This window comes from Jaculus jaculus, chromosome 2, assembly GCF_020740685.1.
Source record: "Jaculus jaculus isolate mJacJac1 chromosome 2, mJacJac1.mat.Y.cur, whole genome shotgun sequence".
In the NCBI taxonomy this organism is placed as follows: Eukaryota; Metazoa; Chordata; class Mammalia; order Rodentia; family Dipodidae; genus Jaculus; species Jaculus jaculus.
In genome coordinates, this window is record NC_059103.1 from 68,653,171 (window position 1) to 68,797,349 (window position 144,179).

A 144,179-nucleotide genomic window follows, 5' to 3' on the forward strand; every position below is an offset into this window, starting at 1 on the left:
CTTGATGTGAGTGGATGTTTTCAAGCTCAAAAGGATAATGAAGTTCATTGTGGTGCAGCCTTGAGGATTGGCATAATAAAATCACTCAGAGCTGAGCCCTTTATGTCAGACAGACCTGGATTCCCATTCATTACTATCACTTTATAGTTTATGGTTCTGAGAATATTTCTAAATCTCTCTCTGAAATTCAGGTTCAAAGCCTATATAGCGAGAATGATAGCAATTCAGATGATCCTCAACTTACAAATTTTTACCTTAATGACTATACACCTTCAGTAGAAATTCTACTTTGAGTTTGCCCTTTACCTGGGCTAGTAGTATATGGTGCAATACTCTCTTGGCAGCAGCAGTGATCCACAATTCTCAGTCAGCACATGATCATGGTGGATGGAGGGCAAACAGTGATACTTTATAGAAAGTTATGTTGCTAAGCTGTGGTATGAGATAGATTATGGGTACTAAATTTTTGTTTGTTTGTTTTTTTGAGGTAAGGTCTCAGCTCAGGCTGACCTGGAATTCACTCTGTAGTCTCAAGGGGGCCTTGAACTCATGGAGATCCTCCTACATCTGCGTCTTGAGTGCTGGGATTAAAGCTGTGTGTCACCATGCACAGCTCTAAATGATTTTTTTTAAACTTAGGATCCTTTTAACTTATGGTGGGCTTGTTGGCATACAGCCCCATGATAAGATGAGAAGCATCTATACCTAGCATGAGCCAGATCTTTATTTGCTGTTAAATACATATTTGATGATTTGATGATTAAGGGAATAAAATAAATAGCATGGAAAAGGGCCATTGAAAAAGCAAAACTGAATGACAAGAATGACTGACACATATCAAGACTAGAGTTTTCTAGCCCATCTAATCTCCATGGTAAGTGTAAGAAGAAGATATGCTTTCCCCATTTTACAGATGATTATATACAGGCCAGACATTTGTTCCCAGTATTTATCTAGAAAGCAGCAAACAAAAGATTATACTCAAGACACAGGGTTTGACAAGTCAAGTTTTCAATAATATACTGTCCGGTACACTGGCTACAGACTGAAAGAGAAATCTTGAACTTGGAGCAACAGGTCCCTACTTTTCTGATAACTTGATGAGGTCTAGTGGCTAAAGGCTCTAGCTTGCCCATTCCCCCCCCCCCCCGCTCTCTCTCTCCTTGAAAATAAATAAATAAAATATTTTTAAAAGTCAGACAAACAAAAAAGATCATGAGGTTTGGGATGAGAGCCAAGGTTAACTTCCAATCCCAGATAAACCACTCTTAAACTATATGACATTAGACAAGCAGCTTAATCTTTCTAAGACCCAGCAAGATAGAGTCTCAGATAAATAATAAATTATGGAAAGATCAAATGAAACCATAGGCATCTACCGCACTGCTCAGGCCCTGGTACAATAGCAACCCATGGTAACAATCTTGATAATAACAATAGCCAAGATGGCGTCTGTAATGATGATCCTGTGGACACAGGGCTAAAGGGGATGGAGGAGAAGAGGAGAAGAAAGAAAAAGAAGGTAGCAGCTTTCCAAGGGGGTAAATTCTAAAATGGGTTCTGAGGACATGGAGAAATGTTGCTAATGCCTAGGGTATTCCCCAAATTGTTCAGGAAAATGCAGAACTAGCATGCCAAAAGGCACAAAAAGCCTTGAAGCCCACTTCCTGCCCATCGCGTGCTGGACACTGAAGCAGGGAGCAATGAGAGGAGTGTTTGACAACATAGCACCCACCCACTGGGGCTCCTTTAACCATTTTTCAGCAACTCTGAAGTGACTTCACATCAGATGGCATGTACCACCCTTATATCACCACAAGATTGAATTTTCAGCTGTATCCCCAGAAAACATTCATCTTCACAGAAATGTTATTTGCAGGAACCAATCAGAACTTTCATTTTAAATGTAATTCCCTTCACCAGAATAACCGAGGAACCTCCTGTCTGAGCCCTAAGTGCCTCCACACACCCAGACAGACACTACTCGTCTTTAAAAGGTTAAGCTTTCCAGGAGCAGTTGAGCAGAAACTCAGATTCAGAGAACAATTTGCTATTCATAAGGAGCTATCACTCAGAATTTCACTGACTGGCCTTGAAGAGTTGAGCCATTGCCCACAGCACCTGTGTGGCTCTGGAGTTGTATGACCTTGAGGTACAAAACCCTGCAGAATTTAGAGCATAGAGACAACTTCTGCTACTTAACACAGACCCATCCAGTGGGACTAGGGTATAGCTCAGTGGCAGAATGTCTGCCTGGTATGCTCAAGCACTGTTTGATCCCCAGTACTGTAGTAATAGTAATAATAATAATGATAATAGAAAAAATTAAAAGCTATTCAGGGCTGAAGAGATGGTTTAGTGGTTAAGGCACTTGCCTGCAAAGCCAAAGGACCCAGGTTTGATTGCCCAGGACCCATGTAAGCCAGATACACAAAACAGTCCATGCATCTCAAGTTTGTTTGCATCTGCTGGAGGCCCTGGTGCACCCATTCCCTCCCTCTCTCTCTCTCTCTCTCTCTCTCCCCGTCTCTCTCTCTCTCTCTCTCCCTTAAATAAATAATTTTTTTTATTTTTATTTATTTATGTGAGAGCGACAGAGAGAGAGAGAAAGAGGCAAATAGAGAGAGAGGATGGGCGTGCCAGGGCCTCCAGCCACTGCAAAAGAACTCCAGACACGTGCGCCCCCTTGTGCATCTGGCTAACGTTGGTCCTGGGGAATTGAGCCTTGAACCGGGGTCCTTAGGCTTCATAGGCAAGCGCTTAACCACTAAGCCATCTCTCCAGCACAAGATAAATATTTTTATACTATTGAGTTAGATCCCTTCTCTGTGTCTTTAAAGCAAAAGGCAACCACATTCGAGTGCCATAAAGAATTGTCTAAGGTGTCTTTGCTGATTTCAGGAACAATGCTGCGCTGGCAAAGAAAATATCAGCACTGAAAACACCTAAGTAAATAAAAATCCAAACTAATTAACTTGTCACCTCCGCCTTCTGATAACATGAATGCAATATCTTCTTGCAAAGCAAAGTGCTGTTTTGTGGTGGTACAAGCCACCATTTGCCTGCTTCAATCCATAAGTTGCCAGTAGCTCATGAATTAGCACAGTATTTGCAGTGGTTGGACATGACAGCTGAGAACATTGTGCAATATGAAATGATTTCCATGACTCCGAAGTGCATTCCTATGCAGGCCTAGACTCCATTCATGGCGAGTATGACACATGGCTTCAAGTCCAATGCCTCAACCACTTGGCATCACTGCTATTGACATATGGCTTCTAGTCTTTATACTGACAACTGGATGAGCTGTAAATGCTAAAATTATTGAATGAGTTTCAATGAAAGCTCTATGGAAATTGAGCTCTATGTACATTATGCAGTTTTGGAATGAAAGTCATTACTTTTTTGTTTGTTGTTTTTTTTTTGTTGTTGTTGTTGTTTTTTTCAAGGTAGGAACTCACTCTAGCTCAGGCTGACCTGGAATTCACTATGTAGTCTCAGGGTGGCCTCCAACTCATGGTGATACTCCTACCTCTACTTCCCAAGTACTGGTATTAAAGGAATGCACCATCATGCCTGGCTGAAAGTCATTACTTTTAACGTCATTTTGCTTGTTAAATGTAATAAATAACTAAACACATTTAGCCATAAGGTATGTGAGTCTTTGTTTCCTCAGGCCCTACAAATGTCCTTGGGAATGTTCAGTTCTTCTCATCTCATTGGAATTCCTGATTTCCTGTGTGCAAAAACTCCTTTCCGACCCCAGGGCCTTGTACATGCTCAATTCCCTATACTATACCTTCAGCACTCTTCACCAGGACTCTTCTTCATATCTCATAGCTTAGCTTAAAATTCTCATCCTGCAGCAAGCCTTCCTTAAGTGTCCTGATGAGAGATGTTCCCTTATCATACACCTGTTGCACCTGTTCTCCCCTTTTTGCACTTATTGGTTTAACAGACTCCTTCCCCAATAGACTATAGTCTTGAAGGTAAGACTGCATCTGTCTTATTCACACCTTTTTATCTGGCAGCTGGAAAGGAACCAACTTTTTACTAGGTATCTAATGTATTAGTTATTTTTCTTGTCATGCTCAAACACCTGGTATAAAGCAACTTAAGAGAAAAGCTTATTTTTAGCTTAAAACTTAAGAGAATGAACTGTGACTAGCCACCCGGAGCTCCTCCCACCTCAACTAACTAATCTGAAAACTCCAATACAGATATGCCTTGAGGTCTGGATTTTAGATCCTGTCATAGTGACAATCCACACTAACCATCATAGCCAGTTAATATCAGGGAATTAAATTAATGAAAGTAGTGTCCTGGCTCTGATTATGCTACATTGTAACCTTTGTTTGTATCTCTACCACTGGTCCATAACCCAGAAGTCCAATGCCAGCTCTCCACTCTGAGCCACATTTGACCTGCAGGTTGCTTATTTGGTTTGAAAAAATATTACCTGTATTGTAATTTTTAGTTAACTTCCAGTATTAAGGAAATGTAAACTGATACTTAAAAACCAGATGTCCAGTTTCTCCTGAAGAATCCAAACAGCTAGCAACACTTCCCACAGGCAACTGTTCCACACACGCGCTATTCAAAGAGCTCCTGACCACCAGGATCCTCAGCTACCCCACACTGTGTTTTGAATGTCCAATGGAGTTCACATTTTGGAAACTGAGTTCTTGGTGCAACAGCAGTTGGAGGAGGACCTTTCAGAGATAGTTAGATCATGAAGGCTTGGCCATTGTGAGTGGATCAAGGCTGTTATTGAGAGAGGGGGGTAGTTGCCACAGAACTGGGTTCTTGATCAAAGGATGAATTTAGTCTCTTTACCTTTTGTCCCTTACATGTGAATTCTCTCCACCTCTCACATTCACTTTCTCTTGCCATTTTACCTTCTACCATGGAATGATGCAGCAAGAAAGCCATCCCCAGGGACCATCACCTTGATATTGAACATCTCAACCTCAGAGATGTGAGATATAAATCTATTTTCTTCATAAATTACTTAGTTTGTGCTTGCTATCATTTGGATGTTGAATGGCTCCCTCCCCAAAGACCCCCATATGTCAAAGATCTTATCTCTATGGTACACTACTGGAAAGTGATGGAACTTTTAGGAGGTAGGACCTATTGGGAGGCCTTTATGTCACTGGGATGTCCTTGTAGACATTAGACCTTGTAGACTGTAGTCATGTAGTGGGACTTTAGCAAGACCCTCACACTTTTTGCTTCCTGCTCATGAGATGAGTGGTTCTGCTCCATCACATATTCCTACCATGATGTTGTGCCTTGTTGTAAGATAGTAGTAATGGACTGGATGGACCTACCAAACCATAGTCAACATAAGACACTAGCAATGGAGTGGACGGACAGTTCAGAGGACTGTAACCTCTCAAACTGTGAGTCAACATAAACTTCTTCCCTTACAAGCCAGTTATCTCTAGTGGTGGAAGGCTGACTAACAGTGAGTTCTGCACAAAATGGAATAAGATACTTCATTTCATTTGTTTCCAGTGGGTTCCTGAGGCAGAGGTTAATATTCCATTACCAATCTTTTTCTTCTTCTTCACAGATCAATTACATTTCCCAGCCTGCCTTGCAGTTTTTCATGCTCACATGACTAAGTTTTAGCCATACACCTCTGAGAGGTGATAAGGACTACTTCTAATCCTCAGCCATGAACAACTTCTATCCTCAGTCTTCTTTCTGTTCTGTCATCTGAATATTGATATCACAGGTAATTGAGCAGCACAAGAAAGCCCTTGTCAGCCTGGGTTCCTGAATGACTGTATAAAGTACAGACCTCCACACCTACCTTCTATGAACAAGAAACACCACCACAGTGGACTGATTACTGATGAGTAAAGCTTGCCTCGTGTGTGAAAGCCACAGAAATGCTGGGCTTGGTTTATTGCAGTGGCCAATGTTATCCCAGCATGACTATTTGAACCTCAAGCTCCTACAGAAGCTCTTGAAAGACAAAAATAATGCCACATTCATGCCTTTATCTACAGTGTCTAGCATAGTGTCAGGGCCCTAGTGAATGCTTGGAAAGGTTTGTTGAATGAATAAATGAATGACAGAAACACAAAGATGACACGTAAACTGCAAGCAGAGCCAAAACAGGCTAAGTCTGAATTCTACCCTAATCCTTCTAAAACCATCCTGCCCATCACCAGATCTCTCACTGCATAGCAGAGCTCTTTCCTCTGAAAACCCTCCCCAGCTGGTTTTGTAATATATATGATACAGGGTTACATAAGGCTGTTTCCATGCACATATATACTGTACTTTTAACATATTCTCACAACATCTCGTTATCCTCTCCTCTCCCTCCCATTAGTCCCCTTTGTATTTCTCTTACCTTCTGTACTCTTAAGCTCTGTGTCTGTCAAGAAATGGCTGTGGTATGGCATAAAACAGGCATGAAGCTTCAGCCAGCATCACAGAAAACAAATGTCATGCAATTACTGCTAATCCAGTTAATCTCACCTGATACCTTCTCTTCCAATCTGCTCCTTCATCCTTCTCTCTTGACTGTAAAATAACCTGGAGGAAAAGTAAGGCAGACACTCCCTTTTCATAAAGATGCATCACTAGATGTTTATGCCATCATCAATTTATGCCCAACAGTAGGTGCTGAGCAAGTTCTATGTCATCCTTCCTGTCTTTGCATCTTAAAACCCTTTCACTTTCAGGCTGGAGAGATGGTATAGTGATTAAAGTCACTTGCTTGCAAAGCCTAACAACCTGGGTTTAATTCCACATAAACCCAGATGAATAAAGTAGTTTATGCATCTGGAGTTCATCTCCAGCAGAAGCTGGAGGCTCTGGTGTGGCCATTCTCTCTCCTCTCTCTCTCTCTCTCTCTCTTTCTCCTTGCAAGTTAACAAATAATAATAGTTATAAAAAACATTTCATTTTAAACATTCCTTAATAGAAGAAGACAGAATGGACATCAATACCCACATTATACAGATGCAAATATTTCTCAGTTATGTATATGTGTGTCAGGCACTAAAGGCTTGACATGCAGTAGTAGGCATATTTTATTATCATCAACTCAATTGGCTAATGAGGATGGGACTCTTGGGCCAAAAAGAGAATGCGATTTGCTTAGATTCATAAGCTAATAAGAGATGGAGCCAGGAGTTGAACTCTTACCTGGATGACTCTAAGGTCCATCCAAATTTTTGTTACACTCCTTAGCTCTTCTTGACCCAGGAAGGTGTATTTTCTACTTCTGTCTCCTCTGCTTTGCTGTGCACTCCTCCATTGAAAGACCAGAGAATGTCTATAGCATGCCCATCTAACACAGTGTCTGAAAAATAGAATACATGTAATGGATGAAATCAAAGGTATAAGGGGTAAATTAAGAGGTTTAATGACTGATTCACAGACATGACTATCCAGGAAATACCTATCGAGACTCAAGCACAGATCCGAATCCAAAGTCTTTTCAATAATGAAAATATTAATAAGAATATCAACTACCAAAAGTCAATAAGAATGTAAACAAGCAGTGGGTCTTGAAAGTTGCAGAATCAATGAGTCAGGCAAAATGTGTTCACAGGTGCCATAGTGGCACATAAGTTTCAGGAGTAACCAACTGCTCTCTGAGTAGATATGAGGCCTACTCAGTGGGAGCAAATTCATGCCTGGTACTGAGAACCAAGTCAGAAGCCTATGGTTTGGAAGATTATAGATCCTAGAGGGAAGCTTCCACTGTGCTTTGACTAAATAGAGCAGTTACACCCACCAAAAGTCTTCTAAATAACCTCAATCTCCTGTTTCTGTTTCTCTCTCTCCCTTTCTCTCTCTCTCTCTCTCTCTCTCTCTCTCTCTCTCTCTCTCTCTCCCTTTTCTCTCTATCTCTTTATATTACTTACCTTTTTCTTCCTTCTTTTCTTGGGTGCTGAAACAGAAACAGGCTAACCCCATATTCTCCAACGAGGAGAGTCCCTGTGGAGGGGGAAGGACAGGGAGGATGATAACAATGGTACTAACTTAACTGTATACACTGAATACAAAACTAATAAAATTAATTAATTAATTAATTAAAACAGAAAAAAAGTCTTCTAAATGTATATATCTGTGCCCTTTGATCAATGCTGCTCTCACTCTTGTTTAGAAAACCTGCTTTTGACTGATGGCAGTAAATTTTAGAGAGACACAAGACCCATCAAAATGACAAGAAGAGAAAGCAGAGTGTTTAGCACTGAACAAGTATTCTCTGTCATATCCACTGGGATCCAGGAGACATAACAGAGGAAGTGGCAGATTAAAAATAAGTACTGCTCACTGCTGGTCAGCACATGTTCTCCAGGGAGATGACAGTAGACACTGAGGAGACTCCAAACCCATCAAGGTGGAAATGAAAGGCTGACTAGAGTTTAACACTAAAAAAGACTTCTAAAATGCCCACCCAGATTCAGATAACACTGTGGAAGCAGAAATGAAAAGTACGTCAGAGCCACAAGTTAGGAAGGCATGCTATGAGGCATTGTCCTCCTACAGGAATGGGGCTGGTGCACTCATGGCTCCACAGTGATTACTGATACCCTCGCTGAGGAGGGCCCTCAGTGGAGTGGTAGAGAAGAAGAGGAATAAAGGGAATACCTAAGCCAGATGCAGTGGCGCACACCTTTAATCCTAATATTTGGGAGGCAGAAGTAGATCAATTGCTGTGAATTTGAGGCCAGCTTGGGACTGCAAAGTGAGTTCCAGGTCAGGCTGGGCTAGAATGGGCCCTATCTCAAAGAAGAAGAAGGAGGAGAAGGAGGAGGAGGAGGAGGAGGAGACGACCAATGTGTAATATGTCCATATATTAAAGTTCCCCAAGAAAAGCATTTTAAAAAAGAATAGAAGCTACCATTTTTTTAAGAATTAAGTAAGGCCCTGACATATATACATTGTTTCATTTGATTCTTGAAATAACATTGAAAAATAGGTACAAGAATACCTTCATTTTGAAACAGAGGCTCATTGAGGTGAAATAACTTACTAAGGTCACTCGCTGATAAATGTCAGACACATTTTGTTACAACTTGCTTACTTAATATTCAGCTCTCTCCCCTGTGAACTGGACCTGGTCTCTGTCTTTTCCAAATTCATAGTTCTTAGCCTTCTAATTCCAAGTCCTCGTTGCTCAAAGATTTCTACATTGGTGTCTCACCTCTAAACAAAGTCCTAAGCTATGGACACTCATCAGAATTAAACCAAAAGGCCTAAGAGCATGGGGTTCCTGAGCCAGCAGACCAGGGTAATAGGCTCTGTTACTATCTGAATGAGTAGTGTGAGGTAAGGAAGGAGGGACCTTCTAAAGCCTAGTGGTTCTCTATATACTGTTATCTGTGATTCCCAACACCTTATTACCCATGTCCCATCATGTGCCTATCTATCTGCCTGTGCTTTCTTTTCAGGTATCTTTTAATATATCTACTTTTTAACCTTTATTGTGTTCACCTATTTAAAAAAAAAAACTTGCTTACTTTGATCTTTCCTTATATCTATCCTTTAACAAATATTTATTGACCAAGCACTATGTTTCCAACACTGTATTGAGCCTTAGTGTTATAGAAAAATTAGACACAGGACAGAACGTAATATGGTGGTCAAGAATACCCTCAGACAAACCTCTGCAACCCTCTGAGTCTCATTTTTTCCCCTATGCAATATAGGAGTAACATACATAAGTTATAGGGTTCTCTGTGAGGAAAACACAAGTTCAAAGCTGTAGAGAATGCTATCACACTGTTAATCCACACTCAGATTATAAAGCCATGCCTTGCCTTGAAGGAACTCAAAATGCATTCGGAAGCACATTTTTAATAAGGAAAGACATCTGATAGGAGACAAAATACTAGGATGTAGTTAAAGTCAGCCTGGGGCACCAAGACAGAAAGAAGTAAATTCCAGATCCTTTTCTTATTTTTTAAAAAAGCCATTTTATCCAAGAACAGAGTCACTGTGAATTGCTGGATGACCTTGAAGCATCTGAAACGACCTCATGGATAATAGCACTTGCCCTCCCTTTGACGTTGGTCTTTGCTGAAGTGGTTTGTCAACACCTCAGTTATGTGCTGCTATTCTGTCTTTCTCTCTTTCTGAGTTAGATTTTCATTCTCCTGTTTTACATCTAGAATGTCCTTGTAACTTAATATATCTTAATTCATCATAAAATTATGGTAGTGAAAAGTGCCTTAGGTGCCATATTATCTTGTGTTTCATTTGCCAGAATCAAGTCATGCAAGTAACCTGGTGACTCTCTGGGACTAGATCCAAAGTCTTTGTCACCACCACAATGTGATTTCTGGCCAGCCCACCTACTCCTCTGCCCGCACACACATGCTACCTGATGCCCAGCCTCCACCGCACAGTCCTCCTGCTCTATATTTCTTTATCTGTGCCACCTCCATCATGAAGGAAATTTAAAACCAAATAATCTTGAAATTTTTACTTGAACACTCCAAGTATGTTTCCCCATCTTTAAAATTATGTTGAGGAGCCGGGTGTGGTGGCGCACGCCTTTAATCCCAGCACTTGGGAGGCAGAGGTAGGTGGGTTGCCATGAGTTCAAGGCCACCCTGAGATGACAGAGTTAATTCCAGGTCAGCCTGGACCAGAGTGAGACCCTACCTCGAAAAACCAAAAAAAAAAAAAAAAATTATGTTGATAAAACAAACCAACCTCATAAATCTGAGGAGAATGTTAGATGAGACAAGGTAGGTGACTATGTTTTAAGAAATACCACACATTATCTGTGATTCTCAGAACAGCCTACACAGCTTTAATGTTGGCTCAGCATGGAAGAATGCTTGCTATACAAGTGAGTTTGATCTCTTGCACCCATATAAAAACCAGCACAACCACACTTACCTATAACTCTGATCCTGAGGAGGGTAACAACTAGTAACAACTAACCACGGGGGCTCTCTGGTCAGCCAGTCCTGCTTAACACTGGAAGTTCTGGACATTATGTGTAAAGTAAATAGACAGGTAACTTCCACCTCTACTTGAGAGTGAGAAGCATCACTACCTCCATTCCCCCAATAGGACAAGTGCCTCTTATGTAATAATAGAAGGAAATCCTAAGTCCAGTCTTCTACAAGTGTCAGTGAAAAATAAACAATCACTCCAAAGACCAAGGAACATCTCAAACTAAATAAAAAAAAGATAACCAGCATAGAAATGCTTCAAAGGAGAAATGCAAATACATGTGAAACAAATGACAAGAAGAAGACCTCAGCAAATAAGCAGCAGCATCAAATAAACAGAAGATGTGAAGAGCCAAATGAAACTTGTAAAGCCTAAAACAGAGAAAATGGGCCTAGTGGAAAAGAAGTAGTAAACAGTAAACTTGAGGGAATAACAATAGAAATTGTCTAATCTGAACAATAGAGGGAAAATGGACTCATAAAAAATAACCATAGCCTCAAAGATCTATGGAACTAGAGCAGTCTCACAGTCATGTCATTGGAGGCCCAAAACAAGAAGAGAAAGAATATGTATCCCAAATGGCAGTGCTGGTGCCAAGAAATAGCTAGACTCTCTATCTCCAATGTTCTGATTGTCTCATGTCCACAGCACTTTTTCACACAATTTCATGATCTTATAGCTGTGCTTCTTCTGATTCATGCAGCCCTTGTTTCCATTCGCCTCCATTGCTTTACATTTGAAAAGCAATTTCTGGAAGGATTCTGACTGATCACATGTGGGTATTTTCTTCCCTTTTGATAAATCTCTGAAATCAGAAGAGTGAGTGGGATGTCATCCCCCCCCCCCCCATTACATGACCACAGGAAAGGATCAGGTAGCAAGAGAGAGTCTTAGATGCTAAACACACAAAAAATGAGAGCCCATGAATCTGATTTTAACTTATGAAATCAATACCAACCCTAACAATTCTCCTTCCACTGGTTTATTTTTTGCAGCACCAGATCCTCAAGGAATCTGATCAGAGTTTCTCAACTGTAGCACTACTGAGGTTCTGGACCAGACCATTGTCTGTGGGGTGGTGTCCTGTGCACCATAGCATGTTGAACAGCATCCCTGGTCCCTTTACCCACTAGAGAAGCTCCATCTTTGTCTTTAAATCACTAAAACACCTGTAGACATCACCCACTGTCCCCTGTGGAGTGATCTCAGCCTGACTTGGTGGCACATGCCTCTAATCCCAGTACTTGGGAGGCAGAGGTAGGAGGATTGCTGTGAATTCAAGGCTATCCTGAGACTACATAGTGAATTCCAGGTAAGCCTGGGCTAGAGAAAGGCTCTAATTGGAAAAAGAAAAAGAAAAAAGCAAGTGAGTGATCTTGAGAATTTTGGGTTTTCTTGAGGGATTCTTAAACTCAGTATTATTCAACTCTCCTCCAAACCCCATGAAGTAATGAGAAACTCTTCTTGAGTTCAGTTACCTACAAATGAAGAAATCAAGAGCCATAACAGGAGGTAGAGGTTTCATCACATGGGCACTAAACATGTAGGTATTCTGATGCATCAGGCTTCAATTCTGAGCTCTACTACTTACTAGCTACTTGTCACATTACTTAACCCTCTGTATATAAAATGGAGTCAATACTTGGGTTAGTACAGGTGAACATGAGAATTAAATTGGCCAATGATTGGTACAAATGTATGCTGACACTTAAGTATACAATAAAAGGTAATAATTATTGTCATCATAGCCATCATCACTAAAAGTCTAAAAATATGAAGTAATTATTCACAGAGATCCACAACCAATTAATGATGAGACCAGTTCAATTTTTGAATATCTGGTACCTTTGGCTATCCTGTGATAACTGAAACCAGTACCAGGGTAAAGATTGATTCCCTAGTGAAGTAATTTATATTGTCTTACCTAATTTCACTGTAACAGTGAGAATTATTCAATAATATTTCCTCTTCACAAAGATTTCAAATTGTCCTTCACTAACCATCACTCAACTTAGGAGTAGTGGTAAGTTATTGGTTTTGAGTTGTGAAAACCTTTCACTCATTCTCTTGCATTTCTAGTGAATGACTAATAAAGTTGGGGGCTAGTGACACATCTGGCCCTGAAGACCTAAGAAACCTCAGGAGGGAGGAGAGATTTTTGTTTCAGTTCTTGCTATGTAGCCCAGACTGGCCTCAAATTCATGAATCTGGATTCTCCTGCTGGAGTCTCCTGAATGTTGGTATTATAAGCATACAGCATATGTATGCATATATGTTGTGTGTATATGACTGTATGTATGTTCGTATGTGAGGGGAACATGGAGACCAAAGGTTGACATCAGGTGTCTCCTCAACTATGCTCTACCTTATTCTTTGAGGAAGGGTTTATTGCTCAACCTAGAGCTCACTGATTCTGGTAATCTAGCTAGTGAGCCCCAGGGATACCCTGTCTCTGCCTCCCCTACACTGGGGTTACAAGTGTGTACCACCATGTCTGGCACTTGCACTGGTTCTAGGAATTGAACTCAGATCCTCATGCTTGCACAGCCAACATTTTACCAACTGAGCCATCTCCCCAGCCATACTAGGAGAGTTTTTGAGAAAGTGTTTCCTTAGTGAAAAAATGGGCAGAGAAGAAATGGACCCTCTTTGTATAAGGTGCACAGAATAGTTGCTGCCATCTTGAAACTCTGAGAAGAGCAAGCTGGAAAGGAAAATGGAGACATCAAAGGTAAACAAACAGAAGACAGAAAGACAACTAGACCTTTGATGATCTGAACTCACTCAACCATCACTTTGGCTGCCCTGGGGCAGCTCTGTCCCAGGGCCTATTTTCCTATGAGAAAATAAATCTCTCTTGGGTTCATCCTGAATCAAGTTTTCAGTTACTTGCAGCCAAATGCATCCTGACATAGTTGAGCATAATAATACCAATGCTTCCACTATCATCATGTACTTATTACTTTCCAAATACTGTGCTAAGCTTCTTAGGAAAAGCAAAGTATTGGGCTATTTGGGCCAGGAACTGGGACAGAGATATGGAATAATGGATTAAGCTCACATTGTGAAGAGCTCTTTGTGCTTTGCCAAGGTGTGTGAGGAACACATTGCCTGAGCTGATAGCTCACCCCCACGACAAGCCCAAAGGTAGATGCCATTCACAGCTCCATTCTGCAGATATGCAATAGAAGTGAAGAAATAAAAGAAGCTGTCAGCTGATGATACAGCATGGTCTCAGAGCTGGCAAAAGAGAACAAGAAAAAGTAACACTGCTGGGTGGGTGACTCAGGCAACAGGCTCTAGGATCAGACGCTCTGATTTTAGATAGGGAGTTGTGATGAAGATGGCATCATTATTGGGCTTGCCCTGTGCACTCATAAGAAAGAGTTATCTGTAGGAACTGGGGAGAAGACTCAGTGAAGTGCCTATACAGAAGCATGAAGACTTGAGTTCAGATCTCTAGCACCCATGTCAAAAGTTAGGTGTGACAGTATACACTTGCCTCCCCAGCACTAGGGAGGCAGTCGAAGGATAACCCTGGGGCTTGTTGGCTAGCTTGTCTTGCTGAATCATGAGCTCTACATTCAACAAGAGACCATATCTCAAAAAAGAAGTGGTAGGCTAGAGATATGGTTCAGCAGTTAAAGGCATTTACTTCCAAAGCTTGACATCCCAGGTTCAATTCTGCAGTACTTCTGTAAAACCAGATGCACAAAGTGGCATCATTTGTAGTGGCAAGAGGCCCTGGCATATCCATACTCACTCTCTTTCTGTCTGACTCTCTCTCTCTCCCTTTCAAATAAATTTAAAAATATATTTTAAAAAATAAGGTGGAGGGCTGGAGAGATGGCTTAGCAGTTAAGGTGCTTGCCTGCAAATTTAAAGGACTCATGTTCAGTTCTCCAGGACCCACATGAGCCAGATGTTCAAGGTGGCTCATCTGTCTGGAGTTCATTTGTAGGGCTAGAGGCCCTGGCATGCCCATTCTCTCTCTTTATCTCTCTCTGATTCTTTCTTTCTCAAATAAATAAATAAAATGTTTTATCTATCTACTTATTTATTTATTTATTTGATACAGAGGGAGGGAGAGAGAGAGAGAAAGAGAGAATGGGCATGCCAGGGCCTCCAGCCACTGCAAATAAACTCCAGATGCATGTGCCATGATGTGCACCTGGCTAATGTGGGACCAGGACAATTGAACCTGGGTCCTTATGCTTTGAAGGCAAGCACCTTAACCACTAAGCCATTTCTCCAGCCCCAAATAAAATACTTTTTAAAATATGGTGGAGAATGACTGAGGAAGACATCTAAGGTTGGCCTCTTGCCTCCCCATACACACATACCTAAACCTGCACAGACAGACAGCAATCCACAAAACTTGACTGGAGATTGCTGTTCAATTGTCTTTCCATTGACCAGCATGGAACAAGCTTTTAAGACATCAAGACTCTAAAGTCCTAATTCTCTTACTCCCAAAGTAGCATGACCTAAAGTTTTCAACAGGAAATTCTGAGTCAGAAGGAACTGGTTTGGAATGCATAGAATCTCAACAACCTTGGATACACAACTTGACTCTTAGGAATTTAGTAAAATGGCCTTAGAGCCAGACTACCTCCATCGACATCTAGATTCTACCACTTATTGGTGGTTAAACATAATTACTTGTAAGCATTCTGACTCTGCTTCCTCATTTGTAAAATGCAGGAACTAGTGGGACCTACCAGGTTAATGATGGAGATGAAAAGATAGAAGCCTATCAATGGCCAATTGCTGAGAACATTGTTATCACCTGGGCATATTCAGGTGCTGACAATACAGACAAGGCCCTATTGTCACAAGGCTCACATTAATGTTGGGAGGAATAAGTGACAAATGATAATTTAAAAATAAGATAATTACAAGTAACCAAAGTAGGGCCGCTTTGGATGCAGAAGGGGAGGTTGGAACAGAGACTGGAGTGATGATTAAGCAAGAGGAATCGCCAGCACAAAGGCCATGAGGTAAGACAGAGTTGTGTGTGTTTATGGTGGAAAATAAAGTCCAGTAGAGGGCTGGAGAGATGGCTTAGTGGTTAAGCGCTTGCCTTTGAAGCCTAAGGATCCCGGTTCGAGGCTTGATTCTCCAGGACCCACATTAGCCAGATGCACAAAGGGGTGCATGCATCTGGAGTTCGTTTGCAGTGGCTGGAGGCCCTGGCGAGCCCATTCTCTCTGTCTGTCTATCTGCCTCTCTCTCTCTCTCTCTGTGTCTGTCACTTTCAAATAAATAAATAAAAATAATAAAATAAAATAAAGTCCAGTAGAGCCAAGCAAACGGGACAAAGGAAGGTCCAAGCAAGAGGTAGCCAAGGACTAATCCTGGGAGGCTTGCTACCCTTACTGGCATTTCGCATTTATTTCTGCTTAAGAAGAAATAGCACTGGCAGAAGTTTTGAAACAGCATAGTTCTTACCAGGAGCCTATTAGGAAATAAGCTTCCATGCTTGGCACCCATGAATATTCTCTCTAGGAGGAGGGCAGTGTGCTCTATTTTGAAGAGCTATGAAAAATAAATTATACAGCATATACGAAATCCACAAACTGAGGTAGGTCTGCAAAGATTGCTACTCTACCTCACATGCCACATTTACAGCAGAAAAGACCCTACAAAAAGAGAGTAGTGACCCTATAGAATCAGTGCTACTCTTCCCCTCACCCCCACCAACATTGCCGTTGCCACAGCCTTACAGCCTGTCTGCAGGTTTACACCCTGGAATCCTCTGTGTCGCTCCCTTTGAATGTAAAATAAAAGCTACTTGAACAGAAACCTGGTTATACCAGATAGTCATACTGGTGACCATGATGGCTACTAATGGGTGGGCAGCATACATTGCATGAACACCGAACAAAGGGATGGCTCATAGCCCAGGCAGGATGAAACTAGATGCCACAGGACTTCAACATGTTCCTTGGAACAGCCGAAAGTTTGTATCTTGTGAGTTGTTTCCCTCTGGTATTTTCCATTTGAAACTTTTAGACAGTAGTTTTCACAGGTAGTTGACACTTCAAAGTTAAAGAAAAGGAGTGACTATTGTATTCATCATTTGGGAAGTTGCTACTAAGTTTGAGCCTCTAACATTCCCTCACAAAACAACAGCAAAAGGAGAGGAGAAGGAAAACAAATCCATGATGATCCTGTGCTTCGGGCCAGGCAACACATCATCCCAAATGTTATCAGAAGATACCATGGGAAAAATATCTCGAGGCATTTTCAGTGTCAATATGAATATTGAATCACATAGTAAGAGAGCTCACCACCTTCCCATCCTCCTAAGTACTGCAAGAGGACTGCAAGAGGAGGGTGCTGACATACCTCTAAGGCCCGTCTAACATTTATTGGCTAACTCCTGTTTTCAACAAAGAACTAACAGTGACAATGAGAACCTTGGCAGGCACAGGCACTTGCTAGAATTTTAATGGCAGTGGGTTTTGGCTCCTAATTTTTTTTTAATGATTCCCTTTTTTATAGAGCAAGAGAGAGTCATTTACATATATACAGTAAAATTTAATTTTTTAAATAAATTTTTAAACAAGTATTTAAGTAGAGGCAGTTTTGCACGAGTCAACTTAAGCAGAAACGTCATGGTAACAATAGCACAAGAGACAAAAATCGCATGTGTGGTATAACAATGGCTGAGTGCCTGGAAGTCCTGTTATCTCTTTTATCCTAATATCAGCCATATGAGATAGCAGCCATTTCTTGTTTCTAGTCTGCAAGTAAAAAGGCACAAGAAATGGCCTGGCCATGTCTCGCAGGCTTCTTAAAACCCTGGTCTACCAGGTTTGGCTAAACCACACAGACAGATCACAGTTTTTGCTTCCAGAATCAGAAGTTCTGCTTTGCATCTGTTAAGGCTCCAGGGACCTGCTGGCTTTAGAAATTAGCTGTCAGGTGGATGGCGAGTCTCCCCTGAAAAAGCCTAGACAAAGCCCAAAAGGCTCTGCAGGGTCATCCTGCTGCCTCTCCCTCCCTGCCCCTCACCTCGGCAGCTACAGAGAGACGCAGTGACAACACCGGCAATGTAAAATGGCCCCTCATACCCCGCCTGTGGTGCAGCATCCTGGAGAAGACTTCCGGTGTGCAAGGATTCAGGACATGCTGGAACTTTCCTAACAGGAAAGCTCATTGCTCTGTCCCTACCTAGCTACCAGATTGCCTCCCTGCTGGCCTCTCTGAGTGAGCTGCTTTTGTCATTCTGGCTGTTTGGGGAACTGGCCTTATCTGTGCATTGATGAGTCATGCTTTCTGTACATTTCAATGTCTTAGCCCTGCAGGGTGCCTTCTGGTAAGCACCTTCACTCTGCCGGCTCTTAGTACTTCATGCCTCACTCAGGACTATTTCTGAGGCTCTTAAAGAAAATTGAACTTTTTGGCAGTTGGAGTGCAGTGGTTGGGAAAAAATTTTTAAAAGCTCAGGGATTGGAGGAATATTCTCATGACTAACTGATTGGAACAAATATCCAAACCTTTCTTCTCATTTGACAACTTGAGTACCTAGAATGTTAGAGGTGGAGTGTCCTTAGCTTCTGATGTACAAATTAAGAGGAAATGATATTTGTCACTGTGTGTGTGTGTTAGTGTGTTTGTGTACACACGTGTGTGCATACAGGCCGAAGATCCACATCAGGTGTCCTTCTTATTTGCTCATTACCTTATCTTTTGTTCTGAATGGAGAGCTCACCTATTCAACTGCGCTAACTGGGATTTTTGTCTCAGCCTTTCCAGCGCTGGGACTGCAAGCACGTGAAGCTTTTACATGGGTGCTGGGCCCTGAACTCAGCTTCTCATGCTTGGTGTGGCAAGCACTTTCCCCTTGAGCCACTTCTTCAGCCCTTGCTGACTAATTGTCAGTTCCTCTGATTACTCCTTTAGGAGCCAATTCTTAACCCAGCAGTGAATGGCACTATTATATTTCGAGTTGGAAACATTACATTTGCAGCTCTGACACTGAGATCACCTTAGGCACCCTCATGCATCCTCTTTGAGCTCAATACTCTCCTCTATATAATAGGAGGGTGGAGTGGAATCCTGTCTTTGGGCATCATATTTCTCAAACAATAGGGAATTGTGGGTTCAGTGCTTGCTTTGCCTGTGCTATGGATTTTCTCATGTACAGAATGAGCTGATGATACAAGCCCTGGCCACCTCACGTGAGTAACAATAGGATTAAAGTAAAATGGTGTGCATGGCTGTGCTTCCTTCCCAGTGAAGTTCTGTCAGCTATGAAGTGAGGCTGAACAAAAGCAAGAGTCCTCACTGATCAGTGCCATGACCTTAGGTTGCTAGCAATAGATACCTACTTGGAGCAACTTTATACAAAAGGGTCCTGTGATTTATTTACTTTGGAAAAGTGCCCTTTCCATCACTTCTCAGTCTCCTGTGGATATCCTTTGTGTTTGTTTGTTTGTTTGTTTTTGTACAGTGTTTTGTGGATTGTAATAAGAACATCACATGATACCTACCATCCTAACAATGTTTAAGTGTACAATACAGTAATGCTGATAGTGTGTACAGTGTCATATAGCACATCTCTACAGCTTAACTGAAACTTTATCCCATTTTCCCATCCCCCAGGACCTGGTAACTACCTTGTAACCATCTGTTTTTAACTGTTTTAGATACTCCATAAAAGAGGAACCTGATAGGAAACAGGATTTCATCATCTGGGCCTGGCATAATTCATTCAGCAGATCTTCAAGCTCATCATGTTGCTGCACATGACAGGGCTCCTTTTTCTTTCAGTAAAATAATATTCTATTGTATGTGTATGTCACGTCTTCTTTGTGCGTTTATCCATTGATAGGAGATAAGATGTTTTCACATTTTGGCTGTCATGAGTGCTGCCAGAATGGAAATGAGGGTGAGTACATATTAGGGGTTCACAAAGGAGATGCTAGGAGCTCATAGAGAAGAAGTTAGGGGCTCCCAGAGGAGACATTAGGGGCTCTCGGAAGGATAGGAAGAAAGAGCCACAGCAGCAGCCCAGGACAGTGCAGTCGTGGCAGGGGGCCCCACACAGATGAACAAGAAATACAAATTTTGATAACCTTGTTTCCCTCATTCTAAGCCATAGAAGATAGTCTCTAATTGACTAAGTGTAGGGCTCCTGCCTACCCACCTCTGGCTGCATTTACGTCTCTGCTACTTTCAAGGTGGCAGGGGCCTGATTTCACTGTCCCTTTGAGACCACAATGCAGGTGGAGACTTCTCTCTAAAAGTCTGGATTTTTTAAAGAAGGGGAGTAGGATACTGAGCAGCCCCTAACTGCAAATTAACTACTGCCCAGAGATGATTTAAATGCTTACGTATCCTCCATGTCCCACACACAGACATGAGCTGTCATTTGTTGCACCATTTGCCATTTCACACACACCATCCCTGAAAACAGGCAATTTGTGATACATACATGTGGTGGTCTGAATCAGATGCCCCCAGGAACTCATGTGTTTTGAATGCTTGGTCCCTAGATGGTGACAATTTGGGAGGTGGGGCCTTGCTGGAGGAGGTATGCTCTTGGGGCAGGCTTAGGTATATTATAGCCAGCTTCCTCTTGCTAGAATTTAGCTCACACATGCTGCTGTTTTCCACCTGCTGTGGCAGAAGTGATATCCAACCTCTGCTCATGCCATGCTTTCCCCTGCCATCATCCATCATGAAACCTCCCCTGGAGACTGAAAGCCAAAATAAATCCTGTCCTCCCATCAGCTGCTTCTGGTTGGGTGTTTTGTCCCAGCAACAAGAAGGTAAATGTGACACTGTGTTCTGTTCCCTCTTCTCCCTTCTTCTCTCTTCTCACTTCCTCTTCCTGTCTTCCCTCTTCTTTACTTCTCCTTTCTCATTCTCCCTTCTCGTTATTCCCATATCCTTCCTTCCCCTCTTCTTCACTCCCTTCTCCCTTTTCTCTCTCTTCTGTGTTCCTGCGGCCAGATAAGATTCCAGAACAAAGTGAGACCTGAAGTATACCCACAAGTCTCAGTCTTTCTAAACTAGACAAAAAGGACTTTCAGAAACACCAGCATCCTGGTCAGTTACACATCCTCCTTCATCCCAACACACACACACACACACACACACACACACATATGCACTTATTCATGCATACACACATGTGCATAAACACACATGCACATACATGAACACATATTCACTATTGCCCAAATATATTCATGTGTGTGTGGGTGTATAATATACTTGTACATATTACACATGTATGCATGTATTCATGCATGAAGACACACATGTGAATACATATACTTGCATACATGTTGCTAGGTCAGGACAAAATGGAGTCACAAAAGGGTAACAGAAACATAAGGAAGTGGGTCATACACATTCCTCAGGGAACCACCCAGTCATCACCCCTTCCTTGCCTAACAATATCTCAGGTCTAGGTTTTCTGCCTCCTTATCTCTTACCTGGTCACTTCTAAGAGGTCTCAAACCCTATGGCTGATGTAAAGAACAAAGGAGTTCTTTTCATTTCCTCACCTTCCCTCAACTGAAGAGCTTTATATAGCCCACTATCTGTAATCTCAAAGTCAGCTGTTCTCTGTTGGGCCCTAAAAGGCCCAAGCGTGAGGCCTAATGGAACTTCCTGAGCCTAGCTAAAGTTTGGCGACCTGTCTCTGGCCAGCTAGGACTCAGCAAGACTCCTAATGGCTTACCTCCGCATGGCAATTGTAATTACCATTTCAATAGTTAAAGTTTACTATTGTCCCTTACCTCTTCCCCCATCCTAAAATCCCCACCTTCGTCCCCAACATGATATAGGCAACTGCTCAGAGTAATAAAGCGAGTTGTTCCTGTGAGTTCCTGCATCGAAAAGACTCCTGACTCAGTGTGGTTTTTCTCCAGTGGCCAGGAGAGGTTTCTGAGTTGTCCGATGCTCATCATCCTTCTCAACCCCTAGGGAGGAACCAGCAGGCCTGGTCCTTCCCTCGGCGCTACCTGACTGGGAAGGAGCCCCACATCTGGCACCCAACGTGGGGCTCTGGGACCCCAACAGACTAGTGCACCCCGTGAGAGGCAGTCGTTGAGGAGGTAATCAGTGTATGCGGGTGAGCATACCCTCATGAGTTATGAGACAGTCTTCATATTTAGTGCACTAAACTTTGTTTCTATAACCTGTACTTACTTGTCGACATCTCTTCGTTTCCTTTCTCTTCCCCTTAACCTTCGGTTCGCGGCGGCTTTTGTATTTCTAAAGGCTTGTGCTTCTCTCTCTCTCTGCTTGGGCCTGTGAAGGCAGGCCAGCTTTTTCTGCCATTATGGAACTTCCCCTGGATCTGTAAGCTTCAGTAAATATTCCTTCCTCCATAACTGTACCTGGTCTGCAAGTTTATCTCAGCAAACCTAAAGCTATCTAAGGAGCTGAGATAAACCTGACCATGTGGATGTTAATCTTTTGGGACCTTTGCTTTTAAAAAATAGACATGGACTTGATGCTTACAACTGAAGGTGTCTTCTGGAGTGGTAAGCCAAATTTTATGGACTATTCAGATAAAAATTTAAAAATTCTAAGTACAGACAGCATTAAACTTCAAGGCTTAGCTTATAAGCTTTCTAAGAGAAAAGAAAGACTACAGGGAACTTCATTGGAACTGGGCTACTGGCATAAGGGCTGGCTACGTCCTGCTGCCCAGGCCCAAAAAGTTTAATCAAAGTTAAATTTGTAATAGACTGATGTGCTTAGCTAGAGATATTAAATTAAAAAATTTAAGATTTCTTTTTTCTTTGCTTTGGTTTTTCGAGGTAGGATTTCATTCTAGCCCAGGCTGACCTGAAATTCCCTATGAAGCCTCAGGGTGGCCTAAAACTCATGGTAATCCTCCTACCTCTGCCTCCCGAGTGCTGGGATTAAAGGCGTACACCACTACGCCCAGCTGAGACTTAAGATTTTAAGCTAAAAACCTTCAAGCAAATTAAAATTACAGATACTGAGACAAATTTTAGGTTATGATGGTTCATTTTACATTGTTTTAGTCTCTCCTTGCTATGCCTTATACCAGTTACAAATATTTACTTTGTGCCTTTATATATTAGAAGTGTTTAACTTGTTTAATTTTACAAATCTCAATATTTTAAATTGGTCAAGACTGTGGGGAACTTTAAAATTAAACTAAATACAATTTATAATATATGATAGTTATAAATCTATTGGGAGCCAGAGGCAGAATTTGGTAATGTAAATAGATGGCCCCCTCCTGGCAGCTTGCGCCTGACCCTCCCCTCCTGGGAAATGGTGGACAATCCACCTTCTAGGAGACTGCCACGTGGCCCCCTTGAACTGACCCAGGTGGGGATAAGGGAGACGTCCACCATCTCGTGGTGACTGGGCTCATTGACTTTTCCTGCACCTACTGGGCATTGGCACATGCTGGGAAAAAAAAAAAAAAATCTAAACATGCCATTAGTTATATGCTTCAATGTTTCACCACTCTTGGGCTGCCTGATCAAATTAAAACAAATAATGGCCCCTACTTCATAAGCAAGGCCTTTATAGATTTTCTCCAGACCTGGAAAATCTCACATTCCACAGGCATCCCATACAACCCCGAGGTCAAGCTATTATTAAAAGATATAATCATGGGCTGGAGAGATGGCTTAGTGGTTAAACACTTGCCTGTGAAACCTAAGGACCCAGGTTCGAGGCTCGACTCCCCAGGACCCACGTTAGCCAAATGCACAAGGGGGCACACGCATCTGGAATTCGTTTACAGTGGCTACAGGCCCTGACATGCCCATTCTCTCTCCCTCTGTCTATCTGCCTCTTTCTCTGTCTGTTGCTCTCAAATAAATGAATAAAAATAGTTTTTAAAAAAAGATATAATCAAACTCTCAAGTCTCAATTACAAAAACAAAAGGGGGAATCCTTACCCCCACACAACCAACTAAAAAGGGCCTTATTTACCCTAAATATTTTAATTGTTTCTAACAATTTATGTGTGATAATTATAAATCTATTGGGCTCCAGGGGTGAAATGTGATAATTTAAATAAATGGCCCCCAATATATTCAATTGTTTATCCTAAGGTGTGATGGTGGGTTTCAGATTTCAATCTAAAGATACTCAAAGAATGCCTAGCAGGAGTTCCTGAAGTGTGCTGTGGCTTTAGGCTTTTGTACTTTTAATGTCTAACTATCCTTCATACTCACAGCTTTAAAGTAGTTCCTAAGAAAGTTCAAACTATACCTCCCTTTAAGGTCTTGGGCTTAAACCTTACCATAGATACATACATAGATACCTATTAGATGCTCTATATAGTAGGGTTAAAAGTTAAAACTCATTTGGAGTGTCATGTACATTTTCAATAGATTTGTGTTACTTCTAAAAAATATATATATAATAACAATTAACAGTGTTTGGGGAAATACATTTAAGAGATATTTGGCACAATGATAATATTTCCTTAGATATGATTCAATTATATTCAGAGATTTTGTCTTTACAAAATAATCAGCTTATTTTTGATACAGCTAAAGCTACTGATGACTTAATATCTGCTTTTAAGTCTGCCTTGCCTAGATGAAATTCTCTCACTTCTTAGATAGGAAGCTTTACTACTACAGGTGTTTGTCTTTTACTCAGTCTGTGTCTGCTGCCCATACTCGTTAAATGCCTTTTAAGATCCTTTATGAATATCCATGCAGAAGCATATGGAATACAGCTAAGGACCTGACCCCCCGGCTTCCTGAGATATTATCTTAAAGCCCCTGCAGAGGCTGGTAGTCAAAAACGGGTAAGATTCTCTCGAGTTAGGTCAACCTAAGACAGGACATGAATGATGGAATTCATGTACCGATGACAAGTAAGGCCTAAATATTGTAGAGAACAACCTAAGACAGACACAGTCTTTCTACACTGAGGCCTGGAGGGGCCCAGTTCATAAAAAATAATAAATAAAAAAGGAGGAATTGTCAGGAGCCATTTTGGCTGGACTTGTATCCACAGCTCTGGCCATTTGATAGCAAGACTTTAGCAAAACTATAGCACCTACAGTAACCAAGATTATGTATATTCAGTATCAGGAAGCAGTTCCAGCAGCAAGACATTAGCACCTACATGTAAGCAAGATTATGTATATTCAGAGTCAAAGCCATTTGGCTGGCCTTAATAGTCTTTTGTACTGAAAAGTAATTAAAATACAAAAACTCTGTAACAGAAAGGAGTTTTTTTTTTGATAGAAACTTATGTAAAGCTCATAAAATTGTTGTCCATGAAAACACTTTATGAAAAGAAAAAGACCCATTTGGGTACCAGCGAGAGACCTAAAATATTTGTCCCAACAAGGGGACACTGACAATCACTTCCTAGGAAGTGTCCCACCCCTGAGGACTGTTCCTAAAGTGGTCCTTCACCCTGCTAAACTAAATAACTCCCTCCCTTGAGGAGGATTGCTGGCTTTGCCTCCAATCTGGGCCTCTCTGGCTAATTACAGTACAGTTGTCCATATGACCATAAAAAACTGCTCAGCCACCTTCCCCATCCCCGTCCAGCTTTTCCCAATGTTTCCTCTGGGCATTTGGGCCCCACATTCCCCTAATAATTCCAGTATAGATGTGAGGTACATTCATCCTTCCTTCTGTACTTTTAACACAACTGAGCCCAGTGCTCAACGCTGCCTGCCTTCTGGAATGGTTTATGTTTGTGGAGGCGACATGGCCTATGACTTTCTGCCCAGCAATTGGATGGGCCTTTGTGCACCAGCCACCTTAATCCCAGATGTAGATATCATTCCTGGAAGCTAGATTCCCTGGCTGAGGTAGTCCTACAAAATAGGAGAGGACTAGACCTACTAACGGCCAAAAAGGGAGACATATGTTTATTTTTACAGGAAAAATGCTGCTTTTACACCAATAAATCGGGAATCGTCCAGGAAGAGGCTCCAGGAAAACATGGAGAGGAGGCAACGGGACCTCCAGGACAACCTGCTGCGGATGGGCTTACATGACTTCTTACCCTACCTCCTCCCTCTACCTGGACCCCTCCCCCTCCTTCTCCTTCTCCTTATTCTCACTGTCAGGCCTTGTGTAATTAACAAAATTACACAATTTATTCACCAGCGGCTAGAGACAATAAAACTTCATGAGGTCGAGATATCACAGGCTGACAACTCAGGAATTAAGTTCCTCAGATGACCCACTGCCACCTCCCCTGCCCTCCATGTGACCAATGATGGGTAAGATCCCCAGAGGGGGACAACTTAAGACAGGCCATGGAGTGGGTTCTCAGCGAGCTAAACACCTGGTACTCAATGACGGGTAAGATCCCCAGAGGTGGACAACCTAAGACAGGGGCCATGGTGACTAATGCTCTTACAAAAACAAAAGGGGGAAATGTTGGGCCCTAAAAGGCCCAGGCGTGAGGCCTAGTGGAACTTCCTGAGCCTAGCTAAAGTTTGGCGACCTGTCTCTGGCCACCTAGGACTCAGCAAGACTCCTAATGGCTTACCTCCGCATGGCAATTGTAATTCCCATTTCAATAAAGTTTACTATTGGCCCTTACCTCTTCCCCCATCCTAAAATCCCCACCTTCATCCCCAACATGATATAGGCAACTGCTCAGAGTAATAAAGCGAGTTGTTTCTGCAAGTTCCTGCATCGAAAAGACTCCTGACTCAGTGTGGTTTTTCTCCAGTGGCCAGGAGAGGTTTCTGAGTCGTCTGATGCTCATCATCCTTCTCAACCCCTAGGGAGGAACCAGCAGGCCTGGTCCTTCCCTCGGCACTACCTGACTGGGAAGGAGCCCCACAGTTCTCCACCCTTGAGAGTCAGTCCTGGCAGCTTGTGCTTTTCCCCCCAATAAAAACTTCCATCTTTGCCTCAGAGTGGTCTCTGTGGTCTTGGTCACTCCCAAACCTTACACATGTGTATACATTAACTCAGGTATGCACACATATACACACTTGCACAGATATGTATGTGGATACACTCATGCCCACATACACATCATACACAATCCACATTTTTACATATAGTCATGCACATGTTCACTCTTATGCACATGTACACTATATGTGCTTGCTCACATGCATGTGCACAACACAACCTATCCATGCATTTATGTGCATATGTACACATGCATGCGCACACACCCCTAATACTTGTCTCTCCTTCCCCTGAGGCAAAGACCTTATTTTCTTCATTTTATCCACAATCCCTGTTCATGTGCCAATGAAATTTACCCAGGTGCAACTTGGATTCTTTCCCTGGCTGGGCTATTGGAAGCCTAGAGGTGTGCAAGTGGAAAGGCCCACTGTGCTCCGTGGCTGCCTCTGAACTCTGACAGGTCAGTAACAGACAACAAAAGACTCAATTCAGAGTCTATGCAGTGAATAGTTGTCACAAGAACTGGGGAAGAGATCCTCAGCTGCTCTTCAAGACAGCTTCAGCAGCCAGCCCTGCGTGTGGAGTAAAGCAAACACAGCCCAGAAGTGTAATGTTGTCGTTCTTGCTGGAAAGCAAACAGGAGCCTGCAGACAAAGGCAGACTGGTAAAAGCCTGGCAGAGAAGGCCAAGGTCAGGGGAGAACCGGGAGCATGCAGGAAATCTCTGTACCATTCTAACAGCCTAATGGCAGGGAAGGGATGGTCTGCAACAACGCCCAAGGTTGGATTTCTGAAGAATTGCAGCCCCATGAGGAGACATTGGCGTCAATAGCTTGTAATAACCTACTTTACTAAGACACATTACACAACATATTTTTCCTATATTTCATTATGAGAATTTTCAAGCTCACATGAAAGCTGAAAGAAAATACAGTAAACATATCTATCCGTGACCTGGATTCTACAAATAACCCCTTTTTGGTTTGCTGCACATTCACCTTCTCTACCATTTGTCTAGGCACCCAACAGTACTTGTCATTTTTGATGAACTTGAAATGAGTGATAGGTATCATTCAATTCAGAAGTTAGCTTGAACTAGAAAGGCAGCATTTTTTGTTTGTGGTTCATACAAGATATATTTGTGTATGTCACTGTGTTCATGTGTGTGCATGTGCACATGTGTACATGAAGGTGCACGTGCACATATGTAGATGTCCGCAGAGGCCAGAGGACAACCTTGGGTGCTTTCTTAAAGAACACAATCAATCCTTTTTCATATAGGGTCTCTCATCAGGCTGGAGCTCCTCAATTAAGCTAGACTAGCTGGGCAAGTGGGCCCCAGAGATCCACCTGTCTCTGCCTCATGTTTGAAAGGCAAATGCTTTACACACTAAGCCACCTCCCCAGAACATTTTTTAACACACACACACACACAAAAAAAAAAAAAAAAAAAAAAATTCAGGGAGGGAGGAAGCAAGGGGCACTTAGGTGGAGCACAGAGGATGTCCAGGCAGCAGAGCTTTTCTGGGTACTTCTCTAGGGGTGGGTTCATGTCGTTGACATTTATTCAAACCCAGAGAATGTATGACAGCAAGACAAACCCTGAGGCAAACAATGGACCTTGGGGTGTAGTCTATCAATGCAGCTTCATTAATTGTAACAAATTACTACGATTTGGAGAGGTCTTTCTCCCAAAAAGATCCATGCATGAAGATCTTCATCCATGGAGAGACACTGTGGACTTGTAGGAGGTGGGGCCTCGGGGGAGGTTCTTAGGCCGTTGCAGGCATTCACTTAAGGGATTGATGAGACCAGTTTCTTCTTCTCCCTCTCTCTCTCCCTCCTTCCCTCTTCTTTCTCCTCCTCTTTTTTTTCTCTTTTTCCCTCCTCTCCTTCCTTGCTCCTTTCTGTGTGCTTATGACAAGAATGGTTTGCTTTGCCACAAAGTCTCTCCATGATGTGTTGCCCTCGCCAGAAGACCAAAGCAACTTGGACAAGAATCTCCAGTACTATGAACCAAGATCAACCCTTTCTCATTGTAAGTTAGTTGTCTTGGGTGTTTGTGATAGTAATGCAAAAACTGAGTATTAGATAATTGTACCACACTGGTTGACAGCCAAGGAGACTGCAAAGTGTGAGGACTGAGTGTATGTATACTCTCTGCTCAATGATCTGTGAATTTAAAACTTCTCTAAAGAGTATATCTCACTTGATATTCACCTCTGATTTCCACATGCATGCACATACACATGTGAACACATATCCACATGCACACCACACACAACACATGCAAAATAAAATATTTACTTATAAGCATTAACTTAAATTTATTTTTATATAGAAAATGTTTTCAAATAAAACAGAGAACTGAGAGATCAGAGGTACCAACAGACTGGCTACATTCAGCCTGTAACTATGTGCTGGCTTTGCCTGCCCAGAATCTAGTCCATTCCTCCATTATGGAATGTGCTTTTTCCTTGAGATAATTGGACATTGTAAGAAACTTCTAAGGACACAACTAATTCAAGCAAAGCAGGAAGACACAAGGACATGTTTGGGTCCATCAGCTGCATCAAGCAAATTTCTGCACTTTTCAAAACTCAAAACCAGGATGTTTCTTCTATAAAATGGAGTTCCTGCTCCACAGGAGGGAATTCATGCCTGGTACTGAAAGCTTAATCAAGAGTCTATGGCTGAAGATGGCATAAGCCCTGGGGGCAGTTGGATCTACTACTATTGTTAGACTAAATGGATACATTACACCCACCAAGCTGTCCTCTAAATACTTATTTTTATACTACTCTCAGTTTTGGTTAGAAAAGTTTCTCTTTTCAAATAGTGGTGACCACTGGGGAGACTCAAGACTCATCAAAGTGCTAAGAAGAGAGTGGGGTGTTCAGCACTAAGTGAGACACCTCTATCAGACCCTCCAAGGCTCAGAGACTATTGTGGAAGAGGTGTCAGAAAGAATGTAAAAGCCAAAATAAGGGTAACAGCACTTTACAGTACTGTCTTCCAGACACAGAGTTGCATTCATGACTCCACAGTAGTTGATGTTATTATAGGAGGGGAAAAATCATCAAAATAGAAGAGGGACTAGTTGTAAAGAAGAAGGGATTTACTGGAAGGAGAAAAAAGAGTGTGGGAGAAGGGGGTTATGATTCTGGTATATGTTTGGAGGTTGTCCATAAGTGTTTTAAATAAAGAATCAGAAATTATATATTACATGTTACAATAGGACTGGAGATGGCATAGTAAATTCCATACTAAGAAGCTGAGCTCTTATATGAAATGCAACAATAAGATATTGAGATCCTATACCAAATGCCATGTTAAGAACTTCAGATCTTGTACTAAATCTCATGTTTAGAAGTTGAGATCATATATAAAATGTGCATACATGCAGACACAATACATGCATGCACACATACACACAATAAATAGTCATTTCTCAAGTAAAAAAAAAAAGAGAAGAAAAGAAAGAAGGCTGGAAAGATTGCTTAGTGGTTAAGGTGATTACCAGAGAAGCCTAAGGACCCAAATTTGACTCTCCCGAACCCACATAAGCCAGACACACAAGGAAACACAAGCTTACAAGGTGGTACACACATCTGGAATTTGATTTCAGTGGCTAGAGGCCCTGGCATGCCAATTATCTCTCTCTCCCTCCCCCCCCTTCTCTCTCTCATAAAAAAGAAAGAAATAGGGGCTGGAGAGATAGTTTAGACATTAACAACACTTGCTTGCAAAACCTGACAGCTCAGGTTCAATTCCCTAGTACCTATGTAAAGCCAAATGTACTAAGAGGCACATATGTCTGGAGTTCATAGCAAGAGGCCCTGGCATGCTCATTCTCTCATCCTCTCTCTCCCAACTTCCATTTGCAAATAAATAAATAATATTTAAAAAGAAAGAAATGGCTAGGTGTAGTGGTGCATGCATTAGTTTCAGCACTTGGAAGGTTGAGGTTGGAGAATCACTAGCCTGGGACTATAGAGTGGGTTTCAGACTAGTCTGGACTACAGTGTGAGACCCTGCCTCAAAAGAAAAAAAGAATGAATAGAAAAGAAAAGAGAAAGAAAGAAAAAGAAGGAAGGAAAAGAAATACGACAGACAACATACTTCTTTGTGGAAGGGAAGAGTATGCAAAGCTTTTGCCTCACTCATGATTATTGGCCACCGAGGCCTATTGGCATTTGGATGTACCTGGCCTGGCATTCTGCTTATATTTCTGTTAGATTTACTGATGAATCATTCTCAAGGTTTACCTATGGATGTGTGCTTGGCTCCGGCTGGGAATTCAATGGAGGAAGAGACAGATGAGACCCTGTCCTCATAGCACATGAGAGCTCCATGTCACTGTGTAACAATTCTATCTTGGCACCAACCTGAGCTCCGAGTTACTTCACACTGCCTCAGACCCACTCCTAGCCAAGAAATTTTGGCCAAAATTATCGAATTTTTCTAGGCTTCGGTTTTCTCACCTGTGAAATTAGGCTAAATACTTTCTCTTCCTTCCACTCTTACAACAAGGATGATAGAACAAATGAACACCTCTCAATCAACCATCAGTACAGGGGAACTATGACACAGTGCTTACCTCTGTACCCTTGGCAAAACCACATAGGCATGACAACTGTGTGGTCACGCAGGGATCCACCAAGAGGACTTCATACTCAGCTTGGCACTCTGCTGTTGCCATCATAAAATTCTTAATAACAAATGGGTGGTGCAGGAGGGCATGAGGCTCCCATCCCTTCCTGAGGAGCTGGCAATTAATGGTTGCTGGGGACAAGAGAGAGATTTTCTGCAATAATGTTGCCACTGGTCAGATCCTCATACTCTGGTACATAATCCCCCATCCATGTTCATGGCGCCCTAACTCAACTCATTGGGACACATGTGCACGTGTGCGCATGCGCACACACACAAACACACACAGGAAAAGATATCAAAGTAATTAAAGTAGAACAGGGGCTAGTTGGGAAGAAGGGGTTCAGTGGAAGGGGTGGGGGACAAGAGAAGGTTATGAGAGGTGATTATAATCAAAACACATTTTATATATGCACAAAAATTGTTACTAAATAAGAGTCTGGTTGAATTTATTATGAATTAATTTATGAAGGAATATTTGGGAGTTGTGAAATGGCTCAATGAGCTTCGAGTGCTTCCTGTGCAAGAATGAGGGCCTGAGTTTGATGCCCATCACCCACATAAAAATCTGGGCATGTAAGGCTGGAGAGATGACTTAGCAGTTAGGTGTTTGCCTGCAAGGCCAAAGGACCTTGGTTCAATTCCCCAGGACCCAGGTAAGCCATGCACAATAGGGTGCATGCATCTGGAGTTCATTTGCAGTGGCTGGAGGCCCTGACACACTCATTCTCTCCCTCTCTCTGAATTTCTCTCTCTCAAATAAATAAATAATTTTTTTAAGTTTTAGTAAAAAATAAAAATCTTAGCATGTCAATGACAGGCTGTAACCCTAGCCCTGTGGGGCTGGAAACAGGAGAATTGCTGGGACCTGCTGGTCAGCCAGTGAGAACAAAAAAAGCAGCAGCTCTGGGTTCAGTGACAGACTGCTTAAGAAAACAGTGTAGATAGAGAAGGACACCCAACATTCTGCTCTGACCTCGTCAAGTATGTGTGTACACACATACGTACACTATGCAAACACATGCACATGCCACACATATGGCCCAACATACATATTACACCCTCCCATACACATACCAAAAAAAGGAAATAGTTGTCTGTGAAAAGTTGACATATAATTTATCAATACTACTAGAACAAAAACAATTCTTCATGGTTTTTGTGTGTGTGGTACATGTGCATGCATGTATTCATGTCCATCTGCTAATGGGCACATATGCAGGTAAATGTGAAGGCCTGAGGTTGACATTGGGTATCTGTCTCTATCACCTCTCCCAAGAAACACAGATCATGACCAGTCATCAGCCATGGATCGCAAGGGAGCCATCAGGGGACACACTACAACTCCCCATTGTCCGAGATAACAAGTTGCACAGTTGCCACCACTCTGCTCCCTCTCACTGCTCAGCGCCTCTGTGACAAAGCATCCCTACTTTGCTTCATCCCCATTTTACAAATGGAGAAGTAAATGTCTGGACACTAGGAAGTCCCTCAGAATTTCCCATGCAGTGTGGTTTCTCAAGACAATCTAACCAGGAGACTGCGCCAGACATAATTATTGCATGCTAAGTGTGGGACTGAGCCTCCAGCCCCAGAAGCTGCCCTTGCACTGACATTGGCTGCTGAGGCATTCATTCTTCCCATGAGTCTTTAACGTGCAGGCACTGTGAGAACCTAGAGACGCAGCCAGAACCTCACAGACAAAAGGCCTTAGCCTTCCAAAAGGGAAATGAACAACAAATAAGACAAATCAAATTGTACATGGTGTACTGGTGGTGGTAAGTCTATAGAGGACAGGGCAAAGGAAGGGGAGTATTTCAGGTAAAAAGCCAGATACACAAAGTGGAGCGTGCCTCTGGAGTTCATTTGCAGTGGTATGAGGCCCTAGCACTCCCATTCTCTCTCTCTCTCTCTCTCTCTCTCTCTCTCGCTCTCGCTCTCGCTCTCGCTCTCGCTCTCGCTCTCTCATTCTGTGTGTGTGTGTGTGTGTGTGTGTGTGATGTCTTCCTCTCTCTCTCCTTAAAAGATAAATAAATAAGAATATTTTCTTTAAAAAAAACTGCAGATTTTGCCAAATCACAGAGTCTCCTTCCCTACCGCCCCCTCTTATTCTGCTGGCAGACAAACCCAGTGTATAGATGTTAGAGCAATTGTTTGTTTATAGAACCTTCACAACAGTTAGGCACGGCTTTATTATCAAATCGGTATAGTCTCAGTTTTCTTTTGTTTGTGGAGCATAGGTAGTCACATGCAAAATAATTCCAAGAGTGCTCACCACGAAGAAATAATTCGTGCTAAATTGGTGGATATGCTACTTACTGCGATTTGCTTATTGTATACCTGAATGGAAACATTACATTATACCCCATAAATATATACATTCATGTTGACCAAAGATAAAAATAAAACAAAACTTCAAATGGCTGGATAATCAGCAACAGAAGACAAGAGAAATCACAATAAAATATTCATACTTGAAATGTATCAGACCAGCTTCAATGTGCCCATGTGACTCTGTAATAATCTGTCCCTTTAGGGGGCCAGGTGTCTGTCTGCCCACCACAGACCCAGCAGGTGGCTTCCAGCACACTGCCTGGCTCTCTGTAGCTTTTTTCCACCATGCTGTGCCCCTCCCCTAATCCCTGTATGAGAGAGTCCGCAACAAATGAGGACTAGACATTTGCTCCTTGGTGGGCATGAGAAGCACGGTTTCCCTTTATCTTGAATACCTGGCAGAGTCTGGGAAATGCCCAGCCAGTTCCTCTCTCTAGGAACAAATGTTGGTGCAGGAAGCTGTGGGGGAGGGGAGGAAGAGGTGGTCTTGGGCTTCTCAGAGCGGCCACATTCCCCTTCTAGTCAACTTGCTCCCCAAATTGCTTGTTTCCCCCGTCTGCAAAATCTTTAACTCTGTCACACCGACTTGAGCTTGGGACAGATGTCTCTCCCTTCCCCATTTTGGGGTACCCCTGAAAAGTGCTGCTCTTGGAACTCTCCACCTGAGACACCTGAGAAGGGGGCGCCCCTCCACTGCATTGCGTGAATCCCACCTCTTCTACCCATGCTGTCCTTCACACAACCTTCACCTACTCGAGACCCCCACCCCCACGTTGGCCCCTACGCGCGTTTGTTTCTATGTTGGAAGCTCAGCCTGAGTGTGCTGTGCCCTTGCACATATTGATGAGCACGTCTGCGTTCTTGCACGTGTCTAGCTAGGTGCAAGATGAGAGGGCATCCGCGTGCATGAGAGAGTATGTGAGTGCACCCGCATGATGGGGTATTGTGTGTCTTTGTATGAGCGAGGCTGAGTGTGTGTTTGAGTGGCTGCAGCATCCTTATCCTAGACTAAAGGGCTGCGGGTGGAGGGTTTCTCTTAGCCAGCCTGCATCCCTTGCAAGTGCACTGGACACCAGGGGCAGCCGATATGGGAGGGAACCGACCTGGGAGTGCACCCACCGTGATGCAACAGTCACGCACGCTTGCTTTCTTCTGGAGCCTGCAAGCTCAGCTCCTCTGGTCCCGGAAAGCCAACAACCTTTATCCTCGCGCTCCCCACAGGCCCTTCCCCCATGCCCTGGATAGAGAAACCTCTATATGAAGATGGACTCGAGGCACTGGCGAGGGGGGCGGGGTAGCTGAGAAGAGTGTCAGGAAGGCAAACTGAGGACACGGTGGAAGAGTAAAGGAGCCACGGAGGGGAAACAGGGTGCACCCACGCCACACCCCTCCCTCGGGGCAGGGGCTGGCGGTGAGTGGAGGGTGTTCTCCACCCGGGTCTTCCTCCGGGGTTCCTAGATCTAGCCCCGTCTTTGCCGCTGAAACTGCAGCCAGGAAAAGCAGCTGGGACCCCCTCCTCTGGAACATCCACCCGATCTCTCCCCCCACCCCCAACTCACTCACACCCCACATCCAATCAGCTGCTGATTGGCTGCTGGAAGTGGCGTCCCAGCCCCCCGGCTCTGAGGCGGGAGCCTGGAGCGGTCCGAGGAGGGAGGCGCACCCACCGGCTCCTGGAGCCCCTCCCGATTCCCCAGTCCCGGTCCCCGTGTGCCCGCGCCCTCCGCCCAGCGCGAGAGCTGAGCCGATTCCCGGCAGGCAGGTGCGGAGCCAGCAGAGCGGACCGCGACGAGGGCAGAGGCGCTGCTGCTGCGCCCGCTACCACGGCCGCCGCGGCCACCACCGAGCCGGCGTCCGGAGCCGGGCTGGCAGGCTGGGCACCGAGGGGCGAGGGGCGCGCTCATGGAGCACACGCACGCCCACTTTGCCGCCAACAGCTCGCTGCCCTGGTCCTCCTGCGGCTTGGGCTTGGTGCCTGTGGTCTACTACAGCCTCTTGCTGTGCCTGGGGTTACCAGGTGAGGAGTTGGGGAGAGGGGGAGGGAACCCAGGAGCCTCAGGTATGGAGCAACCCTATCCAAAACCTCCTGGGGCTCAGCCACCTTCCCGGAACATGCCCTAGACCCCCACCCCCTTTGAAAAAGTTTAAGCCCTGATGGTAGCTGTGGAGGGTCTCGGGTTAGGATGAAAGGAAGTCGCATGGCTTGATGGGGACCGTGCGGCGGTGAGCATTGTGTGTGAGTTGATGTGAGCCTGCTTGCGTGCATTTCAGGGTGTGTTTGTGTGTGCGTGTAGAGGGTCGCATCTGTGAGGGGTCTCTGAGGGTGATTCCTGGGCAGGAAAGCGTGGGGAAGGCTTCACTTCTCCCCATACCCCACACGGTCACCTTAGCTGGAAACATCTCTGTCTCTCTAACCCTCTATGCATCCCCATCCGTTCCGACAGAAAAACTGAGGAGCCTGAGGCTGGCCAGTGGGGCTCAGAGGACAAGGATGAAACCTGGCTATCCACCCTGAGAAAGTGACTCCCTGATCTCAGAGGAGTTAGGGGGTGGCCCTGGGTGGCCCGCAGAAAGGCGCGAGATGACGGGCCCCCAGAACCACCCTCTCAGGGGCCTTGCTGTCTCTTGAGGTCAAGCCCTGGTTTTGCCTCCAGGTCTACCCTGCCGCACTCCTAGGACCGCTAGTAGCTCTGCAGATGTCTGGCTGGTCCCACGTCTTAATGTCCTCTCCAAAGTGTGGCTGAGTCTGGTACTGAATTCCTGAAGAGAGCAGCCCTGCTCGGGGGAGGAGGCTTCTTGCCTCGGTTGTGTGTGAAGCCGCTAAAAGCAGGAGGGAGAGAACGATTTTTTTCCAAGCCCTAGTTTTGAGTCTTTTGATGGCCCTTTCTTCCACACAATGTAAGGCAAGAAGAGAGGGGTGGGGGGAGGGAGGGAGAGGGAGAGAGAGAAGATAAGAAAAGAACCCATGTTCAGACTAGCATGGGCCACCCCTCTAGTCATTGAACTTGAGCATCCTGAGATCATGGGAAGTTGGGATCTGGCAATAACCTTGTTGAGATTTCCTGCCCCAAACACTTACATGGAAACTGGGGCCCCTAGTGAGGTGGTTCAGCCACCTCAAACTTGGCAAGCACTAAAAAGCATGCATTTCTAAAGTGAGGTCCTCTGTCACCCATCCCCACCCCCAGCAAGAGAGAAGGCTTTCCTTCCTAACTGATCTCTCCCTAGGAGGGGAGCTCAGATACACCCTACAGGGTGGTAGTGTGATCCAGTAATTACTCAGAGCTGCTGGCACTAATTTCCACCCAGACTACTTCTCCCCGTCCTGTCTTCCAGAGCCTGTCCGCTGAGCTCTCTTTTGGGGAGCTCTTTTGGGAAATGAGATTTTGAGGAAGTTGGTTATGGATGATGCTTCCTGAACTGGATAGATGTTAGAACCTCTTTCTTCTTCACTGTCCCCTCATCAGAACAGATCTGACCTTCCTCCTTCCCTTCCTTTTTCCCCTCTCTCCCTCCCTCCCTTCAGCTTCTCTGCTGCTCAGAGTAGCCACTCACCCAGGCACTTTCTCTGCCAGTACCTTAAAGGGCAGAGGCATAAAGACAGGGAGGAGCGGAGGCTTGGTCTGTCAGAGTTCAGAGCAGAATGTGCTATCAGTGAGAACAGACAATTCAGACTGTCAGCGGGGGAGGTCAAAATGCCTTAGACTGGCACAACTCAACTCCCATATCTTTGTGACCCACAGCATCAGCACCTACAGTATGCCAGGCACTGTGCTAGGCATAGATGTAGTCCAGGTCTCCAGGGGGGTGGAATTCAAACTTTGATAGCATGAATGATCAAAAACTCCTCTAGTATGTTCGACTACCTACTGTGCGCACATACCAAGGATGTGACAAAGAGTCCTCAGGAGCAGTCCCTGAGTTCATGGAGCTCACAAATGGAGGCTTGTGATTTTAGACACAGCAGATGGATGCAGGACATAGACATTCATAGGCAAGAATGAGGAGAGAAGCCAGGCTTGTCCAAAACTCATGGGCCAAAAGCAGAGGAACAGCCTAGAAGGCTGGTTCAAAGGCAGACTTCAGTCATTCTGCTAAAGTCATGGATAGAGTCCAGCATGTTCCAGCAAGTTTGAGCACAGAACTGAGGGTTCATGCAGCATCTTCCAGGATTAAGTGGCTCCATGCCTTAGTTCCCTTATCTGTAAAGTGAGCATTTTGAGAGTAGTTCCCCCCACTACCCCCCACAGGAGGGTGGTGACAAGTGACAACCTTGATGGGGATGAGGAAACAGGTTAAGAGTGTGGTTCAATGACTGTCACACACATTGACTGACGCATAGGGCTGCAACTTTGGTTGTCACAACGCCTGTGGTGTTAGGAGCAGGGTGCTGTTCAGCCCCAAGGACTCTGGGAAAGGGTCCATGAGGGGCATAGAAGAGAGCACTTAGTCTGGCACATTAGTCTTGCGAGTTCTCCACAGTCGTCCCACCCTGCCCCATACCACAGCCACCAGCAATTAGCAAACCCTCATTACCCCACTGCTGACAGCAAGGCGCAGCTATGCAGGGTGTGAAGTAACGGACCACAGACTTTGCTAATATTGTTGAAAACTGAGATTTTAATTGAATCACTGTTCCCAGCAGTGAACTCACCCCAAGTTTTCCAAATCCCTCTGGTGATGTTAGAGGTGTGAGTGGAAATGAAGGCCTGGATGGGGAGCATCTGGGTTTTGCCAAGGGGAGCCAATAATTAAAGAAAAGTGATGGGCATCTCTGGCCACCTGCAACCTCTAAGTTTGGAGGAAGAGCTTAAGAGAAGCTCTGGGATCCAGCCCTGACTTCAAGAACTTGCCACACAGTGGAGCCTAACCTAGGCTGGGATCCAAAACATTCCAACATAAAATATGGGCGGATCTGGCCCCTTAGGAATGCCACAGTTTGCCCCATCAATAGAATGGGTTAGGAATAGCACATAACTACCTTCCCAGGTAGCATCTACCAATTAACATAATTCATACTTTGATAAAACAATCTCAATCAGGTGCAGTGCCACACACCTGTAGTACCAGCTACTCAGGAGACTGAGGCAGAGCCCCGAAATTTGAAGCTAACTTGGACAACATAACAAACACTATCCTTTAAAATGTTGGGCACAGTAACTAGTCCAAGAAAAGCACTTTCCACTCAGTACCTTCTTGGCATCAGATATTTCTCATCTCAACTCTGGCCCTTTATCTCCATTAAATTCTCATCACTTTAATTTACTCTGGGAAGGTGTTTTAACTAACTTGGTCCCCCATATTATGGAGTTAACAGGGAGCATTGGTGTCCCAGACATTTCTGAAACTGTCTCATCTTCCTGTCCCTGCATCTCATCCTCTTCCTCTTCCTCCTCTTCTTCCTAAGCAAGCAATATGTTTCTCAAGACACAGATCAAGTTAGCAAAGCTAATACTGATTGGCCTACTGGGGACAAGGCGGTGTACAAGGAAAGGCAGTGCAGGGAGGAAGAAATGAATTTGGACTTGAATGCCTGAGGGAAGATAGCAAGGGGATGATGGGTGAGCTGGCCTGATCAGGAAGGAACAGTACAAAATTAAACTGAGATTTGAAAGATTTATTTCTTAATTTTGCTTTCTGGAAGGTGGCACAGATGTGAAGGAAGGCAAAGTGAAGCAGGGGATGATGATAGTTTAGAACGTCATTCCATGCTAAAGAAGGGAACCCTCCCACAGGTGCCTGGCTAGGGTGGTAAGAGCTGTCTCAAATGGTTGTAATAAGGTGAAGGAAGCCTGGCTTGTAGAGATAAGCCCTGGCACACAGTAGTTATCATGGTTATTAACCAGAGGTAGATAATACTTGGTAGTTACCATCTCATTAACCAGAGGTAGAAAACTAGTTGCCTACTGGGTAGACTGTAGATGTGTCTTCTTAAACCCATGAACAGTTTTGATTAGGAAAATTGTAGTAGTCAGGTTCAGAGTAAAAACTTGAGAGCTAAACCTCAGGGGATCTAAGTCTTGGCTTTGTTGTTGCTTAAAAATCGTGTGACTGAAAGAATGTGACGTTAACCAAGTGACACCTCAGTTTCCCCATCTGTAAAGTGGGGACAATGATCATGACAGCCCATACTTTATAGGGTACCTGTAAAGACTGAGTTAAGCACTGACCATGATGCCTGCCATACAGAAAGAGATCTAAAAGGGGTTTTGTTTTTGTCATTTAACACTTGGGAGAAATTTCCAACTTGAATGATAACACCAACTTTACCTTAATATGAAAACCAGACAAAGGACTGGGGAGGAGGCTCAGTGGGCCAAACCCTAGTAGCAAGCATAGGGCCCTGAGTTCAGATCCCCCAGAACCCACATACAGCCAGACGCTGAGGTCTAAGTGTCTGTAATTTCCGTGCTCCTGTGTTGAGATAGGAGCAGAGACAGAATGATACCCAGAAGCCTGGTGCTTGCTGTTGTGAGTAACCAAAGAAACCCTGCCTCAAACAAGACGGAAGGAGGGGACTGATGCCAAAGGTTGTCCTTCGACCTCCACATGTGTGCTGTGGCAGGTCTGTGCCCAGACACACCCGCATACACAAGTAGGCACACACAAAAACACATGTGCATAAGAAGACAAAAAAGACATAAGAAACTAAAACAATAGCCCAATAATCCTCCTTAATACAGACACAAAAATCCTCAAGAACTAGCAAAGTTAGTTCAGTGATATCTGAGAAGGATAATTCATCAAGATCAATTTGGGTTTTTCTGAGGATGTAATACTGGTCCAACATCTGGCAACAATGCTAACGAACTAAAGATTAAATCCAAATGAGCGCTCAATAGTTGAAGAAAATGCATTTGACAATAGCCAGCGCCCACTCACAAGGAAAGTTCCTCAAACAAGTATCATAAAGAAAATTTCTTTAAAAAAATTTTTTTTGGCTTATTTTTATTTATTTATTTGAGAGTGACAGACAGAGAGAGAGAAAGAGGCAGATAGGGAGAGAGGGAGAATGGGTGCACCAGGGCCTCCAGCCACTGCAAACAAACTCCAGATGCATGTGACCCTTTGTGCATCTGGCTAATGTGGGTCCTGGGGAATTGAGCCTTGTACTGGGGTCCTCAGGCTTCACAGGCAAGTGCTTAACTGCTAAGCCATCTCTCCAGCCCAAAAATTTTTTTATAAAATATTTTATTTATTTATTTATTTGAGAATGGTGTGAGGGAGAATCACAGGGGAAAAGAAAATGGGCACGCCAGGGCTTCTAGCCACTGCAAACGAACTCCAGACATATGTACCCCTTGTGCATCTGGGTTACATGGGTCCTGGGGAATTGAACTGGGCTCCTTATGCTTCACAGGCAAATGCCTTAACCACTAAGCTATTTCCCAAGCCCCAAGAAACTTTCTTTAACCCAAGAAAGGACATCCATAAATAACCTAGGACTTCCACTGCATTCAATGGGGACAGGCTGAATGCTTCTCTATGACTTGGGACATGGCTATTTTCCCAAGTCTTACTCCAGTTATCCTTGCAGCTCTGGCCAGTATAATAAGGCAAGAAAAAGAAATAAAAGGTATATGGAAATGAGTAAACTAAGTTATTTCCATTCATTGACGCTATAATAGCCTTCATAGAAAATTTAAAAGACTTCAATAAAAAGCTCCTAAGAACTAATAAGTGGCTTCAGTATGTTTTCAAACATATGATTAATATGTAAAAGCCTACTACTAGGTTTCGATATACAAGCAATGATTCATTTGAAGTTAAAAATTGGAAAAAATTTAATAGATTTCCAAGTACCCTTGAAAAGCCAGATGAATTTACATTTGGCTCAAACTCCCAGGAGGTAGCAATTTTCTGGAGCTGAAGAATAGCAGCTCCCTCCCATCCATTATATAGGTAATGGCATTTATATGGCTTTAAACCATAAAAGTAAGAAATAGCACATCTTGAAAGGCCTCCTTTCTGTTGCTTTCCCTGTCCATCAGTCTTCTGATCCACCAGCACACCGATGACCACTGTTAGTAGGGTCCGCACTTATTATTTAGGCTTTCAGCATATTTTAGCACATACACAAGCAAATATAAACAAGGATTTCACCTCTCAACCAATGATACAACAGTGTTGGAGGTTGCTTGGGCTGGCCTTGGGCTGGGGTCCAGAACAGTCATTTGATAGGCCTTGCCCTCATATGGTTTCTGTCTGTTTATTTTAGTTTTGCTTTTTGAGGTTGGGTATAAAACACATTGTACTGGAACTGGACATGGGTTTGCCTTCTGCATGTTACCCTGCTTGCTGTGTGTCCTCAGGTATCAGACTTTCTTTCCCTGACCCCAGCTTGTTCATCTGCAACGGAGCTGGTAGTCAAGTTCAGCAGTTAAGCAATAGTTTCTGACACTAAGATTGCCTGAGTTTGAATCCTGACCACTTGAGTTGCTACTCTGTTACTTTGTGCAAAGTTCACACCATTCTGAGCCTCAGTCTCCTCAGCACGGTGATGGGATAATCATGTCACCAATGTTGCAGAGTTGTTTTGAGGACACAATGAAACTGAGAAAATGCTTAGTTCTATTCTCAGCACGTTTACTTTCACATAGAGGATGACTTTAATAATGTGATTAACCTTCTGAGCTTACATTGTTGCTGTGATGAGTAGAAATAAAAATACACAAAGTCTTCTCACACATGGCAGGAGCCCTGTAAATAATAACTGGCATTGTTTATTATGTCCACATGTTCAAGCCATGCCAATGCTCTGTAGCCGTTCATCAGTTTAAATACACAGCTCTACTCACAGTGGAGATGAAGATGTGACCTAGTGAGCTATGAGGCAACAAACCAGTGGATTAAGTAATCAATCCATCATAAGCTTGAGCCATTCATCCTCCTAAAACACTTGCCTGGAGTCTCGATGCACCTTTCAGAAATAATATCACTACAGAGCTTTCAACCCAAGCTAGTAAACATGAGAAGTGCCGCCAGCAAAGTTTGCCCCGCCATAGCATCCAGGGCCACAAAATGAAGGGTCCTTCTAGCAACTCCCACGTGCACCTAGTAGAAGACATCACAGAGGCTGCCATGAAATGCTGTGGTGGGGCGGGGAGCAGATGTCTTGAATTCAAATACTTGGAAAGGTGTGAACAAAGTGGTTCCATCCTAAGAAATGCTTCACTTACCCAAAGAATTGTGCTTCCCTTCTGTTTTCCTGAAAGCATGTGATTTTCAATCTTTCTCATTTCCCTTAGTTGACATATATATGTACCAAAAAAAAATCAAACTTTTGCATTTCCCCTTAATAATTGCTGATGCTTACATAGCACTTACTATGTGCTGGGGACTCTTTCTGGGGTGTGTGTGTGCGTTTCTGTGTGCTGTGTGTGTGTTTAAGCACTTGAGCGTGGGTATGTGATTGAAGGTCAGAGGATAACTTCTGGGTTGATCCTCATCTTCCACCTCATTTGAAGCCTTTCCTGTTCTTGCCTCCTTTTGCAAGCTAGCTGGTCCCCAACCTTCCAGAAAGTTCTTCTATTCCTGCTTCTCCTCTCACAGTGGGTGTGCTAGGATGACAGAAGCCTGCCATCCATAGCTTGTTGCTTTTATGTGGGGCCTGGGGATCCAAATTGAGGTCCTCATACTGGGCACAACAAGCACTTTATTCTCAGAGCTGTCCAGAGATTCTTCAAAGCACTTTTCATGTGAGACACCATTTAATTCTAAGAGTCTCTGGGGCATGCATCTGTGATACCCAAGCTTCAGGCAAGAACTTTGAGCCACTTACACAAGTTCACACTGCTAGGAAACAACACAGCAGCACTGACAGCTGACAGGTGACACTCAAGTGGCGCTGAGAAGCACGGTGACATGAGGAGTATCAGGGCAGCTTCCAAGCTAATGGCTCAATGATGCCAAATTGTCACAAAACCTAAAATTCCAGATTTTTGTAGGGAATCTTCAAAGTTTTGGTGTTGGCAACTAATGCAGACATTTTTAAAACTACCCCTTGAGCCAGTACCTCCTAAGCCAAAACCAGATCTACCTTGATCAGCCCCACCAGGTGTACAGCCTCCAGGGTGGTGAAGCTGCAAAAATTAACAAGAAACAGCAGTGGAAGTCACAGTCAGTGGAAAATGAAAGATGGGGTCTAGTTGGGGACGGAGAAGTAGACCAAGAGAAATACGCAGTAAAATAGGAAAAACGTGTCACTCTATAACTAGGGATTTGGCAAAACTGGAAGAAAAAGTTCCAAGAAATACCACAAATTGCATATATGCCAAGGTCTTGGAACACAAACCTGCCATTTTGAGGAAATATAATAGCCCTTAGAGCCTGGCACCCTAGGGGATTAGGATGTGGCCTCTGTAGTGTGGCCTGGATTCAAATTCCCATTAGCCAGGCTCTGGAAAGTGGCTTCACTCCCCCTGAACCTCAGTATTCCTGCTTTTAGAATGGACACATTGACTTTCCCACAGGTTTTGTGGTGTGGATGAGATTAGTTCACTTAGGGCTAGCACAGGATATGATACCTGTCAGCCCATGGCTGCTGATGGGTTGTTTGTATTTGGTTTTGTTGTTTGTTTGTGTATTTTCTGAGTTGAAGACCTATTTTACCAAATGAGGAATTGGAGTCTTTCCTAGACGTGTGGGGCTAGGGATGGCAGAGCCTTAAGTAGAATTAGCTACCTCTACTCAGTTTCCTTACTTCAGAATTCACTGCTCGTTGTTGCCCATGCTCCAGACAAGTAGCAGGGATGAGGAGCAGAGTGAGGCAAAGCTCAGAGAGACCCTGGATCAGGGGTTTCTCCACTGGCATCTGGAGTGATGTTAAATGGTACCTGCCTGCAGCATCAATCCCTGTTCTCAGAGAAACCCTGAATCGGGGGCTTCTCTGTTGGCATCTGGGGTGTTGTTAGATGGAGCCTGCCTACAGTATTAATCCCTGTTCTCAGAGTGACCCCCTGGATTGGGGATTTCTCCATTGGCATCTGGGTGATGTTCGATGGAGCCTGCCTGCAGTATTAATCCCTGTTCTTAAACTTGATACTATCAAAGGAAGGTCTCAGCTTGGGCATCGTGTGCCCTTAGCACCTTCTCAGCATGTGCTAAATCATATGTTAACAGACACAGAGCAGGCCGTGAGCTCAGCACTTTGGCTGGCAGAAGTGTCTGACTTGAATTTAGTGTCCCTCTTATTTTCATGGTACTTTTCCCCTGTGGATCAAACACAGGGCTTTACATATGCTAGGCAAGTGCTCTACCACCAAGCTATATGCCCCTCCTGCCTTGTATTAGTTGATTATTATAAGTTATTATTACTATGAGTAACTATTAGGGTTTTGGCAGGAAGAGAGTTTAATATGTGGTACTGAGGATGGATCACCTAGGCAAAAGTCCCAATACTAGTCTGTTTTTAATTTTTTTAATTTTATTAGGAGCTTTAATATATTAACATACTATAATTTCATATTCGCATCAGGTTATCCTCCTTTGTCCCTTTTCCCCCTACATTCCACTGAGGATGCTCCTTTTTCAAGGTACTCCTTCTTCTGTTTAGTTGTTTCATTTCTTTTGTCTCCTGTGCCCCATATCAAAATGTTGATGGGTCAGAACAGTACAGATCTGGTGTGGGTATATTCATAAACACTGTGGGGTCATGACTGCACCCTCTCAGGAAGGGCAGTGCCTACAGTATGCATTCCCACTCCAGTGTTCTTACAGTGTTAGTGGTCCCTCTTCTGCAATGTTCCCTGAGCCTTCAAGGGCACAGTGGAGATCGCCTTTGGTGTTGAGCTCTCAGCACAAGGAGGCCGGTTTGGGATTTGGGATTTCATTATCAGTGCTGACCAGTGCAGTGACACAAGCCATACGAGGCCATTGAGCACTTGACATTGAACTAGTGCAACTGAGGAACTAAGTTTTTCATTTCATTTCAATTTATTTATAATTAAAATTTGATTCTCAATTCAGTTATTAGAAAATACCTGTATCATTGGAACAACTTGGATATGTATATCTATTCTTCCCACTATATATATGTCTTATGACCTCTAAGTAGACATGAAAACCACAGTAGACTTTGAAGATTTAGCATAGGAAAAAAAATTTAGGCATCTCAATAATTTATATGAATTAGATTTTGGATATATCTAGTTAAAAATATAGTGTTGCACTTCTGTTTCTCTTATTTTAATTTAGCTACTAAAAATTCAACTATATATATGGCTGGTACTACATTGATGTACTAAAGATTTGTTATATAAAGTATAAATTTAAGAGCCAGGTGTAGTGGTTCATGCCTGCAATATAAGAACTTGGGAGGCTGATATAGATGTATTACCATGAGTTCAAAGTGAACTTAAACTACAAAGTAAATTACTGGCCTGCATGAACAACAGAGTAACATCCTGTGTGAAGAAATCAACAACAGGGCTGGAAAGATGGCTTAGCAGTTAAGCACTTGCCTGTGAAGCCTAAGGACCCCAGTTCGAGGCTAGATTCCCCCGGGCCCACGTTAGCCAGATGCACAAGGGGACGCATGCATCTGGAGTTTGTTTGCAGTGGCTAGAAGCCCTGACATGCCCATTCTCTCTCCCTCTCTCTCTCTTTCTCTCTCCTCCTCTCTGTCTATCACTCTCAAATAAATAAATAAAAATAAACAAAAAATTTAAAAAAATCAACAACAGTGCTGGTTAGAACCTAAAGACCCAGGTTCAATTCCCCAGTACCCACGTAAGCCAGACACAAGGTGGAACGTTCATCTGGAGTTCATTTGCAGTGGCTGGAGGCCCTGGCACACCCATTCTCTCTCTAAGTATGCCTAAATCTCTCTCCAATAAATATACAAAATATTTTTTAAAAAAAAACAAAATCAGCAAAAATTTGAGGAAAAGGTAAAATACAATTCACAAATAAAATACAAGTTATTTTCTAACAAAATACAAAGTAAACACTAGTATGGGTATAAAGATTTTTTAATGCAGCAAAAATTTTTTTAAAATGGTAGATTTCTTAATAGATTGGGTTGTTGTGGTGGTTTGACTCAGGTGTCCCTCATAAACTTAGGTGTTCTGAATGCTAGGTTCCCAGCTGATGGAGATTTGGGAGTTAACATCTCCAGGAGGCAGTGTATTGTTGGGGGTGGGATTATAGGAGTTAAAGCCAGTTTCCCCATGCCAGTGTTTGGCACACTGCTGTTGCTATGGTTTACCTTATGTTGGCCAGGAGGTAATGTCCATCCTCTGCTCATGTCATCATTTCTCCCTGCCATTGTGGAGCTGCCCCCTGAGCCTGGAAGCCAAACTAAAGTGGTACTGAGGAGTGGGATTGCTGCTACACACCTGACTATGTGGCTTTGGCCTTTTGGATCCAATTTTCGATGGGAATGTGGGAGGATTTAAAACCTTGGCCTAAGAGATATCTTGCAGTGCTATAAGTACAACTTGATTGACTATTCTTGTCCGAGCTGCAAGACCTGAATGCAGTAAGCACTATGGACTGTGAGATTTGGCTTATGAGGGTAAGAAAGAGCTTTGCGTGGACTGGGCTAGCAGTTTGTGTGAGAAACTTGCTCTTATTCCCATGTCCTGAGAAGTTGTGCAGGGTTGCTTTGCATAGAAATGAACTGATGTAAGGAGAGGGATATGGCACAGAAAGAAAAATCCTTGGGTGAACAGTTGCCAGTTCAGCTGCAATCAAGAGATTACAACCTTTAAGACTAAGCTAGCTGACCTGCACTGGGGCAACAGGAAGAATGTAGACTCTTTTGGAGGGGACTGAGTGCTCAAGAAGTGTCATATTCTTCAAAGTCTGCTTTATTTCCCCCCGGATTAACAAGTTGTCATCCTCCCTGGTATTGTGGAATATAAGAAATGCAGGAAAGAAAGGGTCATTGAGTTTGCAACATGGTCTTTAGTTCTGGAAATGGCCATGGTCAGTGTGAAGCAGGATTTCCTACATGAAGACCCAAAGGAACCATGTGGATGAAACTTGGGTTGCAGTTGAGACCCAGTGGAGATGCCGGGACCATGAGGTGGCTGCTAAGGAAAGCTGCCGGCCCTGATGAAGTTTTCCAGGACTGTGAGTAGCCTAGCTGGAGGGGCGAAATTGGAACTCCAGCACATATTTGAGGTGGAAAGTCATGAACATCTTCTTAAAGTATTTCAGCTCATCCTGACCTTCCATGCAAGGAAGCCCAAGTCTTTCCTCTTCCCAAGCATAGGGCAGCACAAGTCCTTCAGCATCCAGACACATAAGTTCCCTCTTTGAGTCTCTTGGGGATCCAAGGCTGCTACTTCTGCACACCTTAACTCCACTTTCTTTGCATTTCCTTGAGAAGTGCTGCAGATGTTTGGGGGTGGTCATTCAATGACTAAAGCATATTGGATGTGATACCTGGAAGACTTGGTCAAGGCTCAGCTCTTGAATCAGCTATTTATCTTGGGGAACTGGCTGATAGCCTTTCAGTATCAGGTTTTCAATAAGACTATTGCAGTAGATGGGTGAGCCCCAGACTGTAGTGGTGAACCCACTGCAATGGACCAAATGTTTGTGCCCTCTGTACATACATATGTTGAAGTCTTAATCCCAGTAGGATTGTTTAGGAGGTGAGCCTTTGCACAGTGCTAGCCATATGGCAAGCCAAAAGAGACCCATTCCATACTGTGTGGCCTTTACATAGTACATCAATGCACACACTACCAGAGCCCAAACAAACAAACAAGTTCAGTTACGTAAAGGTCATGAAGAAGACATGTGGTGGTATGAGTGTTTACTATAGGGAAACTTGACATAGACCCAGAGGCAAGGAAAGCTCCCTCCCCTCAAGAAGGTACAACTGGAATCTGGAGGACAGGGGAGGGAAGAGAGAGGAAGGGAAGGGAAGGGAAAGGTAGAAGGAAGAGGACAGAAGGAGAAAGCTGCTTCACAACCCTGAGACAAAAGGGGGATGAAGTATATGAATCAGGACAGAAACAAGGCAGTATCTGCAATCACAAAGAGGTATGTATGTGTTGGGGGGTACAACTAAAGTGCAGCCCTTCACAAAACCCAAGTAAATGGACCCAAGTTTGGACAACCAATTTCCCAATGTGTAAGCAGATGTATCCACCAGTGACTTCTCTTGCCTCCTTGTTTGCCAGAATGTTTGGCAGACTGCAGAGCCAGGGGAATTGCTTTTCTGCCACAGACATTTCTTATCATTTCAGCTAAGTGCAAAGCAAGCTATCAGCCCCATCATTTCAGCTAAGGGACTCTAGCCAGATACACAGATGCACAGATGTGCACACACACTAGGCATGTGATACACATATACAGGTACACCATGCATAGACACACACAGAGATGTACACAGAGTTGCACGCATACATACACACACAGGTGTGAGGCAGACCATGCTTCTGCTCTGGCTGCAGCTCTGCGGTTAACACTTCCAGCCACATCACCAGAGCACAGGTATGCAAAGCCACTGACCAGAAAAGCCCTCTGCTTCTAGGAAGGAAAAAAAACAACAAAAAACAAAAAGCAAAAAACCAGGTTCCTTGGAATATAGTGTATTGGAGCATCTTTTGGAAAATGGACAGGGCCACAACTAGGCATGGCTGGGCATTCCTTAAAAGAACCTCAGGGCCCACACTCCTGACCCTGATCCAACATCACTTCTGCCCTTCACACTACAGACCCTTCCAGAACACCCTCTCACCAGAAGAGGGCATCAGCAGGTAGCTCTCATTTAGAAACAAGATATGCTTGGGTTCAAGTCCCAGCACTGCACATTTGCTGTCTGTGAGTCTTAAAGAGGTCACTTTCCCTTCTTTGAGCCTCAGTTTGTTCATCTGGGAATAGGTGACAATATCAGTGTGTGTGTGTGTGTGTGTGAACTCTTCCCTATGTCAGGCACACTTCTAGATACTGGAAACAGTAAAAATTACAGGGAAGTCCTTTCACTTATATATACTCCCAAAGAGCTATGTGACAAACAAGAAAGCAAATGCATAGACAGACATGTTTGAGGTACTTGTGTGTGCTTTGGAGATCATGTCATTGGGAAAGGTGGCAGAGAACTGCATTGGAATTGCATTGTCAGGAAAGCTCTCCAAGCAGGTGATGTTGGAAGGAGTCCTGAAGAGTGAATAAAGGATAGCCTTGGGGGAACACAGAGAGAAAAGCATGTCAGGTAGAAGCAGCAGCAAGGCTGGAAGTCCAGAAGTGGGGATCAATGTGGGCGGTGCACACTGAACAAGAGGGAATGGCCTGAGATGAGGCAGGCCTATGCTGCATTATGAAAGTCCTTGGGCCCACAGCAAGGAATTTGGATGTTACTGCCTTTGAAACAGGTGAAATAGTCTAATTTGTCTTCTGAAGTTGTCTGTGGTGCTATGAAGAGTTGACAGATGGTAATGAGAAGGGAATAGAAGAGAGGGAGGTTGCAGTAAAGGGGACCTCAAGGATGTTTGGGGGGCATCAGGGACCTCCCTGGCCAAAAATTCACTGGAAGGTATCCCATCCCTGACACTGAAAATTTTCTAGCAACAATCGATGGCTCCTGAGTATTCCATTGTCCAAAGAACTAGGTTTCCATGTGACTTATTTATATCCTCTTAGATTTTGATTAGCTGCCCTCCACCTTTCCTTTACTCAATCTGTTTCCCTGACCTCACTTGGGCCTTTTCACCCCCATTAATCTATTCTTCTACTTACATATATACAATATCATACTATTAAGTACCCCCTCCCTTCCTTTCTTTTTCCTTTATATCTCTTTTCTAGCTTACTGGCCTTTGCTACTGAGTTTTCTTCCTACTTATACAGAAGTCCATTTTTTTTTCTATTCCTGGACTGTTGTGATTTTTTTTTTTTTCTGAGGTAGGGTCTCACTGTGCTCCAGGCTGACCTGGAATTAACTCTATAGTCTCAGGGTGGCCTTGAACTCATGGCGATCCTCCTACCTCTGCCTCCCTAGTGCTGGGATTAAAGGCGTGTGCCACCATGCCCGGCTGTTGTGATTTTTTTAATCACACTCATGTTTTCTTCTTTGCTTCTTTAGGAACTACACACAATTTGCCCATGTGTACAATACACACACACACACACACACACACACACAGAGAGAGAGAGAGTCACACTCACATACAAACCCAAATTATATCATCACAGTTTGGGCTTTGTGCATCCTATGTAACCATCCTGAATGCTTTCCTGTAAAAAGGGAAGTCATAAGATCAGGATTTGAGTTCTAATAGACTTCCTGGCTGTGTATAGTTAATACCTACAGACCTCCATGTCCTTATCTGTGAAATGAGGTTGAACATCCCTAAGACTGAGTGATGTGAGACAATGTGCACATTAGCAAGTACTTTACAAAGAGAAGATTTCCTTTTTTAAGCCTAATAGGATTTCCTATCAGGTCTCCATCTGGACTGTTTAGTGTGCATTGTGAAGGACCTGGTTTGATTTCATGAGGTCCAACCTAGTTTCAGGGAGGATAGGAGCTAGCCAAAGAGGAAAAGACAAAGGAGAGCATGGTGTGCTCCCTGTCCTTACAAATTCACACTCCAGTGCCAGTAAGGTAGAGAGGCAAATATGGAATCATAACCATACCTTAACCTACACAATGGAAGTTGATGTCTTACAAAACAGGGGTAAAGGTACTAAGAGGGTGAGATGTTTGAATTCCTATAAGGACTTGAAAGAAGAGCTTGCCTCTGCCTGGGAATATTAAAGAGATGCTGAATTAGAAAATAGGCAGGGAGTTCAGGTCAACTCTTTGATTCAAATGCCTTCTCATTGGTCTGGCATATGGTTGTGGACTAGATAAGTATTCAGTGAGTGGATAGATGGATGGAGTGGGTGGATAAATAAACAGCAGTTAGATAGATGGATGGACAACTAGAGGGTGAGTGGGTAAATGGATGAATGGGTAAATAACAGATGGATATAAGGACAAGTGGCAGACTGATGGATATATACTTAGATGAGTGGATAGATAGATGGATGGGTGGGTAAATAGACTGATGAGTGGACAGATGTTGGGTAGATGGACAGACAGATGGGATGCATTCTAAATCTTATCAATGTACTCTCCATAATAGCCTATAACAGACTGGAGACATCTTGACCATAACTATCCTCCTCATCATCATCATCACCACCATCATTGATTGAGTGCTTAATATCTGTCAGCATATTGCTTACTTGCTTAACCCTCACATCAAAGTCTCCCATCACACCCACTTATCTGAATAAAGACCAGATTCTGCAAAGGAGTGTGACCTTCCCAAGGTCATCTAGCCAGTGAGCAGCATTGCTGAAGCAGAGCGAGCCTGCCCATCACTGCTGTGTTCTGTGTTTGCTGGTGGGCCGGCTGCAGACACTGGCATTCAGGGCACGAAACAAGACAAATGCTGTGTCTACTGACCTCTGTCTTGGTTCATCCTCCCAGCCTGGTCTTCACAGACATTCCAAGGAACTATGTCTTCTTTCTTGATTGAGGATTCTCCCAGTTCCCCTTCAACCTTCTCCCCAAGCAGATGGTTTAATTACTTGGAATCATTTTTAAGCAAGGGCAGGTAGGTGAATTCCCTCTCTACCCTACACCTAACCTACAAAATGAAAATTGAGTTGCCTCTTTTTCTTCCTAAACTAGAATATTGTGATTAAACAATTCCCCTATTAAAAGGATGTAAGAGCCACAAGGCGGGTAGAAACACTCTGAGGCCCAGCTCCCCACAGAGCTAGAGGCCCTAGTTAACCCACAACAAGCACCAATGACCCTAATGAGGAGGGCCTGCAGGGAAATGGGGACTGGGGGAGGGGAAATATTATAACATGTTAAAAAAATAATTAATTAATAAAAATCATGCTTTCCTCTTCCAGATGTTTTCAAGGTTTTCTTTATTATTCATAAAGGAACTCAATGTCAGTCACCTATTCAGAATTCTAAATCCAATTCATGTAGTGAATGTTTATTGACTACCTATTATGTACCAGTTTCTATCCCTGATGCTTACAAAGAACCATCGATAATAATCATTAGTGTTAATATAGTGCTGACCAATATGCAAAATGAATTAAAATTTACAAATTGCTGATCCATTATGAAACTGAAGCTTGGGGAAGTTAATAGCTACTTCCAGAAGGCAGAGTTTGAAAATGCAGCTCTGTATGCTTGGACCTCAAACCAGGGCTCTACCTTTCATGATAAATATAAGCTGTCAAATGCATGGATGATGTCCATAGTGGTGCCACTTCTGTGAATCTTGCTAGGACGTTCCATTGACCATTTGTGAATGGTGTACTGGCTACTGGTGCCACAAAGAAACAAATCTGGTTTCCTGTTCTAGGGGAGAATACAGTCTAGTTGGAGAGGTGAATTAACCGCACTGCCATGAAGACTGGTGTGAGGTACTCGAGCAGAAAGCTCAATGTACTAGGGGCCAGGAGGAAGAGTGTCAACTCTAAGTGTGAGTTGAAGGCAGTGCTGTAGGGGCTAAGGAGGCAGACTTTTGTCCCTATTCTCTGGAATTCACCTTCCTCCTTCCTGAGACCCATCCTGCCTGTGCAAATCACAAGTTCATTTCTTTGTCATGCGCATATGCTTAACATTGCCTTTGTATGAGATCCATGGCTGAGCATAGTAGCAAAGACAACAAACATTGCCCTTGCTGTTAACATGTGTCCTATCTAGTGAATGAAACACGGCAACTGCAAAGTCATTAGGTGGTGCTATGAAAACGCCAATATTTAACCACCTCTGCCTAAAATATCCATGGCATATATTGTGTAGTTATTTTATCTGGACAAAAATTCTCAGGATGATCTCACATCACTAAATCAGTGGCCAAGTCCTGCATTCATGCCTCTCCATACCATCCCCCCAGGTAGTAGGCATGACTGAAACTTAGGTAGCAAGATTTTAACAATAAAAATTCAACTATGTCATTTTTCAACATTATATCTGTTTCAGCCAGCTTTCATATCACTGTGACAAGATACCCAACAGAAACAATTTAATGGAGAATGGATCTATTTTGGGCTCATGGTTTCAGAGGGTTCAATGTACCATGGTGTGGGGAGGTCCTAACAGGGCACAGCAATTTACACCATAGCAGCTAGGAAGCAGAGAGGAGGACTACTGGTACACTCTGGATTTCTTCCTTTTCACATTTTAGCACATTCAAGCCATGGAATGTTGCTACCCCCATTCACAGTATGTCTTCCCCTCAGCTAATTTTCCCTAGAACAACTCTCACAGATATACCCAATGGTGTGCTCTCAATCTCCTGAGTGATTTTAAGTCTAACCTAGTTTAAAATGTAGATTAACTATCACAGTTAGTACTGTTAATTGAGTACTTACTGCATACAAGTATACTGTTTTAGGCACCTTACAGAAACTGACTGATTCAGTCCTTCTCATGCATCTCAAGTAGGTGGTGTTATTGCCTCATTGTATAGATAAGGAAACAGAAGAAGAGAGGCAGGTGTAAGTAGTTCAAGGTCATGCAGTTAGTACTGTGACAAAACCATCTACACAAGCTACTCACATCTACAACAGGAAGTATGTAGGGGAGGGGTTGATTAAAGTACTTCCAGTATGACAGTCCTTAGCTTCCAATGCCACCCATTACAGCTACAATACCTCTCTTCAGAAACAGACATAGATGTTGAACCCTCGCCTTTGGCCATAAAGGTATAGCTCCATGAACCAGGTAGAAATGTTTTCCCTAAAGGTGAAAGAGTGATCATGAGAGTGGCATGTAATTCCTCCAACAGGAAGGCAGGGTTGGATACGTATTTTTCACACTACTTAAAAACAGAAAGTGATACTAGAAATATGAGCAACTTTGTAAGACTTTAGACACAAACTAAGCTTTTAAGGACCCAGAGGTGGAAAGACAACATTGTTCCTACCCCTGCTGCAAGCAAGCATAGGCCTTCCCAGGTATGGGTATGCAGGACCCAGTGCATAGAATCTTCTTCCCATCCAATTTTTTTTGTATATATATATTGCATTTCATATGTGTATGTGCATATGTATGTATGTGGGTGCATGTATATTGTAGGTACACATGCAAGTGCTTGTGGAGGACAGAGGTCAATACTGAGTGAATTCCTTGATTGCTGTCTATCTTATTTATTGATATAGGCTCACTTACTCTAGTTAGCCTACAAATTTTGGTTCTTTTTTAGAAGCATTAATATTCATTATCAATTAAACTAATTTTGCCTACTGGATTTTGTTAACATGGGGGAAATGGTCTTCAGGACTGGCTAAGCATAGTGGCTCAGATCTGTAATCTCAGCACTTAGGAGACTGAGGCAGGAAGATTGGGAAGTTCAAAGCCAGCCTCAGCTACTAAAAAAGTTTGAGGCCAGCCTGAGCTACATGAAATCCTGTCTCAAAAATAAAAAGGGAATACAAAAAATACAGTATCTGTCTTGAACATGGGGAAAATGGATTGAGTTTTTGAGCAAGGACAAACAGAGTGGCTTTGAAGACAGCAGACCCAGCCCAGAGTAAGGTTGTCCCTTCAGCAAGTCAGATGTAACATGCTGACATCTAGACTTGACTGATAGTAAATTTGTTTCATCAAGTACCTCTCGTGTATCAGGTACCATAATAAGGATTAAAAGTATGTCCCTAAACAAGAGGGACCCAAATCTATCCTTCTAAGAGACCTATTGTCAGAACAGCCAAAGAAAGAGACAACACTATGAATATATGAGATATTTCAGTAAAGAATTTACTGGATGTGGTCTTACAGGCAGGCAACAAAATATTACACCAAGTCTCTAAATCTGGTTGTGAAATCAATAATAACCAGGAAACTGGCTTTCTTGTTATTAGCTTCAGAAATCTATTATAATCTATTTATTCTGAAAAAGGGGGTGATGTGGGCAACAAAATTAGAGTTTTTCATGTATGAATGCTTTTGAGAATATAAATTCAAGAGAAATTAGCAGCTATTTTAATGTTCGGCTATCTCATTCCCCATACCAATCAGGCTGCCTCTGAAATACCTCGTGATAGTTAGCTCTGGCCAACCACTCTTCTAGTTTGCAAACTGCTTCACATGCATTATCTCATATGGTCCCCAAAACAACCTTGGGACTTTGCAAAGCAATTTCACCGAGGTTATCACACTGCATTCTTGAATTCTCATCCCTCATTTCCCTGTGGCCCACAGCCAGCCAAGCCTGTCGTCTTACAGTTCTGCAAACACAGCATGCTTTCACACTTCCGTGGTTTTGCCGTCATGACTCCCCCTGCCAGGAAAGAAGCCCATCTTTTTAAAAAATTTATTTAAGAGACATAAAGAGAGACATGCACAGAGAGAGGCAGATGTATAGAGTGAGAATGGGCATACCAGAGTCTCTAGCCACTGCAAACAAACTCTAGATGCATGGACCACCTTGTGCATATGGCTTATGTGGATACTGATGAATCAAACCTGGGTCCATAGGCTTCACAGGCATTCATCTTAATCATTAAGCCATCCCTTGAGCTCAAATTTCTATTATTTCTAAAAGGAGGGGGGCAATTGCTTTTAATGTTCACATTTCCAAATCCTTCTCACCCCATCTCAATTTAGTCTTCACCTTAATCTTAGGAATCGGGCTCATTATTCATTTTGCAGAAGAGGAAAAAAAAGAGAAATTTCAGGACTTTTTTGATCAGAGGAAAAAAGAAGGTGGACTGCTTTGTCCTGGACAACAGATAGCATCAATCTGTTACCGATGGTGGTTGGATAAGCTGGTTCATGAAAAACAGAAAAGAGTCCTCCAGGCAAAGTGGACAGAGGAAGAGCAATAGAAAGAGGTGCCCAGGGACTAGAGAGAATGTGGCTTGTTTAGGGAACTTCCATCTCCACAGGGTGGCCAGAGCAGTGAGTAAAACAGGAAGAGCAGTGAGTAAACTTCCCAATGCCTTCTATGCATGCCAGCTCTCCAAACCCATTGCAGTACATGAACTTATTTAATCCTCACCCTAATCTTATGAAATAGGCTTGTATTCATTTTGTAGAAGAGGAAACAGAGATACAGAAATTTCAGAATTTTGTCCAAGGTCACTGCATTAGTCTGTTTTGTGTTGCTATAACAAAATTCCTAAGGCTGGTGATGTGCCAAGAAAGTAGTGTGTGTGATTCATGATTCTGGTGAGTGGAAAGTCCAAACAGCATAGTGTTGATGTCTGTCAAAGCACAACATGGTAGAGGGAAAAGGTGAAAGGGAACAAGGTGTGCTGAGAAAAGAGAAGCCATGTGGTATGAGAGGGCATAGAGACCAAGGAGGGACCAGGCTTGCTCTGTAACAGCTCACAGAACTAAGCCACTCCTAACACCTGCTTTGGTCTCAGAAGAGCACCGAAGCCCCACCACTTGAAAGTGCTGCCACCTCTCAGCACCACTGGAGGGGACACAAAACAGGAATTTTGGGAAGCACACCTTTTCCAAACCGCAGCATTCACACCTCAAGTAGGGATTAGATCTGAACCCCTACACTCCCCACACCCATGATACTGAGCCAGGAAGGCATTAGTTCTGTTCCTCTGTGAGACTCGGGAGTGTGTCCTGAGGCCAAAAAGAAGTAAGTCCCTCCACAGAGACAAGGAGGCAAGTCATCCTCCACCTGCTCACCTCATCTTGGCAGGTCCAACGCCACCTTCCCTCGGCCATTTCCTAGGGCATAGAGGTGGATTTCCAGAAGGTCTCATTAATCTATTTCCATATAATTAGGATGCCTCCTTGACCTACATGCCATTTGGCTGTGTGCTTGGGCTGGAAGCACAACAATTATGCCGACCACGGCAAATTGCTTTCCAAGGCCCCCAAGTAATTAGACATTGTCCTCTAGAAATGGCCTGCTCCCTGTTCATCCACATCTCCCACACTGATGCTGCCAGTACAACCCTGCATCTGAACACAGATCCCAGTGGAACAGAACGTCCAGGGACAATAGCCTTGGAGGGCATGTAGCTGGGCCATGTGTTCCAGGGAGTTCTTGAACATCTAGATCCTGTGTATCCTGCCTCTACTAACCCAAGAGGGGGAAGGAGCCATACATGATGTACAAGGATTGTAACTTCTCAGCATTCCTGTCCTGTCTTCTCGCAATACCCAGCCATATTTTCAAGTTTCACCAAGATGTCTTTGGGTTGATATAAACAACAAACTTCCTAGCAAAGCCTTTCCAAGACTCCCTGTCACCTTAACACAGATTCACTCTGTATTAGTGACGTTCTCATCACAGTGTCCAAATACCTGAAGAGAAACAACTTAAGGGAAGAAGAGCTTATCTCTCCTTACAGTTTGAGGTTGACATCCATCATTGAGGGAAAGGCATGGAAGCAGGAGCCTGAGGCAGCTGGTCACATTTAGTCCTCAGTGAGGAGGCAGAGAGTGATGAACACTGGTGCTCAAATCACTTTGTCCTTTTTATAGAGTCCAGGATGCCCAGCACAAGGAATGGATTTTAAAGTGGGTCTTCAATTAACCTAATATAGAAAGTCTCTCACAGATGTGCCCACAGATTTGTTTCCATGTGATTTCCATAGCACACTGGCTTCTATTAGTTCATCTGGTTTACCATGACATCTGCAGCCAGAAGGAAAGCGCCTAAAAGCAGAGTAGCGTCAACATCCATGGCAGAAGGCAAAACTCTCCTCACCCAAGTCCCTTGGATTTGGTCATAAAACCATACCAACTGAACACACTGCATGTCCTCTATGTGCCAGGTACTCTTCCAAGCACTGTAGCTGTCATCTAATTCCCATAAGAAATATCAAAAGTCAAGTGTTGTCATTCCCATTTTATACAAGAACATTGAGGCACAGTTGTGCTGGAGAAATGTAGCAAGAATTTCCAAAATAGTCATCAGTGAGCTTGGGATTCAACCTCTTGAAGCCAGAATTGATGCTCTCAATATCTCCACTTTTCAACAAGTTCAATGTATTAGGTAGGAAACTAAGATACTCTTCATGTAAATAAATCATATTTGTAAGACCTTCACATTCCAGACATAGTGCTAATGTGTTTGCATGTGTTGAATTAGTCCAACTTCTTAACCCAATGGGAAGATGCTATTAATTTCTTTTTTATTTTTTATGTTTTATCTTTATTTATTTATTTGAGAGTAAGAGCGAGAGAGAGAATGGGCATGCCATGGCTTCCAGCCACTGCAAATGAACGAACTCCAGACACGTGCACTGCCTTGTGCATCTGGCTAACGTGGGTCCTGGGGGAATCGAGCCTCGAACCAGAGTCCTTAGGCTTCACAGGCAAACACTTAACTGCTAAGCCATTTCTCTAGCCCAAGATGCTATTAATTTCTATTGTACAGATGAAGAAATCAGAGTATCCCACTCAAGCAAATAAATGGAGAATTTGAACTCTGATCCATCAGCCATTGTTAAGAGGTTACTAGGAGTTTCCAAGAAGTTACCTAGAGATGTTGGATTAATAGGAAATAAAGTAGTCACCATGCATGTAACAGAATGACATGACATTTCTAGCAAGCAGATCAAATGTTCCATATATAGAGTCTTAAGGAATTCATCCACTCTCCATTGATTTATCTATCCTTCATCCACCCATCACACATTCTCTACTAATCTTCCCTCCATTCATTCATCACCTACTGATCCTTCATCCATCCATTGCTGACCCATCCTGCCTTCATCCTACATCCATCCATCCATTCATAACTTTTTCACTCAACAAATATTGAGAGAATTCAGACTTTTTCACAACAATGTGATTGGCCCACAGTGTTAAAAGAGAAATAGTCCCTGCCTTCCAGAAGCTTCCAGTGAAGGATAACAATGATCTTAAAGGGGGTCATCACAAAACATGTCATATACTTTAGCCAAAGAAGAGCTTTGGTGCACACTGAGCTTGGAGAAGCCTTTAGAAAGTAATTCTGTCAGGCAAAAGGTTGTAGGTGGGGAAGGCATTCCAGGCAGAAGAAGCAGCCCAAGCAGTGCTCAATACGTAAGAAAGAGCTTAGTGCTAGCAAGTAACTGCTCAGGAAGAAGTGTAAGGTGTACCCCAAATAGCACAGAGGATTGTGGACACATGCAGGAGCCTTGCTACTGTAGAAAGAGGATTTTGGCCAATAGAGCAGAAGTCTAATACTAGTAACACACTAGTCATGCTTCATGTGCATGTGAGAATTTGTATTGCCTTCACACCTCTCCTTAAACACTGGAAGACATGGCCACAGTTGGCTAGCCACGCAAATGGAAGCACGCAGCAACTGCTGTCTGGAATCAGGGCGTGAGTTGTGTTATTCAGGAAGCTCATACTCCCCATGCTGGCCTCACATAGTTGTGTTCCTGTGACTCTATGGAAATCCTGACATCAAGCCATTCAATGGAGCAGGAGTTTGAGATGAACACACTGTTGCCTTTGGTTGATTTATTTCATAAGTTCAGAGCACCTTGAGCCCAAGAATGGGTCCTGTACTCTGAGAACCTGACTCAGATGTGGGCAGAGTTGTGGGACATCACTAAATTGATGCTGGGCTGAATCAGTTTCACTGGATTGGAGGACTCTGTAACATAGCTTCTCATAAGCTGAGTCTGGCAAGCTCATCCTCAAACACTGAACAGCAGATTAATTTTCAATTAATTTCCAATTGCCCTTGATTACATCACCCAATTCATCTTCTGCAGTAAACCCTTAGTCATCTTCCCATGTATTCAAAACTTCTAACTAGATTTTCTGCATGTTCACAAATGCTGTGTTAAACTATATTCACACTCATTTTTCAGTTGATATTTACTGAATATTTACTAAATGCCAGGAGCTTTCTAAGAGGTCAGTAATGCATTGATAATTACTAGCAAACTGATCATCTTGACTGCACTCCTAGTTTGCTTGCCTATCTAATAGTAGTGATGGTAAATGTATGTAGCATGTGCATTACTAGACACTGGGCACTGTCTCCTTATTAATTCACTAGATATCTTATAGGTCCCATATGATTACCTTCACAGATGAGCAAACTAGGGCCCAGAGAGGTTTAATACATATCTGCAAATCACACAGCTAGAAAATGACAGAGACAGATTCAGATCCCAACATCCTACTTCTAGAATCTACACTGTTGGACATTTTTCTTTCTGGGGTGGTGGTAGGAGATCTTAAGTTACCTTCTCTGTCATCAGAGTGGAGTTTGAGTCTTCAAATTCATTCTTTTACTGTCTGAAATAATGAAACTCTGCATGTGAGATTAACTATCCCAGAATGTTCTGGAAACTTTGTACAAAGTACAAACTAGATAGTAGTTAATGAGGACATTTGATACAGATCCAATACTAGAAAGCAGGTGGGGTTGTGAAACCAAGAGTAGATTGCTATAGCTTATATGTGGCCACATCTGTTGGGCAGCCAGATGTCCCTAGAAAATGGCCCCTGAGAACAGCAGTCTTGATGTTAGATAGACAACCTGAGTCAATGACTGAATAAATTTACTTAATTTACCATAGGTGTGTCTCTCATAGTAATGCCTCCCCATCTTTACTCATGCTGTTCCTGGCCTTGGTAATATGCTCTCCAGCCAGGTGTGGTGGTGCACACCTTTAATCCCAGTACTCAGGAGGCAGAGGTAGGAGGATCACCATGAGTTCAAGGCCACCCTGAGACTCCATAGTGAATTCCAGGTCAGCCTGGACTAGACTGAGACCCTACCTCGAAAAAAAAAAAAAAAAAAAAAAAAAACCCAAAGTTGTAATGTGCTCTCCATGCCTTCATGCCTCTACAAAGCTTCCTCTGACCACAGGGCCTTAAAATGGCTATACCTCAAGTCACACTTGCTGCACAGTCCAGTAGCCTCTTTCCCTTTCTGCATCCTTGTAAGCAGAAATCAGCCACCCCTCACTGGTACCTTAGTGCTATGAGCAATACATGAACCATTCTTCATACATACAAGTCCACTAATATGTGTCACTTACTGTATTAGTTACTTTTCTCTTGTCACTGTGATCACAATGCTAGACAAGAAGTAACTCAAGAAAGGAAAGGTTCGTTTTGGCTTAGAGTTTGAAGGGATACAGTTCATCATGGGGAGGAAGCCAAGCTGAGAGCAGTGTAAGATCACATTGTGTCACAGTCAGGAAGCAGAGAGTGATGAATGCTGGTGCTCTGCTCACTTTCACCTTTTTATTCAGCCCAACACCCTACCCCATGGGACGCTACTATCCACATAAAGAGTGGGTCTTCCCATCTCAATAAGCCTTATCTAGAAACTCCCTCACAACATGCCCAAAGGTTTGTCTCCTGGATCATTTTACTTCTTGTCAAGTTGACAGTCAGTATTGACCATCACACTTACCCAGGGCCACAGAGATAGCCAGTAAGTAGAAAAATGTATTCTAATGCATCAGGAGAACATGTTAGTATTTCAGTCCTCTGCAGACAGGGGCCACTCATGAGCTTTGGCATCATTTTATCCCTGTGTCTGCTTCAGTGCCTGTTACATAGTAGGTGGCTTGGGAAACATTTGTTAACTGAGTCTGTGAATGGCAAACTTGTTTAAAGATTCCATTGTCCTTGCCTGCATGAACACCAAGGCAGGGTCACAGAAAATAATGGCTTTCCATTGGATGCATTTTGTATGCACAATTAAGCTATTTGCCACAGCTAAAAATGCTTGCCCCCGGCATCCATTGGATGGATAGTGCTTAGCTCAAGACGTTTAATCAAACTGAGACAACCCAAGCAGAGCCACAATTAGCCTCTGACACCCCAGCGAACTCCAGATGAACAGTCCGGAAGCCTCTGACTTCCTGTTAGTCCCCTGGCACCCAGTGACCATCACCCCGCATGTGCAAAGCAGCAAAAATAAATGAGCATCCTCTGCCCAAGGCAGACACCAGCTGGAGTAAATGGACAGGATGAGCAGAAAACAAGCACATGGGATGAACACAATGGAGACTGCCAAGTGGGGGGTATTGTTGGCTCCTTCAAGGGACAATGAAGAACATCTCAGTTTTGTTTGCACTGGAGTTCAAGAAAGTGATTAGATTCTGCAGTCCCTTTATCCCACTCCACATCCCCAGGGGTCCTCAAAAGCCATAAGACTCCTCCAGAAACGTTCCTTTCTCTATTCTCCCATGCTACATACATGTCTGCTGATATATACTACTATTTTAAAAAGGGAACAAAGGGACTGGAGAGATGGATGAGTGGGTAAAAAGGGCTTGCTGTGCACCAACACCTATAAAAAAAACCGAGCATGGCTAAACATGGCTGTATCCCCAATGCTGAGAGGGGCAAAAAGAAAAGGCTCCCTGGTCAACAAGTGTAACCAAAATGTGACAGTTCCATGTTATTGTTTTGGGGAGATACTCTTTCAGAAATAAAGTAGAGGGTGATAGAGGTGGATACCCATCATCTTCTTCAGGCCTTTGCATGCATGTGCATGGCCACACATGTGCATACACCACACACATATCATACGCACTACACATGCCTAGAAAAAAGTCAAGGGAGAAGTGAAACACTGCAAGGAAGTGATTCTCCCCAGATGATTATAAACATATCAACAAGCAGCTGCATCAAGTGACTCTCAGAGTGTCATAATTGTTTTTAGATCCTGAGTCTAGCACACTCTTGCTTACAGATCTAGGCTAGTCACTTAACCCCTATGAACCCAGGGCCCCCAACTCTCAAATAGGATCTTACTTAAACTGTTAGCTACTGAGACACATGCTCAATGAAAGGTACCCTTTTGTGGTGCTGGAATTGAACCAGGGCCTATGCATGCTAACACATCCTACCACTGCCTTACGCACCAGCCTCCAGAAACCATCATTGTAAGTGGACTAGCATTATTCAGTTATTGAAGGATGTTTTTGTAGGACACGTGTCAGGGGATGGGAGAACTGAAAGAAGATTGTCATTACTTTGTGTGCAACCTCAGTCAAGGTTTTAACTCTTCTGGGCCTCAGTATTTCTCATTTGTAAAGGGATGGAAATTCCACTCACTTTGTTAGTAAGAATTAAGTGTAAGACACAGATAGTCCTTGACATACGATAGTGTTACATACTGATACACCTGAGGCTCTCATAGTAAGTTGAAAGTACATTCATACAGCCAATCCACTGAGCATCTTAGATTAGCAACACAACACACACAGCCTTGGCTGTTTGCTTTCACGGTGCTGTGGATGACTGGGAATTAATGGCCACTGCCACCACCTAGCATCTCAAGAGGATTGTAGTATATATTGCTAGCTCAGAAGAAACATCCAAATCTAGACTTCAAAGTATAGCTTCTACCAAGTGCATATCACTTCTGCCCCATCATGAAGTTGAAAGACAGTAAAATGAAGTCATCAAAAGTCTGAGACCCCTTTCACTAGTTTTAAGGCTTGAATATGTGATTTCCCCCACCAGCTCAGATTCTAAATATTTTATCCCCAGCTGGTAGTCCTATTTTGGAAGGGTCTAGAAGCTTCAGGAGGTGAGACCTAGCTGGAGGAAGTAGACGCTGGAAGCAGTTTGTGGGGGCTAGATTATTCCTGGCCACATCTTTTCTCACCCTATACTTCCTATCTACCACAATGACAACTATAGATTATTCCTGGCCACATCTTGTCTCACTCTGCTTCCTACCCACTGCAATGTGAACTCTGCTTCATCATTCCTTTCCCTCCATGATGGACTGAACCCTCTAAAAACATGAGCCAAAAGAAATCTTTCCTCCCTACATCTGATAGATATTTAGTCACAGTAATGAGAAAAGCTAGCTAATAGAATGGAGTATTGTAATATTAACTAGCCTGTCATGGTATAGCCACTGTGGTGGTTTGAATAGATGGCCCCCCCCCATATATTCAGTTCTTTATTGTTTGTAGTTTGCATCTGCTGGTTACCTAGCTGGAGGCAATGTCACTGGGTGATCTTAAGGTGTGGTGGTGGGTTTCAATCTAAAGATATGCAAAGTGTGCCTAGCTGGAGATCCTGAAGTGTGCTGTGGCTTTTGGCTTTTGGCTTGTGCTTCTCTCTGTCTCCTTGGGCCTGTGAAGGCAGGCAGCTTCTTCTGCCATTATGGAACTTCCCCTGGATCTGTAAGCTTCAATAAATCCCTTCCTCCATCACTGTGCCTGGTCTGGAAGTTTATCCCAGCGAACCTGAATCTGTCTGATACAGCCACCATATGTGAAAAAGTGACTTTGGCGTCTGACACTGTTAGATGCTATGAGAGAATGGTGATGATCTTCAACTTTTTTGCCTCTTGACTTCTTTGGCACATGCTGTTCACTCTCCTTTCCCCATCAGCCCCCACTCCCCTTCTCCACACAGAGCTACAATACCACCATGGCAGTTGTTGACTTCTTATTAACTGGCTCCATGTACAGATAAAGACCTGAGGTCATGAGAAAGGGACAGGGCTTACCCAGGGAACATGGAGTGCTATCTCAGAACCCAGTCTAACTCTGAGACATCTGAGGTATTTAGGAAGTCTAAGGATATTTTCATTGGCAAAACCTGATACTAGAGTCAAGCAGTTCCTTTTAGAGCTGTATATCCTGTGCCTGAGAAACAAGCCAGGAGAAGATCCTATCTAGATTCACAAATACTCCTTCTTCCTCATGAGGCTATAATCTTGTTCACTTTTTTCTCCTTAGCAAACCCAGTCATAACAGTTGTATGTGATGACCATGTCTGCCCACTGAGCACTTCCTTGGGCCAGGCACCAGCCAAGAGCTTTATGTGCATGATTGTCTTTCATCCCCACAGCAGACCTTACTCCCATTTCCCAGTGAGGCAAGCAAAGCTCCATGTACTTATACAATTTGACCAAGAAAAATTAAGGTCTGAGAGGCCTGCCTAGATCTGCCAGACTCCAAGGTACATGTCTCTCTTTTTAAGTATCCTGGTCGTCCCAATAACTCTTCTACTTGGTAATGCTGCAGATCTACCTGCCTGCCCAAGATGTGCTTCTATAAAGTCCTGCCCCATCTATCTTTGTGACAGATTCTGAGTTGTGGAGACACAGTTGCATTCATCATTCAGCACAGAACCTGACCCAGAATGGCCCCATCAAGTACTTGCTAGACACTTCTTCAACTTCCCAGCTGTGCTGTCTTGGGAAGTTGGCTTTCTCTCTCTGAATGTCAATTTCATCATTTGAAAATGGTTTTCAAAAACCTTCATTATAGTTTCCCCTGTATAAGTTTATTTTATAAGCTGGCATTTATCACTGCCCTAGTTGAGGAAATAGCATTCTTATAATATCATATAAACTACATGCATAATTTTTGGAGCAAAAATGTTTACAAGCAAATCCCATAAAAGCAAATCTGTACCAAGCTTCTGACAGATAGTAGGCCCTCAATAGAGGGCAATCATAAAATAAACTTTGGAACTGGAAAGTATGGTTTGAAAGCTGATGCATCCATCAACTACCTTGGATATATTTTCATGGTTAAGGTCTAGAGTTGTCATAGTTATCCAAGAAACTTGCCTGTGGTCAAAAAGCTAAAAGCAATTATGCTATCAAGAGGTCAAGGGCTGGAGAGATTGCTTAGTGGTTAAGGCGCTTGCCTGTGAATCCTAAGGACCCAGGTTCGACTCTCTAGAACCCATGAAAGCCAGGTGTGCAAGGTGACGCATATGCACAAGGTAGTGCACATGTCTGGAGTTCGATTGCAATGGCTAGAGGCCCAGGCATGCCAATTCTCTTTAGGAAGGAAAGGAGGGAGGGAGGAAGGAAGGAGAAGGGAAGGGGAGAGAAAAAAAGACAAAGGGGGGGGAATAAAGGAAGGAAGGAAGGGAGAAAGGAAGGAAGAGAAGGTCAATTGATTGGCAAGGCTAAGAGCAGCCTACCTTGCAGATGCTGACTCACTGTCCCCATTGCCCTGAGTCAGCCTGACCTGAGTGATATAGCAGCCATCTTAGCTCTTGTATCTATTCAGCAGCCAGGAAGAGACTTGCCAATCAAGCCTACCCTGGAAACCACTGCTTGGTTAATTTCTGGGGGCTGGCCAAGGAAGCTGTGCCATGATCCTCAGGACAACTCCAAAACATCTAGTTCTCCTTGGCAGACATCACTAGTTCATCTCTGCTCCACTAAACCAGGGAGGTTGAAAGTATGCCTTTCAACATGGCCCCAATTCAAACACTATCAACAGATAGCAAGTAAAATGTTTTTGATTTATATGAGACCTTATAAAAGGACAAAGGAAGTAAAAATCCTAATTTAGGAAAGAATCTATTCAAGAATTAAAGTGTGAGTAAGATGGCTGTGTATATATGGTGTCCACATAAATAACAGAAAAGAGCATTATAGTGAACCTACAAAGAAAATTGAAGAGCTATCAAAATAGAAACTAAATTTTTCTTAAAGAGGAAAGGCTATTTCAGAGGATACAAGAGACAATTGAGTCATTACATAATGATTCTTAAGGGCATAATACTGGTGATAATGATTAGCATTCTCCACCATGGACAGAAGCCAAGTGGGGCAGGTGCTGCGTACAGCTACTACTACAGTGCCTATAGTAAAAGCAGTGAACCATGAAAGAAAATGACCATCTTCCCTGAAATTGCTAGTGCTGTAGTTACCTTTGTGTTGCTTGGATTAAACATCCAAACTAAAGTGGCTGATGGGAAAAGAGGGGTTTACAGTCTCACATGAGGATCCACCCACTGCTCAAAGAAGGACCCCTCCCACCCCTTAAACCTTCCATCACCATCCACAGAAAACCAAAACACTGAAGACCAAGTCTTGCCACCATCTTTTTCTTTCTCCTTTGTCCACACCAAGAGCCAGAGAAGGAAAGTAACAATCAGGGGGTGGCAGCCACCATCACTCAATTCAGTCTGTACTCCTTACAGGACCTTCACAAGGCCATTACCAAATCCCTGCCCAGGAGGCTGAGTAAATGGTCTTCCTAAGAGCCCACCCTTGAGGATCCCAAGGATCAATTAATGCCATAAAAACTGCTCGCAACATGGGGGCCAACACAGCAGAGGACTGATAGACCCTAAAGCAGAGTCAGACAACTGGCAGTGGGGTGCACTTAGATCACTGGACGTGACAACAGGATGAAATGACTGGCTGTCCTTCCAGAAACTCACAAGAACATGATTTAGGATTCAGAGAAACAAGCTTTTCAAAAGCTTACACCAGGAAATTTAATTAGCCCAGATAAGCAATTCCTTCTTTGATTCTCAAGAGCTACATGGACAGAACACCTGTACCTTCAGAGTCCCTCTCTTCTTCACGTGTTGCCCATTGGCAGCAAAAAGATTCTTCTCAGGGTTGGACCTAAACATTTTTTTTTAAATTTTTATTAACATTTTCCATGATTACAAAATATATCCCATGGTAATTCCCTCCCTCCCCACCCCCACACTTTCCCATTTGAAATTCCATTCTCCATCATATTACCTCCCCATTACAATCATTCTAATTACATATATACAATATCAACCTATTAAGTACCCTCCTCCCTTCCTTTCTCTTCCATTTATGTCTCCTTTTCAACTTACTGGCCTCTGCTACTAAGTATTTTCATTCTCACACAGAAGCCCAATCATCTGTAGCTAGGATCCACATATGAGGGAGAACATGTGGCACTTGGCTTTCTGGGCCTGGGTTACCTCACTTAGTATAATCCATTCCAGGTCCATCCATTTTTCTGCAAATTTCATAACTTCATTTTTCTTTACCGCTAAGTAGAACTCCATTGTATAAATGTGCCACATCTTCATTATCCACTCATCAGTTGAGGGACATCTAGGCTGGTTCTATTTCCCGGCTATTATAAATTGAGCAGCAATAAACATGGTTGAGCACGTACTTCTAAGGAAATGAGATGAGTCCTTTGGAGATATGCCTAGGAGTGCTATAGCTGGGTCATATGGTAGATCAATCTTTAGCTGTTTTAGAAACCTCCACACTGTTTTCCAAAATGGCTGGACCAGATTGCATTCCCACCAGCAGTGTAGAAGGGTTCCTTTTTTTCCACATCCCCGCCAACATTTATGATCATTTGTTTTCATGATGGTGGCCAATCTGACAGGAGTGAGATGGAATCTCAATGTAGTTTTAATCTACATTTCCCTGATGACTAGTGACATAGAACATTTTTTTAGATGCTTATATGCCATTCGTGTTTCTTCCTTTGAGAATGCTCTATTTAGCTCCATAGCCCATTTTTTGATTGGCTTGTTTGATTCCTTATTATTTAACTTTTTGAGTTCTTTGTATATCCTAGATATTAATCCTCTATCAGATATATAGCTGGCGAAGATTTTTTCCCATTCTGTAGGTTGCCTCTTTGCTTTTTTCACTGTGTCCTTTGCAGTGCAAAATCTTTGTAATTACATGAGGTCCCATTGATTAATCTGTGGTTTTATTGCCTGAGCAATTGGGGTTGTATTCAGAAAGTCTTTGCCAAGACCAATATGTTGAAGGGTTTCCCCTCCTTTTTCCTCTAGCAGTTTCAGAGTTTCAGGTCTGATGTTAAGGTCTTTAATCCGTTTGGACTTAATTCTTGTGCATGGCGAGAGAGAAGAATCTATTTTCATCCTTCTGCAGATATATATCCAGTTTTCAAAACACCATTTGCTGAAGAGGCTGTCTCTTCTCCAATGAGTATTTTTGGCATTATTATCGAATATCAGGTGGCTATAGCTACTTGGGCTTACATCTGGGTCCTCTATTATGATCTACATGTCTGTTTTTGTGCCAGTACCATGCTGTTTTTGTTACTATGGCTCTGTAGTATAGGTTAAAATCAGGTATGGTGATACCACCAGCCTCATTTTTGTTGCTCAGTATTATTTTAGATATTCGAGGTTTTTTGTGATTCCAAATGAATTTTTGGATTGTTTTTTCTATTTCCATGAAGAAAGCCTTTGGAATTTTGATAGGGATTGCATTAAATGTGTAGATTGCTTTAGGTAAGATTGCCATTTTCACAATATTGATTCTTCCAATCCAGGAACAAGAGATGTTTCTCCACTTTCTTGTGTCTTCTGCAATTTCTTGCTTGAGTGTTTTAAAGTTCTCATTTTAGAGATTCTTTACTTCTTTGGTTAGGTTTATTCCAAGGTACTTTATTTATTTATTTTTTTTTTGATGCAACTGTGAATGGGAGTGATTCTCTGATTTCATCCTCTGTGTGTTTGTTGTTAGCATATATGAAGGCTACTGATTTCTGTGTATTTATTTTGTATCCTGCTACATTGCTGTAGGTTTTGATCAGCTCTAACAGTTTGCTAGTAGAATCTTTAGTGTCCTTTATGTATAGAATCATGTCATCTGCAAATAATGATAACTTGATCTCTTCCTTTCCAATTTGTATCCCTTTTAGGTGTGTCTCTTGCCTTATTGCTATGGCTAAAACTTCCAAAACTATATTAAATAAAAGTGGGGACAGTGGAAACCCTTGTCTTGTCCTGATTTTAGTGGGAAAGCTTCCAGTTTTTCCCCATTTAGTAATATGTTGGCTGTAGGCTTGTCATAAATAGCCTTTATTATATTGAGATATGTTCCTTCTATTCCCAGTCTCTGTAGGACTTTTATCATGAAGGGATGTTGGATTTTGTCAAATACTTTCTCTGCGTCTAAAGAGATGATCATGTGATTTTTGTCCTTCAACCCGTTTATGTAATGTATTACATTTATAGATTTGCGTATGTTGAACCATCCCTGCATCTCTGGGATAAAGCCTACTTGGTCAGGGTGAATGATCTTTTTGATATACTCTTGTATTCTGTTTGCCAATATTTTCTTGAGAATTTTTGCATCTATGTTCATGAGGGAGATTGGTCTGTAATTTTCTTTTTTTGTTCATCTTTGCCTGGTTTTGGGATCAGGGTGATGCTGGCCTCATAGGAAGAGTTTGGTAGAATTCCTTCTTTTTCTATTTCCTGGAAAAGCTTAAGAAGCAATGGTGTTAGCTCTTCCTTAAAAGTCTGGTAAAATTCAGCAGTGAATCCATCCGGGCCTGGTCTTTTTTAGTTGAGAGATTATTGATAACTTTTCGGATCTCCATGTTTGTTATAGGTATATTTAAGTGATTAATATCATTTTGATTTAATTTAGGTAGGTCATATAGATCAAGGAAATCATCCATTTCTTTCAGATTTTCATACTTTGTGGAGTATATGCTTTTATAGTATGTCCCTATGATTTTTTGAATTTCTCTGGAATCTGTTGTGATGTTACCTTGTTCATCTCTGATTTTATTAATTTGTGTCTCTTCTCTCTTTATTTTGGTCAGATTTGCTAAGGGTTTATCAATCTTGTTTATCCTTTCAAAGAACCAACTCTTTGTTTCATTAATTCTTTGGATTGTTCTTTTTGTTTCTATTTCATTAATTTCTGCCCTAATCTTTATTATTTCTTCCCATCTACTGATTTTTGGTTTGCCTTGTTCTTCTTTTTCCAAGGCTTTAAGGCGAAGCATTAGGTCGTTTACTTGCGACCTTTCTAATTTCTTAATATAGGCACTTAAGGCTATAAATTTACCTCTTAGAACTGCCTTCATTGTGTCCCAGAGAGTTTGGTATGTTGGTTTCTCATTATTGTTTGACCCTATAAGTTTTTTGATTTCCTTCTTGATTTCTTCATTGACCCATTCATCATTTAGTAGTGTATTGTTTAGTTTCCATGATTTTGTGTATGCTCTATAGCCTTTCTTGCTACTGATTTGTAGTTTAATTCCATTGTGGTCAGATAGAATGCAAGGAATTATTTCAATTTTCCTGAATTTGTTAAGATTTGCTTTGTGTCCTAATATATGGTCTATTTTAGAGAATGTTCCATGTCCTGCTGAAAAGAATGTATATTCTGAAGCCTTTGGATGAAATGTCCTGTATATATCTGTTAAGTCCATTCCTTCTATGAACTCATTTAGTCCAGTTGCTTCTCTGTTTATTTTTTCCCGGGATGACCTGTCAATTGATGAGAGTGGGGTGTTAAAGTCACCCGCCACCACTGTGTTTGGTGTTATCTGTGACCTTAGTTCTAATAGTGTTTGTTTGACAAATTTGGGAGCCCCCATGATAGGTGCATATATGTTTAGGATTGCAATGTCCTCCTGTTGGAGTGTGCCCTTAATCAATATAAAGTGACCTTCCTTATCTTTCTTGACTAACGTTGGACTAAAGTCTACCTTGTCAGATATTAGGATAGCAACCCCTGCTTGTTTTCTAGGCCCATTTGCTTGAAACACCGTCTTCCAACCTTTCACCCTAAGATAATGTCTATCCTTTGTAGAAAGGTGAGTTTCTTGGAGACAACAAATTGTAGGATCCTGCTTTTTAACCCAGTCTGCAAATCTATGTCTTTTCGTTGGGGCATTGAGGCCGTTGATATTAAGAGATATTATTGAAAGGTGTTTATTTATGTTTGCCATTTTTTTTTTAATGGTTCCGGTTCTACCTGTGCTCTCTTCAGTTAACTAGCATTTGAGTATAGCTTGTTTTTTCTAGGTTCCTTATATGTATGCTTTTCCTTTTCTTCAGCATGGAGGATTCTATCAAGTATTTTCTGTAGAGCTGGTATTGTCTTCAAATACTCCTTTAATCTGCTTTTGTAATGGAATGTCCTTATTTCTCTGTCTATTTGAATGGATAACTTTGCAGGATAAAGTAAGCTTGGTTGACAGTTGTTATCTTTCAGAACTTCGAATATATCACTCCAAGCCCTTCTGGCTTTAAAAGTTTGTGTTGAATAATCTGCTGTAATCCTGATGGGCTTGCTTTTGTAGGTAATTTGATTTTTCTCTCTAACTGCTTTCAGTATTTTTTCTTTGGTGTGTGTATTTGGAAGTTTGATTATAATATGGCTAGGAGAGATTCTTTCTGGGTTTTGTCTGGCTGGGGTTCTAAAGGCTTCCTGTATCTGCATTGGCACCTCTTTCCCAATTTGGGGGAAATTTTCTTCTATGATTTTGTTGAAGACGCCTACTATGCCTTTAGAGTGGATTTCTTCTCCTTCTACTATGCCCTGAATTCTTATGTTGGATCTTTTTATAGTGTCCCAAATATCTTGAAATTCCTGCTCATACTTTTCTATAAGTTTGTCTTTCTCTTCGTTGGGCTCTATTAGATCTGCCACCTGGTCTTCTAGCTTAGATATTCTGTCCTCTCCCTCCTCCATCCTACAGGTGAGATTTTCTACAGAGTTTTTTATTTCATTAACTGTGTTCTTCATTTCTAGTAATTCTGACTGGTTTTTCTTTATTATTTCTATTTCCTTATTTATGTCTTGTATTGCCTTCTTTATTTCATAAAATTGGTGTCCTGCATCTTCTTTGATTCCTTTGATTTCCTCTTTGATTTCTTATTTGTTTCTTTTGATGTGTTCTTTGACCTCTTTGAACATATTTATAATCATTCTTTTGAACTTTTTCTCAGGGATTTCCTCTAACTCTTTCTCACTGGAGGACATTTCTGATGCATTAATACTTTTAGGTGGATTTATATCATCTTGCTTTTTAGTGTTTCTTGTGTTATAATGTATATATTTTTGCATCTTGGATTAAGTTAATGCTTGGATTTTCTAGCTAGCTGGGTATTCTTAGCTGTATCAATTGATTTGATGTAATTAATATATTTTCAGGGTAGGAGCTGAAGATGTTAGGTGTGGCTCTTAAGACTCTCAGAGTATCTACAAAGATGTTCTTAGGGGTTGAGTTTCCCTGTTATAGGAGTATTCAAGCAGGCTGAGTGGAATAAAATACAGGTAGATTCTAAAGTTTAACTAAACACTGTACACATTCAATCAAAAACAGCCCCGAGTATGTATGCAGGAGTAGTTATTATAATGACCATATCCTCTATCAACAAAGAGGCTAGGATTTATGGTTTGTTGAGGGATCCAAGTCAGCTTGCAACCAAGTGAGACCCTTCCCTGGTGCAATCCCAGTTACCTTGGATGATTTTGGTCTCAGTCAAATTGCTGCCTGGGTCGTCAGGCTGCTGTTCTGATTTTTGGAGCTGGGCACTGGCTTTTCCTGCGGGGCAAACAGCCTGGCAAGTGTGGCCCTGCAGTTCAGCACCCCTGTTGCTGGAACTGCTGCTCAAGCTGCCGCTGCTGGGTCTGTAACCGCTGCTGCTGAAGCTGCTGCTGCTGGACCCACCACTGCTGCTGCTTCTGCTGCTGCTGTAGCTGCCGCTGCTGGAAGCACCACTGCTGCTGAAGCTGCTGCTGCTGTGTCCACTGCTACTGCTCCCACAGAAGCTGCTGCTGCTGGGTCTGCCACTGCTGCTGCGACTGGAGTTGCCTCTGCTGGGGCCGCTGTTACTGGTGCTGGAGCCACTGATGTTGCTGCCGAACTCTGCTCCTGCTTGGGTCCCGCTGTCGGCTCAAGTTGATGTGGCCGGGTCCTGGGACCGCTGCTCTGTTCGCTGGAGCTGGGCTCAGGCAGTGGAGAAAGGGAGGGAGCCGCAGCTGCTCTGGTTCTCTCACTGCTCCACGTGTTCTTCTACCTCGCGGTCTGCTCCTCCGTTGCTCACTGCCACTCTCCCTTCATGTGTCCTGAGTTGCAGAGAGCACCGGTGTGAGGGGAAGCTCCCGCACCTGGCTTTTTCTGTGGCTGAAGCCAAGCCTGGCGGCTTTCTAGTGCGCCGCTGCCACGGTTGGCCGAGTTGATGGAGCCACTTTTGCCGACCTGTGTGGGCTCTGGATGCTCTGGATCTCTTCTACTTCTCCGCTGCCACTTCAATTTCCTATACACCTCACTTTTTAGTAAAAGTGTATATTTTGCTGAGTTTTTTTGGTCTTTTTTCCCCCCAGGCTGCTTTGGCGTGGTACCTACTCTGCCATCTTAACCGGAAGTACTAAACTTTTTATAGTTACAGCCTGATCACCTTTTCTTCTTACAAAGTCTTTTAGCTATCTTAGGAGAGAGGGAAAAGGACAGAGAGGTAGGAAAAGAGTATCTCTATTTAGGAGGAAGTTATCTTACAAAAGACACAAAAATGCTTAAAGAAGTTCCATTGTAAGCTCCCCAAAGGAAATAACAATGAATACTGTCCAAAAATTGAAAAGTATTTCCTTAATAATATTGATATAAAAAATAAAACCTGTGATTTGTCTCCAAGTAGAATAATTAAGTTGTACAGTGGTATTCCTGAATAATCCATTTTGTGGTGCCAACATTTACCACCAATTATATTATTGTGCACATAGTATCTTAGAGATTCTAACAGATGTCTGGTTATTGTAACATGACAAACCATCCAAAATGTGGAAGCTGAAAGCAATGACTTGTAATTGTCACAGTTCTTGGACTGATAGGGCTCCACTGAGTGGGTCTGGATTCAGGCCTCAGGCAGTTGCACCCAAGAAGCATGTGGGACTGCAGTGAACTTTAGTACAAGATAGTGACTCTCTCCCCAGATGACCATTGATAACAGATGTTGGCTAGGGGTTCAAATGAGCATCTCAACATGATGGCCTCTCCAAGTAGCATGAAGACAATAGGATCACAGTCAGGACCCCAGAAGAAACTATGGTATCAGAGCAAGTATTTCAAAGGCTCATATATGACCCAAACCTCAGTAGTGATACAGTGTCATTCCTGCCACCCACTGTTGGTCAAGCAACACAGGGTCAGATCCAACTCCAGGCATGGAAGTGTCAGGGCTTGAGTTCCAAGAGGTATATTGAGGACCATCTACAAGGTCAGCAGCCACATTATCTCTAGGTATTGGCAGACTTTCTCCACCTAATTTCCAATGTCCTAATTAAATATTTAAACTCAGAAGACAAAATATCTGGTTTAATCTCCTAGCTCACTACCCTCTAACTGTGTGACCTCAAGCAAGGGACTTACTTCTCTAAACCTCAAGGTTCTTGAAACATAACACTAACCTCCAATAATATGTAAGCTTAGGTGAGATGCCATGAAGTGTTCTGGGCAAAGTTGAATGTTCAATGAAAGTGAGCTAATCATACCATTATGCACTCACATAATGCTTAAGTTTTTACAACTGTCTTACTTTTGTCATTGAAAAATTAACTGTTATAGACAAAATTGGAAAATATCAGAACTAAGAAATGTGAACTTAGAACTACCAGTCAGTGCTCTGTCTCCCCATCCGAGGACCTGCAGGGACCCCAAAGCCATCACAGACACCAAAGGCACCTCTGAAAGACCCTGGTCCTTTCTCCCCCAGCTAGCAGACTATTGGGTGGTACAATCTGACAACTAGATCTGTGGCATTCTCTCAGCTACTCCCCAGATGCTCTCAAGTCTGAACACAGCTGCAATATATAGAAAACGAAAAAGAAAGGAACCCCACAGAAAACACTATGACCCCACTGAGGAGGGCCTCCAGGGAAACAGAAGCAGGGGCGAGCAGATAAAATAGTATAACTTGTTATAATATAGATAAGATTTTAAGAGCCTCAGGGTAGGTGAGAATAGCCTGAGACATCATGTTTCCCCATCTCTTCAGGGACTAACTGAGGACTCTTAGACCCCACAATGAATACCAATAACTCCCCTGAAGGCACTCAACAGAATTGGGGTGAGGGGAGAAAGATGCTATAATAGGTACAACCTTTTTATTAAAAAAATCAATGAACTTAAAAATAAAATGTTCCCAAGCAAGCAAAATAAATAAATAAAAAGTAATGTGTAATTTAAAAAAAAAAAAAATGAAACCATGGGCTTTCTGGTGCATGGAGCTGAGCTCACATCCATCCAACAGTACCAGGTCAGAGAGGGTTTGCTTTTTAAGTGGCCTTGATATTGCTCACTGAGACTGGCTTGGGTAGGTTTGGCTTGATCTCTCCAATCGCAGAGTCCTTGGGCGCCTCATTTGAAAGGCTGTGAAGTGTGTAATTCAGGCCTTATTGGTTTGGATCTCTTAGTTTATGCACTCTTACAAATTCACATAGAGCCTGTCAACACCACTTTGTTTCTGTGCAAAAGGTTTTTTGTTTTTTTTTTTTTTTCATATGGAAAGTCATAGCAAATGTCGGGTATTGAGAGTTAAGGTTGCCAGAGGCTGGGGAAATAACTTAGCAGGTAAAGTGCTGAGTTCATTCCCAAGTACAAACTTCAATGTGAGGCATGAGGATGCATGTCTGTAATCCCAGGACTGAGGAGGCAAAGACAGGAAGATTCCTGGCATTTGCCGATAACCGGGATAGCCTAATTGATGAGCTCTAGGCCAATGAGAACCCCTGTCTCTAAGGAGGTGAATGGCATTTCTGAGGATGACACCTGAGGTTGTCTTCTCACTGCCCCTCCCCCCCCACACACATGCAAAAAAAAAGTCTCCACCTCATTTCTTTTATAGAAGCTCAATGCACAGTCCCCCCTGGTTCATAGCAGCTCACCTCAACACCTTCTGTGTGCTCTTGATATTAGTCTACCTTTACAAAAGAAATGATGGGGAACTCAGCGTCTACAGACTAGTTTCTTAAAAGAGGTAATTGCTAGAAACTTCAGGAAATGTCAACTATGAATACCTTGCAATTTGGTGCGGAGTTGATTCCTTGTCTGACTTAAAGCATTCATTAGGTGGGACTGGAATATTTTTGAAGAGTTTTGATTTGAAGAATTTTTAGCACCATGCTTCGAACAAGGTTCAGCTTGGGAGGAAGAGACAGTGGCAAAAGTCAATCTCTACAGAATATGTTTAGCCCAATTTCTGGAAAGACCTTAGTATGTATCCCTCCATATATCCTTGTAGATGTGAAGGCCAGAAACATGGAGGTCATGTGGGCATTGTTCTGTGGGTAGGGAAAAAGAGGTCATGAGAAATGGTGATATTTTTCTAAATCTGAGGAATCAACTGAGAACCCTCACATATGACCCAAAACAAACAAAACAGAATTGATACAATATAAAGTCCCACAGAGCTGGAATCCCTCACTTGCCTCATACAGGCCTCCATTTCCTCATCTGAAAAATGGAAACTTTTCCTATTTATTTCTGTTCTATGAGCAGACCAAGCGCATTCCCTCCCCGGGACCTTTGCTTTACACTTGCCATTCTCACTGACTAGACCTTTTTCCTGTCATGGCAGATCCCTTCTACTTATCCTTAGCTAAGCTCAAATGTCAATTCTGCTCTAAAAATAACTCCTCTATCAACTTATCTCATCCCTTGGCTTTATTCTTCATGGTATCATGACCTAAAATTCTCTTGTGCATTTTCATGTGTTTATTTATATACTTTAAAAAATTTATCTGTCTCTCTCACTGTACTATTATTCCTGTGACAAAAGGGAACTTGTCTATTGTGCTAAGCTCCATGACTGCAGCACCCCATACGATGCCCAACATGCACAGCAGCCCAGTTAATATTTGGTTGAACGAATATTGAACACATGCCCAGGACTGCTCTAACCCTCTATAAATATTGTCTCACGTCATTTTTAATCTCAGAATAACATTATTGAGGTAGATATTTTTATTAATCCCATTTGATAAGGAAGAAAACTTAAACACAGAGGCATAAACTTGCTTATAATCTAAGAGCCAGTAGGTAGCAGAATCTACCCCGGGAATCTCAGTCCCAGGTTCTATAGTCTAGCCATTGAGTCCCTCTTGCCATTGGTGCCATAGAAGAGCTCAGACCTTATTTTACAGCCTCATATCTGGGAAGCTCTGACCAAAAGTGATTAAGTCAGTACAAGCAGGGAATAGAACCTTCAACCCAGACACTATTCCGAGGTCATTGCCTTGTGTTCTGCATCTCCTCACTAGCCACTCTGTGTTCTCTGAGTGTGTTCTAATTCATCTCTTTCGTGTTTCGTATGTCTGCTATTTTTGCCTTCTGCATAGAGACCCTGACTATCTGCAGAACTGATGTGTCTCCACCATCAGCCCATGTGTGGACCTTGGCCCACAAGTGTACATACTAAATAGTTTCTGAAAAGATTTCAGGATGAATAAAACATTCTGAAATGCTTTATAAGAGAACACAGAAAGGCTGTTTAATAAAAAAAAAAAAAGCTATTAAATGTAAAAATCGCTTGCAGACCAAGAACAAATCAATATGAATGTTCTTTGATGTAATGTGCTCAGTGTTTCATGCTTTCCCTACCTCTGGGCCTTTGCACATGCTATTTCATTCACGTGAGATGGTTCTTCTCCAACACTTTTGCCTGTTTCCCTTCCTACTTAAACACACTCCCTCAGCAAAGTATTTTCTGATCACTACCATTCTTTCCTAACCCTCTCACTTAGAGTTATGCTTGGTCCTGTGGTTTCTTTGGTAAAGCCCATGCTTCATGAAGGCAAGATGGACAATATCTATTTTATGCACCATGTCTTTCCATACACAGCTCTGACGAGGTTCATAAATGCATTGTTGAGTGTATGAGCTTGTTTGATGCCTGGCTAATAAGTAGAGCTAACTGTGCTTTAGTGGTCATCTTTTCTGAAGGACAGGCTTCAAGGAATATACACATTTCTCCGTTATAGTGAAACATAGCCAAGAGAATGGATTCCCACTCCACTAGGAATAAATGTCAATACTATTCATGAATCTGTAATGTAAACATTAGTCCTGGGTTTGAATGTTATTTCAGAGTGCTTTGGATAAAAGCAAGAACAACAGACTAAAAAATATATGTGTAACTGGCAATATCAATTAGTAGAAGGTATGGAGCAGCTGAGCCAAAATTTTCATATTCTTTTGTTGGTAATGTAAATTAGTAAAAACCAAGTTACTGTTAATTCTCAAAATTTAATAAACATAGGAGATTCATACTGTTGTGGTTTGAATGTGAAAAGTCCCCCATATAGGCTCATGTCTTTGAATACTTGGTGCTCACGTGGGTGGTGATGTTTGGGAAAGTTGTGGCATCTTTAGAGGGAGAAAATGAGTGAGTGGAAATGTGCCTTGAGGATTTATAGCCTAGCCTCATTTCCTGTCCCCTCTCTACTTTTTGACGGCAGATGCAGGGTGACCAGTCATCTCATGTCCTGAAACCATGCTTTTCCTGCCATGAAGGACTGTATCCCCTTGAACCACAAACCAAAATAAACCTTCCTCTCTTGAGTTGTTTCTTGTCAAGTGCTTGGTCACAGCAAAAAGAAACCAACTCACATACATTCTAATACATAATAAATATATACTTGTATATGCTTCCTAGAAAACTCTCATATATAAGTACTTTTCTGGGACAGTGAGACAGTCATATTTAGCTATGAACTATGGTGGTTCATAATAGCAAAATCCTGAAATAACTAAAATTTTATGTAATCTATATGTAAATGAATTGCAGTAAGTTTATAAAATGCTATATTATTGTTAAAAGAGCCTCCATGTATCAATGTGAGTAAGTCTCAAAAATCTAATGCTGAATAACTAGAGTAGCACATGAGTAGAATACAATGGGATGGAGTGGAACAGAATAGAAAGAATAATAGAATAAGGACAAGAGCCAAAGCAGACAAACATGGCCTGCAGGTACCAGTCACCTCTAGAGAGAGAAAGATTAAAGGAGGGAAGAATGTTACTTGGGATATTTTAAGAGCAAGTTCAAAGGGATGAAGCAAATACAACAAAATGTTAAAATTTGTTTGAGTGATGCATATACCAAGATGGTTGTGTGTGTTTACTCTCAGATGTTTTATGTGTGAACTATTGTATAATTCTGATGGGGATGTTTTTTACACAGGGTCTTGCCATGTTACCATGGCTGGCCCCACACTCATAGAAATTTTCCTGCCTCAGCCTTCCAAGCACTGGAACTATGAGTGTTCACCACTATACCCATTCTGTGCAATAATTTAAATGATGGATGGAAAGGAGCAGAAGAGACAGCACATACCAGCTTTGTCACTGGACCTCAGGAATAGAATATAAGAGCTCTGAGACCCTTATTTGCAAATCAGGATCAACAATGTTCAAATTTCAGAGTTGGTTATAAGAATGAATGAGTACATTATCTTACTTTAGAATAACTTTCAGATATTTTTCCACTGGAATATCACCTTGGATTGCATCTCTAATAACTTGTTTATAAAACTGATGAGAAATTTTACATGTATTTTCAACACCAATCTGACCCTGGGAGCAAGAATACATTGCTACTGCTTGTGCAAAAACCATTTGCAGGCATGAGATATGGGTATAGATATATGCCAATTATTTGTTAGCTGCAATTTCCCTAAAGTTACTGAACATTGATTGATAGTTGGAGAATAAAAGTAGAAGAGAAACTTTTATTTCTCTATCACTATTTTTATTACATACTGAGTATCTATATCACTTTCCAAAAATTCAATATAATTCTCTTTTAAAATTGATGTGAATGTTGTGGTCATGTTTTCTATTTCAAGTCTAAAACTACATAAAAAGGAAAAGTCCCAGAATCTAAGTTGTAAAAAGATTCTTGAGGTAGGGTCTTGCTCCAGCCCAGGCTGACCTGGGCTTCACTATGTAGTCTCAGGGTAGTCTTGAACTCACAGCAATCCTCCTATCTATGCTGCCTGAGTGCTGGGATTAAAGGCATGAACCACCATGCCCAACATCTAAAAATATTCTTAAGTGGTTATGCTATTTGGGATGTAGCTCAGTGGTGGTACCTAGGTGTGCCTAGGTTGCATAAAGCCCTAGATTCCATTCCCAGCATCACCATAGTAAGGAAGGAAGAGAGAAGGAGAGGGAGAGAGGGAAGAGAACAAAGGGGGAAAGGGAAGAAAATAAAGAAAGAAAGGAAAAAGAGAAATAGAAAGAAGAAAGAAATGTGGAAAGAGGGAGGGGAGGGGAGAAAGATAAAGGAAAGAAAGAGAAAGAAAAAACAAAGAAAGAAATAAGGAAGGAAGGAAGAAATGTAGCTTGGGATTCTTGGAGGAAAGAGCAGGAAGGGGCATCCCATCTCTGTATGCTTCATGCAGTCAGTCAAACAAAACCACAACATATGGTATTGAGGATTCAAATTTGGTTTCTATCACCATGAATCACAATTGTATGACTCTGAGTCCCTTTAGGACTCAGGGCCCCAGTTTCATTTCTAAAGGAAGACAATGACACCATCGCTTAAGCAAAAATTTAAAATTGTATCCAGCTGTTCATTTGAGGTGAAATTTAGTATATAGAGTTTGCCCCCTCCAAAACATTGGTTCAATCCTTTGACTTCCATTGGAGTGTCCCAGAAAATATAAGTCCAGGGCTTCCTTAGTAGTCAGCAGTCATTGTCACTTCAGAGGTAAACCTAATTCTCTTCTTTCCTCAGCAAATATCTTGACAGTCATCATCCTCTCTCAGCTGGTGGCCAGAAGGCAGAAGTCCTCCTACAACTATCTCCTGGCACTTGCTGCAGCTGACATCTTGGTCCTCTTTTTCATCGTGTTTGTGGATTTCCTGTTGGAAGATTTCATTCTGAAAATGCATATGCCTCCGATCCCTGACAAGATCATAGAAGTGCTAGAGTTCTCATCCATCCACACCTCCATTTGGATTACGGTCCCATTAACCATTGACAGGTATATTGCTGTCTGCCACCCACTCAAATACCACACTGTGTCCTACCCAGCCCGGACGCGGAAAGTCATCATCAGTGTTTACATCATCTGCTTCCTGACCAGCATCCCCTACTACTGGTGGCCCAACATCTGGACTGAAGACTACATCAGCACCTCCATCCATCACGTTCTTGTCTGGGTCCACTGCTTCACCGTATACCTGGTACCCTGCTCCATCTTTTTCATCTTGAACTCCATCATTGTGTACAAGCTCAGGAGGAAGAGTAATTTTCGCCTGCGTGGCTACTCCACAGGGAAAACCACCGCCATCTTGTTCACCATCACCTCCATCTTCGCCACCCTCTGGGCCCCCAGAATCATCATCATTCTCTACCACATCTACGGGGCACCCATCCAGAACCGCTGGCTGATACACATCATGTCAGACATCGCCAACATGCTGGCCCTTCTGAACACAGCCATTAACTTCTTCCTCTACTGCTTCATCAGCAAGCGGTTCCGCACCATGGCAGCTGCTACGCTCAAGGCCTTCTTCAAGTGCCAGAAGCAGCCAGTGCAGTTCTATACCAACCATAACTTTTCCATAACAAGTAGTCCCTGGATCTCGCCAGCAAACTCACACTGTATCAAGATGCTGGTATACCAGTATGACAAAAATGGAAAACCTATAAAAGTGTCACCATGACCTCATAGATGTGGCACTTGTGCCTTTGAATAATCCATTTCCAGATGGGAGGGTATCCCACCCCGTGGCTGAAAGGCTGTCCTTAAGAGTGCTAACCTGACTACATCTCCACAGACTGAGCCACTCTCAGACTGGTAGAAGAGCAAAGAAAGAAGAAAGGAAAGCATGAATTTTGTCTTTCTTTGTGCACTTATATTCACAAAATCCCACTGACAGCCAAAGTTCCTACCAGTTTGAAGATGCCATCAGAGGTTGTAAGTGGCATCATCTTGTGACCAGTAAGAACCACAGTAGAGAAGTAGTTAGTGCTGGAACCATCCACAGCCACTGGGAACCAACCACTCATTTATGTGGTACACAAAACCACCATAGTGTGTAGCTGAGCCACACTCTTCTTCTAAGAGCTGAGGTCATCCATCCCTTCCCTGTTACATTTCCAACAGTTAACAGGGCTGATAGATTTGGGATTTTTCCAAGGTGCCCTTTGTCTTAAAGACGACTATGGTCTTCAAGTGGCCCCCTAGCTGCACAGTGACAGCCTAGGGTAAGGAAGTGTGGAAGGCCATCCAAACTGTGGCCAGAGCTTCTATGGGAAGACTCCAAGCCAACATAACTATGACCCTTAGACCTGAGGTCTAAGATGTAGTTTTCTATTCACTGTAATGTATTAATTTTATCTTTCTCCTCTGAAACAAAAACCCTTCCTGGTATAGGGAAGGGAAAGGAGGAATTCTTGAGCCCAGAAAAACAAAAAAAACAAGCCCACTCTTGCCATTGTTTCAGTCCATCCCCATGTGGCTATATGTGAGCCCTGCATCAAAGTTGCTTCTTACTATGGAACCACACAGCTTCCTAAGGAAGCCTTTCATGTGTGAGGTTGCCAACTCCACCTCCCTACTTGCTTGCTGAAGCCCTCACTAAAATTGTTTTGTTTGTAACCTTCAAGAGTCAGGAACTGCAGCTGTCCCGGTATGTAAGAGGTTTTCTAGCTCCTATCAAAGCTCAGCTGTCATTGCCATTAGACCCCAAATATGGCCATGATTGACATGGAGAGGTGACAGCGCTGACTTTTGACACATGTGGCTCAACATGGTGGTGCCAGCCAGGTACCCGTGAACCTGTTTAATCCAGTCTCTTTGCAGAATGAAAAACTATAAATTTTTCTTTCTTTCTTTCTTTCTTTCTTTCTTTCTTTCTTTCTTTCTTTCTTTCTTTCTTTCTTTTCCTTCTTTCTTTCTTCCTTCCTTCATTCCTTCTTTCCTTCCTCCCTCCCTCCCTACCTCTCTCCCTCTCTCTCTCTCTTTTTCTTTCTTTCCCTCCCATTCCCTGTTCAAGACAAGAACAGCTCTATGATGCAATTAATAGGGGATTCCCTTGGATTTACCCTTGTAAGTATAGACATTGTATATCTATTTATACATTGAGCATATGAGAATTCCTCTAGGTCCTGATATGTTTTGAAAGGGAAACATCCTAGAGTTCCTCTAATTTTACATCTTATTTTTAACACTTTTCCAGCTTCCCAGTATTTGAACTTATCCATGTTGTGGAAAAATTACCTTCTAAAATGATTCTATAACTGCATGATATTTCTAATAACCAAACAAAAGGCAGTCCACCTGAAACAATTGTTTCCTTAGGCTCGATTTCCACTGTATTTTGTGTCTAAACTGGAACACATACCTCTATCCTTTATAAGGGAGTTTGCAATAAGTTAATGGGGTAGAAAAGGTTCCAGGGCAGCACATGCCCTAAGCTTCAGCCAAGGCCCTTCAGTACTAACTCAGTGTGATTTGGAGCCATATTATTCCTAATAAGTCTAGTTCCACTTTTTAAATGCTTGCAGTACAGTCTTTCCAGATCCCAGGGTTGGATTTAAAGTCAGCACAGAAGAGAACAGCCAAAGTGAGGCACACTTGTTGAACACAGTCCTCAGAAAAGAAGACTTTTCCAAACCTAAGATGCCTGTGTTGCCACCAGCCTTGGAACACATTGCTAGTTAGTCCTTTGCCTAAAGATGCAGAGCTGGCTTGTGCTTAGGGACTGTGTTGTGTAATTCTGATATATCTGAGACCATTAGGACTGCCCTGGTATGGCAAAACACTCCTACTGAAAGTGCAGAAGTTACTCAAGTGAAAGATGAGCAGATTGCTAGCTTCTGTCTCACTCACACCCCAGAGCCTATGCCCATTGAGTGGAACATGAGCAGATTCCCCCACATCCCTTGAATTGCATTTCTCTCCTTTTTGCCAAGCATGTATTGTTGAATGTGTGTTCGTTAACTGTATATGATACAATTCCATCCACCCCTTATGAATGAACATTGACCAAAGGCTACCTATACTGAATATATATATACATATATTTATTTATTTATTTTAAAACATAGCTCTGAAAAATGCTAGTTTGAGCTATACATCAATGAATCAAAGTGCAATATTGGTAAATGACAAGGAAGTCCTTCTGGAGATCATATGCAAGATGGAAAATAATAAATAAATCTTGATGTTCTCTTCTCTGTATTTTAAATTATATGTAAAAATTAATTGTTATTTAATACCTATGGGTGTGCACTGGGAATGTTCTCAGACACTCATTTATTCTTCTCTTAACAGTGGTGGCTCTACCAAGTAATGTGATTTCTTTTCCTTCTGAGTATGTTTTCTCTTTTGCTTAGTAATTGTTTAAGAGGTCCAGTTCTTGAAAGCACTTCAGTGAGTTGATGATATTTTCTGTTTAAAATGCCCTTGGGTTCGGCTGATCACATAGTACCTAAAGTTTATTTCAGATTGCCTAAGGACTTTTAAGTTATTGTTATTTATAATAATCATTGTGGACACTAATAAAAGAGCTTTTTAACTTTACAAAATTGTAAGCCTGTTTCTTTCAGGCCAGTTTTGGAAATAAAGCCTTGAATCTTGAAGCCTGTCAGATAAACAGCTGCTGCTATGGGCACTGAGCAATTGCCTTAGCCTAGGTGTTGTGGTGCCTACTTCCAAGACTGTTAGCTAGCATTTTGCTTGCTGAAGATGTGTGTCCTTGGTTGGACATTGCCCAGATGCTCACACCTACATGCTCTGGCTTTCTTCTTGAGCAACTGGAAGACTGGGATGTTTCATGGAAAGGAAATGAGGGGGATGACAGACATATCACAAGAGACAGACCATGGGAAGGGATGAACTTGCATTTCGCAGGCACCTGGCAATTGGAAAAGATTACTTTGCACAGTTTGTACCTGCTAGTCTAACATGGGAGCCCTTTGGAAGTGAATAAAAGACTGTAGTGTTGGCCATCCCCACTCAAAGAATGGAACAAAAAAAGGTTATCACTGAAAAATAAAAATATTCATATTTTCTTAATTAGATAATATATTGTGTTTGGACTGGTTTGTACTCCAATAAATTCTAATACGGTACATACTTGGTGTTTGGTATGTATGTTCCAGCAATTGTAGAATGCTGATTTTTTATCATTTTTAATGGATGGGTCATAATTGTATACATGTATGGGGTGCAATGTGATGTTTTGATGTATGTATTCAATGTGAAATGATTAAATCCAGCTAATATATTTATCACCTCACATATATTTTTTGTGATGACAAACTTGATTGTAGCTATTTTGAAATTTACATTATTTGTTGACTTGAGTGAGAGGAAGAGACAAAGACAGAGTATGGGTGCTCCAGGGCCTCCTGCCACTGCAAATGAACTCCACACATATGAGCCACTTTGTGTATCTGGGTTTACATGGGTCCTGGGGACCTGAACCCTGGTCATCAGGCTTTGCAAGCAAGTGACTTGAACTTCTAAGCCATTACCTCAGCCCAAATTTTACAATCTGCTGTAGACAGATATCAACTTATGCTATGGGTACCGAGCAATTGCCTTAGCCTAGGTGTTGTATAACTGAATATCTTTTCATCATTTATTTATTTGAGGGAGAGAAACAGGCAGACACAGAGAGAGTAAGTATGGGCATGCCAGGGCCTCCTGCCACTGCAAACAAACTCCAAATACATTTGCCACTTTGTACATTTGGCTTTATGTGGGTACTGAAGAATCAACCTAGGCCATCAGGCTTTGTAAGCAAGTGCTTTTAACCAGGCCCTATTTCTTTTTTTCTTTGGGGTTTTTTAAACTTTTTTTTGACAACCTCTATACATATAGATAATATGTCTTGATGATAATCCCTTCCCACCATCCTCCCTTCTCCTTCCATATCCTTTTTTAGTTAGTTATGGACATATTCTGTGTGTATTCCTTATCCCTCTTTCACTGGATCCCTTGTTACTTTCAGCTAGTCTCCCTTCTATTTTTATGTCATTTTCCATCCTACTATGAAGATCTTGTGTAGGTTGATAACCACTGTGAGATCGTGGGAGCCATTGCCAGTTTGTGTCTAGAAGACAGTATTTTCATCACTCCTCCCCTTCATTCCTCTCCTACATTCTTTCCACTGCCTCTTCTACAATGATCCCTGAGTCTTGGAAGGTGTTATAGAGATGTCTCATTTTGTGCTTAACACTCCACTATCATTTCTTCCCAGCACTCTGGTGATTTTTGAGTCTCTACAGTGGTCACTACCATCTGAAAAGAGAAGCTTCGCTAAGCAAGAGAGTAGCATTAACATATGGGCATTAAAAATAAGTACCTGGAGGGCAGTTTGGTGGGCATAATATATCCATTTTACCAGACAACAGTAGCAATTTTCCCCATAGTGCTTATGATTTCTCAACTGTAGGCTTTTTCCCCCCTTTCTTTCTTTTTGATTTTTCAAGGTAAGGTCTAACTCTAGCCCAGGCTGAACTGGAATTTACTATGTAGTCTCAGGCTGGCCTCAAACTCAGCTATGGGCTTCTGATAATGGAATATTTATACCCTTTGACCCTTTAACCAACAACTCCCCACTTTCCCCACCCTCTGGTTAGTCTGTTCTCTATGACATTTTAACTGTTTTAAACTCCCCATAGAGTTAAGATCATGGTATGTTTGTCTTTCTGGATATGGCTTATTTCACTTAGTATTATTCCCTCCCAGTTGCTCAACACTGATTAAAACTTGTAGGTGGTTTTAAATGGGGCATTGTACTTATGAATAGTGCTAAGTGTTGGAGTCAAACCAGAATCTCACCCTTCCTCCTGGTTAGCCAGATGCATTTCCAAAATTAAGACCATAAGACTGCTTCCTATGATCCCAAATTACCTTATGATAACATCTTCAAACTGTACTTGAGGCAATGATGGCTGTCATCACAAATGAAAATTGTCCAGCACAATGGCTGAGAGGTCAAATTTAATTGTCAGATAGTCACAGATTCATGTCCCAGCTCCATTCTTGACCAGATTTGGCCTTTAACAAGTCTTTGAAGGTCTTTGAAAGATTGTCCTAATCTAGAAAGTGATGCAAGGGTTGGGGGAATGGCCCAAGAGAAAAGAGCATTTGCCATGTGAGCATTAGGACCTGTATTCAGTTGCCTATATCCACATTAAGAACAAGCTCTATGCATGCCTGTCACCCCAGTCCTTAAAGGGACAGAAATGGGAAAATCATTGGGACTCACTGGTTAGCCAGAATGGCTGAAGAAAAGCAGCTTCAGATGCAACGAGTCACCTTCTTAAGGAAACAATGCAGAAGAACAACTGTGGAAGATATTCAACACCCTCCTCTGGCCACTGCATGTGTGCACACAAGACTTGTACATCAGCATACATACCTAATAAAAAGGGATACACATTTTTTCATTACTCTTCAAGGCCAGTAGACACTCAGGGTGAGGCACTGGAGATTTGGAGCAGGTTATGATAGAGTATGACTTTTCAGGCTGTATGAACCTTGGGCAATGTTCCCAATCTCTCCGAATCTCAATTTTCTCTCTTCAAAATTGGGCTGATCACAATCCCAATAATTATCTCCTGGGATGCTTGTTAGTGGCCAAATGGTTAAACCCTCCAGTTTAAACAATTTTAGAGGTGAGAAGGCTAAACCTAAAGAGGTGAATTATTTGGTCTAGAGTAAAGCCCAGGTCACTCAACACTGTGTTCTTTCTATTCTATCTAACTAGCTTTTTCAAGGTTCTGAGTCATCCTCCAAAAGATCACATTATTATTTACCCTTTTTGGACATGGGAATACTGCATAGTTTTGTTTAACCTGAAACCCAGGTCAACCAAGCATAAGATATATTATAATAGCATCATAATTAAAACATTCAGCTTGACCTTTCTCTGTAAGGTAGAACATTTTTAGTGGATTCTATCATCTCTCAAACTTTCTATGCATTTTCCCACACAAACCACCATCAATTCTGACAGCCACCCACAAACTATTGTCATAATCTATCTTTGCATCAACTTGGAGCAGGAAAGTGACATATAAGCTAAGGAGAAGTACAAACTGGCATAGAATCAGCTGAAAGAGTCACAGACAGATCTGTTAGGCAGGGCCTCAGCATCCTCATTAATTTTGCTCACCAACTCAGGGGCAGGATAAAAGTGAGGTGATGGAGGCTGAACTGTTAGATAATAATCCTTTTATTAATGCATTCAGCTAAATGTGATGGTTCAGCCTCTTTGGAGGGTGTGCAATTAATCCAAGTACTTGCCAGACACAGCAAGAGGGATAAGAGGCTTGTGTCTACTGGGATAAACAGATGCTATGAGTTTCTTGGGCTTATTGGAGAATGTGTTAGTGTAGTGCCCCCTCAAAAAAATAAAATAAAATCAAAGAAGGGGGTAAAAGCTTTCCGATTAGAAAATGAACAAATAGAGAAATCAGGGAGAGAAATATATGCTATGAAGTCTGCATGGGAACTTACAATGCATGTGGCACTCTGGCACCCTGAGAATAACCAAACCACAGTACTTCTCTTCATGGGAACAAGAAGAGTTGAATTTAAACTGCAGCAGAGGGGATTAAGCCTGAGAAGAAACCTTCATAAAGTTGTCTGTTAACTCCAGTTTTCAATGGGAGTTCACAGAATCTGCTTCCCTTCTGCTTTCTTTTTATAATATGATTTTATTAGCTCACAAAGAATTTGTTTCACTATCGTGTTTTCATACAAATTATTTTTATTTGTTTTCCCACTTCTTAATGACTTCTCCTTCCCACCCAGTGCTCTCCTCTCCTCTCAAGTTAGGAACATATATACGATGAAGTTTTACTCAGGTATAAGGAAAAAGGAAGTTATGAAAATTTGCAGAAAAAAATGGATAAAATTGGAAAATTTTATACTAATCTAATCCAAAACAGAAAAACAAAAATGGCATGTCCTTTCTCCTATGTAGATCCTAACTTAATGTTTATATGTATGAAAATAAGGGAATGTGAGGCTGAGCATGGGCTATGATTCTGATAGATGACCACACAAAGGGACAAGCGATGAGAAGTTGGGAAGAACAAAAAGTAACATACAATCTGGACACATTTCAAAATTGATTCTGTGTCAGAGTCTTCGAGGGAATATATTACACACAGATGTTTCAGTGCAAAGACTTTAGTCAAGTCTGTTAACAGTTTGACTAGTCCACACTGATAACAATGACCTGAGCAAGATTAAAAAGACCAGTAAAAGCTGCTAGAGCACCTAGGAAATAACAAGGGGCTTCCCTTCCCTCAGCTGTGAGGTTGGACAAAAGAGTTAGAAGCAGCTGGGTGAGAGCTGTAATTTTGATGGCACCTTCCATCACGAGTTCCATTCACTGCCTAAGGCCAAAGAGAAGGTGGGGGAGGGGCTCCCGGACTCTCTTCTTTTCCTCTGACATCAAACAGATGCCTTCCACTGCTGCAACTCAACAAGAAGTCATCAAGAAAGGAAGAGCAGGTGTGTGTCTATGTTGGCCAAGCTCAAAGCACCTCATAGTGAAGAAGAGATCAAGCATGGAATGAGACACAAAATAAGTGGACACTAGGAACAAAGGCTAGCTAGCTACTTATTTTACTATCATTGAATCCCTAGAAAGACAGTGAGGATCTTAGAGAGTATTTCACCCAAAGATGAGAAAAGAAAGCTAAGATCATAGAGATACCCTTACTCAAGATTACACAACATTAGCTGAGCGTGGTGGCACATGCCTTTAATCCCAGCCCTCAGGAGTCAGAGGTAGGAGTATCACTGTGAGTTCGAGGCCACCCTGAGACTCCATAGTGAATTCCAGGTCAGCCTGGGCTACAGTGAGACCCTACCTCAAAAAAACAAAAAAAAAGAAAAAAAAAGATTACACAACATAAATGTTAGTAGATATGCCTTCCTAGGGTCTTTATACACATTTCTCAGAAATACAGAATACTTTAAACTTGCATGTTTAGAAACTTCTCATATTAATCCTCAGCACTTCCAATAATAATACTGTCAACTTGAATGTGTTTAAGATGGAAATGAAGAAGATGAAGAAGAAAGTTGGCACTCACTGAACAGCCACTGTGTCCCAGGCACTCCTATAGTCATTTACTTTTTTGACTGATATTTATTAGAATAGACTGTTTACCAAGATTATCCTATGCATAGTAATTTGTTAGTGAACAAGACATATAAGGCTCTTGTGGCAGTTAGAGAGAGAGAGAGAGGGAGAGACATAACTCATGAAAGCAAGTAAGATAAATTCAGATAAGAATAAGTACTGAGAAGAAATAACAGGGAGGAGCCAGGCCAGATAAAACATTAGATATATCCTTTGAGGAAGTCCAAAGAACTGAAGCCCGCTCTCTCCCAAAAGGAACCAGTCATATGAGCAAAGGGACCAGGAAGGACAGAGGCTTTGAAATGGAAATGACCTTGAGTTCTCATGGAAGGAGAAGACTGGTGGCACTGAAGCATGGGGGGTCAGCAAGAGAGCAGCATGGGCAGGACAGGTAGTGGAGCAACAGCTGGTCTTGCAGGGCTTTGCGGCCCTGGTGTGGAGCTTGGGGTATGGGTGTGATTGTCTCACCTCAGCACTCACAAATCTGGTGGGAGAGTGTTACCAACTCCATTCTTCAGATGAGAAGAGTATCTCATGGGCATTACACTAAACTTACTTAGATGACAATGAGTAATGTATGAGCTGGTATTTCAGTCCAGTCTTGTCTGCTTCCAAGAGCCTCTTCAGCAGGCCACCTTGACATGCCTCTGTTGACATCCCACTTTCTCTGTACTGAATTAGCAGTTTGGTCCCATTAGCCTTTTCCTCATCCAAGGTTGACATTTAGGCTAAAATCATTCTCAAATTTCATTAATGAGGAATCAGAAGTCATCCAGGTATAGTCCTGTATGGTTCCATTTCATGACCCAATTGTGTATTTGATGAGGTCTGGCAGAGCCAGTATCAGCCCTACACTGTTACAGATACAATAATACAGATTCTATTTATGAGAAAGGTGCAAAACAGCATGTGCTCTTTAATTTTTTTCTTGCTTACCTCGCAATAATATTTTCAATGTAATTATTATTTTACAAATGTTTTCATACACAGATTTTTTTTCCTTAGGTTGCTTTCTCCTTTTAATTTAATTTAATTTAAATTTTAATTAGCTGACAATGTAAGCAGGTTTCCTTATGGGATTTTCACATGTATTTGGTTTTGGTTAGGTCTCTCCAGCACTCCCTCTTTCCTATCTTACTGGTCCGAGTCCACACTTATATCCTCCCAGTCCCAGCTGGGATTAAAGGTGTGTTCCACCACACCTGGCTTCATGCACTTTTATATAAGGATACATATGTAAAATTTAGAAGCTAGGCTCTACATATGAGAGAGAATATATGGTATTTGTCTTGATGAGCCTGGGTTGTTCACTCAATATATTTTCTACCTCCATCTATTCTTTTTCCTGCAAATTTCATAATGTCAGTTTTTTCATGGCTGAACAAATTTCCATTGTCATACACAGTTTTTTGATTATTGGTCTTTATCCAATTTAGGTACAAGCCCTTTAAGACTATTAGCTGTGTTACTAGCCAAAGTCCAGTTTGCCATGACTTGATCAAGAATAGTATGTGTTTAAGAAATTTTTATATATCAGACTAGGGAAATGGTTTCATGGTTAAACCTGTCATCATGGGTTTAATTTCACAGTACTCACATAAAGCCAGAAAATGATACATACACATGCATCTGTTTGCAGTGGCAAGAGGCCCTGGTGCATGTACATTCTCTCTCTTCCCCCTCTTGCAAACAAATAAATAAATTTTGAGTAATTTTCACATATGAAGATACAGATTTTTTCTTCATCTCCCCATAAGATTTTGAGCACCATTGTCATTATTTTTATTAATTATGGACATATTAAGTATGGATACATCATGTGTTGCTACCATCCTTTCCCTCATCCTTGCCCCCATTCTGCTGGGGGCCTCATCAGTGGGATTGTGGCTATGTGCTGTGAGAGCAACAGTCAGTTATTGGGGTAGGGAATGCCTCTGGGCATGATGTCCGTATTTGTGGCTCTAACAATCTTTCTGCCTCTTTATGCAAGAATTCCCTGAGCCATCACCGAAGTAGACTTAAAACACACCTAAAATTGTTATTTTATGAAGATATTTAAGGCAGGGTTTCTTACAAAGTGAGGTTCCATGATGACTTTACTCCTGACATTGTCATTCACCTATGGGAAACAATCCCATCACCTGTAAGCTTATGAAAAGTGAAGACTCACAGACCTCAACCAACCTAATGAAACAGAGCCTAAATTTTATTGACATCCCCAGATGACTCCTATACACGTTAAAGTTTCCATAGCCTTGTATTGGTGTCCTTAAACCCAGTGGTTCTATGTCTTGGGGAGCTTTGGAGAATCCCAACACCAGGATGAAACCCAGACGTCAATATTACTTAAAGGTCCTCAGATAATTCCAATGTTAACCAAGATGAAAAACCACTGATTTCTTTAAATAAAATGATCTACCACTACCATAAATGAAAAATAAGTATCGGGCTAGAGAGATGGCTTAGCGGTTAAGTACTTGCCTGTGAAGCCTAAGGACCCCGGTTCGAGGCTCGGTTCCCCAGATCCCACGTTAGCCAGATGCACAAGGGGGCGCACGTGTCTGGAGTTCGTTTGCAGAGGCTGGAAGCCCTGGCGCACCCATTCTCTCTCTCCCTCTATCTGTCTTTCTCTCTGTGTCTGTCGCTCTCAAATAAATAAATAAATAAATGCTTAAAAAAAAATAAGTATCATCTAGTATAGACAGAAGTCATTACAACAGATGACCAAATAATGAATGTTACTGTCAATACACATGCACATCACTGGGTGTTAAGGCCCTAATATCACTATATTGAGACTTGGTCCTTAATCTAATTAGAAAGATTGGTAGCAAATTAGAAAATAAAAAAATTGTGTGTATGCATGTATGGTGTGTATTCATATGTATATATGTGCCCTTATGTGTGTAGGCACACATGTGTGTATCCTTAGGCCAGATGTAGATGTGGTGTGTCTTTCTCAATCACTTTTCATATTTTCTTTTACTGTTTTGAAACTTTCACTGAACCTGGAACTCACTGATTCAGATTCAGCTAGACAAGCTAGTCAGTGTGTCCAGGGGACCCTCCCTATTTGTGCTTCCTCAGTACTGGGATTACAGGCATGCCCAGCTTTGACATGGGTCCTGGGATTCCAAACTCAGGTCCTTGTGCCTGCATGGCAAGCACTTTACCCACTGAGCCATCTCCCCGGCCAAGAAAAGGTAACTCTTTCACAATGTGATTCAGTGTTACAAAGTCAATCCCACACTTTTAAGCCACTCACACCCTCCCCACTTGGTGCAAGCTGATCCTTTGCAAAACACTGATCTAGTAAATAAGACACTTTTGCAGCTTTTTGGTTTAGTGCTTCCCAGCCTTATCTGCACATTTCTAGATCCTATGCCCAAATGTGTTATGTCAGAGCCTTGAAAAATTTCCCAAGTCACTAGAATATTCAAAAGCATGGGCTCTGTTACATAGCCAGGGCTAAGAGATGCTTACCTACTTAGAAATACTTGGTCAACTGTAAAAACTTGTAAATCACAGCACATACTACAGCTCACCCAAACAATGGGGACACTTCACTATTTCATATTCAATCTTTGGTTGAGATTTCACTGTGTGTGTGTGTGTGTGCGCACGCGTGTGTGTGTGTGTGTGTGTGTGTGTCCCTCATTAAAGAAGCTTAAAGTTAGGTAACAAATCAGTTACTCATCCCCTATTCTGGATCTGAACAAGATGAGAAATTGAATCAAAAAGTGGACTGGTGGAGTTAAAATTTAAACACTTGCTGGAAAGGTGAATTGGAAAACCTTGGTTTAACCCAAGGCTAATAGATGCTCTGCCCCAAAAATGTGAATGTTGGGCCAAATACTCAACCAGGGGATGCATAGAACATAGTTCCTTAAACTCTTGCAAGCACTTTTGGCCTCCAATATTGAGGTCAAGTGAAGACACTTAGAGATGAGCCTTCAGATCACCCTCTGGAAACCAGACCTAGACTTCATGTCAGCCAGTTCCTATATAGAAGACGGAGCACAGGAAGAATTCTTTCCTCCTTGGGTCAGGAAAATCTGGAAAAGAGAGGGAAGCAGGCTGACAGCATTCTACAAATCAGTCAAGAATGAAGGGTAAAGAACAACTATTTCCATTGTACTAAAATTGAGTATGGAGTGATGGATGACCTTCCTTCTCCACTGGAGGTAGAGTTAAAGAGGAATTGAGATAAGTTACTTTTTAAATGCCTCTAAAAGTAGGACCAAGGGTGCCTGTAATGGACAAAGGTAGAGCAAACAGAAAGAGATCCTGGTCTCCCTACACTCTCTCTTCCCAACCTAGAAGGCATCCAGGTGTGCTGTGGTGCAAAAATGCTTAAAGAAAGGGCAAGAAAAGATTTCAGTATCCCATTGTACTCAGAGTACAGCTGGGCTGTTAGGCATTTCCAAAGGCATGTTTCTATCTTGAGAACAGAGAATCTCAAGCCTTGGTATGTTCATCTCTCCCAAGCTCTCTTGAAGTTTTTGAAGTGCTCTGGAATCAAGAGTAATTTTAATCCACTTTGATTAATGCTAAGTAGCACTTTTATGAGTGAATGAATATAATTCCCACATCAGATATCTGAAGCTCTATGATTCCTGAACTCAGTGGGCTCCTGTGAAAGGGAGTGGGCCATACAGATTCAGGTTCAAGTCCTGGCTGGACCACTCTCTAGCTGAGTGAGTTTGGGCTAAGCTCTGAGCTGCTATTGCTTCATCTGAACAACAGGAGTCATGACAGTACCAACTTCACATGGAAATGATAAGAATTGCTTTAACAGGGTAATGTATTTTGTTATCATTAACAAATGTATTAATAAAATGCACTATCACTTGGCTTCCTTGCATGTTCCAGGATTTCTCTGAGTACCTAGGCCCACTTTGAATTAATGAGGTCACTGTGCCAGGATAAAAGGCTTTAGCTATATCATGTTCCAGCCCTCCACTCTTCTGAAGTGAAGAAAGTATCATTCATCATGGTCACCTGGCAACAGTTCCTGAAAATGACAGAGCATCAAGGATTTGAAAGGAAGAAGGTAGAACATCCATCACCCCATGTTCTATTTCAATGCCATGAAATATGGCTCCCAATTCCAACTTAGTTCTTTCTCAAGAACATTTTTTCTCCACTGCTAATCTCTCAGGTAGAAACTCTAGCCATCAGGGTGAAATAGTGGCAGTTGCATAAAAGCCACTGGCCCATCTCATACCACAAGGCTCCGGTGATGACAAAAATGGAAATAGTCCTCTTGGTGAGTGAATGTTTGAAACAGGTCACCTGCCTCCTCTATGTCAAGTATGTCTCCAAGGCTCCAAGAGAGGATACAAATTTGCCTCAGTTGGAGACAAGGGCTTCTTGTTATTATAAATTAATCTAATAAATATCTGATTTCTAAGAGATTGTCAGGAAATGACTCCCTCTTGTCATAAGTGTGTCCCTCAGTGTAACTGATTGCCTGGGGCACACTGCTGTGCTATGATAAGGGGCATGCCACAACCATGAGAGAAAAGGACAGGGTCTTCCCCTGGAGAGTGAGGTCATAACAGCATCTGTCATCCCAGGCAGAGGCAGGGCATCACACAAGAAGAAAGGTGATAACTCGGGGAAGGCAGCAGAGGGCAAAGCTCCTTTGTCCTAAAGTGTACAGCCTAAATGTCTATGTAGCTTCCAAGGAGGAGCTGCTAATGGTCAAATTGAAAGCCAGAAGAAAAGAGGCTGGGATAGGTTATTGTTCCTGGTGCCCCACTAATGAGCTAAGCTTGCCTAGAGAGGCAGCCCTATTTTGTTTGATTATCTCCTTAAATATTCTTTCCTGCCATGATCCTAAAGTGTTCTAATGTCCCATCTGCTCTGAATTTGGCAGATATGCAACAAATGTAACTCCAACCAAGGCCAGCACAGCTGAGAATTGGGAAACCTCCCCTAAGGCAAAGTGATTCTAACATAGACTTAGAAGCCATAGGACCATCACTCCTTCCCTAAGAAGATATGCTCTTGGGCTGGATGGCTTAGTTGTTAAGGCACTTGCCTGCACAGCCTAAGAACTCATGTTCAAATCTCCAGGTTCCACATAGCCAGACGCACAGTAATGCAAGCACACAATGTTGCACATGAGCACAAGGGGCACATGCATCTGGAATTCATTTACAGCTGTTGAAGGCCCTGGTGCACCCATATTCTGTGTCTTCCTCTCTCTCTCTCTCTCTCAATAAATAATAAAAAAAAAGGTATGTTCTTAGCCACTCTTAGATATAATGTCTTTATCTCCTCAAGAACAAGGGGATTGTCTTTAAACACTATCAAGTCTTTAAATATTTCTGTGGTGGATGAGACACATCAAACTTTCTTTGCCCTTGGACTGGAGAGAGGACTCAGTGGTTAAGAGCACTTACTGCACAGGCACAAGGGCCTGATATTGCCTTAGTCTGATCCCCTAGCACCTACATAAACAGCTTCCTGCAGGGAGCAGAGAATAGAGGATTGCTAGGGCTCACAAAAATATCAACCTCCAGAATCAGTAAGAGACTCTATTTCAAGGAAATCTGTGAATGAACAATGGTGGAGGCATACCCACTGTTCGCCTCTGGCCTGTGTGTATGCAAGAGGTGCCACATCTGCACATACATGTGCATACACTTACGTACATCTCATACACACAGCACACCACACATAGTACATAGATGCCAAACAAAATAAAGGGAGGGATGGAGAGAAGGAGGGAAGGAGGGAAGGAAGGAAGGAAGGAAGGAAGGAAGGAAGGAAGGAAGGAAGGAAGGAAGGAAGGAAGGAAGAGAGGGAGGGAGGGAGGGAGGGAGGGAGGAATGGAAAGAGGAAGAAAGGAAGGAAGAAAGAAAGAAAGAGGGAGGAAGGAAGAAAGAAAGAAAGTAGGAAGGAAGGAAGATAGAGGAATGGTTGGGGCAAAGGAAGGAAGAGAAAGAAAGAAAGAAAGAAAGAAAGAAAGAAAGAAAGAAAGAAAGAAAGAAAGAAAGAAAGAAAGAAAGAAAGAAAAGAAAGAAAGAAAGAAAGAAAGAAAGAAAGAAAGAAAGAAAGAAAGAAAGAAAGAAAGAAAGAAAGAGAGAAAGAAAGAAAATAAATGCTGGAAAAGACCCCAAAAAGATTCCTTCCTGTCTCTCATCTCTCTTTCTTGACTAACAATATTGCAACAGACCCTTTGGAGACAATGTCAGCTCTCTCCCAAAACTTTGTTTTTGAGGAAAGAACTGCTTCCAAATGAACACTAAAATTTACCCATGGTGTCACCCGTGGTGAAGGATGGGAGTGGGAATATAAGAACCTTGCAAGTTGCAGGACTGATATCCGTCCATCAGTATTTATGGGCCTCCTCCTCCTCCTCCTCCACTGAATAGAAAGCAGTTGCTGCCCCTTTTCAGTCCTCTCCAAGCTTTCAATGAGTACTCAAACTACATCATTTTCTTCTCTGAGCCAAACAACTGGAGTGACTTTTACATTTCCTTCAGCATCTTTTTTCTGCAAATATTGCAACCATGCTTGTCCCTCATTACAAATGTACTCCAAGCACCAACACTATCTCCTCTGTGGATAATTTCATTGCTGGTAACCTACTTCTTTATCTACCTCTCCAGAGCAAGATAAGAAAACAGAGTGTAATAAAGGGGAAATGATTTTAGATTAATTCAGATACTTTGAAGAGAATTAAATTCTGAACAAATCTTTAGGAGGTAGGTAGGCTGTTAGTTTGTCAGTCAGTTTTCATACAGCCCACTTTCAAATATCCTAAATATTTCAAACATGAAACCTTTCAGGGATATGATTAAAGAATTAATAGAGCCAAATCAAGTTATGAAAACTCAATAACTGGGGAGCTGGAGAGATAGCTCAGTAAATAGAGAGTGTTTACCTCACAAGCATAAGGACCTAAGCTTGATCCTCAATCACCATGTAAAATTGCCAGGTATAACAGCACATGCCTACAATTCCAGTGCCAAGGAGCCAAAAACAGACAGATACCTGGCCAGCCTGTCTAACCTAAATGGTACAGTCCAGGTAAATGAGAGACCCCATCTCAAAGGAGGTGGTTGGAGCTCCTGAAAATGAAACCTGAGGTTTTCCTCTGGCCTACACACACAAGTGTGTATATACATATGTATATACACACACACCTACACACATGAATATATATACATACATGCATGCATACATACATGCATACATACGTACATACATACATTACATAGACACACATGCACATATTTTTTTTAAATAACAATTACAGTGCAGTTGTACTACAGAATGGTCATGTCTTAGCCTTTCCAGGAAAGCATGAATGTTGATTGAATTCCATACTATTTATGTTTTTACTAATAATATTATTCATTGACTGGCTATAATTTCTTACATGTTCTAATATATAGGTTAATAGGAATTAACTGAGTGAGAGACAGGAGAGGAAAATGTATAAGGAAGATTGTTCATTATGTTCTGTACATCAGAGTGAGTCTGAAATGAGATCTATAGTGGATTCCATCCTGATTCCCATATACCTCTTCAATCCATGAGAAAAAGATGATGACTAAAAATATGGATTTTTTTCATGCAACTTGACCTCTATACACATGAACACTATTCCAACTGCTCCTCAGTAGAACAGTTACCTCAATACTGAGGGTTACATTCGCTTTTGCCACATATCATTTTAAGAATTTTTTAAAGAAATTTTTCAAAACCAATCTTTTGTTAAATTCTATTTCATCTTCCTCAATTTTTGACCCTAGGCTCAGTCAGTGAAAGATTTAGAAGTCTCAACATTGTGATGAGTAGACATTGTTGATTGAGCTACTAATGGCTGGCTTCCTTGGTGAAGAATGCTTTTCACACTAATAGACTTAACATTTTACTTTTACATTATGGGCATTACACACCTTTTCTCTGATTGTTTAAAATCCTTTTCAAACACTGTTCAGATAATTACCCGAGGAAGGAAACAAAGATCAATGTGAAAAATCAATGGTGTTTTAAGGTGTTGCCAGTTGGGGTGAATGACTCAGCAGTGAGCTGCTAAGCTCATAAAGGTATTTTTTATTCAGAACACATAAAAACTTCACTTGTTTTGAGGGTTTGAGGATGAGCAATTTGCTTAATGAATTTCTTGTCTAGTTTTTCATAAAATGACTCCTGACGGCACGGAGTGCAACTTCTCCGCAAGCATTCAGTCTCTCTTTGACGCCAGCATGAAGCCCCACGACCTTTCTCACTGTTGCCTTCCAAAAAGCCATACCCTCCACATCACACCTGATAACTACCTCATCTCACTCTCACCAATTTTACAGAATAAAACTTTGAGCATAGCTGAAATTGTACTTACTGAGTTGACATTTGTAGCCAGATATTGTGGTGCACACTTGTAATTCTACTACCCAGGAAGCCAAGGCAGGAAGATTGAGAGTTTGGGGCCAGCCTGGAGTACATAGTCAGACTATCTAAAATAAAATCATTGAAAGGGAAGAAGGAAAGAGGGAATGGGAGGAGGAGAAATAATTTGGGGAAGAAATAAGTGTTCTCTGACATATTAGCTGAAAGCCATTGCATTATGTGCTAATGTGTCTAGAATTTGAGAGGAATTTATGATAAAACAGATAACAGATAGCAGGAAGAGCCAGGAAGAGGGGAAAGAGGAAGTCTAAGCTCCAGCTGTAGCCTTTCATGAAGTGCTTGTGTAAAACCACCAAGCCTGCTTCTCCTGGGTATGGCCTCATCTATCAAATGAGGAGAGAGAACCTAGATACATCCAAGAATGTATACAAGATAGATTATAAATCCCAAATAAGTTGATTTAAACATAAGATGGAGAAATTATTCCAAAATGGAAGAGTTTTTTTTAAAAATAATCTTAAGTGTGAATATCTTTTCTAAATATTACACCAAAACCTAGAAGGAGGAATAGAATAGAAAAGGATGATTTAATCATGTAAAGTATTTAAACTTCTTCATAACACAAACATCATCAATATATTATTTATTCATGTGGGAAAACAAATATTTACTAAATATTTATTTTTATTTACTAACATTGAATATCTTCAATATAGAAAGTGTGGTCACAAATCAGAAAGGTAAAAAAAAAAACCTTTAAAATGTGCAAAAGAAATGAAAAGATGATCCACAAAATAACAAATATCAATGAACTGGGTATATACCCAAAAGAAGTGAAATAAGTATGGCAGAGGCATGTTCCCTCCCACATTCATTGCAGCATTAGTCACAAGACAAGGACAGAAAATCAGCTAAGCAGCCCTCAATGGATGGGTGGATAAAGTAGATGTGGCATACAACTTGCAATACACAATTCAGCCATGAAATGATGAAATCCCGTCATTTGTGACATAAATGGGCCTAGCGGACATGATGGGAGGTACAAATAAGCCAGCTACAGAAAAACAAGTACCACATGATCTTTCTGACATGGAGTATGAAAAATAATCTCACACAATCGGAGAAAATAGTGGTGAATAGTAAAGAGGAGGGATGGAAGAAGGATACTAAGTGGGAAGAAAGTTACAGTTCGATAGAAGGAAAATATTCTGGTATCCTATTGCAGTCAGGTTATAGTAATAAAAAAAGTGCTGTATATTTTAAAATAGCCAGAAGATAGTTATTTGAATATTTTACTATAAGGAAATAATAGTAAGTACTTAAGATATTACTATATAAAGATGATAGCAAAAATATGAGAAACTAAATACTATTTCAGAAGATACAAACTGAAACATGAAGTTATCCAGGCATCACAACAGCAGTTGAGGTAAGGGTGCAGAGATACGTGCAGTCATACATATTGTCTACAGTCACTCAAATGTACAGAACCCTGTTAGGAGGGATGCAGTATCTACTACAACTTTCAATGTACATTTTGACTCGGCCATTCCTGTCCTAGGCATTTAGCATTTTTCAAACTATTGACAACTCACACAAAGTTACTTAAAGTCATTGCAGTCTTATGTGATATAATAATGCATTGGAACAATCCTAAGTGTCCATCAATATAGATTGTGTTAAATAAGGTATGGTATCCCTGTAAGCTAAAATGTTATGCAGCTATTTGAAAATGGTTACTAAAACCTGTATATGCTAGTGGCTAAGATACTAACATTAATTTTTAGGTGAAAATGGAATTATGGTATAATTTTATCTTGTTATAAAGGAAAATTTCACATTGTGTGTATTTGTGTGTGTGTGTGTGTGTGTGTGTGTGTGTGTGTGTGTGTGTACATGGATGTGGGGAACTATCTAAAAAGGTGGCCCCAAATATTAACATGATATGATGAAATATGTTGTTGATTTTTGCTGTTTAGATATCTGACTTGATTAATAATTTTTACAATCATGCATTCATTTTGCTATTTAAAATGATATGATTGGCCAAACAAGATGTTTTTTCCCACATGATTTATGAATAAGTGTGAAAACAAGGGTATTGATCTCAAAATAAGTTTGCATCACTAGTGAGACTACTAAATCTTTTGTCTGGATACCTTTAGATTGGTACTTAGTAGTCATATTTGTTAAGGGGGTTGAGGATAAATGGACAAATTATGGATGAATGGATCCATATGTAAAAGGGTGAACATGTGGATAGATGGATATGTGGATGGATAGATGGATTGATAGATAGGTGTATGGATGGATGGATGGATGGATGGATGAATATGTGAGGGGATAAATATATGGATGGATGGATGGATCAATGGATGGATATGTGGATGAATGTGTGGATGCATACATGGATTGATGCATAGATATATACAGATGAATGTATGTGAGGATGTTAAGTGATTTTTCATGACTTAAATAAATGCTGAAAATTACTCTGAAGTTAGGTGGTTCTCCAAAACTGTCAGGGTTCTCAGCTACCATGGCAGCCATTGAGGTCTTGTCCTTACAAGTGAAATCTCTGATTAAGGACCTAGATAATGTAGATAATGTAGGGACAACACCAGCTATGCTCAGCTTATGAGAAATCCTTGCTCACCTAGAGTTCCAAGTAATCCCCTAATTGCAGGTTCACTAAGCCCAAGATTGGTCTTCAGTGAGTTGTACCTGTAGATATGAAATGAAGGGAACACACAAATGGAGCAGTGAGTACAAGGAGACCTTGTGATGTTAGAGAACCTGCTGAGGACCCAATATGTTTGGGGGGGATTACCTTTTCTTTTTGGTTTATACATGAACTACTAGGATTATAAAAGTAATTAACTGACTATGTTATTCTACAATGCATGGGTGGCTAAAATATGCCTTATCATCCTATGGACCAAAAAATGTCCCTTTAGCGACACATACCGTCTAAATATATTGATGCCTTCTTTTTATGTCCACCCATGTCTCCCTTCAACATTTCTGGCATTGGGGATATTTCATATGTCTCCCATCTGCCATTTGTTGTCTCCACATGAGATCTTCCCCATCACTTCTCTCTTCCCAAGTCCTTGTTATCTCTTGGGCATGATGAACTTCAGAGGACCTCTGGTCAATCACTAATGACCAAGGCCAATAAGAAAAAGCCAACAAGGGGCTAAAGCCATGCTGCTTTCCAAGCATAGGTAGGAAAATGACCCCCTTCCAGGTCAGGTTACCTTGGCATATATTTCAGAAGAAAAATGTGCGAAAGTTGGGACTGTGGATAGTTCAAACAATAAGAAACCTGGCTGGTTAGCAAAAACAAAATCATGTCTTACCTCACTGAAAATCAGGAATGTTCTATTAAAACACCAAAACTTTTCATACTACTCAACTAGTAATCATTAAAAGGAAGAGACAACTCTAAGCATTGAGGAGATGTATAAAATATAAGGACCATTGTGGGAGTGAAAATGGATGCAAACACTATGATGTTTGGATCTGAAATGTTCCTCATAGGCTTGTGTTTTGAATGTTTGCTCTCCAAGATGGTGGTCCTATCTTGGGAGATTCTGAAAACTTTGAGAGATGAGGCTTAACTGGAATAAGTATATTATGAGGGGCAAGCTTTTGAGAGTATATCCAACCCATTTCCTCTCTCAGTGTGTGCATCCTGGTATATGCTGGAAACAGCTTTGTACCTCATGTTCCTGCAGCTGAGCTGCTCCACCATGCTCTCCCCGCCATGACTAAACCCTTCTGAAACAGAAAGCCAAAACAACACTTCCTCCTTAAAGTTGCCTCTGTCAAGTATTCTGTCCCAGCTAAACAAAAGTAATAGATACAATGCAAAACTGGGACCTATATAGAAAAGTTGATAATCTACATTACCTTACAACCAAATGATTCTGTTTCTTGGTGTATACTCTAGCGAAAACACTCATGTATGGGCTCAAAGAAATGGACACAGTGTTTACTGCATTTGCTGGTGAATTACAAAAAAAAAAAAAAAGTCAGTAATTTGTATGTCAAACAGGAGAATGGGTACATAAATGGACTGCTCTGCCTCAAAGCAAATAAACAAACTGAAGACACATATATCACCATGGTGCTGCAGTCAGGTTTGCATTGCTGGTAAATATCACCCAGCCAAAAGTAGCTTTTGGAAAAAAAAAAAAAAAGAGATTTATTTTGGCTCACTGGCTCAAGGAGGAAGCTCCATGATGGTATGGAAAATGATTGCATGAGCAGAGGGTGGACATCACCCCCTGGCCATCATAAGGTGGACAATAGCAACAGGAGAGTGTGCCAAACACTAGCAAGGGGGAGCTGGCTTTAAAACCCATAAGACCACCCTCAACAATACACTGCCTCCAGGAGGTATTAATTCCCAAATCTCCATCAGCTGGGAACCTAGCATACAGAACACCACCTGAATCAAACCACCACACATGGTTAAACTCTACAAAGGAAATGTTGGAAATTAGCATCTATTTATAGAATGAGTCCATTTGTAGAAAGTTCCTATGACTTCATGCCTTTATAAAATGATATAAGAACATAAGTGGTGATTCCAAATTCTAAAGCTTTGATAGTGATTACTTCTTAGATAAGAGGAGGAAAATAAGGTAACAGACATATATAGGACTACAACTCTACTTGATAGGTTTCACTACTTAAGGCAAAATGTCATGTTTTGTACAGATGATAATTCTTTCAGTTATTTCCTTTGACTTTTTGTGCACTTACTCTTTTTATAATAATGTGACAGAGGCATCTAAAAATAACCCCCAGTGAGTCATGTTTATGTAATCCCCTTCCTTGGAGAAGAGCCAGAACTTTTTACTTGATTATTACATATGTGCATACATGTTGTTTCTTCATGACCGGAGAATGAACCCAAGACTTGATAAGCAAGTATCTATATTTCTGTGTATAACACTTTTGTGCTTCTTATTTTGAGACTGTTTGTCCAGACTGGCCTTAAGCTCACTCACTCTGTAGTCTAGGCAAGCCTTGAACTTGTGACCCTCCAACTTTAGTCTCTAGAGTAGCTAAGATTATAGGCCTACACCAACAGTCCCAGCTTTATTTTTTTTAATTTTTTTCTGTTTTTTTTTTTTAATTTATTTGAGAGGGACAGACAGAGAGAGAATGAGGCTGATAGGGAGAGAGAAAATGGGTGCGCCAGGGCCTCCAGCCACTGCAAACAAACTCCAGATGCATGCGCCCTCTTGTGCATCTGGCTAACATGGGTCATGGGGAATCAAGCCTCGAACCAGGTTCCTTAGGCTTCACAGGCAAGGGCTTAACCGCTAAGCCATCTCTACAGCCCCCAGCTTTATTTTTATTAACACATACTAAGAGTAATATTTATGGGACATGGTATGACATTTCAGAATATATATACAATGCAGATTGATCAGATCAGGGTAACTAACAGATCTATCTCCACAGACATGTACCATTTATTTGCACTGTGAACATTCACAATTCTCCCTCTACTTGCCACCTACTACTAGGGGCCAGGAGAAACTGCAGAGGAAGCAGAGACATGAATACTGCACTTACTGCTAGCCTGACCAGCAGCTCCAGGGTGATGGTGACAGACATGGTGATTGATCAAAATTCTCAAATGTGACATTCTTTTGAGGATGACTACAGCTGGCTCTTTTTCATGGATAAATTAGGGACAACCTTGCTGTGTGAGACTCAAAAATGCAACCTATTTCTGGGTACAGACCTCACAGTCTCCTTCCAGTCAACAGCTTTGATTTGAATTTTAAATTTTTTTTAATTTAAGTTATTAGTTTTCTTTTCAGTAAATACAGGCAGTTTGGTACCATTGTTTAGGCTCATCTATGATTTACCCCCTCCCATTGGACCCTCCTTGTTGATGTAAATGGGTCATGCATTGTGGAATTAGCCCCCAGTTATTGGTATGATAAATGTCTCTGCATATCATGACCTAACATGTGACTCTGACATTCTTTCCGCCCCCTCTTCCGCAAAATTTCCCTGAGCCATGTTGGGTTCATTTTGGGTCTGCTTCAGTGCTGAGGTGTTGGGGGCCTCTGAGGCTCTGGCTCTCTGATTTGGTAGGAGTTGATTTTTCTCTGCGTTGGTCTCCTTCCCCTTTGTCCTGGTATCTGGTTCATCAGGAAAACATCACCCTTGCTTGTTTCACCAATTGTCCTTAGTTTCAGTCGGGCCCCTTTTGAGGTATGTTGGGGCAGCTCTCTCCTTAGGATCTGCATCTATCTTTCTTTCCCTGGTATCTGGAGTGCAGCTAGGCGGTCGCCATATTGACCAGAAGTCAAATTTTAAATTTTTAAGCAATAACAAATTCCTGATTTTTCAAGTTTAAGGGGCTATAATTCAGCCTTTCCAAGCATATATCTTGAAGTGCAACACATACATACACACACACACACACACACACACACACACACACACACACATTTTTGCCCTTTGTCTTATTAAGCACTCAACTCTCAATTCACAATTGAATCTTTAGCTTTCTTTCTCATACTTTAGAGGACAAAGATGGCCTACAACTGGAAAATCCAAATTGAAGACCTCTCAAAGTTCTCTCAAACAGCCTCTTCCCACCCTTCCTTTAGAATATAGGAAGCATTGGCCACTATTGCTCTTACCTTTGGAGACTCATCCTAAAACACTGAGACAAGAATAGTCTGAGCCAGGTGTGGTGGTGCACACCTTTAATACCAGTACTAGGGAGGCAGAAATAGGAGGATAAGCATGAGTTCATGGCTAGCCTGATACTACATAGTGAATTTTAGGTAAACCTGGGATAGAGCAAGATACTACCTCAAAAAATAAAATGAACAGTCTGGATTTAACAGTTTGAAATATGGTTTCATCTCATGTTGTCTAACTATAGCATCCAAAAGCTATGATGACCTAACTGACTTAGAACATGTGTTTCTCCCAGGAAAAAAGGCACAAGCAAGTGGATGTGTCCCATTGAAGGACAGGGGAGTTATGCTGTGAACTGGCAGCATGATGGCATCTCCTGGGGCATGTGAGGATGGCGTGGAGAATTCAAGGGACCTTCACACAGATGTCATTCACAAGGGTGTTCAGTGTCACCATGCTGGTGGATGACTGTGACCCTCTATCCTCATTGTATTTCTCTGCTCCAATAAGACAAAGCCTAGCTCACCACATTCCTTCAACAGAGGTAAAAATCTAAGAGTTGAATGTATCAAATTTGGCCATGGCACACACAAGCCAGACCCGGAACCATCAAGTTATGGTTTATTGTAGCCCTTGGCCACATCTCCATGGAGGTGATAGTTCTAGACTTGTGAGAGTATTTTACATGTTTATAGATAGTGTGTGTTTATGTATTCACTGATGTTCCTATGTTTGCACTGGGCATGTGTGAGTGCACACACATGTGGAACCAGAGAACAACCTCGGGTGTCATTCCTTAGTTATTCCATCTGCCTTTTTTTGACACACGGTCTCTCACTGTCCTGGAGCTCCCTAATCAATCTAGACTGGCTGGCCAATGAGCCCCAAGAATCCATCTGTCCACCTCCCAGTCACTCTGATTGTGGGCACACACACACTCTCTGTCCAGTATTTTTTGTGTGGGCTCTGGGTATTGAATTCAGGCCCTCATGCTTGCACGGCGAGCATTTTAGCAATGAACTGTCTCTCCAGCCTCCTTGCAAAAGTTGAAGAATCTCATTGTTGATTCGTTAACTTGAAATACACAATTAGTTCTTGTCCACCTAAAGGATTAGCAAGCTTTTTTAGCAAAGGGTCACCTGGTAAACAACTTTGGCTTTGAAGACCACATAGTCTCCTCTACAACTACTCAGCCCTGTCACTGAGCCCAAACACAGCCACAGACAATACACAGATGAATGAACATGCCTAAGTTCCAAAAGAGCTTTCTTTACAAAAATGGGTACTAGCCAGGCTTGGGCTCTGGGCTGTAATTTGCTCAACTCCTACTCTAACAGATTGATCCATTCATCAAAATATAGTCAACAGTATCAAAAATAAAAAGTAGAAAGCATTTTTGAACTGGTTCTTTGGAGTCTTATTTATTGGCCAATAAATGGCATATTTATGGGAAAGAATTTTATATGCCCTAATAACTGTAGGTATAAAGGATTCAATACAGGAGAGAAGTTGAAAGTGCTGGAGAGGCTGGGATAGCTGATGGAGAAAAGAGCCTATGAGGTCAGGATGGGATTCTCCAGCAAACAGGGAAGAGGCTCCCAGGCCACAGGAAAGGGAAAGAGGGAAGAATGGGCGAGAAAGGAGATTCGTCTTTGAGCGACATGGTGGATACCAGGAGGTCAGAGGATGAAGGTTTGAAATTGTCATATGGACAGTGGACAAGAAGGCTGAGCAGGGACAAAGAAGGCCAGGGACCACCACATTGAGGCCTCCATTAACTCATTTTAAAAAATTAAAATGGGACTGGATAAATAGCTTAGAAATTAAGGTGCTTTCCTGCAAAACCAAAGGACTAAGTTCGATTCCCCAGGACACATGTAAGCCAGATACACAGTATGGTGCATGTGTCTGGAGTTCATTTGCAGTGGCTGGAGGCCTTGGCATACCCATTCTCTCTTTTGCTCGCTCACTCTCTCACTCAAATAAATATATAAAAAATTAAAATACCTATCTCGCAGTCTAAATGAATAAAGCCTAAAAGTCTAAAAGAATAAAACCAGCTCATCTGCATATTTGAGAATCTTGAGAGCTGGGGATGTGGCTCAGTGGTACTTGTGTGGCATGCATAAGGCCCTGGGTCCCATCACCAACATAACAAAAAAAAGAAAAGAAAAGAAAAGAAAAGAAAAGAAAAGAAAAGAAAAGAAAAGAAAAGAAAAGAAAAGAAAAGAAAAGAAAAGAATTGTAAGCAGGTTAGAATGTTTGAACCATGTGCTTCCTGAAATGAGAGAAGACTATCACTGAAAACGGAGACCAGTTTTGGATAATGCCCAGATGTGACACCAAATGTCATAAACTCATGGAGCCAGATAGTGCTACCCTGCTTCATTTTCTACCTTTCATAACCTGTCCTGTGTGGCATCTTAGTCAGGGGTTGGCCCGTCTGTAACACTTCTCTAAATGGACCATTTTGCCACATCATCAATCTGAGTTAAACTATCTAAAGGCTAAGGTCTACTTACTTCCATGGCAGTCTTCCATCCATAGTCATTGGCTTTTCACTCATGATTACATATATGTTTTTAATTAGAAACATTTCCTAGTAAAGCAAATTTATGTTCCATTTTATTTTGTGACTATGTCTTACTCTGCAGTCCAGGCAAGCCTTGAATTTGTGGTGACTCTACTGCTTCAACCTAGTACTGGGAACAAGCACTGACCATCATGCCTGCATAAAGTAACTTTTAAATTAAGCATTAAAAAAAAAGAACATGCATTGTGGAGTTAGCCCTCAGTTATGGGTAGGAGGAAATGTCTCTGTGTATCATGATCATGTGGCTCTGACATTCTTTCCAGCCCCCTCTTCCACAGATTTCCCTGAGCCACGTTGGGTTCATTTTAGGTCTGCTTCAGTGATGAGGTCTTGGAGCCTCTGTGTCTCTGGATATCCAGTTTGGTAGGAGTTGGTTGTTCTCTGACCCATACACCTCAACAAGGAGGGGTCAGGGGGAGGTGAGAGGACAGGGAAGAGGCTAACAATAGTGCCAATTTGACTGTATTCACTGAGTACAAAAATAATTTTAAAAAATAAAAAAAATTTAAAAAGAAATAAGCAAAAAAAAAAAAAAAAAAGAACAAACTCTGCCCCATTACATCACACAGATATGGCAAAATATCAGAGGTGTTATAAGGGTCAGATGTCACAGAGGGAGTAGTGGCAGCACAGAAGAAAGGGAATTCTTCCAGGTCCAGCAGCAGCTAAAGGCTGAGCAGGGTCCAACCTCAGGTCTCACACATCCTGATCCTTCCATCTTTCTATTGGAAAGATAGACAATGCCTCTCTCACCATAGACAATACCATTTCTTAGCATATCCTCAAGCCTACAGAAAAACCATTATCCTTTGTTTCTCGTCCTGCAAAGCTGCACCTTGCTAGCACACAGTCATTGGACAGTAAGGTAGATCTGGAGTCTTGTCCATAAGCTCTGGCCTTTCCTGAAGCTAAGTGGAAGACATGATTGAGAAATAGTCAGGGGACAGTGCTCAGGGAACCATGGGCCTACTCCATCCCAAAGCTTCCTGAAGAATCAGGCCACTCCATGAGCCATGGGCATCAAAAGAATGTTAAAGAAGCTTTGGGAGGAGGGCTACTGAGGATTAAGAGGGAGTAAGCGGGAGTAGAACCAAATACTGGGGACTTCAGAGGGCCAGACTCACTCAGTCCTGAGAGTATAGCCCACCCTAACAAATCACAAGGCAACTGCTTTGTTTTGGAAATGAATGATGCTTGCTCATCAGTGTAGCCCTGGGTCCTATTGGGTGTGAGTGATAATTGCTCATCTGTGTATCCCTGGGACCTATAGGGCCTATATGATGCCTGTGACCTATTGGGAATAAGTGTTTCTTGCTCATCACTGTATCCCTGTGTTGTTGTGAGTGATGCTTTCTCACTATTGTATCCCTGGGTTCTGTGGGGGGTGAGTGTTACTTGCTCATCAATGTATCCCTGGGGCCTATTGGGTGTGGGTAATGTGAGCTCGCCACTGTGTCCCTGGGTCCTATTGGCTGTGGGTGACACTTGCTCACCACTGTGTCCCTGGGTCCTATTGGCTGTGGGTGATAGTGCTTGCCACTGTGTCCCTAGGTCCTATTGGCTGTGGGTGACACTTGCTCGCCTCTGTGTCCCTGGGTCCTATTGGCTGTGGGTGACAGTGCTCCCCTCTGTGTCCCTGGGTTCTGTTGGACATGAAAAATGCTTGCTCATGAATGTAACCTTGGGTCCTGGAACATGGTGGCTTTGGTGATTAATCTTTTCAACTCAATGGAATTTAGAATCTCTTCTCTGGGCATGTGTGCAAAGGATTTTTAGGTTAGGTTAATTGAGATAGGAAGACCCTAAATGTGGGTGTCACTATTCTATAGGCTGGACTCTTAGAATATATAAAAAGGAGAAAGTGAGCTGTGCATCAGCATCCCTTTTTCTCTGCTCCCTAACTGTTGATTCAGTATAACCAGTTGCTTCATGCTTTGTTCACCATGCCTTGGACTATAACCCCTTGAACTGTGAGCTGACCTCAGCCCTTCCACTTTTAAGATGTTTTTGTCAGGTAGTTGCCACAGCAAGGATAGAAGTAACTGCAACAGTAAGCCTTCAATGAAACTCTACCAAGTGGCTAATGAACATGAACCAAAGGGGGAATAGAGGATAAAGACAGGAGGAAAGGACTCAATGAAACCTTTCATACAGGAGACAGTAAACATTCATAAATGGTGGAGTCTCCTAGATGAGAAGCAATTATAACCAATCTGTGGATGACTGTGGTGTAGATAGTTGCTACTATTACTAATCTTCCTGGACACCAGGCATGATGCTAAGGCCTTTTGTAGATTCCCTTAGGATAGTTGCTGGGTGTGTCATAGATCCCCTGAGACATGACGCTAAGGCTTTTCACAGATTCCCTCAAACATGGTTCTGGGCCTTTCAATGATTTCCTTAGACATGGAGGTAAGAACTTCATAGATTCCCTCAGACATAGAGGTAGGACCTTTTACAAATTCCCTTAGACATGGAGGTAGGCCTTTCATGTATTTCCTTAGGTATGGAGGTAGGCCTTTCATAGATTTCCTCAGATGAGAAGGTAATCCTTTCATAGATTCCCTCAGGCATAGAAGTAGGCCTTTCATAGTTTCCTTCAGGCATGGAGGTAGGCCTTTCATATATTTCCTTAAGCATGGTGTTAAGACCTTTCATAGATTTCCTCAGGCATGGAGGTAGGACCTTTCATAGATTCCCTCAGGCATGGAGATAGAGCCTTTTATAGATTCTTCATGCCATCTTCGCATCAACCCCATTTCATAAATGCAATTACTAAAATTCAGTGATAGACTCTCAAAGTCACTGAGAGTGTAAGATCTGTTCTCATATAGGACAGTGCCCAATGATATGATATTCATCAGGCTCCGAGGTTTAAGAAGAACCTATCATTCACGAAAGTGAAAAATGGGAAAAAGAAGAAAGACTCCACTGTGGGAGGCTCTACAAGGATTAATCAAGGTTTGTTTGTTTTTTCTGTCATACTTCCCCCTTGCAGTGAGGCATAGCCAAATGACTTTCTCTGGCCAGTGAAATGTAACCACACTTTTGTGGCAGAGGCTCTTAGGAGCCTCTTGTTGAAATTGTACTTAGTAGAGCTGAAGAGATGACTCCAATAGGAGTACCCATAATCCTTGCTTTCCTATGGTGAGATAGGAGATGGAGACAGAAAAATCCAGAAACAGGCCAGCCAGCCTACTATTTGCAGCAGTAAACAAGAGACCCTGCTTCAAACAAGGTGGTACCAGAAGTTGTCCTTAGACCCCCTCATGTATGTCACTATACTAATGTATAAATACTCACACACAAACACATACATTACATACATACACATAAAGATAATTTTTAGCAAAGAAGCTAAATAGTACTCAACTAAGCCAATATGTAGAAGACAATCCCTCATCCATGGAATGAATTTTAAATGCATATGAAAATACAGGTATGGCAGCACACACCTTTAGTCCTAGCATATAGAAGGCTGATGCATAGAGATCACAAGTTCAAAGCCAGTCTGGTATACAAAGCAAGTTCAAGGCTGGCCTAAGTTACATAGTGAAATTCTATCTCAAAAAAAAAAAAAAAATTAGCAAGAGATAAACTCATACAAAGCAAGAGATAAACTCATACAATGAGTTTTGGTGCTGTTTGTACTATAGTATAACTTTGCCTACCCTAACTAATACAATGATTATGAGTGAACTACAAACCAGTGGCACCTAAAAAACTAGAATAAAATATTGTACAAAGAATACAATCAGTGGTAGAGTGCATACCTGGCATTCATGAGGTCATTTCTACCTAGCACAAGGGAAAAAAGTGAAATGTAAGACACAATGTTTGCATAGAAAATCTACTTGTGAATGCAAATTCAAAGAAAGAAGTGAGCCAGTCTGTCTAAACATGAAAAAAGCAATACCAAGCCTACTATGGGTGGTGGGGGGAGAGACAATGGTGGCAAATGAAATCAGACCCACCTGTATGCATACAGCGGCCAGAAGAGGGTGCTGAATGTTCTCCATTATTCTTCTGCTTCATTTCCTTAGGATAGCATCTCTCACTAAACTTGGAACTTGCTATTTATCAATTAAACAGGCTGAGCAGAGAACTCCAGAGGTCCTCTTGTCTCTACCCCCTCAGCACTGGGCGTATTGAGACATATCCTGGATGTTCAGGTGAGTGGTGGGGCTTGGACTCAGGTCTTCATGCCTAAATAAGCAATATCACATGTTGAGTCATCTCTCCAGCCTTGGTTATGAGTTTGGGGCTGGGGATAGGGACATGTGCATGTCACAGCACATGTGTGGAAGTCAGAGGACAACTCATCTCCTTCCACTTTCTTTGGGAAAGGATCTCTCTTGTTCTTCTTTGTGCCACTGGGAAGGCCAGTCTAGCTGTCCTGAAAGCTTTAGTATCCTCCTGACTCCACCTCCCAATGCCCTGGATATGGTGGGATTACAGATGTGTGGACCACTTAGCATCCAGATTTATGTAGACATCGGGAATTTGTGGTAGTTTGAATTAGGTGTCCCCCTTAAACTCATGTGTTTTGAATGCTTGGTTCACAGCTGTTGGCCATTTGGGAGGTGGAGCCTTGCTAGAGTAGATGTGCTACTAAGTCTGGGCTTGGGGTATTATAGCCCAGCTCCCCATTTGCTAGAGTTCAACTTACTCCCCTGCTGCTGTTTGCCCCCTGCTGTGGCAAGGAAATGATGTCCAGCTTCTGCTCATGCTACACCTTCCCCTGCCCTCATGAAGCTTTCCCTCAAGACCATAAGCCAAAATAAACCCTTTCTTCCCAATAAGGTGCTTCTGGTTGGGTGCTTTGCACCAGCCCCAAGAATGTAACTACAACAGGATCGAACTCAGTCAGCAGGCTTGTGGAGCAAAGGCCTTTGCCCATTGAGCCATTTCCCTAGCCCCTGATTACAAGTTTTAAATGACATTTTACACATGAGACACTCAGTGTAGTACTGTAGTGCCTGGCTCAAGGCAAGTCCTTCAGAAGGAAAACTGAAGGGAGAGGCAGTAATCACTGGGGCAGGGATGCTCATTTCCCTCTTTGTAATCACTGCCTGCGAGGTCTAAAGGAGGGTTGTTTCCAAGCCTTCAGGGGTTAACCCAAGCCACATAAATGCACGCCTGCACATTCACGCACACACAGGCACAGGCACTCACAGCCTTGCACGCTGCCCTTTGATCCTCTTCCCCTGGCAGGAATGGAGATGATGCCTGCCCACTGCACAGCCCTAATTGCATTTTCTTCCTGAAAGAGGGTCTGGTGCAGAACACCTGCGGTCCAGCACTACGTGACAGTGAGGCTGTCGCTGTGGCAAGAGCAGAAGCACTGGCAGTCTGAGAATTGAATCTGGGTGCTCTCAGACCTATGACTCAGCCAGCCTGAGTGTATCTTGCAACTGCGGCTCCCACCCCAGAAGCAAAGACGCTCCCTGCAGGAGGCCTACCCACCTCACAGTCTGGAGGTCTGTGAATCCCCTTCACAAGGAGGCCCAGTGTTGGGGACAGGGAGAGGAGATGTCAGAAATGTTACAGCTGTCCTGTGAGATAGAATATATAGCATGGTGGTCCGGAACAGTTTTGAAAGGCAAGAGCAGAGGCCCAAACTCGAGCTCTGAGGTCACACTCTGGGCAACTTGAGACAGATCCCTTGTATTTGATGAGCAACAGTTTGCTCAGCTATAAGGCCCAAGTGGCAACCTTTGCATAATTAGATAAGACAATGTAGCTGAAGTGCTCAACTGCCAATGGCTGGCACTGTAAGACAGCTGCTAAATTGTGGCAATGGTTAATAGAACACTCTTTCCTTTGTTAAGCAAATATTCACTAGGAACATTGTAATGTGCCAGGTACAGTTGCTGCTCAGAAAACAGGGGTGAACCATTTAGGCTCTATGACCCTTTAGAGCATGTATATTCCAGCAGAGGAGTGAAAGTATGAGTTACATTTTACTCACTGCTGTGACAAAATACCTGACATATACAACTTAAAAAGGGAAAGGTTTAGGCTTACTGTGTTATAAGATACAGTTCATGTAGTGGGGTATTCATGGTGGCAGAAGTGTGAGGCAGCTGATCACATTGTGTCTCCAGTCAGGAAGCAGAAAGAGGAATGCTAGTGTACCACACACTTTTAATCAGTTCCTCTTTATTCAGTATAGGGCCTCACGCCATGGGAAGGTGCCACCCACAGTCTATCTCAGTTAAACCTCTCTACATATGTGCTCATAAGACATACCCGGTAATGAATATCTCCTTAGTGATTCCAAGTCCCCTCAAGTTCACAACTCAGATTAACCATAAGACAAACCAATTAGATGCATTTAAAATAAAAGCTGGGCATGGTGATGTACACCTGTAATACCATCATTCTGGAGGTGAAGGCAAGAGAATCAGGAGTTCAAGGCCATCCTCAGCTACATACTGAGTTTGAAGCCTTGTTAGGCTACATGAAACTCTGTTGAGAGAGACATCAAGACCCCTGCATCAATACAGAATCAAAGTCTATCTACAAATGAAGAAACCAAGAATTCAAACAATTAATAGACATGAGAAAAGATAAGGAAGGATAATACTTAGCATTTTCAGAGGGATCTTAACCCTGGTGGTGCCTTAATTACAGAACAGTGAGAGAATACATTTCCACGAGTGTGTGCAAGTAGGCATATATATAACACTCCAGAAGCCCCTCTCCTCTGGATGCTGACACCAGTTGGAGCTTACTTCCATATGAGCAGTTTCAAGATTCTGATTGGAAGGACGGAGCCGGTGAGAGCTCTTCAGAATAGGCAGGTGGTGTAAGACCCAGTGCAGTAGGGTTTAGTTAAGTCCCCTTGTGTTGCAATCAGTTCCTTGTTGCTGGAATAAACATCCAACCAGACACAGCCTATGGGAGGAAGGGGTTTATTTCAGGCTTACAGAGACCAGGAAAAACTCATCAATTGTGGAAGAATCTGGCTCCCTTTCATAGACCCATTCCAGGGATAAATAACTGCACCAAGCAAACACCAGCAAACAACTGCCAAAGCTCAAACTCTACATGCCTTTGGGATGGAATTCCCATCCATCCCCAAGCACACCTTAGGGCTGGACTCCAAGGTCAAACCCCAGTGTCACTTCTTCCCCAGTAGTCCTCTACCCACTGGAAACTCAAAATTCAAGCCTGAGTCTCTGGGGGGAGGCATATATTCAAGCTACCATACTTTGCTCCACAGTTAAGTCCCGAACTTTCTATGGGCTTCCCTTTCTTTCCATCTCTTTTCCCAGCTTAGATAAAGTATCTCTTTGGGACAGCAGTAGGATACACTATAGCATTTTCTACCAAGAACACAATTCTCAAGTAAAAGCAAGAGAAATGAATTTCTATAGTCTGAACACCTCCAAGCCCATCAACATGGTGTTGGTTCTTAGAGGCAGGTCTATAAGAAAATAACACAAGTGGGGAAGTTCTTAATGGATACTGCATCCACTGGCACTTCTCAGCTCCAGAATTGTGAGATATAATTTTGTGCTCTGTAAAAATACCACCACCACCTTAAGGCCAGCCTGACTCTTCAGGATAGTAACAGAAACTATAAATGGCAGCCAGCTGTTCCAGCCAAGGCCATACTTAAGAAAGAACTAAGCCAAGCCCAGAAGAGCTTCCTCTTTAACCACACATAGTAGAGCCCAGAAGGGCTTTATGTGTGACCCATAAGTGACTGGTTTATTCCAAGCCACTGAGTTTGAGAAATCAATTTGACAGCCTCATTGTGGCAATGGACAACATTGCAGATAGACAAGTCCTGGGCTTCAGATCCTAGGACTGCAGACGAAGGCCACAGTAACATGTAGATGATAATAATTCAAATACTACATTCAATGTTGAATTTAACTAATAGAGGGATGGCTGAGGTGATGTCTCAGTGGATAAAGCACTTGCCATATGAGCATGAATACTTGATGAGTACTGTATTTCTTCAAGTCATTCCTAAACATAAAAGTGTTTTACACACACACACTCACACTGGGGAAATGGCTCAGTGATTAAGAGTTCTTACCACTCAAGCATGAGGGCCTAGGGGGACCTGAGCTTTCTCAAGTTTGACTCCACAGAACCCTTATAAAAATCTGGGCACATTCTTACCCCAGTGAGAGGTGAGCAAAAACGAGAGAATCACTGGAGCTCGATGATCAAAAATGGAAGCGCCAAATTGAGGGGGAGACTCCGTTTCAAGGAATTATGTTCAGCAATAGAGAAAGGTCTCTTTATGCATGTGTATGGGACACTCCTATCTACACACACACATGTGCATAAATCACCCTCCACATTTTCTACACACAGAGACATGTCATATTAGAGCTGCCAGTATACATTTGAGTACTTTGCAAAAATCTCTTGGATGTTTTTCTATGTCATCACAAACAGGGTGACTTCATTGTTTTAATTCACTGCAAAGTATGTACCATAATTTACTGCTGAGGTTTCAATGGCTTTTTGATATTATACTCTCCAAACAAATGCTGCCATGAGCATCCTCATATAGATAAATTTTGGAGCCCAAGATGATCTACTTTTCATTAACAGCATGAAGACAAAAAGCTAATGTAATCCTTTATAGAAGCCAGGTACTATTAGGTGCTAAGGCCTTTCAAAGGTGAAAGTGTAGTCCCTGAATTTAAAGGTGTTACAGTGGTGTCCAGTAATAATGTGGACTTATTAAGTGTTTACTGCAGCCACATGCAGAATGGTGAATTTACATGCCCAGTCTCAACAACATGTGACACTGGTACTTCACCAGCCCTGCTTTACAGATGAGACTGGAACTTAAGGAAACTGAGTGACCTACTTGAGGTCACATAGCTTCCAAAAGATGGAACTGGAAGTTCAACTATGGCTCTTAAGCAGTTTGTCTACACTCGGGAATACAAAAGGAGCTCTGAGGAGAAAGAAAGGATTCAACAGTAGACGTAAAGAAAGATACCACAAAGAAATGAAAACTGGGGATGGGTAGATGCCTCAGTAGGTAAAGGCACTTGCCACATGAGCATAGGACCTGAGTTCAGATTCCAATAACTCATGTGAGAATGCTGAGTATCAGGCTGGAGATACTGCTCAATGGTTAAGGTTCTTGCCTACAAATCCAAAGGGCCTAGGTTTGATTCCCCAGCACCTTCATAAAGCCAGATGCACAAGGTGGGAGTTCATTTTCAGTGGCTAGAGGCCCTGGTGCACCCATTTATTCTCTCCCTCCCTCCCCTCCCCCCTCTCTCTGTCATAAATAATAAAATAAAATATATGTTTTAAAATACTGGGTGTCATGGCTGAAGCCTGTGGTCACACACTGGGAAGGTGAAGACAGGATGATACCTGGGACTTACTGGCTGGGTTATCTAGCCCATTTGGCGAGCTTTAGGATCAGTGACAGACACTGTTTCAAAAAAGTAAGACGGAGAGAGATCATGTATGACACTCAATGTCACTCTGGCCTCCATATACACAATGCACATGTGCTCGCACATGCATGTACACCTGCTCACATCTGGACATACATACACACAAAGACATAGAGCAAAAAAAACCTACTAAACTGTATAGCATCAAAAGCACAAGTATTTTGCAGCCAACAAACGGGAAATACCAGCCAGCATGAGTACAGAGCTAAGGACAGAGAAGGCCCAGACATGTGGAACAAAGTGTGGACCATTTTGCATGCACACTGAAGCACAGAGGATTCCAGCTGCAAAGAAACAGAGGACACATTTGGAGAAAATTTCTCACCTTAGCTGAGGGCTCTAAACTTTATTCTGAAAGTTATGAGGAGCCACTGATGGTTGTAAAACAAAAAAGTCAAGATCTAAGCTGCACGTTGAGAGAAGCAAGCCAACTGTAACATAGAAGATAGATTAAAGAGAGAGTCAGAGGGGAGCCAAGAGATAGATTAAGAGGCTGTCAAAGTCCTCCACGCCTCACTTGGGCATGTTTCCTTCTTGGAGGCAGCTTTGGCCATGTAATTAAAGACAGCGGGATAGCACCAGGCCTTAAGGGCAGGATGTGCCAATCCTATGAGACCAGGAGCTCATGAGTTCCTGAAAATGCCAAAGGCAAACTTGGCTCGTTGATTTACCCCAGGGTGTGAGAGCTGATGGCTCACTTCCCAGTGTGGGGACATAGCCCTGGACCATCTCACTGCAAGCCCAGGGAGCTACAGGCAGCACAGAGATGTCCCTGGGTGTCCCACCCTGATGAGAGAACATCTTGAGCAGTGGCTCATCCACTTCTAACCCCTGCTCAGCTCTCAGAAAGTGGCTGTGGCCCCACAGAGAGCCACCCAGCATAGCCATTACATCATGAGTCATCCCAGTAGGATCTGTCTGTGTTCCCCAGGAGAAGGGAGAGCTGGGATGACATGTGTCCTGGCCAGACAGAGGACCCTCAGTAACATTTTCAAGGGCCACTAGCCTTGGCGAAGGGCTGAATGGATGCCTGCATCCACTCACTGACCTTACAGAAAAATCTCTCCTACTTCTGCAAGGCTGAGTGTTTAGCAGGCCTGAATTGGAGACAAGATGCCAAAAGTTACTGATCAGGGCAGGAATAGATAGATGGTGCCAGGGAGCAGTGTCAGGAGTGGAGGTTGACCACTGTTCACTGGAATTATCTTGGCCAGGAGCTCTGCTAAACCCTTACATCATCTCCCTGTATGTTTTATAGCCATTATTTCATTTAATCCACTCCAGCAGCAGCAACATCTCCAGCCAGCTTGTGGCTAGTCTTGTAGAGCTGATGGTTTTCCATTTTTAAAAACTTTGAGAGCAGAAAAGAAAGAAAATGGGTAATGGAAACCACTTCTAGCCTGCAAATCCTAAAATTTTTATCTGACTTTTTACAGAAAATGCATGCCAACACTTACAGTACAATATTAAGTCAATTAAGGCAAAGGGGATGTGTTTGTATATGTATATGCATATATGTGTGTGTTGTGTGTGCCTGCACGTATGATCCACTTCTATGATTCTCAATGCCTAAAAGAGACTTTGGCACATGGAAATACTAATTGATGTGTGTCAGGTGAATGAATAAATAAATGGGTAACTGACCCATGAATTAGTTGAATGAATGAATTTTCATTATCACTCAGTGAGTTAGATGCTATCATTGTCCGCTTTTTACTGACAAAGAAATTGAGGCTCACTCAGCTCAAATGACTTGCCAAAATCTCAATACCAACAAGTACATGAGCATCAATTCATTCAAACTAGCCAATGTTAGACAAAGCTTGAGTTCTTTTAGCTTATCTTAAACTGAGAAGTTTAGGTTGTGTTCCTTAGTATTCTAGCTCTACATTAGTCACTTTTCTGTTGTTGTGACAAAATATCTGAAATAAACATCTTGAAGGATTTTGACTCACAGTTTCAGAGTTCCAGCCCATGGTCACTTGACCCCATGGCCGTAGTCACTGCAAGACAGACCAGTCTGGTGGAAAGAAAGCACAGCAAAGCAAAGCTTCAGAGAGAGAGGAAGGGGCCAAGGACAAGGCATTCTCCTCAACAGCACACCCCCAGTGACCTACTTCCTCCAGCTAGGCCCTGCCTCCTCCAGTTTCCATCACCTACCAGCAGCCCATTCATCTAGGGATCAATGGGTGAATCATCGTGAGGGAAGAACCCCAATGATCCTGTCACCTCTATACAGATGAGTCTGTGGAAGAGATTCCAGGTCAAAAGTGCCTGAGTATCAGCTGGGGCACTTGTTAAGACTCATGTTCACAGCCCCCAGTCTCCCAAGATTTGGATTCCATAAAATAGGGTGGGGCCCAGAAGTTGCCTTGAGGAAAGGAAGGTCAGTGAGGTAGCTACCAGGGCTAAAGAACATTGAAGTGGGGAGCAGGAAAAGGTATAGGCAGATGATATAGATCAATCAGCAACAAACTCCCAATACTGCAGAGGAGAACCTCAAATCCATGAGCTCAGCTTAGATGAGTGAATTCATGTGAAAATGATAAATAACCAAGAGCCTCAAGGAAGATTACATGCTCATGACTAACATCTCAATATGACATTGGGAAATATAAAAGAAGTCATGACCACTAGAGGAACTGATGGACTAACTGACATATGAAGAGATAATTAAATCAAGATATGCTAATGCTCTTGAGATATGGCATTATTTAATGGCCCCTCCAGTGAGAGTTGGCTGAACCAATCAATTTATTATATGTACAAAACAGGAGACTTTGTACACTTGCCTCTTTAAATTTGCAAGACAGTCAAAGAGAGAAGCTTGCATAGAGTTTGATGTCAAGAAATTACTGGAGGATTCTTCCTCCCTGAAATGAGTTGATCTTTAAGTAACTTACAACTTCTTAAGCTAAATAGCATTTTTATTTTTCTTCCAGGCTTCCAACAAATGTAATCACCAAGGTGCTTTTTCAGGAATTGGTTTGCCCATTGTTCTTACTGACAGCTTCTGATTGTTTTTCCTTAAATTAAATGTCATGTTTCCTTAAGAAGAGAGGAGGCATGCAAGAGATGGCTTAGTCAATAAAGTACTCACTGCACAAACATGGGGACCTGAGTTTTAATGCGCAGAACCCACATAAATGCCAGGCAAGACAGCCCATGACCATAATCTCAGCCTTCAGGTAGTAGAGAAAGGAGGATCCCCAGGGCAACCTGGCTAGGTGATCCATCAGAGTCAGTCAGTTCTACATTCAGTGAGACCTTGTTTCAAAAAGATACTGTAGAGATCATTTGAGGAAAACACATGATATCAATGTCTGGCCTCCACATGCACCGACACACATATGAACACACATACACACACCCACACACACCCACACACACACACACACACACACCGCATATAAGTGTCAAAAAAGAGCACTGGGGTTAAGAAAGGGAGGTAATGCAGTCATCCCTATGTTTTTCATGAGGTATTGGTTCTGGGACTCTCTACAGACATCCAAATCCAAAGTTGCTCAAGTATATCGTCAGGCAGCACAGTTAGAACATGATAATGTGCACTTGTTCTCCTTTGTACTGTAAATCATTATAATGTCCACTACAAAGCAAACACTATATGAATAGCTGCTAAACTATATTTTTGGTACTGTAATGGAGACGTTTAATGCTTTGAGGCAAGAACTGATTGAGAATTGGGGAGTAAGGGAAAGATGAGCCAATTCCTGACAGGAACACAGTCCCATCTGATGCAGAAATCCAGACATGCAGGCCAGAATGAGACACACAAACAACAAAGCCTAGGAGTTTAGAAGTAGAAAAAGAGCTCCACTAAGGTGCAAAGATTTGCTCAATAACCATGGTAGTAGAAAGAAATCCACAATCATGAGCTACATCCCTGTTAAAGACACATTCGTGTGGTGTTTGCCTCTTAGTTTTTCTGACATCTAAACCATCAACAGATTTTCCAGTGTTATTTGGTCAATGTAATCATTATGGTTAAGTATCTCTTGGTTTTATGATACAGCTAAGGTGAGAAAAGGAAAAGAAGCTGGGAAAGTAAGAACAGGCTGGGCAGAGCACAAAGGAGCCTGCACACAAAAGAAAGACAGCTGAAGAGAGATGAGGGAAGGGATGGAAAGCATTAAGGGAGGGAGACAACTGGGTGCTGGGTGGGCCATGGGCTTGGAGTCATACACTTCGGGTTTTGTCAGTGGCCAGCTCTGTCTGGGGTAACCTTAGGCTGGGTAGTAGTCTCAGCTAGGATTCAACCAAGGATTCAACCAATCAGAGCCAAGAGGATAGTGACAGATGTTGAGTAGACATGGATATGCTATGGTGTTGTCTTAATCTGAGCAGCTATGATAAAATGGCATTGACTCGGTGGCTTATGATCAACAGAAGTTTCTTATAGCTCTGTGACCTAAGAAGTCTGAGATCAAGGTGCTAGCATATTATTGCTAAGACCTTCTTATTGGTTCATACATGACCATCTTGTCACTGTGTCCTCACATGGCAGAGGGTGCAAGGGAACTCACTGGGGCACAACTATGAGTAGACTAATTCCATTATGAAAGGTCTCCCTCATGACCTCATCTAAACCCAATCACTTCCCAAAGAACAAATTTTATGTCATTAGGTTCACCTTAGAATTTTAAGGGAGGTTCACCAGAGAGATAGACATGCACACCTTCTCAGGAGAGCGGCACACTCAAGGAGACTTCCTGGCAAAGGGGCATAATCATTGCGAACACTACCTTCTCAGGAGAGCGGCACACTCAAGGAGACTTCCTGGCAAAGGGGCATGATCATTGCGAACACTACCTTGTACCAGGGAGGTGAGCTGGGAGGTAAGTAGCTATGTATGGGAGCTGCTGTTCCCCTTCTGCCCTCCAAATCTGCCACAAGAATTTATGGGAAACATGTAGCAAAGAGGATTCTGGGAAATGTAGTTCAATCTAACCAGTTGAAACACCTCTAAGTCACCATAATATTTAGAATGAAAGATGAGTGAGCTGTGTTTCCACACATTATTAAAGAGAATAAAGTGATATAAAGTTAAGTAGGAATTATTTTTAATCCAGGAACAATAAAAATTTATATATACATGTCAAGGATTTTCTTTAACATATTACTTAAAAAGCATACCAGGTTCACAAAAGTAAGAAAAAAGAAAGAAAGAAAGAAAGAAAAGAAAGCCATGTACAAGAGTCATTATCAAGTTTTCTGCAACTTGCAGAGCTGTAAATTTACAAGTGTGAAATCCGAAGGACAGAGAGGCAGAACACATGACTCAAGGACACACAGCTAGTATAAACATCAGAGCAGGGATTCAAACCTGGCTGCCTTTCCAGGCTTAAATATTCTGCCTGGTTCTATCCAGGTCATAGTGATGGGGCATGTGTATATGACAGGAGGAAGGTATATTTTATCAAAGACATTTAAATTTTCTGGCCAGCGTTTGGTGATGGTAAAAAGTCTGTCTGTTTGTACTTTTCTTAAGAGTTTCAATCCGATGCAGTTGCATCCTCTTCCTGAGTCCTATTTCCTGCTGGGCAGGATAATCCTGCTGTGGTTTAGATAAGTGATTTCCCCACAGTCCATGTGTTACAGTTAGTTGTATTTGTCCCTGTGGTACTATGTGGAGGTACTAGAAGCTATATGGGTGGGGCCTCTATGGAGAAAGTTAGGTCATCTGGGAGTATACCTTGAAGAGGATATGGGAACCCCAGTGCCTCCTCTTCCCTCTTAGTTTGCCTCCTGGCCACCATGAGGTGAGCAGCTTCCTTCACCATGAGATCCCAGGTAATAATACACTTAACCACAGGCTCAAAGGAACCAGGCCAACAGCCGTGGACTGAAAACTTCAACCATGAGCCAAAACAAATCATTCATCCTTCTAGCTTGTTTCTCACAGTGGTGGGATAATGAATAATACAGGTCCCATTGCCTCTCACCAGAATAAATCATCACCTGTACTCCTAGCCCCCACCTTGTCAAGTGGTGGTCTTTATAGATAATCTCCAACTTTTTTCTTGATTAAAGGACACAGTAAGTAACTGAGTAGAGGGTAAGCTTTAAATTCTGGGACACCAGAAGGAGGTTTAGAGTCAATAAGATGGGAAGGATTAAGGAGAGAGAAGAAGGGCAAAGAGTGAGTGAAGAGAAAGCAGGTGAAGAGAGACAAGCCCTCCACTGGGAAGAAAGCATCACAAGTCAAACCATGCATGTGCCATGGGGAATCTGATTGCATTTCTTCAGAAGGATATGTGATGTTAACCATGCTCCTCACAGCCATGAAATCTCCCTAGGGAAAAAAAAAAGAAAGAAAGAAAATAGAGGTAGGGAAAAAGAAGACTGAGTCCAAAGGGGGATGGAAGAGCAGAAAGATCACTGAGGACATTATTCATGTAGGAACATGAAGAAGGGGGAAATTTTCAGATTACCTGGACCCAGAGATGCCACTCAGGTAGAGCCAACTTCCTGAATCCCTAGCCTAAGGCTGCAGCACAGGGTCCATGCCCAGTGTTTACTTGTACTTAAAAGAAAATGCATCTCTCCCACTTCTGATGATATAGGAATTTGGGGTTCCTTATATGCCAACACACAGATAATTTGGGAGCATTTCTGGATCCTTGTCCTATGGTTTCAAAAAATAAAACCCACAGACAAGAGGGTAAGGTTCAGGAAGATTGTTTTTTAATTATTTATTTATTTATTTATTTATTTATTTATTTATTTATTTATGAGAGAGGTAGATAGACATAATGAGTGTGCCAGGGCCTCTAACCACTGCAAACAAACTCCAGACGCATGCACCACTTTGTGCATCTAGGTTTACATGGGACCTGGGAAATCAAACCTGGGTCCTTAAGCCTTGCAAGCAAGTGCCTTAAACACTGAGCCATCTCTCCAAACCTGGTTCAGGAAGATTTTATTACCACTTAAAACTTTAAGAGGAAGAAAAGAAGTGAGGCTTAAGCCTAAAACATAAGAGAAGGAAGCAACTAGACCTCCTACCCAGGGAGGCAAGAGGGGATTTGGGAAGCCCCATGAGGGAAGAAGGCAGAGCTTTTGCCCAGAGAAGCAAGAGGGGGGCCGGTGAGAAGCCCACCTTAAGACTCGGGTCTGGGTTTTTTATGGGGAGTGGCTATATGAGGAAGATCAGGTTGACAAGTTTTGTATAAGCCCCATGGACAGGTGGCTGGTTTAGCCACTTTATTCCTGATGCCAGGAATCTTGGGTCAGTAATTTTGGAAATCTCCAGGAAGGGACTGAAAAGACTCCCTAAGGGGACAAAGATAAGGAAGGCATTATCCTTTTGACATTTCTGACCTGTAGTAAAGTGTAGTGAGCTAGATTTTCTCCTACAGGCCCAAGGACAATTCCTATACTTAGCGAAAAGAAAGCTATTCACTTTGGGGCCATCACTCCTAAGCTGCCAAACCAATTTCTGTCTCCTGTCACTCCCATTTACAAGAGTACTTGGAAACAAAACCATATAAACTAGACACTCTAGGAACCTGAAGGTACTAGAATAAAAGGGTATTAATTAATTGGTAGTGAAACAAAAAGGAGCTTTCTCCAGATCATAGTGGTGATTTCACAGGACTGATTGGTTAGAATTGTCTGGCTATGCGGATCTGTAAAGTTACACATTCAAAGCCAAATTATTACGTGCTATTCTGAGGCCCCTTAGTAAACGTTCACTGCCCACCTTTGTGTCTGATCTAACATTCCTGTGACTGTCAGGTGAGACTTTAAGGGATATATCAATTCAACAGACAACTAGCTTCCACAACCCTAAGGTTAAGATAGCATGAGACCTTAGCAGATATTTCCTACCTTGCTGTAAACCATCTCTGCAAACATATTTTATTACTTTCTTTGGTTCTGTAACTATAAAAAAATCACAAAATTCTTGCTATGTTGAACAGGGCATTTTGGGTAACCCGAGTCTGTGTTCCTGGCCATGGTCACTCATTCTTGACTCCAGAATAGACCATCTCTGATTCCCTTTGAGGTGAGGAATACGTTTTTGTGGTATAATATGATAAACTCAACCCTGAGCCCCTGGGACACATAAGAGCAAAGAAAAAAAAAAAAAGGAAAGGGGGCCAGAAGAGTAAGGGAGGAAGGAGGAAAAAAGGGAGAATCAATGTTAGTTGAGCAGATGACAAATTCCAACAAGAATACTGGTTATGGGAAGGAGGTGGGTGGAGAGCTTTTTACAGTCTTCAAGCAGAATTAAGAACTGATCAAGGATAAAAAAGAAGGCTCAGGGCTCATTACAGAAGAGGTGGCAGAAAGAATATGTAAGAGCCAAAGAAAGGGCATCACTCCTTATATACTGTCCAGACAGAAATTGGCCTCAATATCCAAGACCTCACAGTGCCTAGCAATACTTACACAAGAGCCTCATAATAGGAGAAAAAGATGATGACATCAAATTAAAAGAGAGACTAATGGAGAGAGGGAAGGGATATGACTGAGAGCAGAGTTATGAAAGGGAAAGCAGGGGAGGGCAATACCACAGTTTTTTGTCTGTAAGTATAGAAGTTGTCGATAGATAGACAGATAGATAGATAGAGAGATAGATAGATAGATAGATAGATAGATAGATAGATAGATAGACAGACAGACAGACAGACAGACAGACAGACAGATAGATAGATAGTTAGATAGATAGAGATATATGGAAAAATAGCTTAAAAAAGAATATTAAAAAAGAAGCTGGGCCATTGGCTGCCTCTGAGAACAGCACCTACTGGACAGAATGCAAGAAAGGCTTACCATTAAAAATATTTCCATGCCTTTTGAATTTTGAAACAAATGAAAATGTGGCTAACTCAAATATTAAAATACACATTATGTTCAAAAATTAGCCAGGATGATAACAGGTAAGGAAAAGAATGCAAACATTTGGAAAAGCCCATTTTCTTTCCTTGAGAAAAATAATATATATAAAGCCAACATTTGCCTCTTTTCCAACCTTAGAGGTCACGGGCTGCAAATCTGGCCATGCCCAGGCCAGACTCAGGGCTTCTATATGCAACCATTCCAACTCCAGAGTATACTGCCCTATGGGCTGCCAGTCCCATTCACTCTAATGTGAATGGCTTGTTTGGTGCTGGGCCCACTGAACTTTACAGGTGACTTTACAGCCTTCCTTTCTCTGGGCCATAAAATGATCATCAAATTCAAAATCCCAATTAGCTTCTCCCAGAAGCCTCTTTTCCTTCATCTGAGAATAAGTACTGTTTGATGGTTTTCAAGTGTGGAAGAAGAAAGCTAGGCCACCCCTGCATGAACTTTCTGTCTTTCTGGCCCAATGCTTGAGTTCCTTGCCCTGGCTAATGATCCCCTGCCACAAGTGAATGGACTCATCCCACAGAAGTAACTGATGCACTGAGGGTTTATAGGTCTGCCCCAGAATTCCATTCGAGGAATGTGTTTAGAATGTACCTTGACCCCATGGAGCATGTGAGGTTATGCTTGGGACCAGAAACCAGCCTCTCCAGAAACAAATGACAGACAGAACATGGTGCCTCTTCCCTGTCTCCTGCTCCAGCATTAAAACCTCTCAGACCACATCCACCCTGCCTCCTCGTTTGTCTTCAGCTTCACCATGAGAGAGCAGTTGTTCACTAGCAACTGCCAGCCACAAGAAAAAGCACCAATTTCAGAAGTAGCAAGGCTCATAGACACCAGTCCTTCATTTGTCTTGCTGGTGTACCCTGCAGTAGGACATCTTTGTGTCTGCACAGACCCTCACTTCCAGCTTTTGTCCATGAGGATCTCTCTGTGACAAATGTCTCTCCATGAAAGGAGACTGGCTAAACAAGCGAATCCATGCTCTTACAACAGAATATTATGCAGCTGTTAGAAGGGATGGGTCAGTGAAGGAAGTGCTGCCCACACAAACATGAGGACCTGATGTTGTATCCCTAGCACCCATATAAAGTCCAGGAATGGTGGCACATGCCTGTAGGATCCCAGTGCTAGGAAGTCAGACACAAGGGGATCCTTAGGGCTTACAGGTTAGCTAGTCAAGCTAAATCAATGAGCTCTAGATTCAGTAAGAGACCCTGCCTCAAAAAAATAAGGTAGAAGGGCTGGGTCTAAAGTGTGTGCAATGAAAGTTGTCTTCAATGAATTATTTTAGTATTTTATTTATTATTTATTTGAGAAAGAAGAAGATAAAGGGGGAATGGGCATGCCAGGGCCTGCAACCACTGCAAATGAACCCCAAATGCATGCACCACTCTGTGCATCTGGCTCTACCCGGGCCCCATAAGCAGCACACAGTACTGTATCATGCAGAGTTGGTGCAGAGTGATCTTGTTTCTATAAGAACTGAGTAAAATAGTAATATATACACAGAGAGAAGGGAGCGTTTTGAAGAACTGCTGTGATATAAACCAAAATGCTCACAGCTGATGTTAATTCCTGAGAATGAATGCCATGACAATGGGGCCCCAGAATGTTCTCCAGGAAGTGGCCACTGACATGGAGTTTTGTATATGTACTTATTACGGAGGGCTTCATGGAGGAAAGCAGCACAAGCTTGAGCTTCAATCATGCAGCACTACAGATAGAAGTCCCTCAGGGTGTCCCAAGTAGACCCCAGGTATCTAGATATTTAGACCATGATTCATCAGTTGCTGGATATAGGCCACCTCGTAAAGACATCAGATGAGATGGCCCCTTACAGATGATATGTGTGGTACTTAATTTCGTGTCAGTGTGCCTGGGCTAGGAATGCCTGGAAAGTTGGCAAAACATTTATTCTTGGAATATGTACATGTGGTTTTTGGAGAGTATTCACTCTTGAATCAGAGCAAATATGAACTTTGCCAATGTCACTGGACATTATACAACCTTTTGAGAGCTTGTATAGACAAAGGGTGCAGAAAGAGTAACTTTTTTCTCCCTTCGGAGCTTGGGATACAGTTTAGCCTGCTCTTCTACACCAGAATTGCTAGATCTCAGGTAACAGAACTCAGGCACCATTTGTGACCATAGTTCTGAGGCATCAGACTTGACTAGGTTATGACCTCGGCCTTCAGCTTGCAGACTGGCGATCATATGACTTCTCAGCCTCCATCATTACATAAGGAATTTCCTCATCATAAACCTATTATTACACATCTATACATATATTGGTTCTGTCTCTCTTGAAAACAAGGCAAGACAGGCAAGAGCCAACAGTAAGAGGGCCACAGGCAACATACTCCGCAGGTCTTTTTTTGTTCTGTTTTGTTTTAGTTTTTTACTCAGTGAATACAGTCAAGTTGGTACCATTGTTAGCCTCCTCCCAGACCACTCCCCTCCACAGGGACCCCCCCTTGTTGTGGAATATGGGTTGTGCATTGTGGGCCATCAGTTATGAGTAGGAGGCAATGTCTCTGTGTATCATAACCCAATGTGTGGCTCTGACATTCTTTCTGCCCCTCTCTTCCACAAATTTCCCTGAGCCATGTTGGGTTCATTTTAGGTCTGCTTCAGTGATGAGGTGCTGGGAACCTCTGTGTCTCTGGATATCTGGTTTGGTAGAAGTTGAGTGTTCTCGGTGTCTATCTCCTTCACCATAGTGCTGGTACCAGGTTCACCAAGAAGGCAGCACTGTTGCTTGTTTCCCCAATTATTTTTAGTTTTAGCTAGGGCCCTTTTGAGGTATGATGGGCTGGTTCTTTCCTTAGGATCTGCATCTATCTGAAAAAGAGAAGTAATTTCTCCAATCAAGAGTAAAATTAGCACCAGATAAATGAGATAACCATTTTTTTTAAGAGAGAATATAATATGTGTTGGCCCTATTGTGGCCCACAATTGGTGGGAGCTTGATAATGGAGAGTGGGCTCACTTTTGGATATGATTCTGACTTGTTTCCCAGCTCCAAATATGGATTCTGTTCCACTGAGCATATCATGTAGCCAAACCAAGAGCAGTTTGTTTCCCACCATGGGTGTGTGCCACTATTGCAATTGTGTGAGCATCACATCAGGTTGTTTGCTGATGAGTAGCTTAGACCATGAGTTGCCTTGGACAGTTATTGGTCATGTTCCCCAGTTCCTCATGTAGAACCTTCTGGCACTAGACAGGCTAACTGCCTGGGGATTGACTCTTCCAGCTTCCAGCCATGTAACTTCATGTTACGTGCCAACAGCATATGGTGTCTTCAGCAGTAGGGTCTTACCACTAACCTTTGGTGGGTCATCAAGTACTTTGACAGAAATCTGTCTTCTTTTGGGAAACCATGTAGGTGTCTCTGATCAATAGCTCATTGTGGATGATAGCCACATGCTAGTACTGGGAGTTACAGGTCAGCACCCAAGGAGCGAAAGAAGAAAAAGACAAGTAATATAAAAGAGGTGGAGAGAAGAAGGAGAGAGAGAGAAAACATAAACAGACAGAGATTCATGTCATTTTTCATTGTACCCTCTCCAAGGCCTTGTGATTCAGGTGTTCCCTCTAAGGACCTGGTGAATGTTCAACCATTTGTTCTGTCATTTAGGATGTAGAATTTTATGGTACCATTGCCGTTTGGGTCCAGTTTTATGTCTCCCTCTCCCTCCTTTACCCTCCCCTCCCTCTCTACACACCCTACTTTCCGGTCCTTGAGATGCTTTGCTAGGTATGTCAGCATCTTGGGTAGACTCAGGTTAGCTGCTGTAGATGAATGAGACTACATGGTGATTATCTTTCTGTTATTGGGTGAGTTCACTGAGAATGATCTGTTCCAGGTTTGACCATTTTTCTTCAAATTTCATTGTATTGTTTTTCCTTACCGCTGTGTAGAATTCCATCGTGTAGATATACCACATCTTAGTTATCTATTCTTCTAATGATGGACATCTGGGTTGATTCCAGCTCTTAGCTATTGTAAACTGAGCATCTATAAACATGATTGAGCAAATCTCCCTGAATTGAGGTATGGAGATTTTAGGGTATACACCCAGTAAGAAGTAACTGGATCTGTTGGCAACTCTATAGTCAACTTTTTTGAGTAGTCTCCCTTTTGCTTCCATAGCAGTTGTACCATCTTACATTCCCACCAACAGTAGCTGAGGGTTCCTATTTCTCCACATCCTCTCCACCTTTTATTTTCATTTGATTTTTTTAATGTTTGCTATCCTTACTGGGGTAAGGTGGAATTTCATAGTTGTTGAATTTGCATTTCCCTAATAATTAGGGATGATGAGCATTTTCTTAAGTGTGTGTTTTCCATTTGTATTTCTTCCTCAGAGAACTGCACAGGCCCTTTTAAAAAAAATTTTATATATTATATATTTATTTACTTACATGAGAGAGAGAATATGGGTGCACAATGGCCTCTAGCCACTGCAAATGAACTTCAGATGCATGTGCCACCTTGTACATATGGCTTATGTGGGTTCTGGGGAACTGAACCTGGGTACTTACATTTCACAGGCAAGCTCCTTAACCACTAGGTCATCTCTCCAGCCCTCCATAAGACCTTTTTTATGAGAAAGAGAGACACAGAGAGAGAATTGTTGTGCCAGGGTCTCCAGCCACTGAAATCGAATTCCAGATGTGTTCATTATCTTGTGCACATATGTGATCTTGTACACTTGCATCACCTTGTGTGTCTAGCTTACATGGGATCTGGAGGGACAATCATGGGCCTTTAGGCTTTGCAGGCAAGTGCCTTGACCACCATGCCATCTCTCCAGCCCCACAAGTCCTTTCTTGGATATGTATCTCAGATGCATAGCAATTGATTCCAATAAGTGGTTTTTCTTTCATTTTCTTGTCTCTATCCTACAATTAAGGCACTTGTGTAACAAGAGAAAAAGTCACACTAGAATAAAAGACATGAGAAGGTCTTACTCACTTCAAGGTCAAAAGCAAACTTGACTCTGGCTTTTGGAGTGAAAAAGCTCAAAATATAGAGCAAGAGTCTAAGAGCACAGGATCGTGGCCCTCAACAACAATACATAACTTACATGTGCCAAAACTGCTTAGATCAAAATACTTGGGTGAAATTGCTTCACATGAATTGGCTGATAGGGTTCCAAACAAAGCTACTGAAGCTAATGGATATATAGAAATGTTTACCAAGGATACTGATAACTAGATTACTGACCTTAGAGAAGTATGTAGCATTTGCAAACCCTACTTCAAAATGAGGATGTGGTAGGATTACAGTTTGAACAAGACATGGCCCCTAGAAGATACTGTGTTGAACACTTTGTCCCCTGTTGGTGGTACTATATTGTGAAGTTTTCTAGAAACTTTAGGAGGTGTCCTGGCTAGAGGCAATAGACCAAACTGGGGAACACCTTCAAAGGTGAACCTTGTCCCTGGACGCTTCTTCACTCTCTACTTCCTGTCTACCATGAGGTAAGCAGCCTCCTGCTCCACGTGCTCCTGCCACCTCAGCATTCTGCCTTAGCACAGGCTCAGAGGCCCTCAAGCTGAGGGCTGTTGACTTAAATGCCTGGTCTGTTGTTGCAGGGACAAGAAAACTAACGCAGGTGGACGTTAACTTGTGGGCCCCCCATGAGCCATGCATTTTAGTCTGTACTAGTTATGGACTGAATGCTTGTGTGCCCATATCTTGGTTCCTTCAGGTAGGTCAAGGATGTAGGAGAGCAAACACTGATTCATATGTACTTCAAGGTGACACATTGGTGATAAAATGAGTCCCAGGTTTAAAAAATATTTGTTGGCAGTTGGAAGTCAGGCTATGGTACTCTCCTGTACTTAAGTAGAGGAGGTCATGGTGAAAGGTGCTATAAGTGCCATAAATTGTGAAATATGATGCTAATAATGCTGTATATAAGGATTGTTGCTGCTAAGGAAAGGATCTTTTGAATTGGTTATTTGTGTTATAAATTATGGCAGATTCAATTTTAACACTGTAATAACACTCATGGTTCCAAGGCCATTCCATCTTGTGATGCTACAATATGCCAAATGTGAACACACACACACACACACACACACACACACACACACACACAAAGAGAGAGAGAGAGAGAGACATATGTCATCTGCTGCCATCTCCTCTTCCTTCAAATCTTAGTGTCAACATTTCTTCCACACCAACAGCCTCCCAGATCACCAACCATAAATTCCTACACCAGTCCACCCTCCTCATATCATAACAGATCTGTTGCTGCCTACCAGCATCCAACCACCCACCCACTTTAATCCCTCTGTAACAGAACCTGATTATGCCAGACATTTGTACAATCTGTCTGTTTTGGGGCAATTAAAAGCCATCTCTATCACCAAGGTGAGATTCACCAGTCAGAATAAGACACTGGTTAGTTTTAACAACTTGTATAAGGCAACTATTATTGGTTCAGGAAAAATCACATAATATAAGTAGGCCAATCAGTCTTCAGGTAAAAGACACAACATAGGCATGGTAGGGATTATTAGCCTCTCATCTGGTAGAGGTGAAGACTGCCTCAGTTGTCCATGGAAGTCATTGTATACTCACAAGGACCACCAGCATGAGGCTGTCCCAGGTGGGTAAACTTGCAAAATGGAAATACTTTGAGGCCTGGGAATATGGCATATTCCATAAAATACTTGCTTCACAAGCATAATGACCCACGTTCAATTCCCAGTACCCACAAAAATACCAGGCATGGTGGCACCTGCCAATAATGCTAGAACTGAGAAAGCAGAGAAAGGAGGATTCCTGAAGCTCACTGGCCACCAGATATAACCTAACTGGTGAGCTCGAAGCCAGTGAGAGACCCTGACTCAAAAGGAAGATGGACAACATTCCTCAGGAACAACACCGGAGGTTGTCCTCTGGTCTCCACACGCATATGTACACATGTGCATGCACACGCGTGCACACAACGCACACACAGAGGACAAAGAATCTGGGCCCTCTTGATGTCAGTAATTTCTTAGCACCCACCCTATATGTGGACTTCCAGCTCTGTGTGAATAAACAACATATTCCTATGCAAGTTTTCATCAAGGTATTGCACCTCAGAAGTAAGGATATAATGCAGTTGGTAGAGTGCTTGCCTGCCATGCATAGGGCCCTAGGTTCATTCCTTAGCACCACATAAACCAGGTGTGCACACCTGTTTCAGGAGGAGACAGGACAGAGCTGGGCACGGTGGTTCACGTCTCTAATCCCAGAACTCTAGAGGCTGAGGTAGGTGATCACCATGAGCACGCTTTCCTTTTACTCATCCATGGTTGGTTATTGAGCCCTCAGCCATGAACCTGGAAAGGGGTGAGAAAAAAATACCTTTTGCTCTGTGGTGTATGCATTCTTCGTTTGCCTGCGAATTATCTAAGTTGCTCAAATTCTAGAGTCATACAGGTGAGTGGGCTATCACACAAAGTCATCAACCATGTGGGCAGCAGTCAAACACACACTAAAATTCAGCGTCACTCAGCTCTGTCTCTGTGCAGTGCTGCCCTGGTTACCCCGAGCCCTCACTCTTCAGACAAGAGCCATAGAACCTGTCATTCCAGAGTGGAGCAGCCACAAGCAGAACACAATTGCCCCATTATTCCCATTATGCTCTGTCATGCAATGAAAAAGCTAACAAAAATCAGTCTGAATGTGTAGTCAGCAAACATTTATTATTACAGGTCAGGAATATAGAGTGGCTCAGCCTCATGGTTCTAGGCCAAACTCTCTCATATAATCACTACCAAGCCATCAATTGCAGGTGCCCCTAAAGGGCTGGGAGATCCAGATCCAAATTCAATTCCATGGCTGTTGACAGCAGCCTTCAATGCATATCCACATGGAATTCTCTAGAGGGCTTTGACCTTGGCATGCACACAAGACAGCTATAGACTCTGTGGACCTAAACTTGGCTGTTCCTGCCATATTTTATCCACCAGAAGGGAGGCACTGCTATGGTTTGAATATGAAGTATACTTCCTGAAGGGCTCACATACTGAAGATTTGATCTCAGCATGTGCTGCTATTTTGGAAGATTCTGGTAACTGCTAGAGGTGTGTTATAACTGAAGGAAGTGAGTCATTGGAGGTGTATCCTTGGGACTGCTTCTTGTACCAGCCGCCCTCTCCTCACTTCTTGTCTGCCACAAAGTACACTCTTTTTGCCAAATGCCCCAAGCCATGACGTTCTGCCTCATCATGGACCCAAGATCAGTGGAGTCAAGTACTACTGGCTAAAAGTTCTGAAACCATAAGCCAAAATTAATCTTGTCTCCTTTCAAGTTGTTTATATTAGGTATCTAGACACTATGACAAAAAGTCCAAGACATATAAGTCTAGCTGACACTTGAGGGAAGGAGACTCAAGCTCCATGTCTTGAAGGGAAGAGTATCAAACAATTTGTGGATGCAGTCATAAAACCACACATCTTTTCTCTTTCCCACTGAGTGCTTATCCTCTGAGATTGAGAAAGCCATAATTTTGGAAGCGTATTAGTCAGAATTCTCTAGAGGAAAAGAACTGATAGAATGAATTGTATTAAAAGAGAATTTAAAGCCTGGTGTGGTGGCACATGTTTTTAAGCCCAGCACTTAGGAGGCAGAGGTAGGAGGATCGTGGTGAGTTTGAGGCCACCCTGAGACTGCAGAGTGAATTCCAAGTCAGCCTGGGCTAGAGTGAGACCCTACCTCAAAAAGCCCCCCCCCCAAAAAAAAAACCCTACAAAAATTAAAAGGGAATTTATTAGCTTCCAGCAGTCCAACAATAGCATTTTGCAGGTCTGAAAGTCAACGAACCCAGTAGCTGCTCAGTCCATGAGGCTGGATGCCTCAGCAGTCCCAATCCAGCAATGAAAGCCTGAAGGTGTCCTAGAGTGATTTTCGTCTTCAGTTCACCCTGGAAAGCAGCAAGCAGTACAGTCAGCCAGGTAGGAGGAGGGCATACTTTCCTTTCCAGACCTTCCTTGGATAAAGCCCCCTCCAAGAGGGGCCACCCACTCTGGGGGAAGGTCTCACCCTGGGGGAAATATTCCTCCTTTAGTTAATCCTTCCTGGAAGCAACCTCAGAGATCCACTTATGAGGAATGTCTGTGGATTCCTAAACAGTTCAAGTTGACACAAAACTTAACCATCACAGGAAGTGATATGAGTTCCTCTCTTCTTCTCCATCATCATCTTCACCCTCATCATACTTGGAAACACAAGATAAAGCCTGTATTAATTACTACTATTTCCTCGGCCAGGTTTCATGAAGTATATTAATTGTCTTATACGCATTTAGTCTTCATAGTGCTATTAAGTAGGCACTGCTGTTATTCCCATTAATAGTTGAGGAAACAGCATGTTGGACACTAAGTGGCTTAGCCAATAATAGCTAATAAGGACATAAACCAGGATGTGAACCCAAGTTTAACTGCAAAGTGCATGCTGTTAACAACTACTCTACTCTGCCTCCGTTGGACTGTAAAGGTAAAGTTCCCCAAGCCAATATTCCAATGGAAAAGGAGTATTAAAAAAAAAAAAAAAAACCTGAAATTAGAGTTAAAGGAAGTCCAAATCACAGGAGGGGAGGAGGAAGGTGCAACTTCAATATACACAGCATACTCAAGAATAGAGCCAAACAAGAGAAATCCAAGAGCATCCCAAATGTATGCAAATCTATGCTGATACACGCAAATGTATGTAAGTGGCTGTGCCAATCTATATAAAGGCCTATGCTCTGAAAACCAAAGAGAGAGGTCACCTTTCAGAAGGCAATTCCCCAAGCTGCTCTTGACCTTGTTCGGTATAAGGCTCACCACTAGACCAAAGGGAAAAGCATCAAGATTGAAGAATGTGAGGAAAGTTGGACCAGGGTAGTAGCCAGACTTTTGCAAGCATTCAGATACCTGCCAGCAGGGAGGCTTGGGCTTCTCCAGCTAGCAACAAGCTGACAGATTCAATAAACTGGGGGGAGGGGTGAAGGACATCACTAAAGAAAAATCCTGGGCTGGAGAGATGGCTTAGCGGTTAAGCGCTCGCCTGTGAAGCCTAAGGATCCCGGTTCGAGGCTCGGTTCCCCAGGTCCCACGTTAGCCAGATGCACAAGGGGGCGCATGCGTCTGGAGTTCGTTTGCAGAGGCTGGAAGCCCTGGCGCGCCCATTCTCTCTCTCTCCCTCTATCTGTCTTTCTCTCTATGTCTGTAGCTCTCAAATAAATAAATAAAAAATGAACAACAACAAAAAAATTTAAAAAAAAAAGAAAAATCCTGTTTGCAAACAAGTGTCTATGTTCTTGTCCCAAAGATAAATTACCAAAATTGAATTTGAAACCAAGACTTTCAGTGCACTCATTCTCAGGCTTAGGTTTTCTTTGGACTCATACAGGGTCCTTGTGGAAATGTGCATCACTGTGACCTCCTGGCACCTTGAGACAGTGTCTGGGGGTTGGCAGTCAATCATGCTGGAAATCTGCGTGTGTGTGTGTGTGTGTGTGTGTGTGTGTGTGTGTGTGTGTGTGTGTGTCTACATACATCTGTAAGCATGTGGAAGCCAGAGGTCGTCAGACATCTTCATCTATCACTCTCCACCTTACTTTTTCTCTAACTGAAACTGCAACTCACTGATCGGCTGGACAAGCTAGTCAGAAAGTTCTGGGCATCCTCCTGTCTCCACCTTCTCAAGTGTGTGCCACATGCTGACCAGATATAATGCATAGAAGAAAAGGGTTTACTTCAGCCTATAGTTTCCATGTGAAGGTTCATCATTCCAGAGAAAGCATAGAAAGCAGACAGCCAGGGCCTCACATCTTGTCACATCAGCTGAGAGGGAGCAGAAAGAGCGAGCTGGCTAGTATGGCAAGGAGGCTGGACTAATTGAAATACCTCCTCCACCTCCCAAAAAATCTCCACCAGGTGGGCATTAAGAATAAAGCTTAATCCGAAACACATAAAGCTATGGGGGACATTTTATATTCATATACCACATTCTGCCATTGGACATCATAGATTCACGACTATCTCATGATGCAAAGTGCATTCAGTCCAATTTTTAAAAATCTCCCATCTTTATCAACCCTAAAGTTGTTTCAAAGCCCAGATCTCCTTTGAGAATCTAGAGAGTCTTAGCATGACTTTCTAGCTGTGTGACCTTGAAAGGTCAACAGGATGTCCCTACGTTTATCATTCAAAGGATTGCTGTGAGGATTGAACACAATCATTCACTTAGAGGACTCGGCACAATGCCTGACAGGCAGAAAAGCTCAGAGAATGTCTGGTATTATGGTGATTATTTCCAAATGAAAGGGAGGAGACAGGATTTCCTTCACTCACTATCCAGTTAAAATCATAAAATATAGATTTATGCCATTATTAGGTAAGTAAGCCTTTGCCTTTCCTTCTGTCTCGACTAATTCCACACTCTAGTTGAGTCTAACTGATCCATTTTTCTATCTTAAATAAATAAATTTATTTATGTAGTTAATTATTTGTGTGTGTGTGTGTGTGTGTGTGTGTGTAGGGTGGGAGTATGGGAGTGTGGACACACTGGGATCTCTTGACACTACAAACGAACACCTGTTCAGCTTTTATGTAGATGGCTAGGAATTGAACCTGGGTCACCTGGCTTTTCAAGCAAGCACTTTTAAATGCTAAGCCACATCACCAAGCCCCTCATTTTTCTATTTTGAAGGAAATTAAGATGTTACAATCTTCCTCTACTATCCCATCCTTTTTCTCTCCTCTTTTTTTCTCCTTCGTCCCTACTTCTACCCTTCAAGAGTCTCAAAGTCTACAATGGGAGAACACTAAGAGTGGCTCCAAGCTATGCTCTTTTACCTAGCAGAGTCAGCAAAGACTTCTTATTCTTTTTTTTCTTTTTTTTTGTGGGGGGGGGTGTTTTGAGGTAGGGTCTCACTCTGGTCCAGGCTGACCTGGAATTAACTATGGAGTCTCAGGGTGGCCTCAAACTCTCAATGATCCTCCCACCTCTGCCTCCCAAGTGCTGGGATTAAAGGCATGCACCACCATGCCCAGCTTGATATTCTTATAACTGTCTGTCTCCTACATGTATTAATTTCTCAACTGGTCCAAACCCAGAGAACAAAAGAGTGGCCATCTGCCTAAAACCCACCACAATGTATGTGCTTCTGAGGCCTATCCTCATTCTGGGTGGATGAATCCCTTCATATCTGTTGTCTAGCTTGGCAGATTCCCACAGAGGCCAATTATTCAGTCCTATTAACCATGACAACCATACTCATGCACTCATTTCACGGCTGTCAAGGCTTCCTCTCATGCAGGATCCTTTATTTGCTAGAATTATGATTTTTTTCATCAATTCTTAATCAAGTAGGTTTCTGTGTGTAAAATTAACAAACAGAGAATAACCATCATAAATGATACTTCAGAAAGAGAAGCCCTGAGCTCAGCCCATTAATGATTAATAATTGGATTTTGAAGAAGCTTTCAAAACCATGTAATACATGTTTATAAACAACAATGTTGCCCAACAACCCCTCACCGCTGAAACATCAGAAGCCACTGTGAGGTAGGTGCAGGCTACATGCCCACCACACTCACGACGGTGTTCAAGCCCTGCAACTCCTCCACTGGCAGCTGAAAAGACTAATGTTCAGAGATGATAAATGAAAGTGGTGCCAAAATTCACATAGCCAGAAGTCACCTGAGCAGGATTTGAACTTACAGCTAACTTCCAGAGTCCCTGGGAAGGGTAATCTTGATTGGATTAAGAGACACTGAGGTGCTAGCGCAGCTCTGGTGTCTGTGACAGTGATGTCAAAGACAATTTGATCCTGAGGGTCTTGATCTAAGAAAAAATGATTCTATTTGTCAACCGATTCAGAATTTGTATAGATTATCAGGAGGTGGTGGATCTTTGGAAGTTGTGGGATGGTTGGAGAAGGAAAGACTCTAAGGGCATGTAATAGGGGGCTATATTGGTCCTTGTTTTTTCTTAATCTTGTTCAGCTCTTCTTCCTGTCCATCATGATGTGAGCTACTCTGTTACACCTTCCCAAACAGAATAGACAGAAACCTCTGAGTAAAGTTAGTCCTTCCTCCCTTGTGTCTGCCAGGTATTTTGTTACAGCAATAAAAAGTGTAACTGAGGGCTGAACAGTTGGCTTAGTGGTTGTGGTGGTTTGATTCAGGTGTCCCCCATAAACTTAAGTGTTCTGAATGCTAGGTTCCCAGCTGATGGATATTTGGGAATTAATGCCTCCTGGAGGGAGTGTATTGTTGGGGGTGTGCTTATGGGCTTTATAGCCAGTTTCCCCATGCCAGTGTTTGGCACACTCTCCTGTTCCTGTTATCGACCTTATGTTGGCCAGGGGGTGATGTCCACCCTCTGCTCATGCCATCGTTTTCCCCTGCCATCGTGGAGCTTCCCCTCAAGCCTGTTAGCCAAATAAACCTCTTTTTCCCAGAAGCTGCTCTTGGTTGGGTGATTTCTACCAGCAATGCGACCCAGACTGCAACAGTGGTTAAGGAGCATAACTATGAAGCCTAAGGATCCAGGTTCAATTTTTCAGGTCCCATGTAAACCAGATCCACATGGTACCACATTAGGTCTGGAGTTCGTTTGCAGTAGCTAGAGGCCCTGGCGTGCCCATTATCTCCCTCTCTCATAAATAAATATGTTTTTTAAAAAGAGAAGAAAAGTTGTAACCACTGTTCCTGTATACCAGAGTTGGTACCTCTTTGAAATCCTTTTGTCATCCACCTCCTGCATTTGAGCCTTTTTTAATGTTGAAATTCATAGAATAACTCTCCATGTTGACATCTGGCTCTTCTTACTAACTGTGCAATCATGGACAAATACCTAAGCCTTTTTGAGTCTCAAGTTCCTCATATGAGGATAAGGACAATCTCTTGCCTGATTATCTTATAGCAATTAATTACCTTAATAATTATGACATAACTGTTTTAAAGTAGCAAGCATTAAAATGCTCTAAAATCTATAATTAATATACAAATGTTATTATAGAATATTATTAAAACTATTCTTTGTGATAGCCAGTGGTCCATAATTCCTGCTATGCAAATCCTCTATATAATTCCCTCCCTTTTAGAATACCTGTGACATGTTTTCAATTAATAAATCACAATGAAAGTAGTGGTATGTTATTTCCATGTTAGGTACAAAAGACTGTGACTCTTGTCATGATAGTAGACTCTCTCTATTGTCTTATCAGCTGCATTTTTTTTTTTTTTTGATAAAGCAAGCTGCTTTGTTAGCGAGCATGGAAATAGGCAAGAGGAAATAAAGCCTTCACTCCAATGACCATGAGAAACTTAAGTTCCACCAGTAGCTGTGTGACCTGTAAAGCAGATCCTGGCCCATGTGATGACTTGAGATGACCAAAGCCCAAGTTCACTGTCTGGATCACATAGGACCCAGCTAATCTCTGTCTATAACAAGTAAGTTCTCTTCTAAGTCACAAACTCTTGCAGTGACTTATTAGATTAGCAAGAACTAATACTTACTTCAAGCATTCACTAAGCCCTGGCCTCATGCCAAACACACAAGGGGGAGTGACTACACAATAATCAGGGAATGGTCTGGATCCCCAGGCAGTTTGTTCTAGTACAGGATCTGGCATGTATCTAAATGAGCACAAGAGCCATAGCCCATAAGCAAGGAAGTGCCGTACATTGCAGGGTCAACATGCACAGCGAGATTCTTCATCAAAATGTAAATCCTAAGAGTTAAGAGGTACATTTTTACTTAAACCATATGAGTAAAATTTAGTATGGTGGTGGTTTGAATGGATGGCCCCCAATATATTCAGAGTTTTATTAGTTTGTAGTTTGCATCTGTAGCCACCTGGCTGGAGGCAGTGTCACTGGGAAGATCTTAAGGTGTGATGGTGGGTTTGAGATTTCAATCTAAAGATATGCAAAGTGTGCCTAGCTGGAGTTACTGAAGTGTGCTGTGCTGTGTAGTTTTGTCTTTTAAGCTTGTGCTTCTTTCTCTTGCTTTTTCTCTTTTTCTCTGCTTGGAACTGTGAGGGCAGGCCAGCTTCTCCTGTCATTATGAACTTCCCCTGGATCTGTAAGCTTCAATAAGTATCACTTCCTCCATAACTGTGCCTGGTGTGGAACTTCATCTCAGTGAACCTGAAGCTGTCTGCTACAAGTATAAAATAGAATAAAAAGAAAAACAACTGAATCTATCCATCAACAGGAGAATGGACAAAGAGAAAGAAAACCCCAAACATAATTTTTCTCCTTTTATTTTATTTTATTTATTTATTCATTAGAGAGAGAGAATATGGGTGCACCAGGGCCTATAGCCACTGAAAATGAACTTAATATGCATGCACCACCATGTGCATCTGGCTTATGTGGGTTTTAGGGAATTGGACTTAGATCCTTAGGCTTCACAGGCAAGTGCCTTAACTGCTAAGCCACTTCTCCAGCCCTAAAATTTTAAAAAGGAATAAGCTACATGTACATGCGTGTTCTTGGCCTATCTTTCTCTCTGTCTCTCTTTCTGGGTCTCTCTGTCTCTGTTCTCCTCTCTCTCTCTCTCCTCTGTCTCCCTCTCTCTCTCTCTCTCTCTCTCTCTCACACACACACACACACATACACACACACACACACACACACACACACACACACTTATCTCCAATGGATAGAGAAACATATGTGTTGAGTAATGGGAATGGAAAACCTTGAACTTAGACTTCCAGGGCTCAAGTTCCAGTTATCCCATTTACTGGTTGGGTGGCCTTGAAATATTTCTAAAGTAAATTGAGCCTGTTTCTTCACCAGTAAGATGAGGATTACAGTGGCACATACATTTTA

The 144,179-nt window shown here is 42.3% G+C and overlaps 1 protein-coding gene across 1 annotated transcript; it reads left to right on the top strand.

Annotated features, from left to right (window-relative positions):
- Positions 1 to 35,687: 35,687 nt before the first annotated feature.
- Positions 35,688 to 86,477, top strand: Gpr139 (G protein-coupled receptor 139). Its single transcript, XM_004665438.2, has 2 exons — positions 35,688 to 35,813; positions 81,969 to 86,477. The coding sequence occupies exons 1-2, from the start codon at positions 35,699 to 35,701 to the stop codon at positions 82,901 to 82,903; spliced, it is 1,050 nt and encodes a 349-aa protein (XP_004665495.1). The 5' UTR covers positions 35,688 to 35,698; the 3' UTR covers positions 82,904 to 86,477.
- The last annotated feature ends 57,702 nt before the right edge of the window (positions 86,478 to 144,179 follow it).

What these genes read in the sequence shown, in the direction of transcription:
- Gpr139 (XM_004665438.2), top strand. Translation starts at nt 35,699, where the DNA reads ATGGAGCACACGCACGCCCACTTTGCCGCCAACAGCTCGCTGCCCTGG. An exon ending in GCTGTGCCTGGGGTTACCAG is followed by an intron (nt 35,814 to 81,968) that starts GTGAGGAGTTGG and finishes TTCTTTCCTCAG; the next exon opens with CAAATATCTTGACAGTCATC.